Source organism: Martes martes, assembly GCF_963455335.1.
Source record: "Martes martes genome assembly, chromosome: 4".
Lineage (NCBI taxonomy): Eukaryota > Metazoa > Chordata > Mammalia > Carnivora > Mustelidae > Martes > Martes martes.
The window spans coordinates 143,415,594-143,534,354 of NC_137891.1; the positions used below are offsets into that span (position 1 = coordinate 143,415,594).

Below are 118,761 nucleotides of genomic sequence, written 5' to 3' on the forward strand. Positions count from 1 at the left end.
CAGGCCAGCAGAGGCAAAGTTGGACAGCCCTCTGCAATGTTGCCGAGGAGGGACAATCTGTAGCTCAGGCTGCTTAGAGAAATGTAGTGACCTTTGAGCAAGAAACACAAGAAGCTTAAGGCAATGTTGCACGACAGAGCCATCTTCTGCCAGGGCTACACAATGGCCAAAACCAGCCAGAATCAGAAGGCATGAGAGGAGATCTTTCATCCACACAGATGAGCTTTCTGGGGTAAGGAAAACTGCAGGGAGCTAGCACAAAGGAACATGTTCAACAGGGCAGCAATATTTAAATGAATAAACATTGGGGAACAGTAAATGTTCAACAAAATAGGACTAGTTAAATAAACTCTTGTATCTGCATGCAATGAAACGCTAGTTAGACATATAGAATGTTCTCACAGAGACTAAGTATTGATGTGTAACGATATTGGCATTATACTGTGGACTGGAAATTCTTTTAAAAGATTATAAAACGGTATAATCCTAGTTTGGTTTAAAAGCAAAACAAAACAAGTTCCTGTGTGCCTAGGTGGAAATTTTCTATAATGAGATAATGTAACACCTTGCCACATTTAGTTTAACCACTTATAATTTTGAGAAATCACAGATTTATATTTATATTGTACACTTTTTTTAGAACTTAATTTTTTAGAGCAGTTTTAGATTCACAGCAAAATTGAGAGGAAGGTACAGAGATACCACATATACCCTTTGTCTGGATTTTTGCATCCTCTCCTCTATTATCTGCAGCCCCCACCAAACTGATACATTTGTTACCTTTGAAGAACTCACATTGACACAGCATGATCCCCTGAAGTCTATAGTTTATATTAGGGTTCATTCCTGGTGTCCTTCATGCTAAGGTTTGGGGCAAATGTATAGTAGTAAGTATCCATCATTATAGTAGCATACAAAGTATTTTCCCTGCCCTAAAAATTCTGTGCTTCATCTATTCATCTCTCTCCTCCTTCCCTATAGTATGCTTTTTAAATCAATGATCTCCCTATACCCCTAGTTCAACCTAATTAAACAAAGTAACATAGCAATAATTATTACTCCCCATTCCCATAGACCATGTGGATGTATCCAGAGGGTAGTTTAGGGAAAGAACTGTTTGTGTTTCATCCTCTCACAATATGGACAGAAGTCCTGGCTCAGAAATTGTGCCTTAAAGCACTGAGATAATTGGGGGAAAGGTGAGCCAGTTGCACAATCACCTTGCTTAGACTTGCAAAAGCAGAACGGACTAGAATGCTGTGCAAAGGACGTTAAATTTCCAGCTGATAAAGACTGGCTCAAAGATTTAAAGGCAGCACAGTCTGCGAAACTCTTGAGTATAAGCCACCTGAGGATATCACAATGAGACCATGTTTGAGTTTTGTTTTGTTTTGTTTTGTTTTGTTTTCAGTAAAATGAAGGAAACGTTCTGAAGAATTGTGCTTAATCAGAGCAGGTTTTGATACTGATTAACCTGCGTTGGTTTTTAAAGAGAGTGACTTCTAGAACTCCTATTCACGGTTACTCGTAAATTACAAGGTGGTCAGTTAGGTTACATCTTCTCTTTTTACCTATTTAAATAAATTTTCCTCAGTTCTTATGTACTACAAAACTTTGATCTTTTGAACTTTAGTTTTGCCTATCAATAAAGAAAGTTCCAAGATTCCAAATGAAAGAGCACTCCTTCTGTACTCAGGTGATGAGGGAGGTGTTTATAAAGGAGATAGCACTCTACTTTATGACTAACATAAAATTATCATTTGTCAAAGACTGAGCGAGGCTCTGTGCTAAATATTTTATATATCATATTTTGATAAGGATTATTTTTCTAACATCACAGAGGAGAAACTAAAAATTAGAGATGTGAAATAAAATGCCAAAGTGAAATGACATTTGGAGCTAGGATTCAGAATCAGGTCCATGGGACAGATAGCCCATGTCTTCAACTTCTATACTAATAGTGATTATAATTATGGACAAATTTTGCACAATTATGGAAAAGACTTTCTTTTTCTTTCTCTATGCTGTTCTTTCTCAAACTTTAGTGTACATAGAAATCATTTGACATGTTTGCTAAGAATACACATTTTCTTGTCCTGTTTTCAGAAATTTCAATCCAGTGAGCTCGGTGTTATTCAAGTTTGTGTTTTATTATCCAGCACCCTGCATGATTATGATCCTCTCAGGTGGTCTGAGGTTCAAAGGTTAGAAATCACTGTCACAGTCTCCAAGTCCAAGCACTTCATCCAATCTGGAGTATTTTTCTACCTCTCATTTCCTCTTTCAACTACATTTTATATGTCAATTCCTTGGTGAAAGAAGATTCCAAAGTGAAGTAAGCATTGCTAAGAGAATAATTCAAAACAGGGAGGGGAGGATATTGAGGAAGCAAGGCCTGTGCATTGTCTCCTATTTCAATTTTTGGACTTTTGACTTTTGTCATTTGCAACTTGACAATTGCATCTCCTCCACCTCTTGGGACACATCCTTCACCTTTGGACTAAAACAGATACAATGTAATATCTATCAACTAAATAGCCACTTGTCTATTAGTTTAACTCTGTCAGCACCAATTATAATTCCTTCAAAACAAGCTATATAATCTCGTGGTTTTTGCCTTTTTAAGCTTGCACTTTCCACTTGCAATTTGGAGCACACTTTCAATTTCTGTCAACCCTCTGTCTCTGAGATTGCAATCCCTCAAGACCTCACACCAATGTTTTACTTGCTTTCTAGCCTCTTCCTCTTGGTCAACACCTTCATAGAAACATTTCCATCCTCCTTAAGCAGATTTGGTTTGAAATTCCTCTATGATCTTTTTACATCCTCTATTTTTTTCTGTTATCACACTATTTTTTCATAAACTTGAAGACAAAATAGTCCATTGGATGCCAATACAACATTGACCAATAAAGTAGTAATGCACAGACGAAGGACAAGTCAGATAGAAGGAAACATCCATGGTGTAAATATATGTCTAATGCTGTAGAACTGTGTGTTTAAGTGAAGAAAGAAGGACGTAAAGGAGTAGGTGTGTTGGGGTATCACTTTCTAAGAGCTAAAAGTACTTCCTACCAAAGAACAATTGTTGATTGGATGGGTTGCTAATTCTGTGTCTAAAATAACCCCTTTATTTTATTCTGCCCTGAAAAAGTATACTTTGGTTATTTTCATTGATTTCAGAATTTGGCTCAATGTTTTAAGGAAAGAAATGAGATACGCTGTAAATATCTTTGGGAACATAATGAATTCCTTGCCCCTGGGAAGTTTACAAACCAAAGTTGAATGTCAGCCATTTAAGTGTTCCAGAAGGGGACTTTAAGTCTAGCTGGGAAGATAGACTAGATGGCTTTATATATGTTTTCTTTTTTTATTAACACTTTAAAAGAGGATAAAAATCCTATTGTTTAAAACAGACAATCTGTATATTATGGGCATACAATTGAGGAGTAATGCAGAGGAAGGGGCATATGCTTTAGATCCACACAGATCTAGCTGTGAATCCAAGATCTCTACTTGCAAGGTGGCCTTGAGTAATGTACTTAACCTCTCTGACCGTCCATTTTTTCGTCGGCAGAATAAAGATAGTAATATCTACTTTTCAGTATTATTAGGATAACATGAAAGAATTTATGTAAATTTATATGTGGTATCTGACACACAAAAGCATTTAGAATGTTAGCTCATACAATTCATTGATGAAGAGATGATTCTGGTATAGGTTTGGGAGTTAAAGTACTTTAAAAATCTTTCTGAAGACTAAATTTCTATGATAATAATATATGGTATGGCTCTCTGGAATTTAAAAAAAAAAAAGAAGAAGGAGAAGGAGAAGAAGAAAAAAAAAGCCTCACACTTCATCACAATAACATTTGCTACATTAACACAGACTTCACATTTCAGCTTCCCCGTGGAGTTTGGTGAGATTTTCAGCTGCGCTCCCCTCCCCAGTCCCAATTTATATTTTTATTTGGTTGTTGTCTTTTTCAAAAAGGAAAGTCTGGTTGTGTTGATTATCTGCTATTACTTCCAAATAAGAACATGCTTTCATTTACTGAAATTAGATCCCCATTCACTGCGTTGGCACGCTCAGGACTGTCTTCTCCAGAGGGTTGGAGGCCTGTTAGATGGCGCACAGTTGGAAATCGGTGGCACTGAGTCGCTGCCAAGGCTGGCAGACCTTTAAGATGGCATCTGGTGACCTTTTTGCTGAGCCCCCCTGGGTCCTCCATTTGAGATTTGATGTTCTCAGCAGGGGTGTAATCCAAATCAAATGTGAGATCTGGTGAGTTGGAGTCACATGGGAGGTGGGCCTTCGGGCAGACGATGCTACCGGACGCCCTTGCAATGTTTCCTTCTAACCCTGAGCCTCTGAGCTGTGGTAGAGGGTGGCACTGTAGGGCTGGTTTGCAGGAAGAGCCCAGTGTGACAGGAGACAACTGAACAGTTTTCGCCTCATTTATTTATCATCCAGCAATACAGTAATCCTCTCTAATTGCTGTAGTTCTGGGATGACACTAAACTCTTTACAGCATCCCTAAGTGTAGCAGCTGAGGTCAAAAGTCCCTATGAAGAAGCTAGTTCCGTCCTGCTTCCAAGAGAGTGTTGGTGGCATTTTTTTTTTCTTTCTTCTGAAATGGCAAACTTCTATTTCCAGTACTTCAGGTAGATAGTACACAAGTCTAGAAGAAAGAGCTAGGAGTGTGCGAATGGCATAAAAACCAATGCGTGTTGACAAATTGTTTGTGCTAACAGGCACATGCCATTTCTCAGTTGGGGAGGCATTTCATGATAATTTTAAACTGCTATGTATGTTGTATTTTGTTTTTTGATTTTTGTTTTTTTAAACCAGCTTTTACTTTGAACAGATTTAACAGGTTATTTTTGGTTTTACATCTACTGTGACTGTTTTAACAGGCAGGCAGATACATTCCACGTTTCTCGGGCAATTCTGTCCTGAGACTGTCCACAAAAGGATTCCAAGGTGATTAAAGCAAAGCTGATTGCCTTCAGCCTGAGGAGATAACTCTCGGCCCCAAACCCATCTTTCCTTTTAAATCTGCACTTCCTCGTCCTCTCCCTTCTGCTCCTCATATAATATAAACATCCGTGGATTCTCTCTGGACCCTACTGGCACTATGTAGGCATCTCAGTGCAGTCAGGCCAACTTAGGTTTAAATTCTGGGTCCGCTTCTGAAAAGCCATGTAAATTGGACAAATCACATAAACTCTCTGAGTCTTCATTTCTTCATCCTAAAATGAAAGCAATACAAGCACTTACCTATAGGGTTGATCTGAAGATTATCAAACTAGTGTATGTTGAGTGGCTATAATGGGATTGCTGTGTATTTAAATGCTCAGTAATATTATTTTTGCAACCATTGCAAATCATAGTTATTTCACTTTTATTTATTTACTTACATATTTATGTATGTATTTATTTTTTATTAGAATTCAGTATTATATTATGTTAGTCACCATACTAGTCATCATTAGTTTTTGATATAGTGTTCCATGATTCATTGTTTGCATGTAACACCCAGTGCTCCATGCAATACATGCCCTCCTTAATGCCCATCATTGGGCTCACCCATCCCCCCACCCCCTCCCCTCTGAAACCCTCAGTTTGTTTCTCAGAGTCCACAGTCTCTCATGGTTCATCTCCCCCTCTGATTTCACCCCCTTCATTTTTCCATTTCCTTCTCCTAATGTCTTCCATGTTATTCCTTATGTTCTGCAAATAAGTGAAACCATATGATAATTGACTGTCTCTGCTTGACTTATTTCACTCAGCATAATCTCCTCCAGCCCCATCCATGCTGATGCAAAAGTTGGGTGTTCATCGTTTCTGGTGACTGAGTAATATTCCATTGTGTATATGAACCACATCTTCTTTAACCATTCATCTGTTAAAGGGCATCTTGGCTCTTTCCACTGCTTGGCTATTGTGAACATTGCTGCTATGAACACTGGGGTACATATGGCCCTTCTTTTCACTATATCTGTATCTTTGGGGTAAATACCCAGTAGTGCAATTCCCGGGTCATGGGATAGCTCTAGTTTCAATTTTTTTGAGGAACCTCTACGCTGTTATTTCTCTTTAAAACTTCAAACAGCACTGGTTCTTTGTAATATTCATTTGACATTGATTTATACACTAATCAGGTATGTTTCATATTTATGCAAATTTTATATGAAATTTTATATTAATTTCTTTAAGCATGTTATAACAATGTAATATCTATCCATCGTATATCCACACACATAAAACCACACATGTTGTATATATAGTCTCACTGAATTTTCACAAAAGTGATACACTCTTGTGACAAACACTAAGATCAAAAACCAAAAAAATAAAAAAACAAAAATCCAGAATAGTACAGATACCATGGAAGGCCGTAGGGTTCCCTTCTGGGCTCTCTATCTCCCTAAAAAGGTAACCACTACATAGCAGCTATCAATCTGACTTCTAGAAGCAAGTTTATACCAGTTGTTAACTTTATTATTTGTGTTGTTTTGGGACAGTCAAATGAAATTAAATTTCTTGAGGTCAGAGATCATATGTTCTATGTCTTCTCTCATTGCAAGAATTATTTGTTAAATATACACTATTTGTTCTCACATTCCCACCTTGCTCTGTTATCATTTGACTGCACCTGTCTGGCAAATCCCAGCCTGGAATGAGTCCGACTCTCTCCTTCTCTGCATCTCCACAAGGACGTCCAGGCAATCCTAGAGAAGAGCATGCACCCTCTCACACTGAAGCCACAAAACTGTGGTCTCCAACCTTCATGGCTACTTGTTCTGATCAGCTCTTCTCCGCTCTTCATAGCGGTTATCTCAGGCCATCTGCCCTTAGTTCAGACTCTCTTCCCTAGCGCTTCCCCCTTGAGAGCCAACAGGTAAGCATACCTTCTATAACAAGACGAAAGTCAAGCTGTCACCTGATATACAAATAAATTTGCCTATAGCCTCACCTATCTCCCTACTACCCCCACCCTGAGATTTCATTTCTATCTCTGTTCTCTCAATGATACCCCATCCCCCTTTGTCAGTGTCCATCATATTTCATCAACAATGTCCTCTCTTTCCCTCTGGCCCAGTGGGTTCTTCACCGTTGGCATTTAATGTGTTGAAGTGCCCACAGTCCTTCAACATGATAATAATAAAGCCCTATCTGAAACCCATACTGCACTCCAGTCACCAACCCCTCTCTCTCCTCTCTTGCAGTTAAACTTCTTCACAGAGATTATACTTCCGGTATTTGGTTCCTTGGCCCCCTCTTTCCCCAACCTGCTTCAGTCTGGGGTCCACCTCCATTAACTCACAAAAGCACCTTTGTCAAGACGCTTGTCAGTGTCCTTAAGGCTTAATTCAATGGACATTTTTCAGAACCCACATTTCTTTGGACCTTCTGATACTGTTGACAATGCCCTCTCTCTGGAAACATCCTATCACACTTTGCATCCAAGACCCCATACTCCTGGTTCCCCTCTACCTTACTGAGAATTTCTTCTAAGTCTCCATTAGGGCTCTTCTTCTCTATGTAAACATAGGTGTTCCTCAGAGTTCTTTTTTTTTTAACACTTCTTTTCTGTCTATGCTGCCACAACCAAGAAGATAATTATAAAAAGTATACACACGTTCAAATAATTGCCTGTGGTTTGGCTTTTTCAAATCAGTAAATATCAGAGCGACTGTTTTATGCTCAGATAATATGTCTTTTAAAATGGATCTTTTCCATTGCATCAGTACTAACAGCTAAAGTTTATAGAATACCTTCTATAGTTATATTGAAATTGACTTTTCCTGATTTTAAAATAGTATTTTTATGTAAAAAATTTAGAATAATAATGTTATAAGATAGTATAGTAATATTCTGAGTTCTACCACCCAGAGAAACTTACTGTTTATTTCTGGCATATTTCTTTTACACATTTTCCCCACATAAACATATATATTATGCACATGCCTTTTACATAGTTGAGATAATTATATTTTTCACTTATTTGTATAACTGGACATGTTTTTGTGTCATTAAAATTATTACTATTTTCATGGCTTTATAAATTCTATCATATGAACACAATGAAATGCTCAACATATTCACCTATTACTAAGTACTTAGAGCTTGAAATTTTTCTTCTTCTATATTTTTACCCATAATAAACAATCTTAAATATTGATTTATTAGGTTAAACCATTACAACTTCCTGACTGACTCTTCAAATGTTTTGTCAGGTCACCCACTATATTAATTATGTCTATTTATATGGCCATTAGCATTTGACTTTCTTACTTCCAAAGACGTTTCCTAAATTTAAAATGATGTCTTATATACTTGTTTTGATTTGTGAGTCTTTTTAGTTATTAAACAAGGTTGAATCTTTTAAAAATTGTGTTGTTTATTTGCATCTATTTGAATCATTCCTACTATTTCTTTTTTCCTTTTCTTTTCTCTATTTAATACTAAACTTAAATGGAGGACTACTGAGAAAAAGAAGCCACAGGATGAGAGACACGGAGCAAGACTGGAGCTAGCAAACCCCCTTGACTGGGGTTCTCCTTCTAGTGGCCAACCCTAAAAAATACCCATTAGATTTGTCAGTAAGATATGTGATAACCTGCAAGGTTCATTTTTGACACTGCCATTACTTACCTTAAGGATCTGAGAGCATTTGGATTCTCTTCATGAATATGAGGAAGAGGACAGAGTTAAACTCTGAGAAGATAACACGGTCTCTCTATAGTAAATGATTCATACAGATAATCAATGTGTACTCCTTCTTTCCACCATGCTGAGTTACCACTGTTCACACCACGAGACTCACACCTTCTGTTTCTTACGCCAGCCTAGTGTATGCAAGACTGCCCTGTGAGTAACAAAGTACAAAACTGTTTCTTCACAGCAAGGAAAATGAGAACTTGAAGGCAGAAACTCAAACAGTACTCCAGAAATCCATGAATGGTGGTACAAGGCAGATGAGCACAGACTCCCCAGCTCCTACTAATCCTACTGAGCAACAACTCAATCATGACCCAGAGGATAAGGAAGAAAGCAAGCACACAGAGAACAATCAGAAACCAGAGAACAACCAGAAAGTCCTAAAAGGAGCACTCAGTAGCAGATTTCTGGATGGCAAAGGGAGTGACGAATACCCAAACTTTTCTTGATAATTGACTAGGAATATTCAGGATTAGGTTGGAAACAGATTCATACCACAGGCTGTTGTTCTATTGGTAATTATTATATTTTTCTTAAGATAGACTTGGAATGTGTTTCTTTTAAATCCGAAACTAAATTTTTAGGTCATTTGTATATTGCGTCCTGGTTGACCACCAACTGAGTTGGCCAACCTACTCTATCGGTGGCTATCTCATTGATACTCATACAGCAATCCGAGTAAATGTACGTGCAAATTCAGGGTGTGTTGGGGGGGAAGGTTTGTCTGCTTTAACTTTACAGGAAGAGATCATTTATTTTCAAAATCCAATGCAACCATTCTACATATCAAAAAATTATCAGCCAAAAATCTTGACAGAAATATACATCACTGTACTCTGTTAAAAATCAACCAAACAATCCACAACAAACTAATGTGATAATGATAAATCTATATGATTAGTAATTTGTAATTAAAAAGAAAGAATAGCAGCAATTGAAAACTGGATCCAAATCAAGATAAAACTAATGATTCATTGATAACAAAGTACCATTTCCAAAAATTGCTGAAATTGCAATTAGACGGATACATAGAGTAGGAGTTTTGCAGTGCTGCCAAGCATTAAGTGACAGCCAAATATTTTAGTAGAATACTGAATTAGAGTCTGAAGTAAACTCTAACATAACTATTTTTAGTTTATAATTTTAATAGCCCTTACTAAATCACTCAGATACTAGCTAGTCTTTAGTCATCTGAGAAAATAAAAGTCTATGGATTTGTGGTCTTTTGCTCATAAGAATTCTGCAAAGCTTATAATTTAAAGTGGTTAATGGCCCGTCAATGGACCTCAGACCATACTCTGCAAAGTCTAGTTGAGTGTGGGTCCAGAAATGAAAGTAACTTGCCCAAAATGTCAGTGGCACAGCCTACACTGCAAGCTGAACCTTCGAAATCCCCAGTTAATGTGTTTTTTTGACTTTTTTTTTTTTTAAAGATTTTGCTTATTTATTTGGAGGAGAGAGAGAGAGAGAGCATGAGCAAGGGAAGGAGGACAGGCAGAGGGAGAGGGAGAAGCAGGCTCTCTTTTGAGCAGGGAGCCTGACTCTGGGCTCCATCCCAGGGTCCTGGGATCATGACCTGGGTTACAGGCAGAGGATTAACTAACTGAGCCACCGAGGTGCCCCTTTTTTGACTGTCTTACAAGTAGTTCTTGAATTTAAGGCCTGGTTGGAATAGGACATAGTGCATTGACAGAGGTGAAATGATCCATTCTGAACTTCTAAAGACATCTGAGTTTTTACATAATTTTGACTCTAGCATTAATGTATTTCTTGTTACTCCCTAAGGATGACCTTGGTAATAATATTATAGTTATAAAACACTTTATTACTGCCTAAGTAATTTATGATTACTTCCAGGTAAATTTTAAAATTTTATTCCTTGGAATTAATCCTTTGCAGTAGAAACCAGTGTTTTTTCTATCACTATAGTATAGATGATAAAACTGAGGCTCAGTAAAGTTGAAGTCACTCTTAAGTGTAGAGATAAGATGTTTATCCAGGTTTTCTTCTCTAGTCCTTTCTTCCTTTCATAAAAAATCATCTTTTTTATTATTAAGTATTGCATACTCATGTACAATTTTGGCAGACAGAGAATATAAATAAGAAGAAAAGAAAACTCAATGAAAGAAAAAATAATAATAATATTTCTTTCTCTTCTTTTCTCTATGCATACATATAGAATAATTTTGTATATATTCTTCATTATCCTGCTTGATTCACTTCATATTAAGAATTTTCACCCTGGCTTCAAAAAATTCATACTAAGCATCATCTGGAAAGGCTATGAGAATCATACTCAGAATGAACATTAAATAGCATGTACTATGTGCCAGGCACCATTCTAAGTTCTTTGCATGTGTTGACTAACTTACTACTCCCGAGCACCCAAAGAAGTAAGAACTCTTATTGTCTTCAGTTCATAGATGACACAAGTAAAAAACAAGGTCAAGCGCCTTGCCCAGGTCAAAAGGCTGAGAAGTGGCAGAGCCATAATTAAAGACCAAATCCTAAATCCTTAATCACCAACTGTATTCATTCCTTTGTATGGCTATAACATGGCTCATTTGACTAATCCCTTAATGGTGGGCATTGAAGTAATTTATAGTTTTTCTCTTACAAACAAAAATTTATTTCTTGATACTCCCTCTACCACATCAAGCCGCCCATTTCTGGTACAGATTCTACATTTTCCATGATCACGGGCAGAATGTTCTTTGAGGAAGTTGTCCTTGGACCTCGAAGATCTGGATTCTTTGCTAGCTCTGTCCTGCCAGAGGGAGATGATTTGCCCCTCCCCTTCTACAACTCAATGAGGTTTCTTGTGGGAGACTCAGCAGAGCTGACACCCAGCCACCAAATACAGCAAGACCTCCTGGGAGGTGTGGGGCCTGACTAATTGGTTCTGTCTGCCGAGTGTTTGGTGCTGGCCTGCCAGATGGCAGCCACAGTTGCCTGGTACGGAGACCCTCATTACCACCTTGACTAAGTGGTAAATGGAATTCTGCTGCAGTGAAAGAAGCAAACCAATCAGAACTCCTTCTAGATCCTTCTCCCTCACACATAGATGAAAATAAGCCTTCCTGCCTGGGATGTAACAGGCAATCTGGACTGCCTGAATTTGATCCAAAAGAAAAGTTGCTGATAAAGACTGAGCGAACGTGGGTGAGGACAGGCAAGTGTGAAACTCTTTCCTAAATTACAGATCAAATTTGAAGAGTATCATTAGTTAGTAGGAGGTAAGTAAAGCTGAAAATGCTATGAGAACCCATGATTTCATGTATCTGAGAACAGCAAGATATTTTAGAAATCAACAAGTACAAACCTTCACTTCAGAAATGAAGAAGGGGAAACCCAGAGAGCTTAAATGATTAGTTTGAGGTCTCAAGAGTCAAGAGCCTGACTCCTCTCAACAGTAGCCCTACAATCTTTTTACTCCAAATTCTGTACCTTATGTGTCTTTGAAAACACAAACATCATTTGTATTATTTCTCAGAAGCATCCGCTCTGCCTGCTCTCAGAAAATAAAAAAGAATGTGTGACTAGCTACAAACTCTGTAGCACGGTTTCAAAAATAAAATTAGAGTGTGTTTTTTGCATCTGGCAGCATGAAAATGAAAGTGTTAGTGCTTAAATTTTAATAATTATCGTGGTTGATGGGTTATGTATTCTTTTCAAAGCACTTTTGCGTGTTTTATCTTGTTTGTTCTGCACAGCAGCCCTCTGAGATAGGTAGAGGCACATGATGTCATCCTCATTTCGTAGGTGAATAGACAGATGTCAAGGACATTTCCACTTGGCTGTGCGTTGGTACATTCACTAGTTCAAAACAGAACCTTTTATCTTGCTCTTATTCTGTGGTCTTTGGCTCCCAGAACAGTTTCAGAACTCTCCCAATTATACCAGCAAGAACCCTGAGCATGCTTTCCTCTTCCTTCTCCCTGAGTCAAATATCAAGGAGCCCTTTAAATTCTGCCCCTTATACCTCTCAAAATACCTTCTTACTTCTGCTTCCTCTGCCATCATCCTAGTCAAACCACCACACTACTTCAGCAAGATGATTTTAATTATCTTCAAACTGACTGTCCTTCTCTCTGCTTCCCTCTCTGTACCTATCAGCTATTACTACTATGGTGCAACAAATCACCCTAGCACTCAGTGGCTTACAACAGTAATCATTTATGCTCCCAGCTCCAAATATGAGCTACGATAGCTTTTGCTTTTTTTTTTTATTAGATTTTTCTAGGCTTGGTTCCAAATGGTAGATTTGGTTCAGGTCTGCTCTGTGTTTTTCTTATTGTTCTGAATCCAGGGGACTCCTCAAAGCAAGTTCTTCTTATGGTAATGGAAACATTTCAAGAGGACAGACTCAACCTCGAGTATGTTTTAAGTCTTTGCTTATGTCATGTCCACTAACATCCATCCCATTGGCCAAGGCAAGCCACATGGCAAAGCACAATACCACTCAGGTAAGGATATATATATTCTGCCTCTTTTAGGAGGAACATCAAAATTACTCAAGTGTGGCAACTACTTAAAACACTTAAAACCATTGTTTAATACTCTTTGCCCTAGTATAAAATGCAAATTCCTTGACCGCCATTCCAACTCACTTCTATCCACTCTCTACTTCTCCCCTTACCCACCCTTCCCTAAACAACCTCCATTTCCCCAATAGAGTTCTGTTCCATTTTATCTTCTAGGCTTTGCCAATGCTATTCCTTTAGTATGAAAATTCCCCTTCATCTTCATTTAACTCCTAATTATACTAGGAGCTCAATTTAGATATCAGCTCTACCAAGAAGCATCATTGTCCGATTGCCAAAATAAGTGTGTTTCATGAGGTAATCATAAATCAGTCTGCACATTCCCTTACAGCAGTTGTTGCTATACTATTAAAACAGGTCATTTCTTCTAATATAACATTGTGTGCCAATTGTGCTAAAAAATTAATTTAAAAATTCAAAAACAATGGTGTGAAGTAGGTGCTAATATCTCCATTTTATAGGTGAGAAAACTGAGATACAGTGACATTAAGAAACTTGCCAACGCTCATACAACCAGTCGAATATTGGTGGGTCTAGGATGTGAACCTAAGTTGTCTGGATCCACCACACCCATGTTTCCCAATCTCTTTTTCATTATTGGTCCCCACCCCTTAGGAGAAAAGGAAAACTCTCCCTAAAGAGAGAGGCATTAAATACCAAGAAACACTATTTTGTTGAGTAGAGTTGAGCTTTGAAGCACTAGAAACCACTGTAATATTTTAGAAATATTTGCCCCAAAGAAACAATTTTTACCACCCTTAAGGGCAACATTTAGAAAAACTGTGTGCATTGGGGCACCTGGGTGGCTCAGTCAGTTAAGCAACAGATTCTTGGCTTTAAATCAGGTCATGATCTCAGGGTCCTGGGATCAAGCCCCACATCGGGCTCTGTGCTCAGCTGGGAAGGCTGCATGAGGATTCCCTCTCTCTCCCTCTACCATTACCCCTCCCCCTGATCACATTCTCTCTCTCAAGTAAATAAATGAATCTTTTTTAAAAAATGTATGCATTACACTATAATGCTTCTCATAAACACATAATTTATGTTAAAACTTCTGACAAATACTTGTAAATAAGTGAATAGGTCTTTTATAAATTAAAAAAAGAAAAAAGGCTTCCTTGTCTCCTTCCACAAGTCTGTAAATCCCCTGAAAATAAGAATTTTCTTCTTCACTTTTGTTTCCAAAATTGTTCTCTTTATATATTAACCCAAAGCCAACATTCTATTTAATTGACAAACACTGGAGGCTTTCACATTTGAGTCTGGAAGAAGTCAAGGATATCTGTTATTTCCACTGGTTTTTAATATTATGTTGGAAGTATTGGCCAAAGTAATTAAACAAAAGAAAGCAATTATAGGCATACTAATTAGAAGGGAAGAGGAAAAACTATTTTCAGATGGTAAGATTATACATATAAAATTTCAAAACAGATTATGAAGAAACTACTAAAACACTAAGAGAATTTGGCAAAAATAAGATTATATCATCAACATATACAAATCAGTGTCCCTCACATATATAAACAAAAACTAGTTAGGACAAAAGAAAGAAGGCAGCATTTATAATACAAAAGCATAATTAAATTAACTAAAAAAGCAAATAAATCAAATGCATAGTCAAACATAATAAGAAATGTCCAAAACTTTATGAGAAAAAAAAAATAAAACTCTCCTAAAAGACACAAGAGTAGATTTGAACAATGGAAAGGTATAGTATATTCTTATACTGAAAAAAGTTTACATCATCAATCTCTATCATAATTCCAGTGACTTCTTTTTGAAGAAATATAAACCCATCCTAAAATTCATGTGGAATCTCAAGAGACCCTGAAGATCCAAAGCAAACCTGAAAAAGAAGGTACTACAAAGGTACAATAATAAAACCATTATGGTACTGACATAAAGACAGACATAGAGACCAACAGATTAGATAGGGTCCATAATAAATCCTCACATACATGGTCAAATGATTTTTTTAAACAAGGGTACCAAGATGATTCAAGGGGGAAAAGATGGTCTTTTCAAGAAAAGACCACTGGAAAAACTGGATGTCCATATGCAAAGTTTACAGTTGGACCCTTACCTAATACCAAATACAAAAATTAACTGAAAATGGATCCACAACTTAAAATATAAGATGTAAAATGGTAAAACTCTTAGAAGAAATATAAGGCAAAATCTTCAGATTGGACTTGACAGTGATTTCTTGAATATGACCCCAAAAGCATAGGCACCAAAATAAAAAATTGACAAACTGGGTTTCAAGCAAATTAATTAAAAAAAAAAAAAAAGTTGTGTACCGCAATACACAGTTGATTGTAAAAAGGCAATACACATGTTGGGAGAAAGTACTGGCAAATCCCATATCTGATGTGAGATTACTATCCAGAATACATAGAGAACTCCAAATCTCAACCACCAAAAAACAAGCAATCTGATTCAAAAATCGGCAAGGACCTGAATAGACATTTCTTTAAAGAAGATTTAAAAATGGACAGTAAGCACATGGAAAGATATTCAACATCACTAATTAGGGTGATGCAAATCAAAACTACAATGAGATACCACCTCACACCCATTAAGATAGCTACAAACATAGAAGACAAAAAAACAGAAAACAACAAATGTTAGCCGGGATATGGATTCATTGGAAACTTTGTGCATTCTTGGTGGAAATGTAAAGTGGTATAACTGTTGTGGAAAACAGTATGGTGGCTTCTCAAAAAAATTTTAAAAATTAAAAACAGAATTACCATATCATCCATCTCGTCCACTCAAAAGAATTGAAAGGAGGGTCTCAAGGAGATATTACATATCCATGTGCTTAGTAGCATTATTCACAGTAGCTAACATGGGGAAGCCACCCAAGTATTCATCAAAGGTAAGTAGATAAGCAAAATCTGGGGTATAGGCACATGATGGAATATTATCCAGCCTTACAAAGGAAGGAAACTCTGACACATGTTATGAAGTGGATGAATGTTGAGGACAGTAGGCTTGTCCCAAAGAGGCAAACACTATGTAATTCCACTTACAAAAGATACTTAGAGTAGTCAAATCCTAGCAACAGAAAGTAGAATAGTGGCTGCCAGGGACTTGGGGAAGGAGGGAATAGGCAGTTATTGTTGAATGGGTATAGATATTCAGTTTTGTGTGATGAAAAGAGCCTTGGGGATGTATGGTGGGAGGTGGCGGGACAATAGGAATGTACTTAATCCCAATGAACTGCACTCTCAGATATGTATATTTTTATACATATTTTTATACATTCATATTTTTATGTTTTTATGTTATGTATATTTTACCACAATAAAAAAAATCTTGAAAAAAATTAACATTATGATGTCGATCCTTCCTAAGGTAATTTATAAATTTAATGTGATTTCAATAAAAATGGTACTAGAGTTTTGTTTCATTTTCTTTTGGAACTAGTCAAATTGATTAAATGTTAATTCGAAATAACAGGAAAGAAGAGTCAGGAATAGAAGAGAAATGGGTGTAAGGCTAGCCTTAACAAATACAAAATACAAAAGCTCTATATCTAAAAGAACATGATTTTGGCCCAGGGATAGATAGGAGACTAACAGAATTGAAAAGAAATATCAACAAACAGACTCAATGGCATATTACAGTTTTATATATAATAAAGAGGATATTGCAAATTAGTAGAGAAAAGATGGACTTTTTAATAAATAATACTGGGATTATTGGATAGCCACAATGAAAATTTTAAATTGGGCCTCTCATATATTGTACATATATATGATATACACTGGGATATACGCCAAATGGACCAGAGGCTGAAATGTAAAAAAATAAATTTACACAATAGTGCAAGAAAATGGATGATTTCCTCTGTAATCCAAGATAAGGGGAAATTTCTCAACTGTAACTCAAAATGAAGATACAATAAGAAAAAATGTGATAATTTTGACTAGCCATATGTGGCCAAAACCATTGTGTACAAAGTATACATACATACTGGACAAACAGAAGAAAAAATCTGCAATTTATATCATAAATATATCCCTAACATATAGCATCTTCTATCAAAAAGAAAAAAGAAAAAAAGACAGCAAACTATTAGAAAAATGGGCAAAACATATGGACGGTTCACAGCAAGATAAACGTACATGGTCCTTAAGCATATCAAAAAATATAGCATTGCTCTTAATAAAAGGAACATAAATTAACACCACCCTGAGATATAATTTCTCACAATTACATTGGCAAAGATCCAGAAAATTGACAACATACTTTGTTGGAAGGTAGAAGAAGTTTAAAGAAGAAAACCGCTTTGGCAGGAAATTTGGCAATAATTAGCAAAACTACATATGCATTTATTTGTTGACATGAAAAATCTCACTTTCAGAAATCTATCCCAAGGATACACTGGAAAAAATGTGAAAAGATTTATGCAGAAAGTATTCATTGTAACATCACTTGTTACAAAAAAAAAAAACAAAAAAAAAAAAACTATAAAGACCTAAATTCTCACCCATAAGGGATTGGTTGAATAAATTATAGTACATCCACACAGAGTATTATAAAACCTTTAAAACTGTAAAAAATCTTTAAAAAAAAAACTGTAAGAAGGAATGAAGGATATCACAAAGAAACAGTTTGACAGTATATGAAAAACACTGTGTATCATTGTATGGAGTAATCTAGTCAGATACAGCATTAACTAAATGAAAGCAAGGTGAAGAAAAATACGTAGACTATGCTTCGAGGTATCTATTATCTATCTATCTGTCTGTCTACTGTCTATCTATCCTCTATCTATTGCTTATGTTTTTCAAAATGAAGGAATTAATAAAAAGGATTTTTAAAAGTGGTTATCTCTTGGAGATGAAGGGAAAATGTTGGAAGGATCAAAAACAGAAACAACTCATCTCTGAATTATTCGTTTTTATAGATTTGGCTTTGGAATCACATAAATATTTTACATAAATCTAAAACAAATTTAAAAATTAAAAAATAATTCCTAAAAATCAAAAACAAAATAGGTCTCTGTTAGTTATCTATTGCTGAATAACAAATTGTCCCAAAACATAGCTACATAAATCAGTAACTGTATTTCATCTTGCACTGCATATGAGGGAAAGGAATCCAGGAGCAGCTTAAATGAGTGCTTCTAGCTCAAGGTCTCCCCCGAAATTTCACTCCAAATGTCAGCCAGGAATACACTCACCTGAAGTCTTGTCCAGGGCAAGAAGAGGCACTTCTCTGCTTATTTGAGTGGCTATTGATAGAGGCCTCAGCTACTTGTTAACTGTTGCCAGAGATAACAGTCTTTTTTGTACTGGGGCCTCTCCACAGGGCTACTCAAGACATGGTATCTGGCATCCCAAAGATGAGTTATGCCAGAAACGAAGACAGAGAGAATGTGTGCACCCAACCATAGCAGTAAGCCCAATGTCTGTAATAACCTGATCTCAGAAGTGACACGTGATACTCCAGTATTCTCCTGGTTACAGAGATAATCCTCATGAGATGTGGCGGGGGAAGGACCACACAAGACCATGAGCCCTAGGAGGCAGGGACTACTTAGAGCCACCCTGGAGGCTGGGTACCACAGGGACCTATGTACTCATGGAAATAAAACCAAAGAGAATGAAACTATTGTAAATGATTTTTTTAAAGAGGTATTTATTTATTTGAGAGAGAGAGTACACGTGAGCCAGGGGAGGGTCAGAGGGAGAGAGAGAGAGGGACTCCCTGCTGAGCGTAGAGCCTGACTCAGGGCTCTGTCTCACAACTCTGATCTTACAGCCCTGAGATCATTCATTACCAGAGCCGAAATGAAGAGTTGGAGGCTTAAGGAACTGAGCCACCCAGGCATCCCCAAAATGATTTTAAAACACAATGACTTCACTGTGTGTCTCTAAGGGGATGTATACCCTGAGGAAAATATTTTTTGAAAAACTGTCTTCAAATGTTTTCAGTAACCATTATGTTGACATTATTATTGTATGTATGTATTACAGAATAAAGCAAATGAGTCATTATCTTGGTGGTTTTAGATTTGGGATTTCTAGTATAGGAGAAATGAAAAATAGATATAATATTGATGAGCTTTTATAAAACCCCAAAGTCCTACATTTGAATTGGGAATATCAGTATGAACTCCTTTTAAGAAAATATATTTCCTAACTTTATTCACTGGAAAAAACACAGAAACAATGACCAACCCTATAACAATGAGTACTCGAGCACCTACATCATGTTTGGTAAATTCTGAAGGCTGATCCCAGCTTTGAGCCTGGAACATCTATTTATACCAAAAGCAGTGAAGATAACCAACACCCTCCATGACTTGTCAAAAAAAAAAAAAAAAAGACTTGGAATCTAATTAAAATGGCTCTCATTACAAACAAACAAACAAAAAAACAAAAAACTCAAACCACTTATATTTTGGCTATCAATAAAACAATATATACAATTATACTGACTTAAACACATTATATATATTTAAATCTCTAACTTTATAGTGATTCTTAAAAAAAGAAAATAACAGGGGCACCTGGGTGGCTCGTGGGTTAAAGCCTCTGCCTTCGGCTCAGGTCATGATCTCAGAGTCCTGGGATAGAGCCCCGCATCGCATCGGGCTCTCTGCTCGGCAGGGAGCCTGCTTCCTTCTCTCTCTCTGTCTGCCTCTCTGCCTACTTGTGATCTCTCTCTGTCAAATAAATAAATAAAATCTTAAAAAAAAAAAAAAAGAAAATAACAAAAGCTCATTGGTCACCTCTGAAGAATACTAGGGAACAAACTACTTTTAAAACTGTTCAATCAGGGGCACCTGGGTGGCTCAGTGGGTTAAGCCTCTGCCTTCGGCCCGGGTCGTGATCTCAGGGTCCTGGGATCAAGCCCCGCATCGGGCTCTCTGCTCGGCAGGGAGCCTGCTTCCCCCTCTCTCTCTGCCTGCCTCTCTGCCTACTTGTCATCTTTCTCTCTCAAATAAATAAATAAATAAATTTAAAAAAAAACTGTTCAATCAAAGGATCATTTATTGTTTTCATTTTCTATAAAAACTGTATTTTAGATAATAGTTAATGAGGGCAGTTTCTCTGTAGAATTGTATTCCTATTAATCCATTAATAAAGGAAGACTTAGGATAAAAATATCATCATTTCCAAAACGCTAATGAAAAAAATAAAAATAAAAAAATAAATAGACTAAAGCAATGAGTAATCAGAGCCTATGAAAAGAAAGACAACCTGACAGCATTTGTTCACATGGGGCAATGTACCCCCTATGTAAAGATCTTACTTAAAACAAATGAACTTGAAGAAGATCAAGACCCTAGTTCTGGCTATTTTTTTACAATAAATAATGTGAAAGTTTGTTGAACAACATAGAAATACAAGCAACAAAATCCAGATCGTGGAAAATTTTATAGGGCAGACAACACAGCTTCTTCAACAAATAAATTGCAAGGGGGGAAACTGCACACAAAGGGGCAGGGGGTGGAGGAAGAAGTAGAAATTTTAAAAGATGTAAAAGATTTAAGCCAATGGCAATATATGGATCTTATTGGTTCCTGTTTTGAATAAACAAACTGTAAAAATAAGATTTATCAGATAATTGGGAGCTTTTGAATAATTGCCTGGATATTAGATAATGTTAAGGGATTATCATTTTTTTAAGATTTTATTTATTTGTTTGACAGAGAGGGATAAAGTAAGAGAGGGAACACAAGCAGGGGGAGTGGGAGAGGAGAAGCAGGCTTCCTGCTGAGCAGGGAGCCCAATTTAGGGCTCCATCCCAGGAACCTGGGATCATGACCTGAGCCCAAGGCAGTCACCTAAGGACTAAGTCACCTAAGTCCCAGGTGCCCCAAGGGATTACCATTTTTAAAAGTATTATAATGTTATCATGGTTATATTTTCAAAGAGTCATTATCCTTAAGGCAACGGTTCTCAAACTTTAGCATGCATTACAAGTACTGGAGGGCTTACTAAGACACAGATTTTTGGACCCCAAACCCAGAAATTCTCATTTGGTGGCTTTGGGCTGGGTCTCAAGAATTCACATTTCTAACACATTTCTAGGGGGTGCTGAGGCTTCTAGCCCAAGGACATCACTTTGAAGACCACTGCTTTATAGAGCATGTTGAAAAAGGTGTGGATGAAGTAATATACCATCTGTGGTTTCCTTCATTTCTGGTGGTGGGTGATGTGGGTATAACTAAAACAAGAATGTCAGGTGATACAGCTTGGAGATGAGTATATGGAGTTCCCTTATCCTATCCTGGACACATGTGCCTATGTTTGAAGTTTTCCATAATCACAAGTTAAAATGTAAAGAAAATATAAATTTTTACAAACATAAACAGTCAAGTGATTAATTCTAATATTATATTGGTTTAAGGTATATATTAACATCATATGTTAAATCTATTAATTTGGAAATACTGCTTTTTTTCAATTCTACATTTCTTGAGAAATCTTATCAAGCTTTTTATATGCATCTTTCTTGTGGTTATATTTATTATCACTAGCATCCATTTTTGAGCCATTTAACAGCTTTCTAGAACACGTCAACACCTTGGTCTAAAATGTTGAAGAAACAGAAATTTTCAAATCTGCATTTGATGCTGTCTCTGCAGATTTTCTCACAAGCCCCGGCTATCCATTGCACAATATTAAGATAATTTGTTGTGTCACTGGTCTTGGAGGAAAGTGTTCATGGACTACACAATACAACCACCTTAAAATAATTTATTAGTGATCTTAAAAAAAAAAAAAAAACTTGCAAGTTTCCAACACCCCCAAGAAGATTTACTAAACCTGTGTTAGATTTCTGTGCTCCTTTTGTAACAATTCCTCTGGGTAACTATCACAAAACTAGTATTATGCCCCAAACTCATTTCAGGCTATCGTGTCATCCACAAACACTGTTTTGTGATTCAAAGTAAAGCAAATGACAGAAACCTATAGTACTGGAGATTTTATAGATATTCTGCTAATTCCTAAAGTCAGAAATATGGTGATTCTTGGTCAACATTTTCCATTTTATCTATTTTGACACTTTGTGGATACATTGTTTTGAAAAACAGCAGTCCAGCGAGATTGATGTCAGTGAAGAGAGAAATGTAAATTCCCACATATCTGGGGCCTGAACAAGCCATCATCGCCACTCTGACACCATGTTTCTCTATTTGTTCTTCCAATCTGGCAGTGTTCTTAAATGCTGGGAGTCAGCAGGACACAAGACAGTTCTGGCCCACCCAAAGCTCACACTCTATTAGAGGGAGATAGACAGCAAATACCAAAGTTCTGGAATTCACAAAGTGTTTAAAATACATTATAATACTCATTGCTCGCAGCAGTCCTGGGAGTAGAATATATATTCCTCTTTCCATAGGAACAGTCATAAAATTTATTCCGTGACACTTGGGCTGAAAGATCAATGAGGGCAGGAATCCTACCTGCCTTGTTCACTTGTACCCGTAGTGCTGAAAACAAAGGTCCTCAGTAAGCTTTGGTGTTTAAATGAGAAAAGGGACTTGGCTCCATGGGCTTGATGAAGTATTGATACACGGTCCTTCAGAATGCTGCAATGTAGAAGTGTATCAATTCTCAGAGACAGAAAAATATTTATATGTGGCTGAAAATGGAAACGTTTTCTGTTACAGAAAAAAATTTCCAATGAAACATATTGTTCTAAGAAACACCTGATGGGGCACTTGGGTAGCTCAGTGGGTTAAGCCTCTGCCTTCTGCTCAGGTCATGATCTCAAGGTCCTGGGATCGAGCCCTGCATTGGGCTCTCTGCTCAGCAGGGAGCCTGCTTCCCCCTCTCTCTCTCTGCCTGCCTCTCTGCCTACTTGCGATCGCTCTGTCAAATAAATAAATAAAATCTTAAAAAAAAAGAAGACAGAAAGAGAGGAAGAAAGAAAGGAAGGAAGGAAGGAAGGAAGGAAGGATGGATGGAAAGAAACAGAAACACCTGAATTGGCTAGCCAGATATTTAAAGGACGAATCTGCCTTGTGGACAGAATGCTGAATCTTTCTCATGCTGGGGTAGTGCTACAAAGCAGGGTTCAAGTCTCATCTGCCAATTTACTAGGAGGTAAGTTTTGGACAACTCTGACCTAGTAATAGCTCCACTGAAAACATATCCATGGCTCCCACTGCCCTCAGAAGAAAGCAGAGGCTAATCAGACTTGAGGCAATTCACCCCCATTCTCCTGTCTCCCTCTACAGCCTTATCTTTTGCCTTTTTCAAAACTTAAACTATGCTCTGGAAGTACTCCTCTCTCTCTTAGGAGCCTGTGTGTACCTTTAAGGTTTTCCATATCCAGTTTCCTTTTCCTGGGCCCTTCCTTCTTCTCTCCTCCTTTCTCTCTACTCGTTAGCCTATTCAAACCCAAATCTAATTCCTCTTTCACTTAAATGTCATTGCCTCCAGTCCTGGGCCACCAAGCCCAGATTAGGTGGTCCTGTGGACAGTTCTGACAGTGACCCTCCCTGCTCCATGTGGTGCTGTCATGAGTGCTTGCTGTCCCCTCACATCTACAAGCTCTGTGAGAGCAGGAGCCAAATCTGTTTTGTTCACTGTAGGGCCTATCACTAGGCTTGGCCCAGGTTAGGCAAGCCATAAATATTTCTTAACTTATATTTAATAAACTTAATGAACTTCTGAAATATAAAAGGGTACTAAGATTACCTGACTTATAGGCTTGTTGTAAAGATTTTTTTAAAACAAAATATTTTATTTTTTTTATTTAAGTTCTCATAGCCACTTCATAGCCCATCTTTGTTTTTTTTTATTATGTTATGTTAGTTACCATACAGTACATCATTAGTTTTTGATGTAGTGTTCCGTGATTCATTTTTTGTGTATAATACCCAGCGCATCACTGGGCTAGCCCATTTCCCCACCCCCATCCCTTCTAAAACCCTCAATTTGTTTCCCAGAGTCCATAGTCGCTCATGGTTCATCTCCCACTCGAATTCCCCCCCTTAACTTTTCCCTTCCTTCTCCTAATGTCCTCTATGCTATTCCTTATGCTCCACAAATAAGTAAAACCATATGATACTTTATGTGAAAACCCAAAAGACTCTATCCCCAAATTACTAGAACTCACACAGCAATTCAGTAATGTGGCAGGATACAAAATCAATGCACAGAAATCAGTTGCTTTCATATACATGAACAATGTAACTATAGAAAGAGAAATTAGAGAAACAATTCCATTTACAATAGCACCAAAAACCATAAGATATCTTGGAATAAACCAAAGCAAAGAGGTGAAGGATCTATATTCTAGGAACTATAAAACACTCATGAAAGAAATTAAAGAATATACAAAAAGATGGAAAAACATTCCATGCTCATGGATCAGAAGAATAAACATTGCTAAAATGTCTATGATGCCCAGAGCAATTTATAACTTCAACACCATCTCAATCAAAAAAGTGCTAGAACAAACAATCCTAAAATTTGTATGGAACCAGAAAAGATCCCAAATTGCCAAGGAAAAATGTTGAAAAAAAATGGGGCCTCGCATTGCCTGATTTCAAGCTATATTACCATGCTATGATCACCAAGACAGCAAGGTACTGGCACAAAAACATACACATAGGTCAATGGAACAGAATAGAGAGCTCAGATATGGACCCTCAATTCTATCGTCAACTAATCTCCAACAAAGCAGGAAAAAATATCCAGTAGAAAAAAGTCTCTTCAACAAATGGTGCTGGGGAAAATGGACAGCTATATACAGGAGAATGAAACTTGACCATTCTCTTACACCGTACACAAAGGTAAACTCAAAATGGATGAGAGCTCATTGTAAAGATTAAGTGGAATGACATAAATAAAGCATCCAAATTGTGCCTTGTACAGATTATGTGTCCAATAAATGTCTTGTTATTTTTTTTTAAGATTTTATTTATTTATTTGACAGAGAGAGATCACAAGTAGGCAGAGAGGCAGGCAGAGAGAAGTGGAGGGAGAAGCAGGCTCCCTGCTGAGCAGAGAGCCCGATGCGGGACTCGATCCCAGGACCCTGAGATCATGACCTGAGCTGAAGGCAGCGGCTTAACCCACTGAGCCACCCAGGTGCCCTGTCTTGTTATTTTTATGTCTATTCTAGAACTCTCTGCCACTCCTGCTCACTCCTCCCACTCTAGAGAGCCTCTTGATTTTTCTTTAAAATGCTTCATGACTATAAAGCTCCTGTAGGTTTTTATCCATACTGACAGGTTTTTTAACATGCCAATCAATTGAGTACAGACATTGAGTTTCCAGTGAATCATTCTGGTAACTGTCTCCTTTCAATTGCCTGATACTAAAAATAACCATGTGTGTCAATTTGTACCCAAGATATTAATTTTATCTGGTATGATAAGATAACAGATATAGTGACAACTGCTTTTGAAAGAATAGTAACATTTCCCACAAAAAGGGGACATGAGACATCACAGGATCACATGGGGAAGCGCCACACTCAGTCAGGAGGCAGAAGTGAGGCAAAAGCCCAGGCTATAGCCTTTACTGAAGTTTCCACAGGAAAGGAAAGGCAGGGAAGGGTAAACAGCTTAGAACTGGCTAGTCTGAATAATTCCAGCAGGCTTCAAGCCTAAGGGCTGTCCCTAGCAGTCTAGTATCTGGACTGGGTTGATTTGGGGCAGGGGAAATATTTGCTTGGAGAAAAATTAATTAACCCTGGGAAGGGCAATCTCTTCCAGCCAGCAACGCTACCCAAGATGTCAAAACATCATAAAATCTAGAAAATTAAAAAAAAAACATGATTAATATACCATACTCCATTGCAAGAGGGAATGACACTTTATCCTTGACCTTTGTTCTATCATTTATCCTATTGTAACCTTTAATAACATTGTTCTTAGGAAAAAACATGCTGGGCTTTTTAATCTCTTCTACTTCATTCTTGACAAAACTTATAATTGCCTTTGCTGCCCTTCCTCAATCTGCTAATTAAAACAGCCTAAGGGGGTGCCTGGTGGGCTCAGTCAGTAGAGCATTTCACTCTTAATCTCAGGGTTATAAGGTCAAGCACCACTTTGGGCTTGGAGCCTACTTAAAAGAAATAAATAAATAAAAATAAAACAGCCTAAGGATACCTTTATCTCTAATAAGAACTTTACTTTTGTCTATGAATACCTTATGTTAGACCTACTTTTCCTTTGTCTAACAGACACCTTCTTTCTTGCACAAAAGAAATAGCATTGTTTTATTGTTTATATATTTGTCAGACATTTTAACTGCATAGTGCTGAGATCAATGTTGAGGCAAGCTTTCTTTTGGGGGGACTGAATGATTCAACGACTATATGGGCTGAAGTTATTTGGAACCGGTAATGTGTTTTAAAGATTTGTTCTGAGGCACCTGGGTGGCTCAGTGGGTTAAAGCCTCTGCCTTCGGCTCAGGTCATGATCCCAGCATCCTGGGATCGAGCCCCGCATTGGGCTCACTGCTCGGCAGATAGCCTGCTTCCTTCTCTCTCTGCCTGCCTCTCTGCCTACTTGCGATCTCTGTCTGTCAAATAAATAAAATCTTTAAATAAATAAATAAAAGATTGGTTCCTCACTCATATTCTCCCTTCTCTCCTCTTTCTCTTTTCCTCTCCCCTTCTGAACCTTACTACCATTTGTCCTTGTTTCTTTAAAATTCCCAGCCAGTCAGATGCCCACTGCAGCTCAGTACCGACCGGAGACCAGTCCCTATCCTACATCCATGGCTTCCCCAGAAGAAACGTGAGAGACTGATTCTTGGAACAAATGGCAAGGGACATTTCTGCCTAACCTGAGGTACCTATGCTAAGACGGGACTTGTTTTCTATTGTAGATGAAGGGTATTATTTGATGCCTGTAGATTTTAATGTGGAGCATATGAGACTGTCTGAGAGGATGGACTGGGGGACCTTAGAGGCCCTATGTCCGATCAGCTGCAAGAAGTTAAACTCTCTGGTGAGCTCAAAGACAGAGCTCAGATTTCTCAATTGGACTTCTCATCTTTCTCCAACCTTCTTCCTCCCAGATCCAATGGGTCTCTAAGACTTGGCATTCTAAATTCCCTTTTCATTAAAAAAATAATTTATGGAAGACCTGTGCTATAACTTAAGGATCCTTCTAACAAGAGTATGTACTCTAAAATGATTTGCTTCTTTTCTTCTCCTGAAGGCAAAGGTCCCGAGGCATTGCAAACTGAAGAATACACCCAGATTGAACATCTGCCTCCAGTGTTACCAACTTGCCCTGTTCTAGGCCAGGCCTGAAAGTGGGTGCTCTGCTACCAGCCCCACTAGGCTTCTGCTTCCTTGCATTGGCCTTCAACCTTTTTCGTTTAGACCCCTGTTAATTTACTGTTGCTGTTGCTCTTAGGTCAGGATTTTGACCAGAAGCCAAGTGGAACAACAAGAGAAGATGCTTTCCTTCTCGCCCTGATCAGAAAAGAGCTCAGATCACACCCTTTGAGTTCTGGCTTACTACAAAAGCTGCAGAAAGAGCTGAAGACCCTGGATCCTATCGCTTCAGGATTTCTTCTCCAATCTCCACTGAGCTGCATTTTCTTGAGGCATGAAGTTCCTCTACAGTTAATAACAGTCAAGATCCTTTGCCAGAAATTTTCTAGGAGGGACCCTGCAGAAATGGTACAATCATGTTGCTATTTTAAGTGCACTTTCCTGGGGCACCTGGGTGGCTCAGTGGGTTAAGCCTCTGCCTTCAACTCAGGTCATGATCTCAGGGTCCTGGGATCGAGCCCTGCACTGGGCTCTCTGCTCAGCAGGGAGCGTGCTTCCTCCTCTCCCTCTGCCTGCCTCTCTGCCTATTTGTGATCTCCTTCTGTCAAAAAAAAAAAAAAAAAAAGTGTGGTTTCCTTTTGTTTATTTTACTTGTATCCACCAGAGTAATAGAATTAAAAGGTTGGTTTCTTTTTAAAAAATAACCTTTACTATTAAGCCCTATGATACAAAGCTTATTTTTATTTATATGTGAAATTCTCTAGTCAGAATAGACAAGAATAGAAAATAGATCGTCTCAGGCCTATTTGATTTCTTCTTCAAAGACTTCTCTGTCCTGACTTTCATTGTCTGCTCTTAGCAATATTGAGGTGGTTACAGATTTAGGATAATGGGCTCACTTGAGTCTCATTGACAAGTTGGTCAGTCTGTAAGTGTGAGACAAGAACGGTGAATTTGACTATGATGTATCAGGACAGTTCCTAGAGAGTTATAGGTGGGAAGTATCTTTGAAATATAATATAACCACCATTTTTCTAATTAGGAAACCAAGACCCATAGTTGGGAAGGAAATTGTGCAGCATACCCAGAGAATTAATCGCAGACCCAAGGCAGAGATAAAGGTTCCCCACTGGCAAGTCCAAGACTCTTGCTCTGAGCACTGCGCTTTCCAAGCTTATATTTGTGGGTGGATACAAAGCACAGTCCAAGTGCAAACAAATTCTAGAGGAATATATTCTACGATAGGAAAAAGTAAGAGCAGTGGGTAAATCATGAGTGAGCATGTGCTGATAGAAAACCAGGCCAAAACCAACCTCATAGGGGTAGTATGAGAATTCAGTAATATAATAAATATAAATTACCTGGTCATGTGCTTAGCATTCAGTAGGCACTCAAATAAATGTTGGTTGTCCCTCATGCCTATCTCTAACCAATTGTAATTTGTTGTATACTGATGATAAGTATTTAGTGATACAATGTCACTTAGTATAACCACTATGAATCTTCAGCTTCATCAAATTCTCTGGCGTGAGACCAAGTTTATATCAGAACCTTATACAGCTTCCCTCCCCAACTGTTACCTCCTCCAGCACCGTGGAGCTGTCTGCCCACCAGAGGTTCCTAGGATGCCATCTAGACCAGAAATGGAAATAGACAACATTCCTTCAGTCCTTTCCTGGGGGGAAAGAGTCGGGAAGGGGGAGGTTCTTAAGATTTTTCACTTAGCTTAATAAGGCCTTTTTCTCAAATAATCTGAATATAGCTGTTGGATATATCTAAATATAAGCCTATGCTATATATAATAAATTTATAAGAGATGTGAGAGAGAGACAGAAGCTAACGGCTAGGTTAGGCTATAGTAACAAATAGTGTCAGTGGCCCCAAACAACAAAAGTTTATTTCTCACTTACACTTCTATAATAAGTCAGCAACCATATTGTCATTTTAGCTCCAAAACCCAGACTGATGAAGCAGTGACTCTGGTATATTTTGGGATGTACTGGCAGAGGGGAAAAAAGAAGGCTCTAGAGCATCTCATGTGAGCAGTTTAATCCTCAGCCAGAAGGAGCACACGTCACTTCTGCTCATGACTCATTGGCCATAAATGTTCCCATGGCCCTTTCCAATCACAAGGCAATCAGGAAGGGAGAATAATAGAAATAGTTGGTAAAAAGCACTAATAATTATTATACTCCATTTTTAAAGCCAGTTTAAAAACTTTTACTGAAAGGGTTTTTTGGAAGATTTTATTTATTTATTTATTTATTTATTTGAGAGAGAGAACACAGGTAAGAGGGGGCAGAAGGAGAAAGAATCTGAAACAGACTCTGTGCTGAGCTTAGAGCCCAATGCAGGCCTCGATCTCATGACCCCGAGATCATGACCTGAACTGAAACCAAAAGTTGGGCACTTAACTGACTGAGCCACCCAGCTGCCCCTTCATAAATTCTTTTATTAAAACATTCCCAAATGCTCTATCTCAACTGGCATTTCCCTTATTGGCATTTCTTCCTCTTACATATACACTAAATGAGATGTTCTGTTTCCTATTGGATTTCCAGATGAATTATGGAAAGCTCCTCTGGTTTTTAAAAGCTGCAGCTTCCAATGATCCACTGCAAAGCAAAGAAGCTGTGGGCAGCAACCCGAGGAAATCTCAGGGTTGTCATCATCATGGCCAAAGGTTCTTTCTTTCCTTGGGCATAGTGTTCCTAGGCTTCTAGAACAGGTGATAATTTTTCAGGTCATTTACCCAAAAAGTTCACCCAGTGTAGAATCACTGTGCCCTTCACCAACGGTCAGCTTATGCTTGTCATTTCCCCTCTCTCTTGTACACAGGCCAGCACAGAAATTTGTTTGCAACAATTGCATAGGTTTCTTGAGATCAAGCATGTGTCTTATTTTAATGAGGTTGCCATGTGACAATGAAAACCCTCATGGAATAAGAAATGATCACACACTGGTGCAGAACTCTGGTCTATAAAATGTGATTCCAAAACTATGTTCGGTCAATGAACTCCTGGCTTACAGGCACTAGCAAAGAAGGGTTTCAGGTACCAGAATCAATAATGTAATCTAAATGGTAAGAAATGACATAAAGTAAAAATAGGATGTGAGGAGTATCTTCAGAGAGGAGGCACAGTAGAGTGTGCTAGTCTCTGTGTTCTCCAAGGAAGTTGACAAACTACAGTGGTTGGGAGCATAGCCTCCATTACCAGAAGCCCAAGCTCAACCCCTGTTTCTGCCATTTAATGGCACTGTTACCTTGGGCTAGTCAGTTACCCTCTCTGTGCATCCGCTGTGAAATGGGAGTCACAAGAGATATCCCTTCACTTCATAGATCTTGAGAGTAACTTAACCAATGCAAAGTTCTTAAAAATAGTATCTGATACATAAGAAATGCTATACATGAATTTTTTAAATTATTTTTAAACCATCCTACCAGAAGACACTCTTTTCAGTTACAAATATTGGGACATAGTAGTTAAGAGTCGCCTTATTGGAATTGATCACTTCACTCTAGGATAGTAGTTTCCTGTAAAAATGGCCCTGGGTCAAGTGTCAGACTTGCTTCCTTTCTACAGTGTGCCCTTTTCATGCTTTTTTTATATTCATTGAATATCAGCTGCTGACCAGGTGAACCTTGCCAGACACAGTGAATGCAGAGGTTGGCAAGGTCCAATCTTTCCCTCAAGGCTCAAAGTGCAAAGAAAGACACTGTCAGGTAGGTATACCAGTCAAATATCTGGGAGCAGCTGTCCTATAAGGGCCGTGAAGTCCCAGAAATATTTAATAGTCAGCAACCACACTTCATAAAACACAAACCATGAGATCTGGGCCCTGTGAGGTGGCAGACTATGCATTGAAGACATGGCCACCCACTGACAGATACAGGTCTTAGGAGTGCAGGACAGGATGGCACTCCTGAGCCCTAGACTAGGTTAGATCTCTCTGTCACTCTGTGGTATGGTCCCACCATCCTTTCTCTGTCTGACAGCCATTGTAATTGTAACTACTCCCTTGACATTTGAGGTTAGTAATAGTGTCTACCCTGGCCAACTCAGTATCTAGCATCATTCCCAGCACAAGGTAGACACTCAATGTATATTGTTTAATGTAATTGGCACCTCCAATGATCCACTTGCAGAGACATCCAGATACCTACTCTATAAAAATGGTGCGCACAGAAGGGTCACTTTGAACTCATGGGAGAAGGTGCTGCTTGATACAAACCAGACAGCATATCTGTGGAAGTACAGAACTGATGGCCTATCATGAACCCAGGTTCTTTGTTAATTACTGTGCTGCAGAAAAAGTCCCTCCCGTGTTCTGTCAGAAAGAGCCTTTAGGGGGGCAGCTCTGTGATGTTTAAAAAGCCTCCAGCATCACCTGTGGCAACAAGCGTGGCAACAGCTCTCCTTACCTAAGTTGGACCAGATGAAACAATGTCCCACAGCAGGTTTCCTAAGAAACCCCACCAGCTGAAGCAAATGGGTTCCATACAACTCCTGCCCATTTTGTACTTGCTATTCAGAGACAGGGGCCAAAGGTTCATGAATTCCCACCCCCAGGAACTGGCATTGCAAGAAAAGGAAAGAGGAAGGAAAACTGGCGATTCAGATCTGGGACAGATATATCTGATGGCCAAGGTCTTTGTCATGTGCTCTCTCAGCAAAGAGAGCCTTATAAAGCACATAGTTGGCATTTTTCTCCACTAGACTGAGAGATTCCTGGGCTGGAGAACATTCTGAATGGGGAAGGAGGGTGTAGAAACTATATGACCTAAATGAAGGAAAACAGCCACTCCTTCTTTCTTGTACTAAGCTTTCAGAAAATATGAGCTATTAGGCCAAAACTCAAGTAAAAGTCACAGAGCAAAAAGAGGATAGAGAGGCACCTGGGTGACTCAGTTGGTTAAGTAACCATGTCTTGATTTCAGCTCAGGTCATGATCTCAGGGTCATGAGATCAAGCCCCACATCAAGTTTTGCACTCAGCAGGGAGTTTGCTTGAGATTCTCTTCCTCTCCCTCTGCCTCTCCCTCTGCCCCTCATCCCACTTACATGTGCTCCCTCCCTCTCTCTCTCAAACAAAATCCCTTAAGAAAAAAAGAAAATACAATATGACCTCTAGTAAAGGTTAAATACATATAAAAATAATCAATTCCAAGTACTGTACAAGATCCTCAGGAAATAGCAAGGAACAAAACAGACTTGAAACACATCTGATGGAAAAGTCTAGCAGGGAAGTCAGACATGAAACAATAGCTTAAGAAATAAAAATGTGATTGCAACGTGAGGAAGACTTATTAAGGAAAAGAAGAAGGAATTATAAAAGAGCTGATCAAGCACGGGGTGCTAGAGCACCAGTGAGGGCCAATTAGGAGCACCACTTCCCAGATCCTTATTCAGTGATATCCTTTTTTTTTTTTAAATTGTGTTATGTTATTCCCCATAAAATACATCATTAGTTTTTGGTGCAGTGTTCCAAGATTCATTGTTTATGTACAACACCCAGTGCTCCATGCAATATATGCCCTCCTTAACACCCACAACCAGGTTCACCCATTCCCCCCACTCTCCTCCTCTCCAAAACTCTCAGTTTGTTTCTCAGAGTCCACAGTCTCTCATGGTTCATCTCCCCCTCCAATTTCCCCAAATTCATTTTTCCTTTCCTTTTCCTAATGTCCTCCATGTTATTCCTTATGTTCCTCAAGTAAGTGAAACCATATGATAATTGTCTTTCTCTGTTTGACTAATTTCACTGAGCATAATCTCCTCCAGTCCCACCCATGTTGATGCAAAAGTTGGGTATTCATCCTTTCTGATGGCTGAGTAATATTCCATTGTATATATGGACCGCATCTTCTTTATCCATTCTTCTGCTGAAGGGCATCTTAGCTCTTTCCACAGTTCAGCTATTGCGGCCATTGCTGCTATGAACATTGGAGTACATATGGCCCTCCTTTTCACTACATCCGTATCGTTGGGGCAAATACCCAGTAGTGCAACTGCTGGGTCATAGGATAACTCTATTTTTAATTTTTTGAGGAATATCCACACTGTTTTCAAAAGTGGCTTCACCAGCTTGCATTCCCACCAACAGTGTAAGAGGGTTCCTCCTTCTCCACCACTTCACCAACATTTGTTGTTTCTTACCTTGTCAATCTTTGCCATTCTAACTAGTGTAAGGTGGTATCTCAATGTGGTTTTGATTTGAATTTCCCTGATGGCTAAGGCTCCACCCCCAAATTACTAGAACTCACACAGCAATTCAGTAATGTGGCAGGATACAAAATCAACGCACAGAAATCAGTTGCTTTCTTACACACTAACAATGTAACTGAAGAAAGAGAAATTAGAGAATCAATTCCATTTACAATACCACCAAAAACCATAAGATATCTTGGAATAAACCTAAGCAAAGAAGTGAAGGATCTATATTCTAGGAACTACAAAACACTCATGAAAGAAATTGAAGAAGACATAAAAAGATGGAAAAAAATTCCATGCTCAAGGATCAGAAGAATAAACATTGTTAAAATGTCTATGCTGCCCAGAGCAATCTATAATTTCAACGCCATCTCGATCAAAATACATTTTTCTAAGTGCTGGAACAAACAATCCTAAAATTTGTATGGAACAAGAAAAGACCCCAAATCACCAAGGAAATGTTGAAAAAGAAAAACAAAGCTGGGGGCATCATGCTTGATTTCAAGCTATATTATAAAGCTGTGATCTCCAAGATAGCACAGTACTGGCACAAAAACAGACACATAAATCAATGGAACAGAATAGAGAGCCCAGATATGGACTCTCAACTCAGTGGTCAACTAATCTTCAACAAAGCAGGAAAAAATATCCAATGGAAAAAAGACAGTCTCTTCAACAAATGGTGCTGGGAAAACTGGACAGTTATATACAGAAGAATGAAACTTGAAAATTCTTTCACACCATACACAAAGATAAACACAAAATGGATGAAGGACCTAAATGTGAGACAGGATCCATCAAAATCCTAGAGGAGAACATAGGCAGTAACCTCTTTGATATAAAGCATTTCAAGACATGTCTCCAAAGGCAAAGGAAACAAAAGCAAAAGTGAACTTTTGAGACTTCATCAAGATCAAAAGCTTCTTCACAGCAAAGGAAACAGTCAACAAAACAAGAGGCAACCCACAGAATGGGAGAAGATATTTGCAAATGACGTTACAGACAAAGGGCTGATAACCAAGATTATAAAGAACTTCACAAATTCAACACCCAAAAAACAGATAAACATGTCAAAAAATGGGCAGAAGACATGAATAGACACTTCTCCAATGAAGACATACAAATAGCTAGCAGACACATGAAAAAATATTCATCATCATTCAGTGACATCTTATCAGTACCTTGAAGTCATCCATGGTGGGAGTACTTACACCATGAAGATTAGTAATGCAATAAATTAGGGCATTATCTTGGAGAGCAGGTTGTTAAGGTTTATTGACACATCACTGAAAAGAAGATGATTTACAGGAGTGGAGGCTTGGAGATGTCACAGACTGTCCTTGCAGGGAAGTGGCACGTTATGTTGAGACAGTAGAAATTAGGAAAAGCTTCACTGCCAAGAAGATAGCTGGATCCAGAAGGAGACATCACTTGAATGCTAAATGAGTAAACATCTCAAACTAGTTTCATAAAATAAATGATTATAATGCTTTATCACCTATCATGGGTTTTCACCTATCATTTAAAGTAACAATAGTCAGTGAGATAAACAATCATAATAATTAGAAACATTTGCAAAATCATTACTCCCAAAACTTTTCTGAGTTTTCCAGATACTAATTGCAGAGTCAAGGATAACATGGGAAGTTCACTTGATTCAAGATTTCCTTCTATAGAAGGAAATCCATGGTTATAGGGATCTGGCAGGATCCACTTTGCTTTGCCTGTGGCAAGGGACAGTTTGGAAATTTGAATTGCCATCAATCATTATAGGGGCTTAAGAGAAGTAAGGTCAAGCAACTAAAGTAAACTACTGTGGTCACTTGTAATTTTTCTTCCCAACTTGGAAAAAGTGAGAGAGTGGATTACAAATTTTGGTTTATGTTCTAGCTGAATTCGTTGGTGCCTCCTGGAGAAGAGGCTCTAGTGGTCAGTAGAATAGAACAGATTGGAGATAATCTATGAAATCTCCATGCAAAGACCCCATGATCAGGTTCCTGAGATTTAGAAGCCCTTCCTGGGTGGGTTCTCTGGGTTCTCAGTGTATGTCAGGACTGAGAAATGTGGTATGAAAACACAGCAGCTTTGGGAAGTTCATGTGTCACAGACTTTCCCCTGCCCCTCCACAGAGTACTGGTCCTCCAGAGGCCAGCCCACAGTCAGAAGTGGGCGAGGACCTACTGGAGATCCTGATGGCACTAAGGACAACCCATGGCAAACTCGGCATAGAGGGCCTCAGTCTGAATTTCCAGAAGGAAGACCGCTCTTTCTCTGGCTCCCTGCCCCCACCCAAGGTAACCAAAATTAGAGTTCCAGTGTGTTCATCTCCAGAGTCCACCTCAGGATCTAGCAGAAAGCGCAGCTATAATCTGGTTCTGCCCGTGGATCACATTATACAGTTGTTTGTTTTCTGTGCCTGAAAGGAGAAAAACAAAAGGAAAAAGGAATTGTAGAATGTGCAGAACTGGTCCAGGAATTACTTGGGCTGGGATATGTTCTATGTTAATAATAGAGAATATGACAATACCTGAATACTATTTCACAATGGAAAACAAACATTTTTTCCAAGGCCAAATGTTCATTTCTCACACGCTCTACCGGCTTCCAGTGACATCAGCATGTGGTATCCCATTCCTTAGGAACACTGAGGTTTTAGGAACTAATGTGATTTATTGCTGATAGAGATTAATGTGTTGTTTTGGAGAATTACAGTGCAGCTGTCTTTTATGGAAGAGGATACAGAACCACATAAACTCAAGTGTTGTCTTTAGCCAAAGAAACCCTAGTCATAAGGCTACCTTGAATACAGGCGAAATAATAATTACAACTATTACTACAATTCCATCAATAACAACTTATCACCACCAAACTTTATTGAATTCTTACTAAGCAAGTGCCAAACCCTGCACTAAATGCTTTATTTACTTTTTCTCATTTAACATTTACAGATAACTATAAAATCCAGATGGATGTTATAATACCCATTTAATGAGAAATACTGAGTCTCAGGTTGGCCAACTGAATCATCCAAGGGCCACAGCTAGCAAGTAGCAGAGCCAGGGTTCAAAGTACAGAAAAGTACTGGATATTGAGAGCCAGAATTGGAACTCTATTCACCAAAAGATATCTGGAATTATCCATTGAGTCAAGGACGTAAGATGTAGAATTCCAGAGGAGTAGAAGGGATTTACAGTTGTGGGGGGGGGGGGGTTTACAAAGAATGTGCTAGAGAAAAGATTGGAAAAGACCTTTCATCTAGGTAAACAGGAGTTAGAATGGAGAGAATTAAGAGGAACACATGACATTTATTAAGGAAGCAAGGACACAGGATGCTGGAAATAGATTCTTATTCCAGGACAGAAGCAGCTTTTTCTATGCTTTCATACAAAAGCAAAGGTCATGATAGTGTGTACATGTGTCTGTTATGTATGTGAATATTACACATGCAAGCATGTTTCACTGGAGAGCACACTGCAGAAGTTTCCACACAACATAAATGGCTTTTATTATGTTCATAAGATCAGTGGAAATGAATGAGAAGCAGCAATTGCTTGTTAGATCGGAAATTATATGACACCATCAATGAAGCCTCTATGTTCTCAGGTGATATTAGTAGAATAACACATAAATAACTTGTGAATCAAAATAAATTTGCTTAACCTCTTTTGAGTCTTCAGATTTTTCAGCTGGAAAAAAAACTGGGTTTCAAATATCTATTTCCTGTATCTATTGTGAGGATTAAACAAGATAAGTGTGTGAAGGCCGTTCCCACACTAATATAGGAGGCACTCAGTAAACACTAGTTTCTTTTTCTTCTAATTAAAAAAAAATCAGTATTTAGTTAAATTATTACTCAAAACAGCCCAAGGAAGAAGGATATTTCCAGGGTCAAGTGATGGCCACATTGAGCACTGGCTATGAGAGCTGGCCCTGAAAGCTTAAATTTGTGGTTCATGTCCAAAGAAATGGGGCACATTTTCCTTGAAGCTGGTCTGTCTCTTTTGAGCCATCTGGCATCTCTTAAGACATCTGGAACTCACTCAGAGTATATTGCAGTCTGGGAGGCATGTAAAATAGAATTCTGTTTCCCCAGAACATGAGACAAATTGAGACCCAAGGGACATTGGATACAAAAAGCAGCAGCAGCTGTACCCTCACATTCATGTTCCTGGACATAGGACTTCAGGGTAGATTGGGAAAGGCTATGAGTTGGAAGGGCTTCTCTTTTTGAACAGCAATTTTTAATCTCCTTGGAGTGTAGGGGAAAGAATCACAGGCTTCTTAAGTTTCTCATGAAATCAACATTCCCCGTGCCCTTGCGGTGTGTGTGTGGCAGGGGGTGCCATCCTTGCAGCCACTTCAGAGGGCTCACAGATCATCTGTAGCTTCTCAGATAAATAAATGTAGTCTTGAAGGACAATCTTGCATCTTGCCACTCAAATGAATGAAATTTTGCCATTCTCAAAGAATAGTCCAGAAACATGTCAAATATCTACCATCCCCATTCTGTGGACTCACTCCTCCTGTTCCTCTAGTTCAACTTTGATGCAATGATGGCTTCTGGCAGGACTGCTGAGGCAACATAGACCCTCATCCAGTGTTCTGAGCACTATGATAGGCCACTAAGGACAAGAGACTATTATGAACTCAGTTCCTGAGTTCTCCAGGAGCTCAGAGGAAAGGTGCCATTTTAAACATGTCATAGTTCTGTATGATAAATGCAGTGATGGCAGTAACTTGGAACACAGAAAAAGAACAATAACATAGCCTGGCTCAAAACCCATCCAGAGGAGATGATGCAAATACTAAATCTTACAGGACAAGTGAATTTGGCAAAGAATTAGGAGGAAGGGGAGAGGAAGTGATGGGAAAAGTATTCTAGGTAAAAAGAACAGTGTGAAATGGGACTGAAATAAGAGAGAGCACAACTAATCCAGGGAACTGGAGGCCATTCATATAGACGGAATATAGTGGGTGTGTGGTGGCTGGGGATGGTGGGAGATGCTGCCCAAGTTGATGTTAGAAAGGAAAGTAGGAGCCAATTTATGATGGGTCTAAGGAGCTGAACTTTGTCCTGAAGGCCCAAAGGGATCATCACAGTATATTAAACAGTGAATGATATGATCAAATTTGAAATTTGGAAAAAGCACCCTAATGGACTATGAAGAATTAGAGGCAAAGAGACCCTTTAGAAGGCTATTCCAATAATTCAAGCAAGAAATTAGGAGGTTTTAAACCAGGACATTAACAGGAGAGATAGAGATATTAAGGAGGTAGGAAAGTACATCTTGGTGACTAACTAGATATGGGCTCTGACTTAGGAAGATCAAAATGACTCCCAGGGTTCTGGCCTTGGCAACTTGGTGAGTGGTGGTACCATTCTCTGTGATAGAAAACCGACAAGGAGTAGCTTTGGATATTTGGGGGATAGGATGAGGGCTCAGTTTTAAATACTTTGTTCTGGGTTGAGACATTAAAGCTAAATAACGATTTAAAGGTCTTTAATATACAGTTGAAGCCATGGGAGTAGTTAGGGTTACCCAAGGACATAATGGAAAGTGAGAAGGGAAAGTAGAGGAGGACACTTATTGTTAAGGAGTAGGTAGAAGAGAAGCCAACAAAGGAGACTAAAAATAATCACAAGAGGCATGGGAGTGGTCAAGAAAGCCAAAAAAGAGATTTATAGAAAGATGGCATGATCAGTCATGTTGTATGATGTGAAGAGACAATCTATAATTAGGACTGAAGGGTACTCATGCAATTTCAAACCATGGAAGTTACCAGTGACTTGGCAAATACAGTTAAAGTACAGTGATGGGGTAAAATGCAAATGGAGCTTTAAGTGGGAAGAGAGGAAGTTGAGAGAGCATCTGTGCACCACTCTTTCAAGGAGCATTTTGGGGAAATGAATATTTATTTCACATGTCATTTTCTAAATAACATAGACATTTTATTTACATTTGATTAAAAAACATTTCCTTACTAAACAGAAGAAACTACACATAATGAAATGTTTTCTTTTTGAACAAGGGTCATCATTATGAATATTCAAGCTTTAAGCAATTTTAGTAATAATCCTGAATAACATTAAGTTGCCAGGATTCTGGTAGATGTTTTTTTGTTCCTTTATAACTGTCAGCTCTTAGCAGCCATCAATCAATCTGCTTCTAGGAACCCTGATGTACTATTTCTAATCTGCTGTTCATTTTAGCCTAGAGCAAAACTCAGTGTTGCCAGAAGTAAATGAACTGTTTTTAGAATAACCTCTTAAACTGATGTTTAAAAATACATTAATATGCTGTAACCATGAGGATAATTCAATTTTTATTTAAGGAGTAAAATGGCATAATGTGACTAATTTCTACCTCTCTAAATTTATTTTTGCCAATCTCTGCCGATACACACTCTACTCTTTACTGTCTTCAACTCATTCATTCACTTCCTTGTTCATCTATGTATTTGTTTGTTCAATAATTATTGATATTTTATTTTTCAACTTGGTGCTGAACAAATAGCCATTGAAAAATGAATGAAACACAACTGCAGGCTTCACTAAGCCAGTGTCTTTTAAAGCAGCTCTAGTGACCAGATCATTACTTCCCAGCCTGGAAAAGGGTATAAAACTATAGTAGAATGGATAATGTCAAAATACATGCAGTTTCTAAAAAGTACTGTGTTCTATCTCATCCATTAATCACACATGATTTTCTTCTGCCTGGAATTTTCCCTGACCCCTTACTCTTCTGTAAACTCTTACTCAGTTTTTTCTGCTCCAAACTGATCTTCTTTCCTCTGTTAAGCATCCCTGACAGGACTCCTATATCTAGGAAGTAACATGCACAAGTGTTGAACCTAGATGTATTGTTTGTTTCCTTCCATAAAGATAAACAAAGATTAGTTTTTATGTCACTGTTTTATAGTTTAGGTTTTATTATTATTCTGCTATGTTCCCACCAACAGATCAGGAGATGAGTGCCACTGAAGAGACAGTTTGTTATACACAGCTTCCAAGGCAAGGGAGCAGGGCACACCCACACAGGCTCCACCAGAAGCAGCAGGGTTGGTCAGGCGGCAGAGGGGATGAAGGGAAAATGTGGACAGGAGCCATTATTGTGGAATGGGAGAGGCAGGGTAAACTGGTTTAGGATTGGCTAGTTTGAATAATTTCAGTGATCTATGGGGCATAGGGGCTGTCCCTAGTTGCCTAGTACTTGACCCTGGGGTGATAAGGGTAGGGAAATAGTGGCCCCAGTGTGAGAGCCCCCCTCCCCCCATAAAAGAAGAGGTTGGTTTGCATATGAAAGAAAAACACACTTTCAAGCCTGTCCTTTACCCTTGCTAGGAACTGGTTAGCCTTGGGAGGGGCAATCACTCCAGGGTCAGCACAGCTCTGATGTCAAATCATCAGAGTAAAAAAACATGCATAATACAGTCACTGTACTGAACTTCCTCTCAAAGTAATAACAGTAGCTACTGTTGAGATCAAGCACAAATTAGACATCTCTTTTTCTTTGCCCTTTCCTTCCTTCCTTCCTCCCTCCCTTTCCTTCCTTCCTCCTTCCCTTCCTTTCTTCTTCCCTTCTTTCTCCTCTTCTTGTTCTCTCTCTCCCTTCTCTCCTCTCCTCCCTCTTTCCTCTCTTCATCCCTTCCGCCTTTCTTCATCTCTTCATTTCAACAAATATTAATCAAATGCATACTAAAAGCGAGGCATTATTCTGCTTATTTTCTCATGTAACCCTCACAGAACCTTAGGAATTAGAAAATCCTAGTCTTGTTTAGTAGATGAAACACTGGGCACAGAAAGGTCACACAGATCACAGGCAGCAGATCTTGTGTCCAAAATAACTCCTGTTTCATTCCAAAGTCTATGTTTAAACATTAGGCTAGGGGTGCCTAGATGGCTCAGTCAGTTAAGTGTCCACCTCTTGATTTTGGCTCAGGTCATGATCTCAGAGTTATGAGATCAAGCCCCACGTGTGGCACCACACTGAATGTGATGCCTGCTTAAGATTCCCTCTCTCCCTTTCCCGCCCCACTCCCCTACTTCCTCTGCCCCTCCAACCCCCACATGCCCATGCACTCTTTCTCTTTGTCTCTAAATATATATATATATATATATATATATATATATATACACTAAGCACACAATATATGCTATCATACCCCTAAAGTCTGACATGTTTGAATCTAAGTGTAACCCATCCACCAAACTGAGAACTGATTTGTCAGCTAGACTCAGAAAATATTAAGTGCCTGGGAAACTACAGTGACATTTTATTCACTTATCCAACAAAAATTTACTGGGCATCTGGTTTCTGACTAAGTTCCATCATTTATGAACTGTGTAACATCAGGGAAGTGACTTAATCTCTTTAAGTCTTGGTTTTGCCATGTATGAAATGCAGATAACAATACTGGCCACGCTAATATATCAAGCTTGTTTTATAAATCAAAGGAGATACACAAAAATATTTTACACTTTACCTATAATAATAAGTACATATAATTTCTAGGCCTTGACCACCCATTTCATTGCTGGCAAAAATTTAAGATCAGCATTTCAAAGTTTAATGGCTTCTGAGTAATGAACTATACCTCTGCATCAATCAAATAAAAATTTGCTATTTTTATTTTAATTTTTTACATTTTAATTCCAGTATAGTTAACATACAGTGCTATATAAGATAAAATTTGTATCTTTTTTTTTTAAGATTTTATTTATTTGCCAGAGAGAGAGAGAGAGAGAGAACACACAAGCAGGCAGAGAGGCAGGCAGAGGCCGCGAGAGAAGCAGGCTCCCTGCGGAGCAAGGAACCCGATGCAGGACTCGATCCCAGGACCCTGGGATCATGACCTGAGCCAAAGGCAGCGGCTTAACCAACTGAGCCACCCAGGCATCCCTAAAATTCGTATCTTAAATCATTAGAATGAAACTCCAAATCCTTTCTTACTTTGCAGGTCAGGACTATGTGTGGAAAACATGGATTATATCTAACTTTGAGTCTCCTGGAGACATTGCTAAACCATCAAGATTTGGGTTACCATGGTGAAATAAAGTAAGTTGATTTTTTATTCACATAGTCCTCTATTAGGATACCAAACACTGAGATCTGTTTTTAGAAGTTTCATGTGTGAAGCAATCAATTTCTTTTTTAAAAAAGATTTATTTATTTATTTTAGAGAGCGAGCACACATGAGTGGGGGAGGAGCAAAGGGAGAGGAAGAGAGAATCTCAAGCAGACTTCCCACTAAGCGTGGAGCCTGATGCAGGGCTTGATCTCATGACCCTGAGATCATGACCTCAGCTGAAATCAAGAGTCAGATGCTCAACCAACAGAGCCACCCAGATGCCCCTGAAGTAATCAATTTCATTAATTGAAAATACTTAAGAAATGTTAGCTCAAATTAAGACAGTCTTCTTGGTCATTGAAAGACAAAGCAGAAAACTTCAAATTCTAACCATTATAGACTATCAAGAGTCAGATCTACCATTTCACCTGAAACAACTTAAAAACAGGGCAAAATATATGAAGCAATAGTTTTTACCAGGCAGCATGAAACAGTGATTCCCTAAAGAAAAATAAATTCCCTAAAGAAAGAAAAATAAATGAGGCAAGCTAAGCTTATGGAACAAGAAGAGGAAATCCAGAGCCCAGAATTCTTCTTCCACTAAAGAGATGGCATTTGGAGTTCAAGACGGCCAAGGAGGCTAGAATGCACAGTACAGAGAAGTGGAGAAGAGAGATCCCAAAAGAGTGTTCTCTCTGGAGATTTCTAAAGAGTTGCTCTTGAGTACTGGCTAATGTATCCATTTGAGGAAACTACCCATGGCCCTGGGGTGGGGAGGAAGAAGAACAAAAGAAAGAGAAAAATTTTTAGGTCTTGCACAAGGGTTGAGAATAGTTCAGGTCAACTTAAAATAGACTGTTATAAATATAAGTTGTTATATGTAAGCCTCATGGTGACCACAAAGCAAAAAGCTATAACAGATACACAAAAGATAATGAGAAAGAAATCTAAACATATCACTAAAGAATCATCAAATCACAAAGGAGGAGACCAAGAGATAAAGGAACAGAGGAACTACAAAACAACCAGAAGGCAATGAACAAAATGGCAGTAAGTACATATCAATCTATAATTACTTTAAATGTAAATGGACTAAATTCTCCAATCAAAAGATACAGAGTGACTGAATGGATAAGAAAGAAACAAGATGCATCTATATGCTGCCTATAAAAGACTCAAATCAGATATAAGGATAACACACAGACTGAAAGTGAAGGGATAGAAAAAGATATTCTATGCAAATGGAAACCAAAAGAAAGCTGGGGGAGCTATAATTACATCAGACAAAATAGACTTTAAAACAAAGATAAGATGGAGATGAGAGAGTTCATAACCATCAGAGCTATACCACAAATATTAAAAGACCTCAAGCGGAGGAAAAAGATCATTTTGGATCTACACCAAAAAATTGAAAAGTACTGGAAATAGTAATATATGGATGAATAAAAAACACATTTCTTACTTCAAAAAATCTCTTTAAAAGAAAATTTACTATTTAAAGCAAAAATAAGAACAATGCACTATGCGATTCATAACATAAGTGCAACATTTGGCGACAGCATACACAGCTGCAAGGGGGAAAGGAAGATGTACTTGATAAGGTTCTTATACTATAAGTATTATAATTTTGTTTGAAAGAAGAATATAATGAGTTAAAATGCTAATTAAAAAGATAAAAAAGGATGCATATGCATATTTAAATAATAAAAGATCAAAAAGAGGAAAATGAAACAAGAAACAAATAAGATAAATAGGAAATAAATATCAAGATGTTAGATTTAAACCCAACCAAATCAAGAATTACATTAAGTATTAATGATCCAAATGTACCAATAAAAAGGCAGTGATTTTCAGATTTCATTTAAAAAGGAAGATTTAACTAAATGCTGTCTACAACCAACACATTTAAAATACAAGACATACTAAAAGTAGAAAGATGGAAATGATATACCATGTTAACTCTAATGAAATGAAAGTCACCTTGGTTACATTAATGTCAAACAAAATGCATTCCAAAGCAAGGGATGCCAAAAAGTCAATTCATCAAGAGAACATAACAAACCTAAATGTTCATGTCCTTAATAATATAGCTTTAATTTACATAAAGCAAAAACATAAAACTTAGAGGAGAAATAGACAAATTTACAATTACAATTGGAGAATATAACATGTCTTTGTCAGTAATTGATAATAAGTAGTAATAGTATAAAAAATTGGACAAATGATCAAATAACTTGATCAATCAAGTAGCAATTACAGAATACTCCATATAATAGTAGAATACAGATTCTTTTTAATCATACATGAAATATTTAAAAGATTAAAGCATATTTTGAGCTATAAAACAAGTCTCAGTAAGTTTAAAATGATGAAATCATATAAAATATGTTCTCTGATCACAACAGAATTAAAGTAGAAATTAAAAGCAACAAACAAAAATCCTGGAAATCTCCAAACATTATGAAACTAAACAACACACTTCTAAATAACCTATGGTAAGAGAGAAAAGGGAAATTAGAAAATATTTTGAACTGAATTAAAATGAAAACACAACATACCTGTAATTTTTAGCTGTTTTTTTTTTCTCACATTTCCTATTCAATCCATCAAAAATTAATTAGTGAAGCAATTCTATCTTCAGAATATGCCCAGAATCTGGTCACTTCTCACCACCTCTGTTGTTAATTAACTACACCTCATTCAAGCTACCATTGTATGTCTCCTGGATTAGTATAATAGCCTCCTAACTGAACTAGGCTTCTCCCTTGTCCCTAGTTTATCCTCAGTACAGTAGCTACTGTGATTTGTTAAAACCTAAAACAGTTTATTGTCATTGTTTTGCTCATGGAACTGTAAGAGAATCTTATTTCACTCAGAGAAGGAAAAAAAGAAAAAAAAATCCAAGTCCTTATAAAGAGTGCTACCTGATTTGCTCCCTGATTACTTCTCTGGCTCCATCTATAACTTCCTTTGCCCATTCTGTTCCAGTTACCCTGTGATCCTTGTCCTTCTCACACATACCATGCATATAACCACCTTAGCAACTAACCTCTGAATACTTCCTCTACTTAAAACACTTGTTTACCCAGATATCTTCATGTTAACTCTATCATCTTCTTTATTTTTTACTCAAATGTCACCTTGTCCACCTTGTCCGTAGCCTACACTAACCACCCTAGTTAAAGTTGTAGTCTCTCAGCCCCTCTTCCTCTTAACCTGCTTTCCTTCTGCTTTCTTCAACACACTTCTAATGTATTTGGTGATTTGCTGATGTATGATGTTTATTGTTATCTGTTGATCTCTGATCTTATAGACTTATAAGCTATACTGCCAGGGGTCAGGAAGATTCTTTGTTTTGCTCACTGATGTATCCTAAGTGTCTAGAGCATGGCCTCTTAGAACTCAATTCACACATATTAGAATTCAATAAATATCAATGAAAGTGAACAGAACAAGGGAAGGGGTAGAATGTCAAGATACTCTCAGGGATACATGCAGATACACAAATTCTGACTAGTCCCTCTCATGGTCAAATTGAAGAAGGCCATTCCTAAAGACCTCATCAAAATCAGGTTCCTTGTGCTATCTGCTTAGCACTCAGCTATTTTCTTTCCTAAAACTTATCATTATTTGTAATTATGCATTTATTTATGTGATTTGTTACTTTAATGTCTAGGTAGGTATCTCCATGCTGGCAGGGAACACGACTGTTTCCTTCACATTATATCCCCAGCATCTTGTAGGCCAATACTTGGCACATGATAGTCACACAGTAAATATTTGATTAATTCATTTATTAATTTATTTAACAAATACTTATTGAGCTGCTGCTATATACCAAGCACTACTCTAATCACTGGGGACACAGATATGAATGCAACAGTCTCCTCCCTTGTGAATCTTGTATTCTAATGGGGAAGCGAAACAATAAAGAAGCTGGAATATGTGACATATATTACATGATGATTAGAGCAATACAGAAAAGCAAAGATGGGTAAAGGTTACAGCGAACATCAACTGATAAATAAATGATGGAAGGAGACTGAGCCTAGCCAATGAATTTCCACCAGGCCAGCTTCGGGACATGGGGGTTTCCCTCATCTAAAACCTTGGAGGTGATTGAGTAGTGGGGAGGGAGGTGGTTAAGCAAAAAAAAAAAAAGCAGAAAAGTGGGCTAAGAGCCAACCAATCATCTAAAATTGGGAGTCCCAAAATACCCCCCAAAAATGGAGAGAAGCAAGTATCAACACTCACATTATACCTGGTACATAATATACTTGATTAAAAGATGGGGTCCAGAACCAAGATTCCAGGAAATAGATATATGAGAATAAAGGGATTGGGGAGCAAATGAGGTTAGGCTATATATATCAATATTGTCAGTTTCCCACTGTTTTATGTGCATATCAGAGAAGCACACCGGTTTCTTTATTCACCTGTCTTTGGCCTTTGAATGTTCAAGGACATCAAACCATGAGAACTAGTAAAGAATTGCATTTATAAGTGATAAACCTGTTTCATCCTTAAACAGTCATTGGCTAAAGCTTCTTCTGTTGAATTAAATCCATTCCGTTAAGGGCTTTGTATGCAAACCTATATCCTTAAGAGATTAAAGATGCAATTTAGACACACATTTTAGAAGCTGAATGCACGAATCATTATTTTAGTACATATTGTCCATTAATCTGCTGTTCAATTGGGAACCCATTTGGAATGTGGCTGCTTGCTAATTAGCAGGATTCTAGTGCTGAGCTGCTTCCTGATTAAATGTCCTTTAGAATCAATAAAACATCAGGAGGGATTATGGTGATGTGGGATTAGCCCCATCTAACCAAATAAAATGAGTTGTGTTCCCTTCTTAAACTGTCACGTTGCAAGAGCTGATGAGAGGAGCAATTTCATGAACGCTGTTACAAAGTTGTTGTTTTTTGTGTTGTTGTTTTTTTTTTTTTAACTGAGATTTTGTTTTTTGCCATTTGCCTACCAATTAGCAGAGACATTAGTGAATGTCTGCTAGGGTAAGGCGATTTTGAGAAAGACTTGATTACGATTTCAAATCTCTACTCTGAATCACCCTTATGTAAAATGAGTTCAGGTTGTGTTGGATGGAAATTATTATCCTCATTCTTGGCCAGGAACACGTAAGTCAGAATTAGCATTTAATGTTTCTGTGTGACTTTGCAATAAATGGTAATTAAGGAGGGCAGAGAGAGAACAGGAGGCAAACTAATACCCTAAAATTGTATTGGCAAAATTAAATGCTTCAAACCCAGTTTAAAACACAGACACACAAGCCAAATTGTGTTGGGGGAGGGGATAAATAATGAAGCTGCTCTGGAAGCTGCATAAATAGAATGCTGCAATTGACACAGCCACAAGTAGGACTTATCATACACATCTGGCCCATTATGAAGAGTGCAATTAGGTTGAAAAGGACTGGTTTGATAATCCCAGGAACAACCAGAGGATTTTAGGAGATAAAGCAAACATGAGGTGTCCGATTCAGCAATTACTTGTAAATGGGAATAGGAAAATTAGTAGATAGTGAGCAATTAGAGAAATGTTATGGATCTGCCCATCAGCTGGGTCTTGGGAACTGGACCTGGCTCTTAAGAGTTCACTAATTTCATCTTCTTTTGCAGAAGTCCATATCCATATGGGATCTGAATAATAATAATAATATTATTATTATTATTATTATTATTAAGTCAACATTTATATACTGGTAATTATATTATAGGCAATATTCTAAGTGTTTTATAAATATTACCTCTTTTAATCCTTGTAAATGCTCCATGAGGTAGGTACTACTATTTTTCAAAAGAGGAAACTAAGGCACAGAGAGGGTAAACCCAATAGGTAACTGATTAATGAATTCATCAATCAGGCTGAGTCAAAAGCAGGCTCTCTAGCTTCAGAGTCTTCACTCTCAATACACCATATAGACTCTCCTGCAAGTCCTAGGAAACTGAGATGCTTCTAGGACACTGACTAAGCATAAGGGCTTTAGGCAAACCCATTGAGTTCCATGGCTGGCTCCATTCTTGGGCTTGGTGCTGAGTAGTCTGGATTTGAGGAGCTCAGTATCTTCAGTCCTCTCCCCTAAGACCCAGGAGAGGTGTGAGATACAGATACAAAAGCAAGGAGGCTCTTAAGTTCCAGGGTAAGGCATGATCCAAAGAAGCCCAGGGCCCAGCCCAGGAGGTAACTTCCCTCACCGGTTGAGCACATCCCCTAGCCCTTCAGCCCCTTACCTTGGGGAAAGGCAGCTTGAGCCCCAGAATTATATGGACCTAGATAGAAAGCCTTGCTCTGGAATGCCCCAGTTTTGGGAAATTGGGCAAGTAACTAATTTCTCTTAACCTTAATTTTCTCATCTGTCAAATGGAAATAAGAATTATTTTGTATGGATTTGAGAGTTTATTCCCTTATGAATCAAGGAAGTGTTGTGCTTCTCACAGTTAACTGGAAGGCTAAAAGAATACAATGCAGGGCCCTCCATCAAGAAGGTGAACACAAAGGAAGATGGTGGAGAGGAATGAGCATCCCAGTGGCTGAGTTAAATGACATAACAAAAATAACCTCCTGACTTGAGGCTGTAAGGGACTGACTGATTCATGTGGCACCTTATATGCCCCAGGCATGGGACTAAATGCTTTACATGGCTTATCTCATTTTACTCCTAAGAGCCCCATGAGTTATGTTTTTATATCCACTTCACAGATGATGAAACTGAGATTCAGAGACCTTAAGTAAATTGTCCCAAAAGCTGGGCTTCATTGAATCTTTATTTCTTTTATGGGGTGAATTGCATCTCCCCAAATTCATACGTTGAAGCCCTAACCTCCAGTAACTTACCCTATGACCCTGTTTGGAGATAAAGTCTTTAAAGAGGCGATTGAGTTAAATAAAATGAAGCTATGAGGATGAGCCTTAATCCAGTCTGACTGTTATCCTTACAAGAAGAGGAAATTTGGAAATAGAAACACCAAAGATGGGTTAACACAGAGAAAAGACCATGTGAGGACACAGTGAGAAAGTGGCCATCTACAAGCGAATGACAGAAGTCTCAGAAGTCGAACTTGCTGATACCTTGATCTTGGACTTCTAGCTCTCGAAGCCATAGGAAATAAATTTCTGTTGTTTAACTGCCAGTCTATGGTATTCTGGTACAATAGCCTACCTGCCTCCTCCTTCTAGAATATTCTGTGCTTTCTCAGCTGGAGGAGAATATTACAGGATCCTTAAGGGAATGGCTATGCTTCAGACCATGGGATTTAAACTATGGTTCTAGCAGTCTGAACAAGCTGGTGCCTCAGTGCTATTCTACACTACATTTCAGCTGAGCTTGGGAAGACCTGTAGGGACTAACCAGATAAGAGAAGGAGAAGAGTGTCTCAGGGGGAAAAAGAGTAAGACAAAGAAGCAAGCAAAAGTATTGTGGATTTGGAGAACTATGACTATTGGTTATGGCAGGAGCATTCATTTCATAGGCTGGAGAAAGGTAATGGGCTTAGGAAGTAAGCAACGACGTACTTTTGGTTTAAGCCTTTATGAAGCTCATAAAGAAACAGGTCACCTGTAATTAACTTAATCAAGATTACCAGGGTGTTTCTATAAAATAGGCCACCTTTTGTATGTTTGGTATATTTAGGCTTTTGTTCCATGTTGTTTTGATATATAAGACTTACTGTATACAATGACTTATTGTATAAAATGTCATCCACGTACTGTATAAAATATTATCCACTTAACAATGCATAATTAAAATTCCAATGAATAAATAAAGAGGCAAAAACTTAACCAGTAGCCAAAATTAATAAGCACTCTATTGCCAAAATCTAGAAGGAATCTCCACTAACTATAAGTAAATGGAATCTTGGCAAATCAGTGAGTTGGCATTCATCCTTGACCCTGTCTACCTGTGAGAAGTACAGCTGACAGAAGATCTCTCATCCTTTCACCAGACTTCCCCTTGATTTGGAGGCCTCAAGTCTTGACCCACTAAAAAATGACACAAGCACTACTTTCTGTAGCTGCAAGAGTTTGTTTGCCTGTGTCCATCCCCACCCAAGGGTACATACCCATACGCTTACCCACACACTGCTTTTCTGTACCAATGCAGAAAGCACAACTTCTGAAAATGACAGAGCAAAAAGTTGGGGTGGGGAAGGAGGGAAGGGGCAAACCTGGCTGTGATGTCTGCATTTGATGAGACATAATTCCTGCCAATAAAGTCATGTGGGCTGGAGCAGAGAGAGGTAGATCCCTGGTAGTTGTATATGCAGAGTGTATTGATGAAGACATACATGCTAATTTCATGTCTAATATGCAACCCATCTGAGCTGGTCCCAACCAAGGGCCACCAGGTGTCAGTGAGGGTTGGCACTCACTCCGTGACTGTAGGACTAAATGAGCAGCGAATAGGACCAAGGAAAATCTATGCAACTGATCTGTTGAATTGTGTAGAATGTGAAGAGTTCCTCATTTGATAGTGAATAGAGAGAACTCCAAATATGAGATCTAATTTTAAAAATACTGCAGAATACGGAGAGGCAATGAGAATCCTGCATATTCCAAATAGCAGCAAATTCTTGAAAATGATTACTCTAAAAACTAGGAAATGTTTAGAAAACCATTGATGTTCTCTGTAGGTCATATGGAGCCATGTCCTCTATTGAAACCAACTGGAAAGTAATAAGCATAATAAACTACTGAAATGAAATTTAGAAAGCACAAAAGTGAACAGAAGAAACTGAAGGAACTTGGTAAAACATGGACAGTTTCAAGGAAATGGAAGCTTCTATAACCCAAATTAAGTGATAATCAGGAGTGTAACTATATGTGCCGATGTATGTCCACTAGACTAAATGGGATCCCTTGTCTAGATATACATATACTGAATCATTATGTTGTACACCAGAAACTAATATAATGTTACATATAAATTAGATCTCAATAAAAAATTATGAGACAATCAAGGAAATCTGATCATTGCTAGATAGTTGATGATATTAAGATAATTGTATTACATTTTTAGGTCAACAAACTTTTATTATAAAAGACCTGATAGTAACTCTTTGGGCTTTGTGAGTCTACAGTCTATTTCCACTACTCAACTGTGTCACTGTAGCTTGAAAGCAGCCACAAACAACGCATAACAAATGGCTGCGGTTGTGTTCCAATAAAATATTAATTAATTGATTTTTTTGAGAGAGAGCAAGCAAGTGTGATTGGTGGGGGGAGGGGCAAGGGAGGAGGAAGAGAGAGAATCTTAAGCAGACTCCATGCTGAGTGTGGAGCCCAACATGGGGCTCAATCTCACAACCCTGAGATGTTGACCTGAGCAGAAACCTAGAGCTGGATGCTCAACCAACTGAGCAACCCAGTCACCCTCCAATAAAATACTATTTACTAAAATAAAAGAGGTAACCAGGGATAAAAAAAAAAAAAAAAAGTAAAAGTGACATTAGGTAAAATCTATTAAGAATGTCAAACTTGAAAGTTTTCCACAAAATTTAGAAACAAAAAACAGAGAAGAAAATGAGAGAAGATAGTAGACATAGAAGAGAAAAAATAGAAATTGAACCTAAGAAGCCTTGGCATTGTGGAAGAAGAAACTAGAAAAATGGAACAAGAACTAACAACAAAACCTACAACTGAAAAAAACTTTGCAGAGATGGGAAAAAAGAAAAAAACCTCTGTGTACAGATCAAAAGGACTTAGTATGACTAAGCTAAATGAAGGGAAAAATGCATCCATGTCTATCCTAACAAAAGTTTTGTGTTTACAGAGACAAGAAAATTACTTAAGGAGGCAGACCAAAACCAAAATAAAACTTAACCAAAGCAAAGGAAGGAAAACGTTAATTTTAAAAGAACCCAAATCAGACTGACCTCAAACTTCTGCAGTAAAGAATATCAGAAGACACTGGAGCTGTGTTCATGAGAAAAAATGTAACTGAAACCAAATTATATTACATTCACGTGTAAGGCCATATAATTCAATGGTTGGGCATGCAAGATTTGGAGTCAAACAGCCAGAGTTTAAATTCTGGCTACCTCGTTGATCAGTGGGTCCTTGGGCAACTCTTTTATATGTTTCATAGGATGGTTGTCTCAATTAAATGAGATAATGCACACAAAGTACTCAGATCACTTACTAAAGGCCATTTTAACTTAATAACCTAGTGAAATTTAGAATTTGAACTCAGATTTGTCTGAATCTAAAATCAGGCTCACAGACCTTGTCCTCCAGTTCTGAACTCTCTGACTCTGCATTGGGAGTTTGGCACCTGCTTCTGGGATTAGATTTATAGTGCCTGTTATGGTAACTGAAACCCATTCTCCCATTTAAATCGTCAATGGCTCTTTGAAGGTCCTAGGGTAATGTAAAGAATACAGAAGAAGGAAAAAATTTAATTTGAAGGATCTCAAGGATTCCGTTGATCACATAAGTCCTATACATTTAAATCAGGCAGTGTCCAGGCTCAATACTTAATAAACTATTCTCGCAGTCTCTTCCCCCTACTATCAGCACTATTCAAGAAGGGGCAGAAGAGTTTCTGGTACTCTTGGTCCAGATGACTTGTCCCATATTTGATAACTCCTAACAGCTCTGAAAAAACAAAGGTTATGCAATATGGAAACATCGATGGATCTAGATTTTTGTTGTCACGTTGTTGTGGCTCTTTTTCTAAGGGTCAGAAGATGCTGTAGGCCTAAACCTGGCCCTCCTAAGAGGACAGAATTGCAGCAAGCATCAAAGTCAGGAGTTGCTTCTCCTGTAGCTCACTTCAGATCTGTGCTAATATCAGACCTTTGCATGATCACTGATATTTCCCAACAGGGCTGCTTTTCCAACATTCTTTCCCTGTGTATCCCTTCAGCAGCTGATAGAGTCATCATCTTATCAGACTTATGATTTCTGCATACCTCCACCTTATCTATTCTTGTGCCCAAACTGACATGAATCCCCAGAGGCCCGATTTCCATACCAACAAAAGAACTACTCTGACTTGAGATGTCATGTATGGGAAAAGTTATATGAGGTATAAACAAAAAAATGAATCGTTTTTATTTAAAGAGTAAAATCACATGACATTAAAACTCTTCTAGAAAATCTAGGGCTTCTATATCTCACAACTTGGGCTTGATATTTGCTTAACTACTGATGGGCAAGGAGGAGATAACAATTCTTATCAGTCGCAGTTTGATGGCTAGCAACAGAAACTGCCTTTTGTTAACCTAAACAAAAAGAAATATTTTGGAAGGATATGGAGTTATACACAAAACTGGAGGAAAATAAAACTTTGGGAAGAACCAGAGCCAAAAGCTAATGAAAGATACAGAGACAGGGAATGGGAGAGAGGGAGGAAGGTAGGGAAGGATGTGCGGAGAAAGTGATAAATAGATAGAGATTAATTAGACAAGGTGAGTCATGACACTGGCCAGGATAGGCTATGGGGTATTGATTATAGTCCATCATCCCACAGAAGTCCACATTTGTATATAAATGGAGGATGGATGCCAGGCAAGCAAATACAGGTAATTTTCATGACCAACATTTTCCTAAAGTACTTGTAAACCTTCAATGACTCTCAAACGGAAATATATGCTTAATGCTCTCTTCCTGCTCGGGGATTTCACTAAATGTTATCTATTTGAACTCAGAACTCATTTCTATCCTCTCTTGTGTTTTTTCCTGTATTGCAATTGTTCCCATTCTTGGGGAGACTACAAATAACATTCCTAACTCCCTTGACACCAAGGTTCTGGAATTGATTTAAGCTCCATCAGTGAAATGCAACTGGGTGAGATTTGAAAGGCAGAAGCGGCGGGGGTGGGGGCAGAGACATTTTAAGTATTTACTTATTTTCCCCAAGTAGTAGCAACTACTGTTGGCAGGCAACAGTTTTTGCAGTGGCCAAAATGCATTTTGTACTGCCTAGTCACCAACCTCATAGTCAGGGACAACTGAGACATCTGTCAAAATTTTCTGCAGTTCACTGGTCTCCAGAACTGGTGAGGCCCAATCCTGAGCCTAGCAGCAGAGGCCAACCTCCATTCTACTAACCCCTGCAATAATTCTGTAGGCACCAAATTTCCTATATCAAAGCCCTGTTCTAGTAGAGACCCCTGAAATAGTTTCTGTTTCCTGAATTATACCTTGAATGATACAGGTATCAAAAAGCTCCTTCAATATCACTATCAATATAAACATTGACCTTTTTGCACATTCTTTCAGCTTTCTACATTGAGTACCAATGCTATGTTTACTTTTCTTGCACAGACGGCAGAATTTTGTTGAATTGTTGAACAAAGCTTCCTCCGATTTGCCCACAGGTGAGTTTGGCGGTTTAGTTCCTTGAGAGACATCCCAGTTCTCAGAGCTACTGTTGACTCTGCTGCTTTGCTCCAGTGGTTTTCTGGTTGGGTTTCATCTTATTGCTCTCAGAAATGTAAATGGCTCAGCAGTGCAGAAAAAATAAGACTCAGGATTGCCTTACTGGCTATTCTTTTAGGCCAGGGGGATCATAAAAGGCATAATTCTCCAAGTTGTGTTATATCATGAAACATTCTCTAGTGAGAGCCCTTTCAGATGAATGCAGCTCTTAGAGAAGAAGTGGACATGATTTATTAGAACTTCAGTTGCATAGTCCCTTAGATCTAGGAACGCCACAGCTAGGTAATTACCCTACTGGCATCTCACAAAAAATAAAATTAAAGTAAAATAAAATAAAATAAAATAAATGTTCAGTGTAGCATTTTTTGGCAAATGCCTCTAAAAATGGAAGTAAAAAAAATTTTTAGGTTAAAAATAAGAATGGAAACAATAAGAAATCCTTCAGGGACAATTTAATTAAATTATAGTATATCCAACTGATAAAGTTATACAGCTGTAAAATAGCATGGCTGGCCTTGATACAGAAAGGTTTCCAAGACATATTATTAAGTGAAATTATAAAGATTAATTTGGGCAAAATATTTAGCAATTAGCAAGTTTTAAATGTGACAGGTGAAAAAATATGCATTGATATTAATCTGCTGTTGCAATTTCTCTATTTACTACATTCATCAACCGTTTAGTGATTACCTTTTGGATCAAAACACAAGGTACCAAAAGTTTGAGGGGAGGGGTGGTGTCTCAGTTTGCATTCCAGCAGAACAATAACCTTACTAGGTCTTTCAAACAGGGAACTTACAACGGAGGATTGGGGGACAGGTTGCATAAGCATTAAACAAGCAAAAAGAGGATGGTGTGTGTATTCATTTCCTTAGGGCCACCATAACAAGAGTTCAACAATCTGAGTGGCTTAAATAACAGAAATCTGTTGTCTCACAGTTCTGGAGACCAGAAGCCTGGCCTGAAACCAAGATGTCAGCAGGCCATGCTCATTCTGAAGTCTCTAAGAAAGCATTCTTCCTTACCTCTTCCAGCCTCTGATGGCTCCAGGCATTTCTCGGCTTATGGTTGCTTTATTCCACTGTCTGCCTCCACCTTCACATGGCCTTCTTCCCTCTCTGTCTCTTTGGTGTCTCTGTATCTCCTCTTTCATATAAAGCCACCACTGTTCATTGGATTTAGGGCTCTCCCAAACCCAGAATGACATCATCTCAACTTGATTACATATAAAAAGATCCTGCTTCCAAATAAGGTCACATTAACAGGTACTAGTGGTAGCTGTGTTCGAAGACACAATTCAACCCATGACAGTTGAGGTAACCCAGAGCTTAGGAGTTGTGGAAACCAGCTCTCATCCTTAGTGCTGGGAGAACATAATGAAAGGTGTACTCTTAGCAGAATCTTGGCAAGTGCTACTACATCGCTGATTCTAGGATCTCCAAGAATACGCCAAGCAGCTAGAGAAAGAATTTCGAAGGAGGTGCCACACAGCTGGTTACACTATGTAGTTTGAAACTCAGTGTTTCACAAATAGGGCTGGAGCTTGGATTTCTGACAGAACACCATGTGGTCAATGCTGGGCCTACTGAATGGGATGTCCTGTCGCTATTCATCTAGATTTTGAAATTTCACATATGACTTGTGCTCAGAATGTTGAAAAACACTTCAGGAGTCTCCTTCAGACCCAAGAATGGGGTACAGGAGGCTTCTCTGACAGCTCAAATCTTAGCAACAGCAGTAGCTCTCCCCTGATGATGGACAGATACTAACAAACTCCAAAAACAAGAAGAAAATACTTCTACTCTACTCTCCCCACAGTTTAATTTCCCTCCAAGCATCTCCCAGTGCTGGAATTTAGCCTGAAGCCAGTGGGCCAGGGAAATGTAGTTGTAGATCCCCATCCCAGCATTATAGAAAAGAGATAGAAGGGATGTGCTAGAAGACAATAGGGTAATAGCAAGTGAGGGTTCATTTTTCATGATGTCATCTATAACTTCAGAGAATTCAGTTTTGTTGAAAAGACAAAACAAAGACATCCAAAGGTGATCATAACAAATGTTTAAACCAAATACTTTCTCTTTCTCTCTCTAATATAAATCCAGGTCACTTGATGCATTTGTTTGCTAGAGTTGCTTACACAACAGATGTTTATTTTCTCAGAGTTCTGGAGACTAAAAGTTCAAAGTCCCAGTATCAGCAAGTTTGAAAGAGTAGTGAAAAGAAGGGCCATCTGTACCCTAGTGTTCATAGCAGCAATGGCCACAGTCACCAAACTGTGGAAAGAGCCAAGATGCCCTTCAACAGATGAATGGATAAAGAAGATATGGTCCATATATACAATGGAGTATTATGCCTCCATCAGAAAGGATGAATACCCAACTTGTGAATCAACATGGATGGGACTGGAGGAGATTATGCTGAGTGAAAAAAGTCAAGCAGAGAGAGTCAATTATCATACGGTTTCACTTACTTGTGGAGCATAAGGAATAACACGGAGAATATTAGGAGAAGGAGAGGAGAAGTGAATTGGGAGAAATTGGAGGGAGAAACGAACCATGAGAGAAGGGGATTCTGAGAAATAAACTGAGGGTTTTGGAGGGGAGGGGAGTAGGAGGTTAGGTAAGCCTGGTGCTGGGTATTAAGGAGGGCACGTATTGCATGGAGCACTGGGTGTGGTGCATAAACAATGAATCTTGGAACACTGAAAAAATAAAATAAATTTTTTTTAAAAAGAGAGAGAAAGAAAGAGGCCTTTCTCCCCTTGGCCTGCAGATGGCCTCTTTCTCACTGTGTCCTCACATGGTCTTTTCTCAGTGCAGGCACATCCCTGGTGTCTCTTTGTGTGTCCAAATTTTTGGTCTTATAAGCACACCAGTCAGACAGGTGTCTTCATTTTAATGACTTCAGTTGAACTGAATCACCTCTTTAAACAGCCTGTTTCCACATACAGTCACATTCTGAGGTACCTCAACATATATTTGGGGGTGCAGAATTAAACCCATAATGGATGACATAGAAAAGTGTATAAAAAGATGAGCCAAAGTCTCACCTTTGCAACTAAATAACCATATTATATTGGAACACTTATTTTACTTCTCTTGGACTCATTTTTCTCATCTTTAAAATGAACCTAAAGTAGGAAAAAAAAATACCTGCTCTATTGCTCTGATAGGGTGATTACAAGTATGAAAAAGTTTTTTAGACAATATTGCACTCCACAAAGCAACAGGACTTTGACTTTGGTGATACTTTATTGCACTGTTGTTGTGATAGCCCATAGCTTATTGAGAAAGTTAATGCCTTGATCTCTTCCCATTTCTGTATTGCTGGAGCTATGATGATTAAGTGCTCCTAGGCACTGAGGGAGGTGCATTTTACTTGCCTGTTTTCTTGAAAGAAAATACATTATAAGAAACTAAAGGCAGCTACTCCTTTTGGGTGTGAAGAATTGTGATTTTTTTCATTCCTGGAGCCTCATTTCACTCAAAAATTCTATAATAACCTATTAAAATGACTCTTTTTTATATGTACTGCCTTATATCACAAATTTTTCTCACTGGGACCCCCAAGAATCCTATGAAATTCTTTTTTAATGCATACATGATAATCATATAAATACTCAATATCTGTGACTTAGGCTAAGGTCTAGAATGCACTAGTTTACAGCAGACCAAACCTCTTGGCAAGGTCAACTAGAAGACTAGATAAAATACAAAACACATCTTTTTGAAAGCTATTATTTAGAATTCAAATCGAATACCAGAAAGAAAAGAGGAAAACCCTCTGGAAGAAGTTAACATCATATAAAATCTTGAGACTTATTTATACATAATGTCCAGCATTCAATTACAAATAATCAGGAATGATACAAGACAGGACATGGATTTTCAAATAACTGTAATTAGTATGTTTAAGAGAATGGATAAGATGGGGAATTTCAGTAAGTCATTTGAATTTATAAAGAGTATCTAGAACAGAAAAACATAAAAATTGAATTTTAAAAACTCACTAGATGAGTTGAACAGAAGGTTGAGTGTAGCTGAAGAGAGGATTAGTGAACTGAAATATAGTTCAGTAGGAAATATCCAGATTGAAGCATGAAGGAACAATGAGGATAGAACATACCAAAAAAAGTATATGAGACATATAGGAAATGGCAAGAATATTCAGTATACATCTAAAGAAAGATAGGAGGAAGAAAATAGAGCTAAAGCAGTATTTGAAGCAATTATGATGAAGAAATTTCCAAGTGATAAAAGACCTCAAGCCACAGATCCAAGAAGTGTTATGAATTCCCATGGAGACAAATAAAAAAGAGCTTAGTGGGGTGCCTGGGTGGCTCAGTGGGTTAAGCCTCTGCCTTCAGCTCAGGTCATGATCCCAGGGTCATGGGATCAAGCCCCGCATCGGGCTCTCTGCTCAGCGGGAAGCCTGCTTCCACCTCTCTCTCTGTCTGACTCTCTGCCTACTTGTGTGCTCTCTCTTTCAAATAAATAAATAAAATCTTAAATTTAAAAAAAAAAAAAGAGCTTAGACCCCTCCAGATATGCTATTGTCTGAGGTCTAAAATAGTATTTCACGAAAATGAACTATGGCTCCAACTTTAAAAAATCTCTTCACTGTAGAGCCTGTGAGTGAGGAAGAGGAAGAAAAAGCAGGAAGCACAGAGCAGGGTTATAGCAAAGCTGCTAATGGAGGGAAATTGGAAGGAATAATCATAATTTCAGAGTCTCATTGATCCCTCAAACATCTCTTGAAGACCTATCACTCAAGACAACACAGAAAAATGACTAAGAGTTTAACCTCCCTTTTATTAAGGAAAAAAAAAATATCCATAGTAATTCCTACTTAGAATGTTTCTCTTGACAAGACAGAAAAGCTAACTCAGTTTAGACAATAAAGAGTTTTGGTTTATGTAAATAAAAAGTCTAGTGGCAGCAAGAGCCATAGGCTGGTTTGATGTAGTCATTAAAAATGTCAAAATCTGGGATCTGGTTTCTTTATGGATCTCTGCTCTGCTGTATATGGTATTGGCATCAACTTTATGGTCTACATGGTAGTGCCTCAACTTCTCCAGACACTTTAATAACAAAATAGCTATGGTAGCCAAGGTCATCATATCTTCACAGTGCTCTCTTTTGGCCAGTCCTGCCCAGAAGGAGAGAATTTTATGAGTTGAGAAACTGTAGCAGATGTCTCCTCTCATCTCAGAAGCTTAGACTGAGTTTTATATCCACTCTAGAACCAAGACTGTGATTAGAACACCATGATGGTCTTCAACTAATCAGAGACCAACCTCGGAGTTGCAACTGGGTGTCATTCTTACCAAACCACAGCACTAGAATGGGAGGGGGGGGCACAAAGTAAAATATAGTTGTCATCACTAGAAGGGGGTAATGAAGAGGACAATCATCAGAGAAGAAATGAATGATGGAAGAAAAAAGAAAATCAATTCCAGTCACATGCATGGCCCATGAGGTCCTTCAGTTCTGTGAATAGTTGAACTTCTCTTCCCCTTTCATCCCACTTTGGCTAAGCTCTCCTCTCGGCTATTGCCTGAATGTACCAAACACTCCTCCCTCCCTTGGACCTTTGCCTTTATGATAGCTTTCCCTGAAATGCTCTTTCTGCGGACATTTGCATGCCTTTCTCCCATGTTTCTCAGGGCTCTATTTGAATGTCACTTGGAGAGGCCTTTGGTGAATTCCCTCCCTAAAATAGCAACTGCCACTGGGATACCTGAGTGGCTCAGTCGGGTAAGCGGCTGTCTTCAGCTCAGGTCATGATCGCAGCATCCTGGGATGGAGTCCCACATCAGGCTCCTTGCTCAGCGGGGAGCCTGCTTCCCCCTCTGCCTTTGCCTGCCATTCTGCCTGCTTGTGCTCTCTCTCGCTGACAAATAAATAAATTAAAAATATATAAAATAAAATATCAACTGCCTAGGCTTTCTACCCCCATAATTGGCTTTAGCTGTGTGTCTAGCCCTTATCACTACTTGCCATTATTTTACATATCTCTCTTTTGCCCTCACCACTGGAATGCACACACTCCATGGGAAGATTCTGTCTTGTTCATTGTTGTATCACAGTTAGCATTTAACGAATGTTTGTTGAGTGAGTGAATGAATTAGAATCTAGACCTAACCCTACCTCTATTGTCTTAAGCAAGAAACCGAACCTGGTGTTGCCTCCGTCCCCTCATTTGTAAAATGGAGGTAATTTCTACCTCACAGGGTTATTCTTTAGGTGGAGTAAGAAAACCTGTGAGAAATGTCTGGCATATATAGATATTTAACATATATTTATGTTTCCTTCTCATAAAAGTTTCATTCACTAGGTCCAATGAGGCCAGAAGCCTTTATTCAAATCTGCTTTCTCCCGTGGCTTCACTTTAGAATTACCTAGGGAATTCTTTAGAAGTCCTGAGCTGGGTTCTCACCCCTCGAGATTCTGATTTAATTGGTCTGGTGTGCCGCCCAGGCACTGGTAATTTTTAAAGCTCCCCAGGTGGGAGCACATTAGCAGCCAGCGCTGAAGACCACTGATTTCAAGTCATTAGTGGGGAGGCGGGGAGGGGAGGGCCGGCTGTGTGACTGTCAGAATCCACTGGAAACCCTGTAAAACCTGGCCCTTCCAACACCTGGAAATCTCTAGAAGCCAGCTTGGCTTATTTCCTCCAGTACAAATCATCAACTGGCAGACTAGACAGATGGTTATTATTTATCCTTCCTGCTGTGTTAGAAAGAAAAAAAAATTAGCTCTGCCTCGGGTTTCTCAAACCATTTTTACATGTGCAAACCATTACCTTTTTATATGCTCCTAGGTATTAGAAGGGAGAAAGGGAAGCTTAAGCGAGATCAGGAAGACTAGCATGTATTTTCTCCTAATGTAACTTTGAGAAGTGCAGACCCCAGAGAGAAACTGGCCTGGGACAAAGACTAGGTTCTAGATCTTAGGCTAAAAGGGATACTATACAGGAACAGTGCCCAGACAACTGCCTGGCACATGATAATTAATGTTAAGTCCTCTCTTCTGGGGAAGCTAGATTTGTTTAAGATCCTATAATAATGATAACACAGTTACGGATAATGCCTCGCACTGCGCATCTTCCTGTGTTAAGTATGTTTAGTTGGTAACTTTTTTATTTATTTATTTTTTTAAATCTCCACAATCTTCCTGCAAACTGCCGGTTCGCTTTTCACAACTGTCAAAATTAGGATCTGAAAAGTTGCAGCTGGTAAAAGGGAGAATCAGGATTAGCATTCAGGTCTGACACCAAGTTTATCTTATATGTTCTATACTGCTTCTAGAATCCTCTTAACTCTCCACCTTGGTAATTCAGAGTAATTAGAACCTTTCATCACCAGCAGCAACCAGAAGGCTTTTCTCTCACAGACAGGGTGAGAAGAGCAGGGCCCAGGGCTGCTTGATGATGATGGGTTCCTACGACAAATTTGTAGCAATTAAAACAGATCTACCTTAGCTGGCTATCAGGATTCTCATGAAGCATCTATTAAGTTGTACTCTATCTAGCATCTGGGTTAGGGATGGGCAGATAAAGAAATGCCAAGAAAATTTCTCCTCCCGTCAGGTCTGAAAAGGAACTGGGAGAAATACAACTATCCATTCAGCAGCTTTAATTTCTAAACTTCCTATCAGGCACATGGTCATTCATTTCATCTACAAACATGGACTTAGTACTTATGCTAATGCTCGGTGCTGGGGCTCTGGACATTCTGACATCACATTGTCTTCATCAAGAGACTGAGGGCAGGGATTGATAATGATTCACAGGTGCAATATCAAAGGGCGACAAAAGCCTTTTTAATCTGATACATAAGTTAATTTACATGAACGTCCTTACACAGATGACACTATTAGTTCACATTTACTGAGCACTTGCTATTTCCAGGTGTTTGCTTTACAGCTTCTAGCCCATTTATTCATAATAAACTATGGGTGGTATTAGCCATCTTTTGCAGAAGTGGAGACTGAGACACAAAGAGGACAAGTAACTTGCCCAAGGTCACGCAGATCATAGAGAAAGGAGCCAGGACTGACTCAATCCTAGGGCATCTGGCTTCAGAGCCTCCACTCTCCACCACAATGTTACACTGCCACTCTCCACCTTTTGAAAAAAAGAAAAAAACTTAGTGATTGAACCATCTTTATCGAAAGCAGTGAGAAACCATATGCATTTGTTAACAGCATACTTGAATTATGCACTAAATACGGAATCCAAAGCTCCCAGAAATCTGTACGGTGTGGTCGTTGCTTGGATTTGTAAAATAAATGAGTAAGTCACCAGAGGTGCTAGTGACGAGTGAGTGATACCCACCATAAGCCTGAGAAGACCTGAGCAGAAGATCTGCATGTCTTTTCCTGGATCCTAAGGAAATTTCTATTCATAAGGCAGCAGCCTGAGCAAGTAGTACCTGGATGGTAGAATCCTCCAGGTTAGGGATAATGTTCAAACCTCTTCCCATACAGCACCTCTGAACATTGACAGGAGCAAGGAAGGGGACGACAAAGCTTTTACCTGACCCTTCAGGCACATACCTGTGTGGAGTGAGAGGCAGAAGTTCCTGCTTTGGGGGAAGAAGCTGAGCTATGGAAAGAGGCCCCTTGCTGCTGCTCGCCAAACTGTAGAAGCCCTCCTGATTCGAGGCGATGCTATAGGCTATTGTCTCTGCTTATCTGGAATAATCTGCCACACAGGAGGTGTTGCCAGCATCACTCAGACGTGGAAACTCCTATTCATCCCTCAGGGGCCTCCAGTTTAAGTGTCACTCCTCCAGCAAGCCTTCTCCAATCCTCCCCAACTCCTGCCCCATCTCAAAATAAGTGTAAATATTTTCACCTTTTCCTTGGTTGTGTTTATGGTAGTTTGTAACCCAATAATAATTTTGAGTAGTCATTTAGCATCAACTTGCCCTCTGTGAGCTCCAGGAAGACAGGTACCAGAGCTCCAATCTACCAATGTATCCCTATCACCTAACACAATGTCCGCCACCTAACAGAGCCTCCGCATTCTCTTTGCCTGGGTGCATATGTGTAGATGCTAACATAAAGAGAACAAACTAAACCCTTCCATTTTTGCTTGCTTGTCCAGGAAAGAACTTAAAGAAAACCTCTGGCAACGCAGGCTGAAATCCCAGAGATGTCTCCAGGCAAAACAAAACAGGTGGTATGCACCTGGCTCTACAGAGCTGGAAGAGGGGCTTGGCCCATTGTTTGCCTTCTATTCTCTGGGGCTGGGTGGGGCCCTCCCTTCTGGGTTTTTGGTTTCTACCCAGCACCTTTATGTCAGGCTCCCTTTGACTTTGAGACTCTGCTCCAACAGAGAAGGGAGGCAGAACTCTGAGAGTCTGTGGGTTGGTTCCTGTCCTTGCTGATATGCATGCAGAAATCACACGGTGATGGGCCTGCCTTCTGCCCCAAGAAACTTGACTTGTAGCTTGTATACAGGTGTCCTTCCAAAGCCCATGACCAATCCACCAACTGCCATCAAAATAAAAGATGGTTATGAGACCTATTTTAACATCGAAAGCCCAGCTTCCAGAAACTGAGGGTGACCTTTTCCCCAGACATCACATTTTAAAATGTAATGGGCTCTTTGATTTAAAAAAAAAAAAAAAAAAAAATCTGGCAAGCAGTTAAAATCCGTTTTAATATTCCCAGCACTTAGCCAAAAGAAGATGCAGACGGAATTGAAAAACAGCCTGAGTTTTTCTGTTGTTGTTGTTTTTTAAATGCCCGGATTAGAACATAATTCATCTTAAAATGACGGGAGGCCTCTTCACGCACTTCACACTTTGAAATATTTTAGAAAATAGTATCCATTTTGGCAAGCCTCTTGCCACGCAAGAAACAACAGCAAATGCTTTTCTCCTTGAGTGTTAAGTCTGTTGTGAATAAGATTATAAAAAATATACTTTGCTCTTTTATTTTGCCTCTTGTTTGAGGATTTTACTGCATCTCTGCAATAATTGATTCTTCTCACATCCCTCTATGAGTAGCATTCATTGCCCCACTTTTAGAGAGTGAAATTGAAGCAGAAGTTTGGTAAAGCACATTTCCTCTTTTCCAAGAGAAAATCATTTATTCATTCCCTTATTCATTCAGTAAACATGTCTTTAGAACCAACTATGTGCGGGTCCCTAACCAGACCTTGAAGGTCCATGGATGCCTACCTCACAGGTCCTGTCTCTAGATCTCTGGTAGAGGAGACAGAAAGGTCACAATATCCTCTAATACATGCTGTGATGGACAAAGGGGTCTACAAGGAATCACCTCTCACACCACCTGGGGCTTTGGGGAAGGCTCCCCACAAGAGGTGAAATATGAGTTGGGTCTTGAAGGATGAGTAGAAGCTCAACCAATGAAGACATGAGTGGTAAGAAGGGCTCTCATGACAGGGGGAATGGCATGTATAAAGCATAAAGACATCATACAGTTTCATTTTTTTTCCTGGAAAAAGATGAGAGAAAAAGATGCATACGTAGGACTAAAAGAAGAGAAGCAATAATGATAACTTGAATGGTCTTATGTGCCAAGTAAGGAATTTGGACTTTATCCTGATACAGTGGGACCAAAAGAGTATAGGGCGTGTTACTTACTTACTTACTACTTATTCATTGAGTTAAGCCTAATTCAGGTCCATATAACCCCCCACCGCCTTTAGTGGTCAAAGAGAATGTTGAACTATCTGAAAGAATACAAAAATTTATTTAAAAACAGTTTCTCAGATCCAAGGACCTCTCTGAATTCTCTAAAATCATCCACCAAAATCTATGCCAATGTGCATTTAGCTGGGTAGATTATCCAAGTATTCTTCAGATTTCTAAAGTGGTCCAAAGCTCTAAAAAGTATAATAATCCTATTTATTTACTTTGTGAAAACCTTCAGCTCTGTCTCAAAATTGATTTTATCAAAATAGAATTCTTTTATATTAATCTCTTAACAATTTGCTGGTTGCTGGTCATCCATATGGTTATAATTTCATATAGCATTCTATTCTTTCAGACAAAACAGTCCTTCCCATTCCCCACAGAAGCTTAATAAGTGTTTGTTAACAAACTCAAAACTTGGGGTCCTATTGCAATGCCCATTCTTTAGGGCTGTGGGATTTTCACAACTTGTATGTGAGAAGGTTGAAACAAAGGTACAAAATGAGAAATTCGGATATTTGAAAATTGGGGAAAGCACAGATTTACAGAAGTTAGAGACATAATTCTATGGCAAATTAGTTAAGATTATTTGCATTGAGGTGAACAGAACCAACTCTACCAATTGAATACTACCTAAGGACAGACCCGTAACAATGAACTAAGATCAGGAACTTGGAAAACATCATGAATTCCTGTATCTTTTCTCTTCTCTCTGCTGTCAGCTTCATAACCTCTATCTACCTATTTTTCCATCTGTCTGTCTGTCTGCCTCAGCAGACCATCTTTTTCTCGTTTCCAATACACAGAGGAAAACCGGCTAGAGTTCCTGCATCTCACAGAGAATGACCTCTGTTTTTCTATCTTTCTGTTATTATCACTCACAAATAGTTCCAAAACCACTGGACAACAAACATACTGTTTGTTGGCCCATGTACATGGTGATTCTCTCCACAGCCATGATGATAGGAAGGATGGGAAATTCATGGAGCAGCAGGGTTGGGCAGATCAAACAGGTGATGCCACTGTCTCTCTTCACAGTGGATGATATGATGTCTTACATGGTGCAGTGGGAACTCATCTGTCTATTTGTTCTAAAAGCATCTCTATTTTGTGCTGGACACTGAGTTAGAATACCAAAATGAGCTGGATGTAACTTCTATACCCTCCTTCTAGTTTTGTGTCTACCATTGACTTGTGATCTTAGTAAATCACTTCCACTCCCTGGGCTGCAGCTTCCTCTGTAAAAGGAGTAGGATTGCCAGACCACAGAGGGGCTTTATGGTTTGTTAGAATGAATCCATGAGCCTAAGATAATATCAGTATTGTTTCAATCACCTTTTGTCAAGAATCTCACACTCATGCATTTCCCCATCAAGAAATTATAAGCCTTGCCTGAAGCCTATTCCTTGTGTATCCACTAGTATAAAGCAGAGTAGATATCATGAAAAGTCTCAGTTACAAAAACCTTTGTTTTGTGTAAATCAGAAATGTAAACTGAATAAAGTCATGATTCCACCCTTCCCTTAAAAAAAAATTAGTATTTGTACACAAGAAGAATTGGCAGATATGGTCCTATGGCACTGAGGATTTGGAACACATCCTCTAGCTTTACAAAACCAGACCTTACAATAAATATTGCTAGCTGTGTGGCCTCATCTTTGGCCAAGAAACTGGAGGAGCTCTGTGCAGTGGATGTATTGCCAGTGAGATGCTTGTGTTGTTTTGGTGGAAAACTCCAGAAGAAGAACCACAACCAAAAAACCTTCCTGCTGAGATTTCAGCCACCTAAGATCCCCTGAATTCTCTGAAGGTCAGGCCAGTCTCACAGCCTTTTGTAAGTCCAACGATGAAGAACCCGTCTGAAGAATAGGAGACATGGATTGACAGGTTCAAGAAGCTGGAAAATGCCCTCTACCTTTGTGATTGGAGTAATACAGGTAAAGTGAGAAGCTTAGAGCTGATACGACTTTCCATGTGTGTTCTAGTCTGGAAGTGGACACCTCCTTTTCTTTCACTTCTTAACAAACACAGTTTGTCCATAAATCATGTGCACTGGCACAATTGGGAAATACAGAGATGAATCAGAGTAAGACCTGCATCCCCCACCAAGTTACTCACAATCTCTTTGTGTCTTTGATCCTCCTCCATTCAACTCCTGGAGTCTAACCTACAATCCAGTCTTGTAACTCCCAACTGAAATCTTCAGCATGCCCACCGACAGGCTGAACTCCAAACTCCTTAGCAAGGCAAAAGCTGGTTCTAAACACCTAACCAGTCTCTTTTTCTTCAGTGGGTATTCTACCAGTATATCCTACCCGACCATAATGGATAACTTGCCTTCCTCAAACATACCATGCTTTCTCCTGTGGCTGCTCCTTTTCTCACCCTATGCTCTCCATCTGAGTTGTCTGCCTCTCTTCTTCCTACCCCACCCCCGCCAACTCCCTATCTTGTCCACCTGGCTAGCTCATGCCTAAACATGTTTCAGGTTAGAACTCAGGCTCCACTCCTCTGAGACTCCCAAAATTTCCCCAGATTAGGCTAGCCTTTGTCTGGTCTCCTAGAGTTCTTTAGCAACTATTACCATATTTGATAAATATTTTTTTTCATTTGGAGACTTACTACAATCTCACCGGTAGACTATATTCCTTTTTCCACCCTTGCACCTTGCACAGTTCTGTTCAACGTTTTTTTTTTGTTTTTTTTTTTTTTTGAGGGAAAGAAGAAAAGAATGAATGTAAGCACATAAATAAATCCAAGAAGAAAGGTAATAAATATCATTACAGCGTGCAATGTGGGCATTCAGAGAAAGGAGTATTCCTTCCTAGTGAGGCGGTCAGGGAAGGTTATCTCAGTGTAAAATTAACCATTAAGGATAAAGTGCAGTTTATATATAAAGGAATGAAACAGACCTTTTTGGCAAAGGTGTGCATTAGCCAAGAAAATTGTTATGTGTGAAGCTCGGTGCAAGAAGTTTTGATTGGAAATAATATAAGGGCTATTAAGAAGAATGTTAAATGATAAGGGTAGAAATGTAAGACTCCAGATCTAGGAAGATCTTAGATGCCAGGATCAAGGAATTTGAATTTAGTTGCAAAAGAGTAAGTAGCACTGAGCATTTCTATGCAGGGAAGTGGTATGATGAAGTTGTATTTCAGAAAGATCCTTGATGGCTATGTGCAGATTGAAGGAGAAAGAGAAAGTAGGGGAAGGAGTAAGGATTTGCAGTGTCCAAGTGAAAATGAAGTCCAGAACAAGGTCAGAAACCCGGGGAAGAGGGAGCAGATACAAAAGCACATGGACTGAAGTGGTGGTACTTTTTTTTTTTTTTAAGATTTTATTTATTTATTTGACAAAGAGAGAGAAATCACAAGTAGGCAGAGAGGCAGGAAGAGTGTGGGGGGGAAGCAGGTTCCCTGCTGAGCCAAGAGCCTGATTCAGGCCTCAATCCCAGGACCCTGAGACCATGACCTGAGCCGAAGACTGAGGTTTAACCCACTGAGCCACCCAGGTGCCCTGAAATGGTGGTACTTAATTACATTCTGTAGGTATAGTGAGTTAGTGTGTTACATGCGGAGCCTAAAAACATGGAACCCACAGAAGTGGAGACTAGAATGGTGGTTGCTGGGAAAAATGGGAAATGTTGGTCAAAAGGCACAAACTTTCAGTTAGAAGATGAACGAGTTCCAAGAATTTAACATACAGCATGATGACTCTAGTTAACGATGCTGTATTATATACTTGAAAGTTGCTATGACAGTAGAGCTTTAATGTTCTCACCACCATAACACAACTACAATAAAGTGGTAATTACATGTGATACAGGATATTTTAACCAAACTTATTGTGTTAAACATTTCCCAATATATACATGTATCAAATCATCACATTGTATACCTTGAACTAAGATGGTATATGTCAATTATATCTCAACAAAAACATAGGGGATACATTAGCACCCTCTAGAACTAATCACATAACAGTAGCAATGCATTTTCTGTTTCATTTTGTTTTGGATTTCCAAAACACTTAACTCTAGACCACATAAAGTATAACTACCATACAATACCTCAGGACTTCTAATAATCACTTTACCAAAGAGAGGAGGAGATGAAAATTTTAAATGAAAAATTCATCTAGTTTATTAAACTTATTAAACATGAACTTTTAAGCGTTTAAACTTATTAAACACAAAGCCCAGCACTGTGCTAGAGGCTGGACCAGAAGGGAAAACAAAAGAATGAGACATGATCTCTGGCCTCAAGGACATTTTAGGTAAGACACCAAAGGGGTGCCTGGGTTGGTTATGTGTCCACCTTCAGCTCAGGTCATGATGCCAGGGTCCTGGGATCGAGCCCCACATCAGGCTCTCTATTCTGTGGGGAGCCTGCTTTTCCCTCTCACTCTACCTTCCACTCTCCCTGCTTGTGCTCCAGCTCTGTCAAATAAATAAAAAAATCTTTAAAAAAAAAAAAAAAAAAGGTCAAGGACTTTTTAGGTAAAACACCAAGATAGAGAGTAGTTAAACACTGAAAAACAAATATTCTCAAGGGCAACATATAGCAAAGTATTATAACTGAAGAAACAAATATGAGTTGAGTTTTCTGAGAAGGTTCCATGGAAAGAGAGCTTGAGTGAACCTTCAGGAGAGGTTGACTTTGGATAGCTGGAGAAGGCATTCTGAGTTGAAACCATCTCCTGCAAAGCTTAGAAGGTTTGTGCTAGATTAGATAGTAAAGTTGAGACCCTCTCAAGAGCTAGGCTGAGGCTTAATCCTCTACCCAATGTTCACCAAAGTTTTGACCAGAGGAGAGCCCCATAAAAGAAGAGACAGATAATTTAGGGAAAATACTGGAGAAAAGGAAATCAAAAGGTTACTGAAATAATCACGAGGATGGAGTAACTGGGTGATGGGCATTTGGGAAGGCACCTGATGTGATCAGCACTGGGTGTTACATGCACCTGATGGATTACTGAACTCCACCTCTGAAATGAGTGACGTTCTATATATTGGCTAATGGAATTTAAATTAAAAAATAAATCACGAGTCTAGGTATTTATACCATAGAGTGGTGATGGGGTTACAAACAAATACAAAAAAACATCAGATGGAAAGGGAAGACATTTCTAAAGAAACAAGTGCTGAGTGGCAGTGATGGATGATGGATCATAAACTTAGTTGCTAAGAGACTCCCCAAAGACTGAGACCTTTCTCATACTTCTGAACTGTTCTAAGGAAAAACAGAGTTTTGTTGACTTTGGAGGCAGATTCCGGCAGATTTGAAATGCCTCTCTCATGGCCTCTTCATTATTTATGCTTGTTTTCTCTGTTTCTATGAAATTCATTAGCTCCTCGTCAGCCAGGGAATGTGTCAGCCTGATCTATAACTATCTTTAATGAGGAAAGAGGATTAACTGAGGTCATTTAGTTGGTTTATTAACCACAGTATTTAGCTGACCACCACAGCCTCATTCGAGACACTGAGCAGATGATACCTTCTTTGCCTGTTGATGAATCAGTGTTCTCTATTATGTGCAAGGAAATATGTAGGCCAGAGTGTTCTTCATTCAGGGTGAAGACAGACCATCCATCATCAAATTAGTGTTTCTGGGAACCTACTCTGTGCTTATGTTCTAACACGGGTTGTCAAGAAAATATCCTTGAGGAGAAAGAATAAGAAATGACTGTGAGTAACTGGTCATGTTTTCTAAAGAAAGGAGGGGGTTGGGATAAATGTTTGGGTGAATGGTAGATTTGGAATTTTCCCAATGAACTGAAGGCTAGATAGAAAACGTTTTCCAGCTCAAGGAGGCCGAATGCAATGAGAGCCCTCAAGGACATTCTTTGCATGAGTCTGGCCTTTGCACACAGTGAATCACTAACTCCTCACATCAACCACATGCTGAAGGGATTAATGGCCTTATTTAAGGAGGAAAAAGCCAAGCTCAAAGTGGTAAAAGACTAGCCAGTGGGAAGTGGAGCCATAATTCAAACCCAGTTCTGTTGGACTTCCCCTACACTAAACTCCCATGACATACCAGGAAGAACATGAGGTTTTGCTTGTTGCTTTGTTGGTTGTTTCTTTGTTTTTACTGGGAGACTTAGATACAAGTCCAGACTAGACTAATTGCTGAGCCCTGAAGACCAGTTATTTATGTTCTCCAAGCCTATTTCCTCATCTATAAAATAAGACTGATAACAATAAAACATACCTCCCACATGGAGAGAGGATCACACGAGATTTGAGAGTTTCTTTGCAAACTATAGAATGAAGTGGATGTTAAGGAGTTTCTTCTTCTTATACCTTTCATTTTGGTTCTGGTGGGACAAGAACAGGCTTTTCAGCACTAAGATGGATTGTAAGGGTTATTTTATGCAGCTTTCCTGGGCAGCCCCAAATGACAGCAAATTAGATACAAATTTCAGTCAATGGACTTTTGTTTGACAATAGGATTCCTCTACCAATGGTAAAGCTTAGAAAATAGTAGAAAATGCCCCTACCCACACCAGTGGTGATTCCTACATGTATTTTTTAACACTACTTTTAATTTTTAATTAAATATAAACTCAATTTTATACATTTTAAAAATTTCTTCCTATTAAGACACATTCTTATTTATTTTGAATAATATTGGTGCTACAACTACTATAAACATCCTATAAGAATGCTTGTATTATGGGTGCTTAATAGTTCTGAACACTGTGTTAAGATTTTGTTACTTTATTGATTTCTTATTCTTTAATTATCCCTATTTTAAAGTTGAGGAAACTGAGGCTCAGAAAGTTCAAGTGCCTTCCTCAGTCAGACACTTACTCCAAAGCCCATACCTTATATTTCCAGAGGCAGAATATGAGGAAATATTTTGAGGGATCCAACCTAGACCAGACCAACAGTAGACACCCAGTGGAGAAAATTGCAAAGATGTAATTGACCAACTCACAGAAAGAGATTTCTGCAGAGGAAAGGATCAATATTCTAATAGAAGAGAGAGACAATAAACAATCCTACATAGAACAGAAAATAAACAGAGATGGGATGGGATGGGATGGGATGGGATGGGATGGGATGGGATGGGATGGGACGGGACAGGATAGAAATGAATTAGAACTGGATAGAATAAATCACATTAGGGCCCCGCCTATCTGTAGCCCACTGTTAAGAACACCCATCACAGAGAGGTTCAGAGGGGAGCACCATGCCCAACAGTCCTTGCTCATTTAAATATGAACAATATTTGGCAACTTAAACAGAGTTAATAAGTGTCCAAACTCTAATAGACTGGTTGTGGCATTTCATTTTGTAAATGAAATGACAGGAGGACCGCATCTGGGCCTCTTTCAGAAAGAAATTCACAATCATTGTTACAGCCTGTACAAGTACAGGATGATAAAAGAACCAACTGCAAGGGATGCATCTTCAATCCCTATAAAAGATATTGAAAAGCTTTTCTTGACACCTGTGTTTTAGATCTCCACAATTCAAGGAACATCTTTAGGAAACGATCTGAGCCTTACTTGCAACAATCTCTTCCCCCTTATTCTGTGATGGATTGTAGTGGTTAAATGCATGAATTCAAGCAACCTTGGGCAAGTGACTTACCATTTCTATGCCTCAGTTTCTCCGTCTATAAAATGGTTGTTGTGAGCATTAAATGAATTACTACTGGTAAAATGTTTGGAGGCATAACTGAAATATAGTAAATGTTATGTACATGTGTAAATATCAGCCACTATTGTGATACTGTAGATAATTTTCTTCATATCTTACCATCTCAAAGGTTGGGGAGCTTCCTGAGGTAACAGGTACCTTCTTTAAATCTTCTATATTCTTAAGCATAGTATCTGACATATATGAGCTCACAATTAGGGGCTTATGAATGAGTTATTCATCTTTGCTGATGCCATGTTCTCCACTTAAAGCTCCTCTCCACAACTCCCCAAGTCCACCTACCCTTAACTTGGAAGGGACCTTGGCATTGATGCCCATAACGCACAGGTACGAGAGAACACCCTGTGGCGATACACACTACCAGCCCAATTACACAGATTCAGACTCTGAGCCATGAGAAACGAGAGGATTTACCTGTGATCACACAGCAAGCAAGAGGGAGTCACAGTAAATACATTTCCAGAAATGAATAAAAATGAGCTGTTTGAATCCTGCATGTTTAGGAACGTGTTTGGCTACTTCAGTAAGAAAAAAATAATAATAATAAGCCAGAAAAATTAGAAATTGATTTTAGCAGGCACCCACTTGTTTTAAAAATTGGCCTTTAAAGTTTTATAACCACAAAGAAGAAGCTTAAATTGCTTTAAGAAGCTGAAAGTGTCAAAAATATTAGCATTTTGTTTTTACTCAGAAGTCATTCAAGCTAATATAGATTTTTTTTTTCTCTCTTTTTCGGTTTCTCCACACGCTTTTCAAAACTTCCCACCCACCCAAACCAATTGCAGGAGTCCTGGAGAAGGAACGGGCCAGATGCCTCATTCACAACTACAATTTCATTTACAACCTGTCCCTGAGCCCTCGGAAAATTGACCAAGCCTTGAGGTAATTCCGTGCGGGAGAAAATCTGCTCTCAGAGCCAGCACTTCGGTACTTCAAGGAGCTATGATAACAAGCCCATATTGTGAGAACAGATGTTTCCTTTATCTTCCTTTTTACCCAGACACGTGTTTCTCCCTGGCCTGAGTGAGGCTGATACAGTGACTGGAGATCTGGAGATGCTCTGGACTTGGACTTCTTTTCTGGCTATGATGCTCCCTCATAAGCAGCTCAGAGTGACCCAAAAAAACCCAGGTTTGCTCTGCCAAGGTAGCAAGAGCCCAATTTCTTTAAGTCCTCTTCTATTCTAATAAAGCTCCTCATTAACATTACATGATTTTTTTTTCTATATTGCTGATGAAACTTGGTTTTTGCAAACCCTGCAATTCCATAGAGTAAAAAATATGCTAGATATTGTTGTCAACCCCCCAAAATGCCTCTCACATAAGAGACCCAGATATACCATTTTTGGATGAGTAAACTAGAGTTTCCTCTAGTTACTATTCTAGGAAGGATTTCCACATCAGAAGAAAAATAAAGAATTCCCAGAGAGTTCTCTGAATAAGTGAGATATTTTCTATAGTACAAAACTAGATGATGCTACACTGTCCCCAAAGATATTTTCCCAGATATATCTAAAACTTGGAAGTTTTAATGATTGACACGTTGGACAAAGGGTTCTGGAAGTAGGTAACATCTTTACTCTCTCTGGCAGGAAAATCAAGCAAAACTTTCCACAAGTTCCCATAGTTCTTCTATCCAACTTTGCATCTCCCACAGAATCGTACTCACATGCACGTCACACCACACAGATAGCATGAGCTCACCAAAGGAATACTGACCCAGGACTTCAGAGAAAAATGTGTTCCCAGAACCATCATTAATGCTGAGTGACATGGATTCTGGTTTTCAAATTTGTGTGGGAGACAGGACAAAGGAGTTAGGGGGAAAGTAAAAAGCTCTCTGAGCATCCCTATTTATCCATTTTTATGGGGGGGGGGGGTCTCATAAAATCTTATGAACAAAACCTTAAGAACAAAATAATTTTGATCCACTAACATCGAAGATCTCCAAGGGCCCCAAGTCTGACCTGCTTCAGTTTTTATAATCCACGAGTAACCCAGAAAAATGCCTCCTGAGGCCAGCTGACCATCTCTCTGACATTCTAGAACCCCTGCACCTGCTAGCTGCCTTTTAGGTCAGAGAAGTAAGCAAACAAACATGGCTTTCTCATGCTACTGAAATGTCAAATGAGGAAAATTAGAATATTAGAAAATTAGAATACTAGATCAGACAAATAAGCATACATTGGGCAACTAACATGTGCTGGGAACTGGACATACTTTGTTTCATCCAACTCTGACAACTCAATGTGGTGTGTTTTACCATATTGAGTAAATGGTACTCAGCACCGCTGAGGAAAGAGAGGCTCAAAGAAGTAAAGGGTAGAAAAGCTGTTGGGCTGTGCCTGTTGATAACTGGCCAGGGGGATAGAGCCTTCTGGAGATCATTGGTCACATACCTAAGAATGCCCTGTCCACCCTACATCCCTGTGGGGAAGTAGACTGGAAAGAGGGTTGGATGATGGGAGGCCCTCAACATGAAGCCAGGGTTATCAGACTCAATCATGAGATCCTGGAGGCTATAACCTTACCGTACCCAATTCTTTGTGTGCAACATCTAGATTAGCTCCTGATAGATAGCCTCAGCACTCACCAACTCACACAATTGGAGGAGACTCTGTTGACATACAACACAACATGAAAGGACCCCAGAGCTATGCGACTATAGGTCACGCACACCCCATCCTCCTACAGAGCTGGCTGACTGAATGAATGCTTCTGGAAGTGGGGGAACCATGGCCATGTTTGGATCCACAGTCACCCCACCACTACTGCCTACCCTTCAACAGAGAGCAGAAAAAAGAAAAGGCTTTAAAACCAGCCAAAATCCAGCTCTGGCACTTGTAGGTGGTAGCCTTGGCAAGTGTTTAATCTCTCTGAGCTTCAGTTCCTTCAACTGTAAAAGAGGAATAATATAAATACTTAGAGTTTCACAGGAGTGTTTTAAACACTGAGAGTCATATCGTTTGGAAAGTTCTTGCACAGAACTTTCTGGAGATGGACTTTTCTTGGGCCCTTTCCCTCAGCTGCCAAACATTAGGATGTTTGAACAATAGTCCCTGAAATGACATAGGGACATAAGGCTACCCCTATAGCTAAAGTAAATTTTGAGGTATATCTGTCTTCTAGAACCGAGAGACAATTGTTTTTGGATCATCTTCTGTCTGGAATTGTCCACTATTTTACCCCAAGGGGAGTGTGTGCGTGTGTATAAGTGTGTTCATGTGTGTGCGCACACAAACGTGCACGTGAGGGCCTTTGCAAGACTTCAACTTTGCAAAAGTAAATGCTCATTATATTTTCTTCGAGTAAACATTAAAAAAAAAACAAAATTCAACTTAAGTCATTGATAAAGCTAGGATACCAAGGTGACAATGTGACAGCAGATGTTGGATGAGGTCTTACTGTGAGACAAGCCACTGGACAGAGACAGGAAAATGCTATGAGGACATTATGCTTTAGAATCTGGTTTGACCTGTATCCTAGGACTTCTCCATGATTTGCTTATGGAAAATCTGTTACCTTTCTCTCTCTCTCTCTCTCTCTCTCTCTCTTTTCCCCTCAGATCAGTGTTGTTTTGTACACTCCCTGTGACTATATCACTGGGAACTTCTAATACTGGGGAGAGAAAGTCTGGTATCTGTGGTCTTGACCAGGTTTCTCTAGCAGAACCTTTCTACATAGTTATCTGTGTGCGGTGGACTGTTAAAACTCCAGTATGCCCTGGAGAGACTCAGGGTCAACTGGTCTGCCCCAACTGTCTGAAAGCCTCAGCCTCTAAAGACAGATCACTGAAGACATGGTAGAGGCTGTGAATCCCAACAGCTGGGCAGACTCCTTCCCAGATGTATGACCCTGAGCAATTCACAACCTATCTCACAGAGTCATTCATATTGAAGGAAACAATGGTGCAAACTGCCCAGCACTATACCTCTCATGAAGACATACTCCATTAGGGGGACCTGGCTTTCTATTTTATTCTTATACAGTATCTCCATTTACCCCATTCAGTGAACCAAATCATCGATGCCTTTTCCAAGTACAGACCCCTTCCAGGCTAACAGGCGGCTCAATGATTGTGTGGTCCTGGAGGGCAGAGATCAAGCCCTCCACATTGCTGTTCTTCATTCTCTCACCTGCTCTGACTCCTCCCAGTAGCCCAGCTAAGCTCACATTACTACTATGCCCATTGTACAGATCAGAAACTGAAGCTCAGGGTGATCAAGGTAATTGGGTAAGGGCTAACAGCTATTGAATGACTGAGGCAGGATTAGAACCCAGGGCACCACTTCAAGTCCAACAGTGGCTTGCAGGTCAAAGAGCAAAGAACCTGAAAAATTCTCTCTAGGATGCCTGGTCTCTCTCCCCAGGAAGCCTGGAGGTCATTCCCAGTAAGGGCTGAGGTCTTTCCCAGCTTTGTCTCCAGCACACAGCACAGATTCACCCCCAAGTAGGCACCTGGAAAACACCTGTTGAATGGAGCCCCCACATGAAACTTTGGAAGCCCCACGGCCTTCTGCCCTCTCCCGGCTCTCCCAGCTACATCACTGCCTTGTGGGGACTGAAAGAAAAGGTGTTTTCAGAACTCTTGGCATTGTGTGTTCACACAAGCAGAAACACAACTGTATAGATCACGCAGTCCAAAGAGTTTGCTAAGTGCTCCCTGACTCTTCAGAGGAATTTCCCAAGATCATTAAGAGAAAGAATACAGGGTTTGATATTCTAATTGGGATCAGCAACTGGACAGCTTTGGAGCAGGCCAGAGAACTGTGGAGCTCTACAAACAAATGCTGGCCTTTCTTCTCTTTCTCTCCTCTCCCCTCCTGGTTAGAGCCTTTCAGCTACAGTTCCAATGCTCCCTAGCAACAAAGGCGGGGGTCCCCGAGCTGGGGTGCCTCAGGAATGCCAGCCATCCCTCTCATTAGCATTCAGGGCCCTTCATCTGCCTGCACAGTTAGCCGCAGGACCATGCAAAAGGCAGTGGCTTGGAGGAGGCCCCGCACTTAGCGTGGGTAGTTGGGAAATGGGAAGCCTCCAAGAAAAGTTTCCAAACAAAAGCCATCAATATTATTTGTGGAGCCATCAGACTGCCTGGGACACAATATGGCTCTGGCTCAGCCACATGCTCTCTCCCCAGGTTCTATGTGAAGTCCTGGTGGGGACTTTCCAGACATGTCATGGCCCTGTGTGCCAACACACTGGAAGGTCTCCCTCCTCCCCCCTCTCTGCTGCACAGTCTTTCCTCAGACTCAGTTTATGTAGCTTGGAAAATGGGTAGACTCTAACTGGCAGTGGGAGAGTTCAGAGGAAGGCAGTTGACAGAGGGTAAATGGTCATATGGAAGGGCAATCACAAACAGATGGTGCTGCTAGGAATGGATTCCAGACAAATTTGCAAGCAGATTGGGCTCTGATGAAGACTTAGCTGGTGGAGAACAAGCAATCGGTGCCTTGCACTAAGCCCTTGCTCAAAACACACATCATGCTCTCCGATACACTCTTCAGCAGTTCCATGAGGGGACCTCTACCGGGTTCTGTCTCACTGGAATTCCAAAATACTGTTCAACAAGCCGGTCCCTGGGAGATTCCAACCAGCAGGACACTTTTCTATAGTCTCTTGTTGTCTCTAAGTAGAGTTTCCTCCAGACTCCCTATGTTTGAACACCTCCAGGGATGTGGACCTCCTTACTTGCCATCTCTAAGACAATTCCTTCTCCAGACAGCTCCAATTTGTTCTTTTGCAATTGGTCTCTATCTTAATCTCCTTTATACCCTCCGTTGTGACCAAAGAGGATGTAAAGTTTCATCAAGCAATCATGGAAACAACAACTGTGCTAACCTTGTGTCTGGCCCTTCCAGGCATCAGGGAGTTAAAAACAAAAAACAAACCACCACCACCACCACCACCACCACCACCACCAGCACCACCACCACCACCACCAGCACCACCACCACCAACAACAACAACAACCAAAAAAAAAAAAAAAGAAAGAAAGAAAGAAAGAAAAAGGAAAGAAAACTTTGTTTCTCTCTTCTAGGACTGACTCCAGTTGGGGAGGGAGCTAAGGAAGGGGCCCTTACTGTATAAAACTTTCCATAATACCCTGACCTACATTCTCCATTTTTACCTTCCTATGTACATACCTCTGAATAAGAAGCCCATCCCAAATAAGTCATCTCAGCCTCAGAATACCCCTACCCCTTCCCTTGGTTAGCAAAACTACTTATTCCTTACTCAACCATGGCACCACGTGCCCCTGCATCCAGCGTGTGACAGAGAGCATGACGCAGAAAGGCAGGTATGAGAGGCACTCTGTTCCCTTTTGGGTCCACGAGTGGAGGAAGGACTGGATAGGTAGATGGATTTTGACTCAACCAGAGAGAAGACATGCTAATGATCCGAACTGGTAAACAATAAAGTGGGCCGCTCCCTAAGGTCAGTAGCTTTCTGTCTACCAGAAGCACTTGAGATGGATGAAAATCCATCAGGGATGGGAACGACGAGCAGGTCCTTCCAAGTATAGGATAACACAGATGACGGAATGTTTGGGTTATGAAGCATCAGATAGCTTGCCAGGTCTTGGACACCTCCGCCCAATGACAGAGAAGGAGAGAGAGGGTACCGCTATCCTTAAACAGGCTTAGTCTCCTCTGCTCTTATGTAACCATCATTGCACTTGTAATTAAATCAGTATTTTCTTGCATTCAGTCTAGTCAGGCCCTGGCTCTTTCTCAGGCAGACCCAAAACAAAGAACTCTACACAATAGGAGCTTCCAGAGCCTGAGATCGAATCTACACCCTGCCTTTGGAAGACACATTTGGGGGTCATTATCCCCCCACCTCCTGAAGGAATTGATTTCTAACCAGGTCAGCTGTGATGTCCTGGGCAGTATCTAGGGCATGTTTTCAGGTAAACCCTCTATCCTGAGGGGAGACAAAAAGCACAAGAACGGGCCAGGAGTGGAGTGAAATGCAAGAATGGTGGGCATTTTGCAGCTGAACATGATGAGCCTCCAAGAAATTCTGTGGCTTTGCTAAAGGTGAGGGAGGAGCTGGAGACAAATGAGAATTCTCCTTCCCTCACACAGTCCTTCAGGGCATTCCTCGCCAGTCCTGCCAGCCCCACTCCCTCCTGGCTTGTTTTCTAGCTGTAAGCAGTACGTCTGCCCACTCCAAGAGCCAGATTGGCAGAGTGCAAGAAACTGTGTTCCCACACACTGGACGCCTTGGGATCTGTGTCCTGCTGCCTCATGCCAAGGTTCCCTGAACCCAAGGGAAGGGGAAGGGAGCTCTCAGTACTGTACACATGCTGTGGGCCCGGTACTATAATTTCCCCTAATACTCATGATAGTCTTCAGAAATGGGAATTATTCCCACTTCACGAATGAAGAGCTGAGGCTCAGAGGTTCAGCAAAAGAGCAGTAGAGATATGATTTAACACAGACCTTCCCAGTTCCAAATCCTGTGATGACCCCCACCCTGGGTTGCCACCCAGCAGAAATGACCTGGGTGCTGCTTCATTCTGGGGCTTCTAATAACCTTCTAATAACCTGTGTCTAGGGAGAGAAAAGAGGAACTCAGACCTGTACAGTTCTCTCTTTTTTATTTAACAAGTATTTACTGAGCACCTACTATGGTCAGGCCTCAGTAAACAGTTCGAGTGAATTTCCCAAAATAGTTCTAGACTTCCCAGAAAAAAATGCCCTTGCCCAAACCCTGCTGACCAACTTGGACTTCCTTCCTTCTAATACTGACCTCTGTCTGGAATTAGTGTGTTGGTAGCTTCTCTCCCTGGCTCTTAGTAGATCAGAAAATGCAAGTCTACTCCCATTCACCTCTCTCCACACTTAATCCTTCTCACTCTGTGAACACCACTCAGCCAACACTATGGTTTCCCTGAGCCCTCTCTGGGATCTCGATGAGGCATGAGTGACTTATTCCAACATGGGTAACTTAGTTATTTGTTGGTCTGAGGCCATATGGAAACCACAGATATACCACATAGATCCTTTAGCAGGAAGCATTTGTCATTCCTATCCACCCATCCATCCATTCATTCATTCATCGGTTCAACAACAGCAGCAAAAAAAAAAAACACCCCGCTGTGCTTAGAGCGGGGCTGGATACCAGGCATATGGAGATGAATGAGGCAAGACTCATAGTCTGTAAGCAAAGGCAGACACTCGAGATGTCAAGTCCAACAGAGTCTAAGAGCTGTGTGAGAGAGAAGCCAGGAGTACTCGGCCCCAGTGGAGAGGCACACAGCTCAGCCCAGTGACCGCAGCGAGGCTGTTGTCAGGGAAGGCTTCCTAGAGTATTCAGGATTGAGCCAAGTTCTGGCAAAGGAGAAGCAACTGGCCAAAATGGGGATGGGGTTGGCATGCTTGGGTGGCAGGGCTAAGTTCTCCAGGTAGGCCAAAGATGATGAACAAAACCCCTGAGACATGAATCTATCCTCTATTCTGGGAACTGTGAGCTGTGGTTACCTGCACTTCAAGCATGATGCTCCAGGAGGAAGTGGAGGAGGCAAAGCTGGAGATGGTAGAATCAGGTCTCGAAGGCCCTTGATGCCCAGCCAAGACTCCATGCGAAGCAGAAAGGGCTGTGGTATGATCAGATGAATGTTTTGACTGCTCAGGGGCCATTTAGGGGGAAGCTCTGAGATGCAAGAAGAGAGGGAGGAAAACCTCTTACATATGATCTGTGTGACTTGGGTAAGTCACTTAACATCACTGAATTTGAGGTTCTTCATCTGTAAAACAGTAGGTTTTAAAGTACCTATTTGCCAGAATCATTATAAAGGCTGGATATAAGGCATGGAAAACACGCACAGTGCCTAACACTAAACAGGTCTCATAGAGTGATAGCTATGTATTTTATCATGTTCATGTTCTAGAATAACCTGATCACAAAGACGAAGGACCTTGCAGTAAGAACAGGCTTTCTTAGGAAGGGCATGAAGGATAATGCCGTCAGCAGAACTGCTTCAAGGGAGTCATTGACACTGACGCACACACACAAGTAAATAATTTATGTGTTTGAACCATTTTTTGAAGGCCCCATTATTATTCCTACTCCCTGCCTCACAGTGACGCTGGTAGTCACAGTGCATTAGTTAATTTCATGGCCCTGTTGTGAATCTTACAATATTTCATCCTTCTAATTCAAAATATTCATTCCAAGTGGTTCCAACTTCACAAATAAATAATTCCTGTTGGAAAATGGAGTTTTTCCATCTGCCCAGCCCATTTTCCATCTGTTCCTACGAGCTCATGGTAGGACAGAGCTGGGTCTTGAGGCCCCGTTGATTAGTCCTGATTTAAGAAGGAATGGTTTTCTCCCAGATGGATCGTACATTAATGATAAAGATTCATTTCCACCGTTATTAGTTACTATGTTAGGAGACAGTTTTAGAGATCTGGAAGTGGACCAGAAGCATGCTAGATAAAAGGAAGGAGAGAAAAGTCACATTGACCTCACTCCCACCATGCACTTGACCTTATAGGCACTGTACACGTGGCACACACGTAATTTGACCATTGCAACAACTCAACAGGTAAATGTGATTACGTCCATCTGACACATGAGGGAACTGATGGTCTGCAGGGCTTTAAAAAGTGCCTAAAATCAGATACTATGTAAATAAGGGATCTAGGACTGAGTCCCAAACTCAGACTCTTTCCATAATGCCAGGGATTTAGGGGAGCACTGTGCTTTTTGAATGGAAAGTACATTGACCAAAAAATTATGATGTTGTTTCTTTGGGTAACCATGTCATATTATAATAGAAGAGTATCCAGTAAAGGAAAGATAATCCGTTTTTAGGTCCTTACAATAACATGGAGCTAGACAGAGAAAGAGAGTCACTTATTGATATGGTCAGAATACAGCCCAATCTTAGAACTTACAACAGTGAACTATGAGTTAGAAAACTTGGACTCCTATTTTGGACCCCTAACTTATCTTAATAGCAAAGACAAATCACTTAATGCCTCAGCCTCAGTCTCCTCAACTGTAAAATGAATCTACCCTATGTTGCCTCTTCAGGGAACCCCAGAGGATGTGGAAAGACACACCTATAAGGAGCATGTAAGTTTATAAAAGGGAGTACAATTTGTCAATGGTTGAATTCTGTGCAAGTATCAGATGACATTTTCATTTCTGTGCCTGCTTGCAACAAAATGTTTGCCCGCAACAAGATAAGGAGTTTGTGTCGGCGTATACATCCATGCAATCCTTCCTTCACTGAGAAAGTCTGGCTACAAAAAAACATCAGTTAAACTAAATGGGGTGCTTAGTGATGCAGATGATTTAGGCAAACAGTCTATTGGCCAACACCAGTCTGTGGCCCACACACTGAGTCTTGCCATCTAGACTACCTCGAGGAAAGCAGATGGTGTAAGCACTGGTGTATACAGTCTCAGCGGACTACTTACCAGCTTTATGTGATCTTGATCAAGTTATTTAATCATTCTGTACCTCAGTTTCCTCTTCTACAGAACAACACAAAACTCAGGGAGGTCGTAAAGATGAAAAGAGGTCATGACTACATGTGTGACCGTGTAAAACAGGGCCTGGGACATAGTGGCCAGTGCAAAAGAGTTATTCACCATCATCACCAACCTAAAGCATCTGTCCTCCTGGTCTACCACAGTGTGTAAATTCCCACTGCTAGGGGTTGAATTTGGTGGTGGCACAACCAACTCAACTCAAGGAGGTTGTGGTGCTATTGGCATCCCGTGGACAGGGCCAGGGATGCTGTAATACACAGGACACCCCCCACGACGAGGTATTATCCAGCCCAAAACATCAATAGTGCCAAGGTGAATAATCTTGCATTGGACTCATTCCTTTGGGTTGAGGTCTCCTGCCATCATATGAAGATTTAATAATATACCTCAGGATTTACATAAACTTGTGGTTTCATAGAATGTCAGTCCTAAAAGAGACTTTCGACCCTAAGAGTCACCATCGTGCCGTACAAATACCTGTTTTACTGGAAGGAAACTTCAGAGGGGCAAGGACTTCCCTTCTCCCTCTCTCATGTAGTAATGGAAATGGTAATTCTGTTTCTTCTATCTTTCAGTCTTACCTCATAAAAACACACATGCCCAGATTGATCAGAGAAACCCAAGTTCAAAGTCACTAGGCTACCCACTGAGAGAGCTAAAATTACACCCCATGTTTCCAGATCCAGTGGCTGAGAAACTCAAGTAGGGGAGAGGTCAATGTAGCCCAGGGCACTTGCAGCTCAGAAAGAAGGCTTTGGCATTTCTTGACCCTTCACACCCACAGAGCTCAGCACAGAGGAGGGAGGTGTGTGGGAAACAGGGTAGCAGCAAGAAGTGGTAAACTTAGAATCAATCAGTCCTGGAACCAAGTCCTGCTCTCTGACTCTTCTTCTGTGTTACTGACCAATTATAGGAAGCCTGGAAGACTAGCGCCGTAAGTATCTGTTGAACACTCCAGGCCCAAGGTCTGCAAAGTTCATCCTCCTTTATTCCGTCTCTCTCTTGGCCTCAGATTCTCCACTCATGAAATAATGGTAATAAAATGTACTTATCTCATACAGCTGCCTGTAGGATCGAATAAAATCAAAAGTGCAAATGCAACTTGTTATTAATGGCTAAGAGTACAAATAATTATTAGCTGTCTAACCTTGGAGAACTCACTTAACCTCTCTCTGCCTCAGCTTCCACATCCACAAATGGGTTTAGTAATATTATTACTTTCCTCATACTGCTGTTGTGAGAATTTAATGAGTTAATATACATGAAGTACTTAGAACAGTCAGTGCCTGACGTGTAGCAAATTTTATGCAGAGTGTTAGCTAATATTGCAACTAATCATCCTTTGCCCTCTGGGTCTTCCTAGTGAGGTCTAAGAGCTATCCAAATGCAGTCTTCCTAAGTAAATTGTGGAACTCTACAACAGCCAACAAGGACAGGTCAAGATTCTCCCAAAAACTCCATGATGGTACCTTCTTGCAGATGTATTTCAGGATCAGGAAACAACAGCTCCCTCTGCTGCTCAGAACTGAAACAGCACCATGGTCCCCTCTGACAGCTTCATTAATATTCTGTCCTTTCTGCCCTGCCAATCTTGCCTCTTGAAAATGCGCTTCCCAGACTGATGAAATTGCTTCTATGTACTAATATCATCAGTGAGGCATTTTCCTAAGCAGCTGACTCATGACTTTTTTTTTTTTTTCCCTCCAATCAAAAGGAACCATCCTTCTAGGCTCTAGTTAGAATTTGAATAGCTCCAGTTCCCATTCGGAAGCAATGCTCGGGAGCCTCTCAGTAACTGAAGAGGGCATTCTCCCCACTGGGAAAGAAGCAGTGGAATTGGAGCATTATAACAAATTGTTCCCATCCAGCAATCACTTTGTAATGTGACTATTTTCAAGGTAAACTCATTTGTCTTGTTGAACAGATGGCAATAAATAAATAAATAAATAAAGGTCTGTCTTTGCATTTCTGAGACCCCCCCCCAAAAAAAAAAAATCTCCTTCCCAGATTCAGAGATGAGTAAACAGGATTTTTATGCAGATGGGTCCCATGGCCTGAGTAAAATGGGACAGGGTAAATAAGTAAACACTTATTTCCTCAGTTGGAGGCTAGCACTCACTGAAAATCTGCAATGCCAAATATTTTTAAATATTATCTCCTTCAATAAAAAACTCTTCACAAAAGTTTGGTCAGCTAAAATTTGCCATGCCCAGTTATAAATGCAGGAACTGAGACTCTGAGAGGTCCAGGCAGTCACATGACTGGCACATACCAGGGCCAAGGATTTGAGCTTTTTCTAACACACCATGCTGTCTCCCAAAGACTCAAAATCATTCTGGGAAGATGGTGGCCTACAGGTTGGTGAGATAGCCCCAGAAGTGACTGGAGAAGAGGGGTCTTCTGTGCGTGGTTTGGAGGAAAGGGATTCCTCTATTCACATCGGGCTTCTAAAGGGTCTGAGGAGGGCCACCCCTCCAAACCTAACCCAGGAAGCACCCTCACTTATCCTGCAGCTACCTAGAAAAAGAACAAGCTTCCAAGTGATGGAGTCTACAGAAAAATTCCACCAAACATTTGAGGAAGAAATAATATCAGTGCCATCTGAACTCTTCCAGAATATAGAATAGGAGGGAACACTGTCCAATTCATTTTTCAGATTACCCAGATACCAAACCAAAGACATTACAAGCATAGAAATCTATAGACCAATATCCTTCACGAACATAGACTCAAAAATCCTGAACAAAATATTAGCAAATGAAGTCCAAGAATACATGAAAAGTTTAATGCCAAATAAGGTTTACCCTGGGAATGCAAGGCTGGTCCAGCAATCACAACCCAATCAATGCAATTCACCATATCAACAGACTAATGAAGAAAAACCGTACGATCACCCGGTGTTCTCCAGATGAGAAGCTGAAGCCCAGGGTGGAGAAAATACATTCTCAGTGTAACAACTCTGGTGTGACAGATCTGACAAATCCAGATTTAGAATCCAGCTCTCCAGACCTCAGAGTTGTGTGGACCTATCATCCCACGGTGGGAGCCAGAGAAGGCCCTAAATTATAGACAGACAATAATCCAGAGGCTTCTTTGCAGCTCTCACATGACACGGTGAAGTGAGGCAGTCGGAATGAGCTACCTCTAGGCCACACTGTGCTCAGAGACACCTGAGGTCCATACACAAAGGCACAGACCCGAGAGAACACTGGGTTGGTGGGGAAGGACTATGCGCCCCCTGTGAACTTTCCAAAACAGGTAGAAATGCCAATGGTTGAAACCATGACATAAAAAATCCACTTTGTAATTTGAGAAATATGAACCAGGCTTCTTTCGAAGCAGTTTTTAAAAAATCATGGAATTTTTATTATAAGGAGGGGGAGGCTGTAAACACTTTGGTATAGCAGAAATGACACAATCGTCCCCGTCCTACCACCCTGCTGGGGGCCAGATCAGCAATGTTCACTTTTGTCAATGCCCTACACTAAGCCATTCAAAAAAGGTTTTAACTCTTCCATAGTAACCTGATATTTGAGTCACTATCATAAAGCTGGTAGTTTCTTTACTCTTAGTTGTGGTTATTGGAAAATAATGTTAAGACGAAAGTGTCTTTTTTTCCTCCAGGTAAATTCTCAGTGGTTCTGTCCCCAGAAAACCTTCTCCCTCTCTGCCATTTCCCTCCCCACAACACATAAATACACACACACACACACACACACACACACGCCCTTAAAATCACATACACAAATACATACACACACACACACACACACACACACACACACACACACCCCTCTCCTTTCTCTGCCTGTTCCTTACCTGATTCAGAATTGGTCGGGTGAGGTGAACACAAAACACCTGTGTCACCAGGGGAATAATCAGCTACAAACTAGCCTCAGCCCCAACATCTTCAAAGTGAAGCAGAAATTCAATATGCCTTTGCTCCACACATTTCCTCTCAGACAACTCTTTTAAGTAGACTCAAATTGCTTTTGAGCTTTACAGTTGAAAAGGGACTCAGATATTTAATGCTGCTGATGATTTCAGAACCCCAATTTATAGACAAGGAAAGTAGAGCCCAGCAGGGTGGGGAAGTTTCCTCCACTCCCCCAGCCATGAGCTTGGATCACGCTGCAGGGTGCAGAGGTATTAGAGCATCTGACCAAGCAAATATGTAAATAGTGAATTAATAATAGCAACCATTTAGTGAGGTTTTTGTTTGTTTGTGTTTTTTTTTTTAAGAGAGGGAGGGAGGGCAAGCACAGGAGTGGCATGGGGGAGGGGCAGAGGGAGAAAGAGAATCTTAAGCAGGCTCCAGGCTCAATACAGAGCCCAATACGGGGCTCGATCTTAGGACCCTGAGATCCTGACCTGAACCGAAATCAAGAGTTGGATGCTTAACCGACTGAAACGCCCAGGCGCCCCCCATTTCATGAGTTCTTATTGTGTTCCACACACTGAGCTACTTATTTTCTCTTCAGTATCTCATTTAATCCACACGACTACCCTGTGAAATAGGCGGGATTATATGCATTTTACCAATGAAGCTGGGAGGTCATTCAACATGTCCAAAGTTAGACATAATAAGTCAATGGCAGGCTCAGGACGGGAACTTGAGCCTGAGGCCAGAGCCTGGGCTCTCCACTGCCCTTGACCAAATCCTGGAAAGCCACAGATACTGAAAGAGGTGCACAGAGTCTGTTGTGGGGTTAGTGTGCGGTGGAAGCGGGGGTACTGGGAAGGGTGTGGTTGAGAAGCGATCACATGTGCTTGGGGGAGGGTATATTGGAAAAGACGAAACAGGAGTTGAGAGCTGTCTTGATCGAGGAACGGGATTTGAAAAGGCACAGTTGAGTGAGAGAAGGATACCAGGGTTCTGGATGGAGGCGATGCCGCCGACAGAGGCTCAGAGGTAGAGAGTGTACTTTGTATGCAGATAACAATAATCCTGTCTAGGGGGAAGACACGGGCACCTGATCTCATGACCAACCAACCTGTCATGTATTTTGCAAGAAATGTGATACTGAATGATAAAGGATGGAAGTCTTCATTCCATACAATTTTTTATGAATTATAGTCAAAATCACTCCTGTAAATACGGTTTCTGCACTCAAGATACCCGCCTTCTAAAGACAAGGTAAACAAATGAGCAATTTCAGCCCAGCAGTAAGTCCTAGGAGAGGGTTAGAACGGGGTGATCCTACCAAGTGGGACCTCATGAAGGCATGCCAGAGAGTGATGTCTAGGCTGAGCAATGAGGGGCTCGTGGGCATTGCCCACGTGACGAAGGATGGGGTCCTGGATGGAGGCAACCGTTTGTCTGAAGGCCCAGGCAGGAAATGGACCAGAGCTTGTGTTGGGGGCTGCAGGTGTTGAGCACGGCCAAAAAGGAGAGAGCAGGTGGGAGCTGAGAACATGTGAGGCCAGAGGGGCCCGCAAGGGGTCAGCTCGTGATGAGACTGTGTGCGATGCTGGAGGATACGGTGTCCTGGCCCAGCGCGGGCACGGGCGGGCTTCCCACTGCAGCCAGCAAATCAATTACGCCCTCCACCGACTTTCGCCTTGTGTGTTTAGAAGGCACGGAGCCAGCCTGCCAAACATCTGCTCTCGCTATTAAGCATGCCATGGTAACCATTGCACTCCCGGGCGTCAGCGCCACCAGGATCGGTAATAATCACAAGTGTCAAAAACGGGAAAGAATGGAGAGGGAACGCTGGGCAAAACCCAGCGGCAAGATGATTGGGCTGGCGGTTCCACTCCGGGGCCCCGCCAGCTGCACCTTCTGCTGCCCCTGTTGGGGGCAGGGGAATTGATGCGGCTCTGGCCTCCTCTTGCCCCTTCTGTTGATCCCTCTCCCTGTATTATTCATCCGCTGCTTCGACCGACATTGGAAAATGCGCCTCGCCTTTGCCAGAACAACATATGTGCCCCTGCGTCATTGTGTGTGATAGATAAACCCGCCAACAGCTCGCCAGACCCGGGGGCCCTCTGGGTGAAGACCCCACATTGACACAGGCAGGCAGCATGGTGTCCTGGCAGGAGCGCAGCTCCGAAGACAGAGCTGGCTGAGGATTTCAGCCTCTGAAGTGGCAACTTCACGGGCTTGAGACCAGGGGCCAATCTCTTCTCGTCTCCAAACCCCACTTGTTTCTTTTGTAAAATAAGGGCAGGGACGCCTGCCTCATCTGGTCGTTGGAGGACTCAGAGATCATGAGTGGGAGACGTCTCAATGCCTTTCACGGAATAAGCGTTCAAGGTTAGCTACTGTGATCTTTTGTGAAAAAAACTGAGCTAAGAAAGAAAAAGGAAGGAAAGGAGGAAAAGAGGGAGGGAGGGAGGAAGGAAGGAATGGTAGGCACTATGCTGAATTCTTTCTCCAAATTATTGATTCTCTACAACCTGCGAGACAGGCATCATTATCTCCATTCTACAGAGAAGAAGACTGAGGCTGCGTGGTTAAGTGACTCATCCAAGTCGCAGAGCTAGCAAGGGCAGGCCAGGGGAGCACAGGGCTCCCTCCACAGCCCACGCCGACTGCCTGAGCCACGCTGCCTTCCACCCCTACAAAGTTCTTCCCGTGTTCAAGTGAAACCTCCTCCTTGACCCACATCATTCGAAAGTCCCAGTTCTGCTGCTGGAGCGCCATGAAATAAGCCTAGTCTCTCTCCCAGACAAAGCCCTTCAAAAACGCAGAGCCAGATCCCATCACCCCAGTCTCCTTTTCCCCAGATGGACAGGCCCGGAGCCCCTCGGTGGGTTCTCACAGAGCCCCTTCCTGCCTGGAGCCCCGGGCAGGATTCCCTGCAAGCTAGCTGGCCAATGCCTCTCTCCCAGGTGGGCCCAGATCCCACGCTCCTGGAAGCCAGCCGGGGCTGATATGCTCACTTTGAGTCTCTGCATCAGGGTACACACTGAGTACCTGAGTCCTCGAGCTGGCAGGGCCGGTGCCATCAACTGGAACACACCCAAGCCGCTTTTCAGCCTTTCCCCATGCTCCGTGCAAGCCAAGCGCGCGGTACCGTGGGCTCCAGCGCCCTCTTGTGTAGAGGGAGAGACATCGCAGGAAATAAACGCGGGATAGAGGGGGAAGAGGAAGAAGGGGGTTGTCTCTGTTAAAGAGCTGTGAATTGTGTAAACCTGATGATTCACAGACCTGTACCCCTGAAGCAAATAATACATTATATGTTAATTAAAAAATAAAGAAAAAGAAAACATAAGAGAAAAAAGAAAAAAAGGCTGTTGACCCGATCCACCCCCACAGCTGCTGAAAATTTGTGTTTCTGGCTTGAATGCCCTACCAGGTTGTTGTGAGGTGGGAGATTACCCTGCAGAGATCTGTAGGTAAACCTGAATCCTGATGACGTCAGTCTGGGGGGGGGTAGGGAAGCCTAGCCCCATCCCTCCCACCTCATTCCTTTGGTAAAAATCTCACTTAAACCCCCCATCTCTAGCGTTCTTCAGCCATGCTAAGGACATAAGGACAAGAATATGTAGCTATGCCTGGTCCCAAGTATCCGAAGTAGAGAGACCTTCTCACCTCTGCCCCGTAGGGCCAAGGAGACAACTGTGTGAGAAGGTCATCCAAAAAATGTGCCCACTGCCTGACCAGTGAGCTGGCCTGGGGGCATGTGGAGACTCCTTCCCACCTCCCCTGTCCTTGGAATGTAGGTTCAGCTTCCTTTCCTGCCCCCAGGAGCTGCTGCAAGGACACAGCCTTGAAACAGTAATGGGGTACTGAGAACACCTGCCCAGCATTCGTGACTGGACCCAGTTAAGACCTCTTTATAGCCTTTTAAGGTTTGGTGGGTGGGTGGGGGCAAGGGTCCATTCCTCCGGCTCCCACCCCAGGCAAGCCTCATGGGTAAGCTCCCTTTGCTTATTAAAACGGCCACCTGCCAACCTGGAGTGTTGTGCCTCTGGGCTCCATCTCTCCCTGTGTTCCTCGTAGGGGGGACCTGGCTTCAGATTATGTCTGGGAAGCTCCTGAGAGGGTTTCCAACCAACAGCAACAGCAGTAAGAGAAATGGGTTGAGGAAGGCCATACCTGAAGCAGTGACGGGGAATAATTAAGAGCAAGCTGAGGTCAGAGAGCTCCTCGGGTTAACTCTCAGGGTTGTGGAAATACCCACCACTGGTCCCACTCTCCTGCTTTACACAAATGTTATATGGGAAGTTTTGCCCAGTAAATCAAGCAACCGTTCCTTTCTCTACCAAAAACTCTCTGGGGATCATTGGGCAAAACATTTCTCATCCTCTGTGCCAGGTGGTGTCAAAGGTCCCTTCCGTTCTAATACTCAATGAGCTCTAACATAGAATCATCACCACATCAATTGCAAGCGCCCTGCAGACTCCTGAGGGACTGGGCCACGGGATTACCAGGATTTCATAGCAAAATACAAAAACTATACAGAATACATTCTCATGGAACATGAACCATCATCAAATATTTATTGAACATCTACACTACACAACAGACATGGTCTGTTTTTCTTCCTTCGTGGAAACAGGTCAGTCTTCAAGAAGCTGAGAGTGAACAGCAATATGAAGGATTTTTATTGCCTTCATTGAGTGTCCTTACAATGAAGGGAGCTTGTATGTAGGAAAGGAACTCAAAATTACAGCGGTCCTATCCCTCATATAGAGGGCTGTAGAGCATCAGCTTTCCCTGATCAAAACTTTTCAGTGGTTTCAAAACTTCATGAACGTAGCATGAGCCACTGAGTCCCACCTTGGTTGGAGCCACGGGGAGAGGTACATGCCTATCAAAAGAAATGCCACATAACTGCCCTTTTTGCATTTTGTGTGCTCTATCCCTCTACTTGTGCCCCTTATGGCTCCCCACCACTCCCACAGATCCATCCTCTGACTGATGACAAACAGTCCATAGAACCACACACACAGTCCCCATCCATGCAACCAGTGCCGAAGACCAGAACTGCGGTGCCCCAGAGCTGTACCGGGACCCTCCATGGAGAAGCCCTGTGCAGTGAAAGCCAGCCACTAACTGCCCTGGCCCCCTTCTCTGTCTCTCCTCCCTGGTACTCCACCAACCCTGCCAGCTGTCCTCTGCTAGGAGAATCTAGTTACTTTCTTCTGGGAGACAACTGGGACAAAAAGGGAAAGGAATGAAGTGGGAATGCAAGACAGAAGAGAGATAGGACAGAGGGGAGGGGAACAAGGGAGAGGAAAAAGGAAATGGTGAGAAGAGGGGGTTATAATATAATTTCAAATGCATTCATGTGATGCCACTCAGGTAATCCCATCTCTTGTTTGAGAATTTTAGAGATCTTTTGTAAACAAATATTTGGAGGAGGGGGCAAAGGAAGCCGGCACCACAAGGTTTTTGTTGAGAGCATAGTTTTGGCTTCAGATAAGCCATTCTAGATTCATCTCTGCTTCCTTCAACATCACCATCTACCGATGGAGATCCCAGTGAGCATGGGGCTCCCTGCATCATTTTCAGTTCACACCCCACCCATTTGGGAAAGCACAGAGGAGTCGTTCCTTCACTAGGAGCTTTGGGGTAGATGACCTGGGGGCTTCCTGGGGATGTGAGTCATACCGTCCTGGCCAGGCTGGAAGACGGTCTGGCAATGTATCTTTTTACATGGCTTGAAAAAGTTGAGCCTTTGACCTTGATCTCAAGACACAAATGATTCAGATTTGTAAAAATACCAATAAACAAGCATAATACTACCCCAAAGGCCAGTATTTTGGTACTCAAAAACAGCATGTAGCAGCACAATTCCATCATGTCTACACCCAATGTGGTCCATTCTTTCTCAAGAGATACAAATACGAGCATGAACTTTGCCCCACGACGTAGACACAGGAGGCAGAGGCTGTGCTGAGTGTGTTTTCCATCTCATTCAAAATTAAAGCCCAGAAAGCCAAGCCTTGCTCACAGAGACATACCCAGAGACGGCGCACACAAAGGCAAGTCTCATCTGCAGGAGGCAGATAACAAGGCAGGTGCAGGCAGGCAGAGGCTTCACAGCCCGGAAAGGAAACGCCAGCCCAGAGGACACCTTGATAACAGAATCCCATCCCTGCTGCTCGTGGTAGGCCATGTTAATGCAGCTTAAGGGTTATTTTCTCCTTTAAAGAATAGGTCGAGTTTTAAAGCCTCATCTTCTTCCAGCTGACAGGCTCATGCTTTGCCAAGCTCCGTTAAATACTGACTCATTGGAAAGGAACAGCCCTTTCTAAAGAAGAAATTGGATGTGTGTTTGTGTAAACCTCCTTTAAGAGGTTTGCATAAGCCCCTTGTGATTACATGGCCTGGAGATTTGTTCCTGGCTTTGTGGCTCCTCCGGCAAGAGCTTCCTTTAGTAGTTATCACAGCTCTTTCTTAAAACTTGTGTAAGCTTTTGTATGGGGAGTTCTCAACCAAAGCCATAAAACCGCGTCTGCTCAAAAGCTGACTGGTTCGGAGATGGAGGCCAAGGTCACAGTTCAACGGGAGAAAACGGGGGAAGGTGAGATAGACACTGGGAATGGAAAATGATTGGTTTGGGGAGTACTTTTGCCCGAAGACCTCAGGTTTCCTTGATCGCAATACCTTGTCCCTTTCAGCCACCCACCACCAGCACTGCCTGAGACATAAACGCCCTATCTTCACAGTGCGTTAACAATTACCCAGAGAATAAAATATTCAATCCCAGGTGTTTGGTTTGGAGACATGGATGACAACGTATACTATTTACCTCTTTCTTCCAACGTGAATTTATCCAACTTGGTCAGTCTGTGAAGACGGTCCCAAATAGAGCTTTCGTCTGCCTTCATTCCCACTCACTGTTGCCAAGAAGTTCCTACTAAAGAAATCCAGCAGGGGCACCTGGGTGGCTCAGATGGTTGAGCGTCTGACTCTTGGCTTGGGCTCAGGTCATGGTTTCATGGGTTGTGGGATCAAGCCCTGCGTCCTCTGGTTCCTTACTTAGCAGGGAGTATATGCGAAAGATTCTCTCCCTCTGCCCCTCCCCTGCTCACACTCTCTCTCTCTAAAAATAAATACGTAAATAAATCTTAAAAAAAAAAAAAAAGAAATCCAGCTTTGTTTTTGTTGTTGTTGTTTGTTCACTTGTTTTTTATCAGCCCCACTTGCATTTTCCGGAGGAAAACCTACTTAGCCCTCACCAACAACCACTAATAGTTTTGTTGCATGTCTGCACTGACCACATTAGGTGTGTCATTAGTGCAATAAAGCAAGATGCACAAGGACTTTGGAGTCAAACAGGCCTCTGGTTCTTGGTTTTGCCACTTACCTGATGCATGGTCTACCTGAATCTCGGTTTTTTCATCTGTAAACTGGGGATAATAAGAACTAAAGAAAATGTATATCAGAGGATTGTTATGATGATTCTTAATTAAATGAACTAATAAATATTCTTAAGGTACCCTGGATGAAGCACACTTTTTAGAAATGTCTTCATGAAAGACTCCAAGTAACGACTGCCCAGAAAGGTCTTTGGACACGGGAAAAATTGAGGAAGGAGAAGAGAGATGCTGTGGAGGTTTGAGGCACCATCATAAAAAGACTAGGCTGAGCCTACATTACTCCCAGGCTGAGGGTCAAGCTTAACCAGCACTGCTTCTATCTTCCACCCTCTTGCTTCTGGGTCAACTAACGACAGGACAAATAAGGATCTACGATACATGTCAGAAGGTAGATCTTAAACATCCCAACTCTTCCAAAATAAATTAACCATGCCATACACCAAAACCATGGGACCTTACCAACTAACACAACTAACTGGTTACCAACTAACAAAATCTTAACACCTGTGATGATCAGTTACACTATAACACCAAGGTCACTGCCATTGTTTCACTGGGAAGCTGACGGTAGGACCATCACACAGCAGCCACAGAAAAAGGGTATCTGGGGAGTCCATGCTGCCAAACAGATAAGCTAGACCACCGTGGCAGTGGCTGACTACTCACAGTGTCTCTTGCACTCTGTGCCTTTTCTCACAAGTATGATAACTCTCTTCTTGGGTTAGTGGCATAGAGTTGGAGGAAGCCACGTGTCTGCTCTCTGAACACGGCTCTTCTTGCTCCAAACACACCCTCCAGCTGATTTCATCTAGCCCATGGATTTGTGTGCCACCTACCTTCGGTGTTTCTCATTTATATTTCCAGCCTGGTCCTCTCCTCTGCACTGCCGACATCCAACTCCCTACTCAATATCTTCACTTGCATGTCTAAGAGTTACCTCAAATTTAACAGTTCCAAAAATGAACTAATTCCCCACCACCATCACAACTCCAAACCTACCCCACCCTCTTTCAAAAACATGACAACTCAGTTGATCAAGCCAAAAGCTCAAAATCATTCTTGATGCCTCTATTTTTCATATACTCCATATTTATGCTATCATCAAGTACTATAAATTCCCATCTCAAAATACATCTTCATTCCACCATATTCTCGCGACCTTCCAAATATCAATCTAGCGAAAGCTCCCATACATTATTACAATAGACTCTTAATAGACCCCAAGCTTCAACAGCACCCCCCCAATATACATCTTCTTTCCACATAGCATGAAGAGTTAGTCTTTCAAAATATAAGCCAAATCCTGTCATTTATTGAACAAAACCTTCTGTTCGCTTCCCATGGCATTCAGAATAAGAGGCAATCACATTTTTTAAAGGCAATCACTCTTTAAATCTTTATAATCATTCAAATTTTACTGAATCAATCAAACTGCAATTTTAAAGTAAATTCACAATATGGAATATTCATTCCATTTTCCAGAGAAAAGAAACCAGGACTTCAGGGGACATGAGTCTAATTGGTAGCCAACCATGAACTTTGGATATATCTCTCATATGTGGGGAACTCCCCATATTATGAACTCAATTTTTCTAGTCTCCCTTGAAACTAGGACATAGGCATGTGACCTAGGGCCACCAATTAGTTGCCACCTTAGCAAGACTTGCATTCACAGTATAAACTGTAAGTAAGCAGGCAATGCTTAAATCCATTCCTGGAGTGGGTCGGTGGCACTGATGTGAACTTCCGTAGACCTCAGTGCCAGAAGTCCTCCAAGTAGTACTCAGCCTCCACACTGCCAGTTCCTGGTAGAGCTAAGATGGCAATTAAAGGCATTCCAGAAGGCATTTGGGTATTGTTCTGCCTGTGCAACCTTTGGCCCCATTCTCTGTCCAACCTGGAGTTTCTTTGACCTGCCTAATACTTCCCATACATTTTTCTTAAACCAGTTCAGATGGAATTTTTTTTTTTTGCCATGAATAATCAGAGATCAAATCTCTTAGAAACTTGAAAAAATTAAATTACGTGGATGGTCTTGTGCTTTCAGAAAGAGATGCATTAATGGGCCAAATAGATAAAAACTGTCATTAATAGTCTCAGATTTCATTTCTTTGGTATCAAAACAGCATAAATTATGGTCACTGTTTTGTATTATAATCTTGAATTTACAAAATATGTTTGTACTAATAGAATACAACTTTCATGTGTTTATTTTTCAAGTGAAATTGTATGTTAAACCCTAGTATCTAAAAGTATTCTAATAAAAAATTTTAGAGCTATCTTGTTTATAGATGAGAGAACTGAGCCCAGGGAGAAAGTTATTTGTTCAGGAACTTACAGCAATTCATAGACAGATGCAAGGATACAATTGAGGCCCCCCGACTCCCACTTCCATTTAAGTTTTAATTCAAGATGGTGTCTCAATGGAAAGTGGGGATTCAAACAGATACTTACACAACCATGTTCATGGCACCATTCATCACAATAGCCAACAGAGAGAAATAACCCAAATAACAGATAACCATGTATAGAACATGGAGATCCATATACAAAATAGGATATCATTGTCTTAAACACAGATGAAGTCCTAATATAACCCACAATATGGATGGACCTTGGAAACATTGTAAGTGAAATAAACAAGACACAAATGAAAAACACTGTATATGAAACATCTAGAATAGCCAAAATTTTAAAGATAGAAAGTAGATTAGAGGTTACTAAGGACTACATTGTAGAGGCTTGGGGGAGTTACTACTTATTGTTTCACAGACCTTCTGTCTGAAGTGATAGAGAAGTTTCAGAATTAATGGTGACGGTTGCACTGAACAATACACTTGAAAAATATATATTATGCATAATATTATATGTAAATATAGTACGTAGTATTGTATTTATATATGATTTTATTTTATATAATTTGATAATGGAATACCAACAAACACTGAACCATATACTTTCAAGGAGAAAACTGCGTCTCAATTTGAGATTATGCATATATAGGCAGGTGAATTATATCTCAATAAAACTGTTTAAAAACAAAACGTCCAGATGACATGAAACAATTTTTAAAATTAATGGAACATTAGAAATGATACTGTCTCATCAGTTCTCACTCATTGGAACCACTTTTGAGTTCACAGGGGAAAACAAAAAAGTATTCAAAAGTCGAATCGTTGCAAAGAGCTGGAACTTGGGCTGTTCTCAGGGACTGATGGGATGAACACCACAGAATAGATGTTTGAAACACCCTAGAGTGAAGCCAGTTATCACTTTTAAACCTGTGAGATAGAGTGCCATCCCAGTGTTCTGGCAGACATTGGACTCAAAGAATACCCAGTTCAGTCCCAACTTGACCATGTGCTCATTGTGCTACATTGTCTATTGTCCCCTGGGTAAGGCCAATTGTATCAATATTCAGTTATTCGTCTGGATAATGAATACAAGCTGCCAGCCTTTGAAACAGCAGGTAATATGAAGTTGGAATAAATCAGTCCTTAGAAAACCTGTACTGTGTGTCTCACAAATGCAGACTCGTTTTCCTTGTAAATTTTTTCACCTGTTAAAATTAGTTTGGGTAAAAAGACAAAACATAACCAAACTTTGGACATTCAAAAATCAGTGCTGTGCACTTTCCAAAATGCTCGACTCATGTGTTTAAATTCGAATGTGACCCAGGTTACAAAAAATACGCCTGCATTTGTTGCATTCAGGAACACACAGAACTATGGACACCTGCAATATTCCTTCTGTGAAACCCTCTAACATCTTCCCATCACTCCTGGAATAAAATCTATACTCCTTACTCTGGCTTACAATCCTCTACAAAATATAACCTTGAGTGTTACTCCAAGCTCATCTTTTATTCTCTTTCTTGATTATACTCTGGCCACACTGGTCTCCTTGCTAAGTGTTGACACCAGATTTTCACCTTATCAGAAACACTTTGCACACACTTTCCCCCACCTGGGATGCCTTCCCCACCACCTTCCCACGGCCTCCTGCCTCAGTCCAGTTAGGTCCCCATTCAAAGGCCACTTTGTCAACAAGGCCATCCTTGATTCAAGTACCCCTTCCATTCCCTCTGAAATCTCTCTTTGGTCACTTCCTCCATTTTCTTTCACAGCAATTATCACTACCAGAAATTATATTCATTTGTTGCTTTTTTTCTCTTTTTTTTTCCCCCTAGAATGAGGGCAGTGTTTTTACTCTATCTATATAACTCATCATGATAGCCCCAGGGCCTACAGCGGTGTCTAGCACAGAGAAGATGCTCCATAAACGGTGGCTGGACACATGAATGAATGCCTCCCGCACTCATCACCAGAATGTAAGCCTCAGTAAGACGGTTACGGGGGCTTAGCAAACATTCCAGGGGAGAGTGGACCTGGACTCTGAGACAAAGGGCAGTCTCCCCCTATCAGAAGGCCTTTGACTTGCTCCAAACATCCTGGCCACCATCCGTATTCTAGCCCCAGCAAGAGCGACCGGGACCAACCAGAGGAGAGCTTTTCCTGGACTCTCCTAGGATTTCGCCAGCTCCGTGATCGTCCTTATTGCTCTCATTCTGCTGGCAACACAAACTCTGACTCTCTTCCAGTTGCTGAATATCCCTCCCACGCCAATTGCACCGCCTACCTGAACCTCTTCCTCTAAAGCTAAGTGACCTATTTGTTTGCTTATGATACAGCATGCATGCATTTAATTATGCTCATGCAAACCAGCCACAGATACAAGAAGGACCAATGTCTTGTTCACTGCTGTATCTCGAGTACCTGGCCGCATTGGATGGAGCCTGGTACCCAGTTAGGATCTCGGCCCATATTTGTTGAATGGAAGGACATGGGAATCAATGGCAGGTCCCCGTTCCTATTCCCTGTTCGTTGACTGCATTCTTGTATGGGTAATCACAGTGCCAGACAAGGAGCGCTCAGAAAAGAAAGGAACTATTCTCTGCTCTGGAGCTGCTCCTGATTTCCTGGTTTCCATGGACTTCCCTGTTTCTGCCTGGCTCCCTGATTAGGGTTCTTTCTAATACCCCCTCAGCTGTCCTCACTGCCTCCGACACCAATTAGACAATGCCTGATAACTTCACCTGGCATTCTGCATGTTGGCATCTGGATTCCCCCACCCCTAACAAGTCCCATGCCTCCTCTTGAATCTGCCATTGCTAAGCACCAGCTGATGATTGCCCAGACAGAAGCCATCTGCTGGTTATTAAGGAAAGTTAAATAAGCAAAGGAGCTCCAGGGAAGTTTAGCAAGAAAAGAGCACCATATGCATAGAGAATTGGCAACCGGTTGGCCCCTCTGACACAAGGTTCATTATGGCTATGTTAAGCATGCTTCACTCGAAATTATTCAGCTTATTGGCTCATGGGAAGCCCGTCTGATAAACCTGCCCTCGTGATCCTCCCTAGCACAAAAGCCGCCCCAGGGCACTTCATTATATGCTTCTGTCATTCACTCTGTCTCAAGCAGAGTCTCATCAGGGACCAGGGTGGGCCTGGCTCAGGGCACCAGGAAGTTCAAATGACATCACACTTTCGAACTTTGTGTTGTGTAGTGAGTCAAGGGTGAGCAAAACAGACACTGTCCCTGTTCTCATGGAGATTATAACAGAGTCATCAAAACCAAGGTCCCAATGACAGACCCGGGAAGCAAGAAAGGAGATCCAGTCCAAAGTGGTTCTCAGAGGTCATCAAAGGTCAAGACCAAGAATGTCAAGCCATCACGTAAAAAAGGAGCCAAAGCCATGATACTAACGCAAAGGGGAGAAATTAGCTGGATATGGAAGGGGAGAAAAACAAGATCAAGGAAGAAGCCAGGAGTGTCCTGAGTGACTAAGAAGAGTGGGGCCCAGGCTCTGAGAGTTTACTTTTTTTTTTTTAAGATTTTATTTATTTATTTGACAGACAGAAATCACAAGTAGGCAGAGAGGCAGGCAGGGAGAGAGGAGGAAGCAGGCTCCCTGCTGAGCAGAAAGCCCGATGCGGGGCTCGATCCCAGGACCCTGGGATCATGACCAGAGCCGAAGGCAGAGGCTTCAACCCACTGAGCCACCCAGGCGCCCCTCTTAGGGCTCACTTTTAGTGACCAGAATTTCCCAGTGCATAGAGAGGCCAGAATGGTGTTTAAGAAACAGGGTGGGCTCGTTCACATGTTCCTTCCTTCAGTATTTGTTAACTAACTCTGATACACTAGACCTCATGCTATATGATCCAGGAGATAGAGAACCAAATGAGAAGCAAGCCCAGCCGCAGGGCTCTTTCAGGATTAAGTAAAAACGAAAGACACTAAAATACTGAGACACTCAGAAGTGTCTGATTTAGTTATATGAAATAGAGACCAGCTTTTTGTTTTATTTTTTAAAAGTAAAGGACATTAAAAGAAATGCCGTGGAGGGTTGAGTTGAAAGACTATTTCAAGGTGAGAATAATAGATAAGGTCATGTCTTTTTTTTTTTTTCCTGGGCCTTGAAAGCCACATGGAAATTAAACACACAAACACATAGTCAGAAAAAGCCTTAGGGATAAACAAAAGGGAACTGGTAAGGCAGTATTGTGTAAAGAATGTAAACGTGGGAGTCAAATTGATCAGGGTCAAATCTTGGCCCTGTCACTTCCAGTTGAGTGACCCTGGGAAAGTTATTCAACCTCTCTGTGTCTCAGTTTTCTCAGCCAGTGTGGAGACTGTTTTCAAATGTGCCTGTAACATTCCCTCCCCTACTCCCTATAAAGTATCTTTGCCTCTCTTCCCTTCTTAAGGAGACAAGAGAATATGGCAAAAGTGATCCTGTACCAATTAAGGCTCAGGCTTCAAGAAGCCTTGTGGCTTCGGCTTTCTCCTCTAGGAAGCCAACCATCAGGGAAAGAAACTCAATCTGGATGACTGAGTGGGGGCCGACCACGTGGAGAGAGAGGCCATGTGGGTGAGAATGGAGGTGTCCCAGCCGACAGCCAGCATCCAGGCCTCCGGTGGTAAATGGCACCGTTTTGGATCTCCCAGGCCCAATCAAGCCACTGCAAGCAGCACGACATGGAATTGAGATGAACACCCTTGCTAAGCTCGGAAAGCGCAAAGTCCTGACCCACAGAACTGGGAATGATGAAATGCTGTTGTTCTAAACCCCTGTGTTTGGGGATGATTTAGATACCTACTATAGCTGGTCAATAGCCCGACTATCTAACTCATTTCATACACCTCGATACCACAAGAGGCGGCTGAGTGTGGTCGTTAAAACAGACACAACTCCGCATATTCTGGCTATAAGGAATTCGATATGGGAGTAAGGACTTAGGCATCCATTGCAACAGCTAGAGGAGCAAATGTCAGGGAGAGCGAATGTCACTGAAGACTCAGCCTTGGAAATTGCAGGGGTGGTTCTAAAGAGCTCAGCATAAAGCTGGTACAGATCTCTGGGAAGTTCCCACCAACTGTGTCAGCCTGTAGCAGTAAAGCAAACAGTGCCAAGAGCTTGCAGGAAAACCTCTAAGAACCCCTAATCTGCCCCGGCTTATGGCTGCAGCGGACCCCTGCTTCTCCTTTTGTTTGTCCTTCCAAATCTCCTGCTAGTGCCTCTCACTGGCCAGTTCTGACCTGAAACCCCACAGGAAGAGGATTCCAGCAAATGGAGTCCGCAGCTGCTCAGACTCCTTGGAGAGCATTGGTGACGTGGAGCTGACAACAGAATGTGCAGCCCAAGATGCAGGTCCTTAATGGTTAGAAAGTCTTACTTGTCCTTTTTGGTTTCTGGAATTGGACCATGTCCCTCCTCTCTCCCCTCAAATCCTCTCAGGTTAGGTGATAGAGAACATGATGAAAGGAAGGAAGGAAGGAAGGAAGGAAGGAAGGAAGGAAGGAAGGAAGGGGAATAGAAAGAAAGGAAGGCAATGGGGTAGGGAGGGTTGGAGAGGAAGGAAGGGAGGGCAAGAGAAATGAACACCGCACAGATAATAGCAACTGTCCTAGGGTAAAGCATAGACAACAGAGCAGAATACTCCTGGGTGACTGGGGCCAGTATGAAAAGTCGCTGGCAAGAAATCTCCCGCAAAGGAATAGTAATGAAGTCTTTTAGCCACAGGAGATCAAGGTGTCCCACTACGGAGATTAGGATCTGACTCTGCCGTGATTGGAGGTGACTGAGGTGTACTCATGATGAAATTATTTGGGAGACATATTGAGTCTGCAGACTTCATGGTAGTTATTGGCATTCGCTCATTCACTATAAAACCATTTTCTGAACTCCTCCCATGAACTAGGAAGGTTGTCAAAGATAAATAGTTTCTTCCCTCGTCTTGCAGAAAACTGGGCAAATAAATCAAACATCTATAATACACACACACACACACACACACACACCATATATATATATATTATATATATAGATTATAGATGTTTGATTTATTTGCCCAGTTTTCTGCAAGACGAGGGAAGAAACTATTTATCTTTGACAACCTTCCTAGTTCATGGGAATATATATATATATATGGTGTGTGTGTGTGTGTGTGTGTGTGTGTGTCTGTGTGTGTGTGTGTGTATTATAGATGTTTGATTTATTTGCCCAGTTTTCTGCAAGACGAGGGAAGAAACTATTTATCTTTGACAACCTTCCTAGTTCATGGGAATATATATATATATATGGTGTGTGTGTGTGTGTGTGTGTGTCTGTGTGTGTGTGTGTGTATTATAGATGTTTGATTTATTTGCCCAGTTTTCTGCAAGACGAGGGAAGAAACTATTTATCTTTGACAACCTTCCTAGTTCATGGGAATATATATATATATATATGGTGTGTGTGTGTCTGTGTGTGTGTGTCTGTGTGTGTGTGTGTATTATAGATGTTTGATTTATTTGCCCAGTTTTCTGCAAGACGAGGGAAGAAACTATTTATCTTTGACAACCTTCCTAGTTCATGGGAATATATATATATATATGGTGTGTGTGTGTCTGTGTGTGTGTGTCTGTGTGTGTGTGTATACATATATGTATGTATATATCCGGGTGGGGGACAATGTAAAGATGTTATCTAAGCACCAAATGAGGAAGCAATTGATTCTAGGGTTTAGGGGTGGAATTTGGAAAAGCTCAAAGACAAATGACTTTTCTATGCATACTTTTGAAAGATGTCTAGAAACTCACCACAGACAAAGGAGGTCAAGGGCACTTCATGCATATGCAAAAGCATGGAAATGTGCAAGTGTACGGTGCCACCTGGGACCCAGAAGTTGTCCAGAAGGTCTGAGATCAAGTATTTCAAAGGAGACAGCGTTCAGAGTCAGGGTAGAGAAGTGGGTTGTGTCAAGCTTGAAAGACTCCTGAAAGCCATTTTGGAGAGTTCAGATCCCATTCTTTAGGTCAGGAGTTTCCAAATGGATTTTCATTCCCACCAAGTGTTGCACAAGATTCTCCACTGGGATACTGAAAAAATGTTTGAACTTCTATTATTATTGATGACAATAGCCATGAAATGGAGTCCCAATAAACCAAAACAGAATAAGGTGTTGAATAAAAAATTTCAAAAATAATCAAATACAACCAATCATATTGTTCTCACCATAAAATGTGATTATTAATACAGTGAGATGCCTTATAATGCTAATTAAAACATTGTAAGAATTGTTCTTATTTTAAAGTTTTATTTTTATGTGTTTCATAACATACATGATTTATGACTATAGTTGTACCTAATAGTTATACTTTATATAGTTATATATAACTTTATATAGTTGTACCTTATTTATTTACTTATAAATAAGTAAATAAACCTGTGTTGTGGGTGCATGCTGAAAAGAATTTTACTAATAAATATGCATAATCAGAATATTCAAAGGGCACTCCAGCAAGTAATGGAAAGCCAGCAGAGAGTTTCATGTAACTTAGTAGCCAATTAATGTCAATTTTTGGACATTTCACTCTGGCAACTGTTCGGAGAATGACTGAAGGAGAAAAAAAAAAGAAGCAGGGAAACCATTTAAGAAGATATTTCAGTAGTCGAAGTTGGAAGTAAGGGTGCCTGAATTAGTTATTTCCATTGTTTAAAACTCTTAAGAATAAATGCAGTTAAGACTATTTGGAAGCGAGGGCACCAATTTGCTTAGTGGGTTATGTGGTGCTAGGTTCCAGGTTATGCAAGATCAAAGCAGCACTCTATCCCTTAAAAATAACTCAGGCTCTTGGTAGCAGGGAGGCAGGAGTCCATTGGAATTTTTTAACTGGGTTTTTGAAGGTTATGGAGATTTCCTCTGGAAATAAAGGGAGGCAAAGGGCGTTCCAGGCCATGGGATCACACATTCAAAAGCCCAGAGTGAGGAGTGTGCCTGGCCTGTGCAGAGAAAACAGAAAAATACCCTTAGATGGAACCAAGGATAGAAAGGTTAGCTGGCCTCAGATCACAGAAGGCTAGGAATGCTATACTCTCTAAGGAAGTTTTATCTTGTGATGAGATTAAACAAGGGACGTTCTCTGAAAAAAAGAGTGGCATAGCTAGATTCTCCCCAGTAGCCTTAGATCAGGGGGCTTTGTGGGTGGAAGGAAACCGGGACAGAGCACGAGTTCTACCAGCCCCTGAACTTCTGTAATTTCACCTTATGACCACAGGGGGGCGTACTCAACCCATTGCATGTCAGATGTACTCGGGCTCAGCTCAGAAGACCCATCAGACTGCGCCTGAGCAGTCTGAATCACACACTCTCGAGCTGTTCTGTGTTGCTTGTCTTTGGGAGAATGCACTTTTCAGAAATTATGGGTGTTTTTAGGATTTTCGTGAATGTCCTTGGGATTCCTCAGGCCCAATTCTTCTCTGTTCTTTTAGCTTTCAAAGTGCACAGACGACATCCCATAAGACCGGGCAGCGCAGCCCCGGACAGACCTCATAAACACCACTTGCTTCATAAAATTCAGGACACCATGTAGCCTCACCCCATTCCCTCCACCTTCTAGATGAGAAAGCTAAGTCCCAAGCAGGGCCGTGGCCAGAGCCAACAGTACAGTTGGGAAATGCACGCAGCTGGAGACACAGAACTGTAAGAAAGATTAGGAGCACAAGTCATCTGGGGCCAATCCTGTCTGTCTTCATCTCTTACAGACGAGTAATCTGCGGCAAGCTCCCTCTTCTCTGTTCCTCCGTCTCCCCATCTCACTGTCCTCATGTTAAATTAGTTTCTAAAACTCTTGTCAAAATGCTTCCAATGAGGGCCACCTGGGTAGCTCAGTGGGTTAAAGCCTCTGCCTTCGGCTTGGGTTATAATCTCAGGGTCCTGGGATCAAGCCCCACGTCGGGCTCTCTGCTAGGCAGGGAGCCTGCTTCTCTGCCTCTCTCTGCCTACTTGTGATCTTTCTCTCTGTCAAATAAATGAATAAAATCTTTTTAAAAAAATGCTTCCAATGATGCCAATGTGTTTAACAAGTACCACGTGTAACAGGTGTTCCTACGTCAAAGATTATGTTTTCATGTGGAGAAGTTCCATTGGTGCTGATGGAAATAGAGCAGTTATTTTATTTTGCTATGTGTGAGAATGTTATTTTTACCTTATGAGAGCTAATCTCTTCACTATCTTTTTGAATGTTTGACCTACCTACGTTAATGTCTCCTTCAGATCGCTTTATTTTCTGTACTTCCAAAGATGTGAATTCCTCCTCTCCTCTTCCTTCATCACCACCACCTCCTTCCTCCTCTCCTCCTCCTTCTTCCTCATTGCTGTCACAGTCAGTCAACAAATACTTATTGAGCATCTATTCTGTGCTAGTCACTGGTGATACCACAGTGAATGAAACAGATTAACATCCTAGTTGGAAGCAGAGGGAGAGAGAATAAGCACAAATCAGACCATATAGCATGCAGAATGAGAATTTGTGCTTTAAAGAAAAATGAAACAGGAAGGAGAGAAGTTGTCATTTTACATAGGGAGGTCAGAAAAATCCTTTGTGAAATGATAGTTTCTGAGCAAAGACCAGAAGGAGGTTAGGGACACAGCCGTGAAGGTATCTTGGGAAAAAGCTTTGCGGGCAGAGAAAGGAGCAGGTGCAAAGGCCCTGAGTCAGGAGTGTGCCTGGCACATTCACAGATGTTAGCATGATCGCAGCAGGCTGAAAGGAGGCAGGTAACAGAGAACGGCAGGGAGATGATAAGAAGAGGATGACACTGGGCCTTTCAGGACATCACGAGGCTTGAAGCCAGTCAGCAGCTCTCTGGGCAGCTGAATGGTATGACCTGATTTTGTTTTCTAAAGAACTGCTCTGGGCACAGTCTCTCCCTTGCTGTCCTGCCCACTGCTCCCTTGCAGTGTATTCAATAAGCTTCCACCTCCTTTGCTTTGCCTTGAGCGAGTTCTTTCGCCGCCCGTACTGCTGGTCTCCACCCAGTCGGGTCCCCCCACATTTGGTGGCCCTCACAGGGAACTTCTGCCATCCCCGGACTTTGATGGGATTCGCCAGGAATTTCTCATGTCTTTCCCTGGGTGGACCAGCCCTAGGACCCCCCGGGGGAGCTGACTACTTCCTGCCAAGCTTACTCCTTAGTGAGGATCTGAAGCCCCAGGGGGGGACCAGCCCCACCAACCTTGTCTGAAAGGGTCAGGGATTTCCCCTCTGGCCCTTCACAGGGACCCTTCCCACCCCCTCCTTTCTGTTTTCAGCCCTTTGGAGGCCTAACCCTAGTCCAGTTGGAGATCTGAGACAGCTGGAGATCTCTGGCCAGGGCGGCTCTCTGGTGTGGTTAAGGTCTGAGGGTGAACAGGCCAGACGGCCCATGCCTGTGATGGCGAAGGATCCCTTTCCTCTCTTCTCACACGCTGTCCACACTGAGGCCTCTGTTCCCAACGTGCAGCACAGTTGGCAATGGACCCTCATCCAGGGTCAACGTGCACACATTATGGGCTTACTGGGATTTTTCCCAACCCTGGCTGACTCCCAGACACCTTGCAGCCCTCCCTTTTTACTTTGTTCCTGAGGATCCAGCGGCCACTTGGATCTGCAGCCAAAATCCGTTTCTCCACATTTGAGGAGCTTCCTTCTCTGGGACCGTGCAACACAGCAATGGTTTTCCTGGAAAGAAGCCTGGTCGTGTGTCTCCTGGATTCTTCCCTTCTTAGGACCCCCGGCCTCAATACCCCTCCTCCTAGTTATTAGTCCCCTTCAATCTCTCTGTAAAATTTTTATCTTCCAGAATCCAACACTTCTATATACAAAGGATGGTTCGACAAGAATCCCAGCCCATACCGTTGCAGGGTCCCCTCCCCCAAGTCCCTCAGACCTGGCCACCAGGGATTTTCATTCAGATTGCCTACAGGCTTGTAAATACAATACAAGACCACGCTCTGATCTGCAACTGCCCAGATGCCCTGGTGGGCCTACAGGTCTGGGCAGGGACAGCGTACTGTGCCCCGCCTGCAAGGGGCAGCTACTGAAGATGAGCCTTACACCCAGATGCCAAAGATCTGTCACTATCCCTCTGTCAGGGGGGAACCTAGAGGCCCTCTTAGGCTTGAGCCATGGAAACCTGAGTAAGGCAGGAGGCCCACAGTGACCACCAGGCTGAATGCAAACAGGCTCCCTAGATGGCCCACCTCCACACAGCCATAAGCCCCAGCTGCCCCCCGGGCTGCTTAATATTGGGCACAGGTACCAAAAAAGTAAAATTCCATACATCTCCATACCTCCTCATCTCCCCCCTTTATGACAGCCCCCCCCCCACTACCTCCTGGCAGTCTGTCCTTTGCTGTCCTGCCTGCTGCTCCTCTGCAATATATTCAATAAAGTTCTAGCTCCTAAAAACCACCACCAACAAAAACCCTGAAAACCTGAAAGTGTATAAACACCCCAAAGGCAGCCACCGAAGCAGGAAGACCAGCCTCTCTGAAAAGATGTTAGCAGCGGAGGCCGTGAGAAATGATTGCAACCTGGATGTAGTCTGGATTTCCTGATTAACGTCTGAAGTATAAGAAAGAGAGAAAATGAGTTATTATTCAAAAACTCTTTGCCTGAGAACCCGGAAGGATGGCCTTCTCACGCTGGAGAGCCAGGAAGGCTCTGCGAGGTGTGGCTCAATACAACTGAGTCAGGTTACCACCAAGATGTCCCTTGTCACTGGCGAGGTCAGCGGGCTCCCCAGTCCATGATGAAAATCAAAATGGAAAGAAAAGCCAGAAAAAATATGAAATAAAGGAAAGTTGTGGAGTAGGGGGAATAAGACTAAAACTCTACTGAAGAAAATAATTAAGCTTCTGTAATTTCAGAAACAAAGGCTTCTACTAGCGTGTGAATAGACCGATCAACCGACGGAGAGCCCACATAATGTTAAATCCGTACATATGAGCGCAGGTAGACACAGCGGTAAAAGAGAGGGAGGGAGAAGGAGTATTTTACTTTTTAAAGATTTTGTTTATTTATTTGACGGACAGAGATCACAAGTAGGCAGAGAGGCAGGCAGAGAGAGAGAGGGAAGCAGGCTCCCTGCTGAGCAGAGAACCCAATGTGGGGCTCCATCTCAAGTCCCTGAGATCATGACCTGAGCCGAAGGCAGAGGCTTTAACCCACTGAGCCACCCAGGTGTCCCAGTATTTTACTTTTTAGAAAAAGAGTATTTCAGATTGGTAGGAAGAAGACAAATTAATTAGCAAATTGGATAGCCATTCCGGGGAAACATGAAGTAAGAGCTACACCTTCTTCTCATAGCAAAATAAGCGTCAGATGGGTCAAAACCACTAAAGTAAAAATCAAACCATAGCAAAAGTCAAAGAAAATGTGGGGGAACTATATTATATTATCACAGTTGGATGGTTTTTCTAAGCATGACATGAAGCTGGGAAGCCCTGAAAAAAAAAAAAGAAAGAAAGAAAGATTGGTAATTCTGACTGTGTACATTAAAAAACAAACATTTCTATACAGTAAAAAATACTATAACCGAAGTTAAAAGACCAGGAACAATGTGAGGGAAATATTAACAAAATGTAAATAATAGATAAAGGTCTACTTCCCTTAATGTATTATGGTATACACAAGTTAATAAGAAGAGAGCCAACTAACCAATAGGAAAAAAACTGGGTGAAGGTCATGATTTCATAGAAAAATAAATGTAAATGTCTTTTACAAAGATAGGCACAACATCACTTTCATTAAAAAAATTTAACTTTCATTAAAAGTAATGTAATTAAAAAAAATAGTAGGAGTGCCTGGGTGACTCAGTCGGTTGAGCCTCTGACTCTTGATTTTGGTTCAGGTCACGATCTCAGGTCGTGAGATCAAGTCCACATCAGTGCGGACTCCACTTTAGGATTCTCTCTCTCTCTCTCTCTCAGCCCCCTTCACCTCCCCCATGCTCTCCCTCTCTCTCTAAAATAAAATAAAGTTTAAAAAAAATAATAATAACATAATAAAACTGAAGTCAAACGCATTCATTCCTCATTAATCCAATTAGCAAATAACCATCAGCTCTAAGTTGGCAAGTCAGTAGGTGAACTGACACCCTTTCATAATTATGAAAGGGTCAGGAGACTGGAAAAACCAGTCATATCAGTATTTAAATGAACCTACTCTGATCTAATTAGTTTACTTGTATGAATTTAACCCCTAGACATATTCACACAAGAATTTTTTTTTTAAATATTTTATTTATTTGTCAGAGAGAGAGAGAGGGAGAGAGAGCGAGCGAGCAAAGGCAGACAGAGTGGCAGGCAGAGGCAGAAGGAGAAGCAGGCTCCCTGCTGAGCAAGGAGCCCGATGTGGGACTCCATCCCAGGATGCTGGGATCATGACCTGAGCCGAAGGCAGCCGCTTAACCAACTGAGCCACCCAGGCGTCCCCACACAAGAATTTTTAAAATGCAACTATAGGCGCCTTCCCCGAAGCCTTGTTTTTAATTCAACCGCTAGAAACAGCATCAGTGTCCGTTGGCATAATTTTTAAAAACTACTTAGATCTACATGTCCTTACATAAAATGATTGCTGAGACATGTCAGTACCTGAAAATTACAGGGATTAAGATCCTATCTATGGTAAACAACACCGTGTCCATGAACAGGAGACGAGTGCACATAGACATACACAGCTACACACGGAACACCGAACCCCTGGCAGGGCCTCCTCTTCTTCAGCTCCTGGCCCTTCAGCACGCCACAGTCGGGATTTCTCGACACTCCACGGGGACATGCTCAGATGAGCAGTGATTTCCACCATGACGACTCCAAGTGTCCCTTCTTTGTTCTGATCTGACTTGACCTCCATGGATCCTTCCTTAACAGAAGATCTTTCTTCTCATTGTTCTGTTGAGGCCAGTGTGCTCTTTCTCCTCTCAGCTCCTGTGTAGGGTTATGATCTCTGTTTCCACACCTCGGCAGGAGCTTGTTAAACCTAAAATCACGGAAAGAAATCCAGACTTGCTGACACTGTCTGGCTACTCAAAAAACTTCAACTTCTGAACGTAATTGCCCAGATTTGTTTGCCCAACTTCCAAGAACTACTGGCTCCTCTCTGTATCGCCCCAGTCTCATATCCCTCTTCCTCCATGCCTATTTTCTCATGATCAATCTATACGCTGGTACAAAAAAAAAAAAAAATTTGCACTTTCAAAATTCTCCGAGTGCCAGCAATTATGAAAGCCTTTCTCTGTTTCTCCACTTGACTTGTCTTTACTTCAGGATGCTGGTTTGTTCCTTCTCTCTTCCGTGTTTAAGCGTTGGCATCCCCAAGACCCTCTCCTGGGACAAATTTATTCCTCCAGACCTACTCTTCCTCAGTGATATATATCATCCAATCCCACGATTTAAACACACTTCTTCACAGACCAGAACATTCAACTGTCTACTTGACACGTCCACTTGGATAGTCAATAAATACATCAAATTTAACATGGCCAAAAGGGAATTCTTTATAAACCCGATCTTCCTTGAGTTTTCCCCATCTTAACAAATAACACCACTACCTACAATCAAAACATTAAGCTAGTTTCTTTTAATTGTTAAAAATTAGGGGCAACTGGGTAGCTCAGTGGGTTAAAGCCTCTGCCTTCAGCTCAGGGCATGATCTCAGGGTCCTGGGATTGAGTCCCACATCGGGCTCTCTGCTCAGCGGGGAGCCTGCCTCTCCCTCTCTCTCTCTGCCTGCCTCTCTGCCTACTTGTGATCTCTCTCTGTCAAATAAGTAAATAAAATCTTTAAAAAAAAAATTAGATACTTTACTCTGTGACTCCGTATCTGTGCCTTCATTTGTAAAATGAGGCTCATAACAGTGTGTACTTCAGAGTGTGGTCACGTGGACTCAGTAAAATGCCAAAAGATCTTGTCATCATTATTTCTGATTACTTTTTCCATCACCAAGCTCATCTTATCAACTCTACTTCCAGAAAACCTACCCTGAATCCCCAGTACTTCTCTTCATCCCCTCTAGAACTCCATGCTAAGCCATTATCTACGAGTTTGCTTCCTACAATGATTTCTTAACCAGTCTCCCTTCTTCCCTCTCACACTTAGAACCTATTTTCTTCAAGGAAGATATGGTCATTTAACAGGATAAAAAAATCAGATCATGTCACTTTTTGATTAAAAAGCCCCAATGGCTTCTAATTAAAACTAACGTAAAACCTAAACTTCTTACCCTAGCTGACAAATTCCTCGCCTGACATAATCTCCCTCCTCCTCCCTTCCCCACCCCCTTTTCTTCTTCAGCCTCTTCACTCTGCTCTGGACACACAAATATACCAAGATTCTTCCCATCATAGAGTCATTAGTGCTTCTACGTGGATTCTGTTCCTATCCCCAACAACTCGAGCATTTCAGGCTCCTTCTTAGCATCAGATGGAAACTCCCTGCTCAGGGAGAACTTCCTAGGCCACTAAGCCTCAGGAAACCACTAGTCCTGTTCTTTGGCCCCTTTGTTATCTTACTTTTTCTGATTAGTGCTTCGGGTTGGTTTTTTTTTTTATTATTATTGGCTTATTATCATCTGCCTTCAAGCAGAACATAACATCCATGTAAGCTGAGGTCTTATCTATCTTCTGCCTCATTGTGTCTCCAGTGCCCAGAATAGATACTGACCCATGATAAATGTTCAACGAATAGTTGTTGAGCAATAAATGAATAAAATTTCTCAGCACGTACAGTGCTCGCCCGCATCATCTCACCCCGCTCTGCAGTCTAGGGCAGGGTTAAAGGTCCTCAGTCCCTGGTCACTGTCTAGGGTGTGTAACAAGTTTCATCAGCCACCGTATCATTAGGCTTCACCCTGTTGAACGTCCAAAAAGAGTACAAATTAAACCAGATCAGCAAATTAGTATTATGAGTTCATTGTGCACGTAATAACAGTTCACAGACGGGGAGCTTTCCATCCCAGAGCTGAGGTGAAGCTCGAGACATGTCTTTGGAGAATGGCTTATGAAGTCAAAATGAGGAGGCTATTTAACTGTTACAAATGATCGGGTCTTCCAGTGAGGGTTCCAGACGGCAGGGATTGGTAAAAGAGATTATCTTACAGCATTTCAGGAAGATGACTTCAAGTTTCTTTAGGGAGTATCAGAGGCATCTACAAAGAATAATCCAGGTTAACTTTTGCTTATGTTCATGAAATAAGCTAGATTTGGTCACATGGCTTAAACAGTATTGTATGCTCAGGGAATTTTCAATTTGGCCTCCATTTTGTATTTTACTTTAACAACCTTTGAACGTAACTCCTAACCTCTTCTGGACTAACATTACGATAAAATTGACATCAGACACTGATGCCAACCCTCTAGCTACATCCACCTGTGTCCTTGTTTTTCTATTTAATCCATCCCGTTTTGCCATCTCTTGTTGATTCTTATCACCTGAAAACATTTGTCCTTTGTTGCATGATGCAATGCATTTACAGGAATATGTACACATTGTTATGTACGTCAGTGTGAAAATGTGTGTATATTTATATGTCTTTTATATGTACTACATATATAGTAATGTGTATATATGTATATATGCATATATATAAATCATATATATATATAATCTTATAGATATAACACATATATACATAAAACTTTGGAACTTTTTGCATCCATTATCATTTATATCTTAATAGCACCTGATTTTCTTTTGGGAAATTAAAACTTCTCCATGATGCAGCATCATAATGGGATTACAAATCAAGGCACCTGATCTCCTAGCAGAGGAGCGAGCTCAGGACCTAAGCCAGGCCAGCAGGAATCTCAAATTTTGAAGCCCTGAAAGATCAGGAGAAAGGAGGTAGAGTGCATTCTTTCCAGCAGCAGCCCTAGATGGAATGGTGGAACGATTCCGGAAGCCTAGATGCCTAGAGATGCCTTAATGGGGTTCGGGGTGGGCTGCCCTCAAAAGTGTCACTTTGACATATTGATTATTTTGAATGAAAATTACTGAAGAAACAGCCAATGCAAGAAAGACACTCCGAATCTCCTTTGGCCTCCCGAAAGCAGGAAATAAATTTCCCATGTAAAGGGTACCCTTCCTGCACCTGGAGGGTGTAAGGCATTCTTAGTGCCAGCTGTAGGAAATTTGGGACCAAGAAGGCTGGATAAACAAACTTTGTAATCTTTTCACTAATTTGCCATCCCAAACGCAAACCCCTTTGTTTCGTCAGTTCTTCACAAATTATTGTTTCTTTGTCTAACAGGTATAAAAGCTACTCACTTTGGTCACTTTGAGCTTAATATCTTTGGGGTTTTCCTGTGTACAAAATTTATTTTTTTTTCTCCTGTTAATTTGTCCTCTGTCAATTTAATTATTAGGCCAGCCAAGGAACCTGAAAGGGAAAAAAGGGAATTATTTTCTTTCCCTACAGGTTTTAATCCAGTCCCAGATCTTGTCCTGTTTTGAAGCCTATTCTCTGAATTTTCAATTAGTTCTCCAATCCTGCCCTTTTGTAAGATTTCTAGAATTGATTTTGGGGTTTTTCTTTTTTTCTTACATGATTGTTTCTTTATTCTTAAGAATCAAATACTTTATTCCACGTATATATGCAATATACCTCATTTTTAACATTTCAGTTTCTATCTCCAATAGCTACTGAAATAATACCTTTATCATATGAACACTTCCATCTTTCCCCCTAATTTTTCTGTATTTATCAGACATGGTGGATCAATAATATTTGTAAGTCATTTCAAAACTAAATAGAACAAAGCAAAGAACCCTAAAATAATAAAGCAAAGGTAGGCAACAACTTAAAAGTGCATGCAATCAATAACATCATTTGCATGGGCACAAGTGTGTTTGTGTGACGGGATGAATTGGAACGTTTGTTTTGGAAACTCTATGAAAGTTTCCAATTGCATAATTTTGGTATACAGAGAATGTCAATTAAGTGCTACAGAAAGTAAATGCTGAAGAGAGAGAAACTCCAAAGTTTCCAAAAACTTTCCAAAGTTTCCAAAATTCCTACAAAGAATGTAGGAATGTCAGATAAAGTTATGAAGATACTTCACAGATCATTTTCACCCTCTTTACCTCACTGTAGTTGCCCTACGATTTCAAGGAAGATAATTAAGAATTGTTGGTCTCCATTTTAGTCGTAAAGAAAGTATAGCTCAGAAAGGCTAAAGGATTTCCTGAAAACCCTACAGGAATAGACCTTGTGTCCTTAACCTTTCACCTAATTCTCTTTTCTTAACATTATAGTTCCCTTTTATCTTTTTTCTCCAAAAAATTTCAATCTTATGAAAGAATTGTTCATAATACTCCCTCCAAATCCTCCCCTAGATCTGCTAGTTTTTCACTTTTTACTGCATTTGTGCTCCTGTTTTCTCCCCTGATCTACCTCCCCCTCTCCTTCCTCCCTTCCCCCTCCCCCTCCCCCAATTTCTGTTGCTCTGAACCTTTTGGGAGTTAATTACAAGTATCATAATATCGAAAGAAATTATGGCATGTATATACTAAAAAGAAGGATTTTCCTACATCATCATAATAAATCATCACATTTAGAAAATTTAGCATTGACACAACGAAAAGTTCTGTAATTTGAAAAGACTTTTCTTAGAGCAGTTTTAAGTTTACAGAATACTGAACAGATACTACAGAGTTTCCGTATATCCCTTCTCTCCCTCACTCAGTGCCCCCTGTTACTAACATCTTAACATCTTGAATTAGTGTGGTTCATTTGTTATGACCGATGAATCAGTATTGATACATTAGTATTATTAACTAAAGTCCAAAGTTTACATTAGGGTTTACTCTTTGTGTTGTATAGTTCTGCCGGTTTTGACAAATACAATGTCATGTATCCACCATGACAACATCATACAGAATAAATTCCCTGCCCTAAAAATCCCCTGTGCTCTACCTGTTCATTTCCCACTTCTCTCCCCAACAAACTCCTGGGAAATTTTTACCTTGCTACTGTCTCCATACTTTTGCCTTTTCCAGAATGTCATGTAATATCTCGCCTTTCAGACTCGCTTCTTTTGCCAAGCAAATGGAAGTTTCTCCCATGTCTTCTTTGGCTTGATAGCTAATTTCTTTTTATTGTTGAATAATATTTCATTCTATCCATGTATCACCATTTGCTTGTCATTCACCTTTTGAAAGACATTTTAGTTGCTTTCTGTTTGGCAATTTTTTTTTTTTAGATTTTATTTACTTATTTGACAGAGATCACAAGTAGACAGAGAGGCAGGCAGAGAGAGAGGAGGAAGCAGGCTCCCTGCCGAGCAGAGAACCTGATGCGGGGCTCGATTCCTGGACCCTGGGATTATGACCAGAGCCGAAGGCAGAGACTTCAACCCACTGAGCCACCCAGGTGCCCCTGTTTGGCAATTACGATAAAGGTATTATAAATATGCGTGGGCAGGCTTTTGTGTGCACATTAGTTTTCAATACATTTGGATAGATACCTAGGAGTGTGACTGCTGGATCATAAGGTAAGACTATCTTTAGCTTTGTACGAAACTGCCAAACTGTCTTCCACAGTGGCTATATTGTTCTGTACTACCACCGGCAATGAATGAGAGTTCCTGTTGCTCCACATCCTTACCACCATTTGGTACTGTAGTTTTTGTTCTAGTGGGAGATTTTTATTTGTTTTGTTGTTGTTTGTTTTTTGGTCTTTTGGTGGCTTTTTTGGTTTGTTTGTTTGCTTTTTTGTTTTTCCTTTGCAATAGGCTTGTGGTGGTATTTTATTTTGTTTTTTATTTTTTTTAAGCTTTATTTATTTTAGAAGGAGAGAGAGAAAGAAAGAGAGCATGGGGGGAGGGGCAGAAGGAGAAAGAGATAATCTCAAGCAGACTCCCTGCTGAGTAAGCAGCCTAATGCAGGGCTTGATGCCACAACCCTGAGGTTACCACCTGAGCTGAAACCAAGAGTCAGATGCTTGACTGGTTGAGACACTCAGGTGTCCTGATATTGTTCAAATGTACAAAATTCCCTACTGACATACAATGTAAAGGATATTTTCATAAGTTTATTTGCCATCTGTGTATCTTCTCTGGTGGGGTATCTATTCAGATCTTTGCCCATTTTGTAATCGGGTTGTATTGTTAGGTTTTATGAATTCTTTGTATATTTTGGATACATTTGGAAGTATTTTTCTGAAAATGGTCTGTGCAAATATTTTCTCCAAGTCTGTGGCTTGCCTTTCCATCCTCTTAAGAATATCACAGTGCAGTTTTTAAGTTTTAATGTAGTACAACTTAACTCTTTCTTTCATGGTGTGTGCTTTTGCAGTTGTATCTAAAACAGAATTGCCGGGGCGCCTGGGTGGCTCAGTGGGTTAAGCCTCTGCCTTCAGCTCAGGTCATGATCTCAGGGTCCTGGGATCGCGTCCCGCATTGGGCTCTCTGCTTGGCGGGGAGCCTGCTTCCTCCTCTCTCTTTCTGCCTGCCTCTCTGCCTACTTGTGATCTCTCTCTGTCAAATAAATAAATAAAATCTTTAAAAAAAAATAAAAAATAAAACAGAATTGCCTTTGGTGGCCACAAGATGATTAAGTTTCCATACCTACCTGCCAAATCTTAAAAGTATATATAGAGGCCTTAACTAGCTTCAGTCATGTATACCATCCAGATAGTCTCAATACCACTTTCTTTTAAGGTTGTATTCTTGGGGCAGCTTCTGGGAACACGGATGACAATTAGGTGTACATTCCAAGGATGGGGGTTAGATATGGAATCTCCAATTGCCTGGATCCAGCTCTAGAGTCAACTGACACTCACATCTTCTTGATGACCTCCCCCAAAAATCCATGAGGGAAGATTTAATCCCATGTCCTATAACAATTGCCCTTGGCCTGGCCTTTGATGTTTGGGCAGAATTTCAGTACATATCCCAAGCAGAAAGATTGGGGGGGAAAAAAGTAAATGGTAGGATAGAGCATGATACAAAAGTATAGAACATCACAGACCAAGTAGGACTTAAATTGAGGCTTGAAAGATGAATAGGATGTTTAGAAGAAGCAGAAAGGGCACTCCAGGCAAGAGGTAAAGGTGAAAATAAATATGACTTGTAGAGAAAAGTGTGAAGTCAGGCTTGC

General features: G+C 40.7%; 1 protein-coding gene across 1 annotated transcript; it reads left to right on the forward strand.

Annotated features, from left to right (window-relative positions):
- Positions 1-6,747: 6,747 nt before the first annotated feature.
- LOC308341694 (uncharacterized protein C1orf87) lies at positions 6,748-74,459 on the forward strand (the record flags this gene model as incomplete). The annotated part of the gene is given in 17 exon segments (XM_080801695.1): positions 6,748-6,905; positions 8,913-9,151; positions 26,931-27,010; positions 27,014-27,046; positions 27,050-27,055; positions 27,634-27,897; positions 30,051-30,173; positions 35,830-35,994; positions 42,659-42,756; positions 55,061-55,113; positions 64,286-64,316; positions 64,318-64,360; positions 67,486-67,629; positions 67,633-67,710; positions 67,714-67,780; positions 74,299-74,396; positions 74,400-74,459. Coding segments are annotated over 17 exon segments (1,740 nt in total).
- Between the last annotated feature and the right edge of the window lie 44,302 nt (positions 74,460-118,761).